Raw genomic sequence first — 123,203 nt, forward strand, 5'->3', positions numbered from 1 at the left:
CTCTGATAAGCTACTTTGCTGTCTATGAGCCTCTACCCCTGCCTTGCTGACAAGCTTCCACATATTGTGGTGATAAATTACCATACTAAATATTTCGTGGCAACTTCGTCATTTTCAAGCCGCTTTACTTGAATAAATTGAGAATGTATGTAACGTTATTTGTATTGTAATGTGAAGAGTGTTTTATATCAATCTCAACACAAGGAACACAAGTATACCAAACATTATAAAACAAAACACAACATATCTAATTTAACAGAACTATAGTGGCTGGTGTAATAGCATTGATATTCTGTAATTCCAGAAGTGAAGTACACTAGTCAAACTCACCTATTATAGTAAATGTACGTACAGGTTTAGTTGATGGGCATAATTTTCTAATACATACTTGCAAAGTGTATACCTTTGTATTGTTTTAACTCTAATAATGAGAGAGATACACTTTAATGTTACAAAGGAAATTATTGTTTGATATATTTTCAGTGTGTCTCTATTTCATGAATTTCGTCAGATGACATTTGTCAGCAGGATTCAACTATATGTGCTCTGTCATCACTTTGGTGTTTGCAAACATCTAACAGGGCACCTGCCATACATTTTCCAAAGCCTTGACGTACAGTTGACCATTGTTTAGGTCCATTATCAATTAGATATGTATTGTGTTCGCCCAATAGATCATCAATCTTTTTCATCTCGAATAATAAGAGTGTTAAATATCAACTTAAATTTCTTTAAAGCGATAATTAAATATATTAATATTGAAAAGGGTCACATCCTAGTGTAAACAAATATAAAGTGGATGAAAACTGGTTGAAAGCTTTAAAGTGAATAGTACATGTATCTTGGACCTTCCAAAAACTTATGCACATATTATTTTCCAAACCTTAACAAGATATACATAGCGAATGGTGAAACTCATGGACACGGAGTGTGCACAACGCACCACCTAGGTAAGAACATGTATTATATTAGATGACACAAATTGACAAAAACACTACAGACAATACTCAGTGTTAGCCCGATTTATTACCACTATTTTCTGGAATTCATCTTCAGTAGCAACGCATAAATATTTCCGGCCAGTATGCATTTCATCTACCTCAGGTATGCTATAATTGGCAGAAGACACTATTGACACACATCACATCACATTATGTGCTGACCTAAGTCTATTTGTGCCCTCTCCCCTGAGGAGTGTCTTATAATAGTGTTGTTCTTTGGAATATAGTATCTTCGCCTATCGTACCGGATAACACAGATACAATCAATTCACTGGGGAGAAGACAATAATTGAGCATATAGTATCTACTTGACATTTTGCCATCACGACTACAGTTATATTACACTTAATAATAATATTAATTTAAACTGCGTCGCTTTTTGTTGTTCTGTTTCTAAACGGAGTCTATGCAATTATGGCTGATAAAAAAGTAAACTAGAACATTTTAGAGCAAGTACATTTTAATGCTCTAGTGTTTCCAAAATTTTTCGTATTCAACATTCGTTTAAGATGACACCTGGGATAACCATTTCTGTTTTTCGTTTCCTTTCTGAATAGTAACGATTCAAAATGGTCAAATGCAATTTGTTCATTCCGCAAAGCATTAAGAAATTCGCATTATTTACAATATACTGTCAATAAAGTTGTATTTGTTTTTAGCTTTCTTTGAATATGTAAATGAAAATATTAGATTAGACATTACGGATTAGTATAAGAAGCAGCCAAGGTGTATTTCACGAAAAGGTATGAAAGTCCGGTAAGCAAAGACTGCAGGACCTATAATTTTAAAAATATGATGCTATAAAGCAAATCAAGCAAATGTTATAGGTAACTGGTATTATTTTTATTGCAGTTTGGCAGCATCTACACAACGTTCAACATACAGGAGATCTTCAATTCTGCCAGGACCATTTAGTACTTCAACTCTTCCGTGAGTATTACACACATTTTTAAGCAGTTTCAGTCTTTTCTACTGAACCATTCTACAAATGCCTGGTTTGAAAATATTCATTTTGAGCAAATAAGAAAAGATGCATATTTCAAACCTGGTGGCATACACAATTCATGTTCTCGATCAACTAGCGATAATCAGGCAATACTGGATACGTGTCAAAATTAAAATTAACGTAATGCTGGTGATTCTACACAATGTGTACACATACCTAAATTGTTATATTTTGCAAAGTTAAACTTATTTTTATTTAAAGAAAGCTAACGAAAAGCTATCTCATTTTGCTGGATATGAAATGTTTCAGAAGTAGATCAGTGTCTAAATTAGTTGTTTTGCAAGCCATTATGGCATGCGTGACAGTGCAATCTGAAAAGAAGAATTGCCTTGACAGATTATTGTGAAGTGGGTAGATGAAAAATTATTATTAATTAACTTTGGGGTCTAAATGGATATCTTTGATAATTTGCTCATATCGAATATTGATATTGTCTTGCTTTAGAAATATATTTTATTAACTTAGAAAGGATCGCAATGTTTTTTAAATAAAATAAAGTTAGAACTAGGTATATAAATCCAACTTTCAAAGTTGAACATGTGATATAAATAGTAAATATGGTTTAATCCGTATTTGTTAGATAGATGAAAAAGTGTGGGTTACAAAACACGGTTTGTTAAAGGTATTAATATTGTAAACGACTTTGTTAATGACCGTAATTTATGGAAAGGTTTGATTATCTTTTCAAAACTATACTTTCTCTTTGACTGGGTTGGAGATGATGGACATGTCTGCGGCATGATGCCGAAGTGCTAGACATCTCTTATAACTTGCCACACTGCTGACATCATAGCAATATGACAATAAAATTGTTAAAACTACGTTAAACTTCCAAATCGCACACACACTCTAATTTCAATCAACTGACGCTGATAGATACAAGTTCAAAGTGTGCCAATGAAATGGATGTTCATGAACTGAGCCGTAATCTCATACTCTTGAGATCCAGATTAAACTGGCTTTCTATAACAAGAACAGCAATTTTTTATTTTATGGGCATATACTTCCATGAATCTTTTTTAGTAGTTCTCAGAAACGCAGTTTTGTTCGAGATTCCAATATAAATCAGATTTGACCTGACTGTAAGGAAGACACCGAGATACCGCAAATGAATAAAATCTTATGGAATGAAACAAAATGTCAGTAATGTGTATAAATTGCATATGTAATGCTTTTGTTCTTATAATATAAATATTATTAATTTCCTGATTATATCACAGAATGTCTACTTTCCATTTTTTAAAATTGTAAATGCATTTGAACATAACGGTTGATACAACTGCGCCTTGGATACGCATAATGATGATGTAATATTCATTATTATTAGTATATACATATTTAGCTCCAAAGAAAACCCTTTGGTACGTGCTACATACTTCCTTCGACCAATGTTACCTAAACTGTGAGGTCACTATAAATAATGGAACCCTAAACATTGTTTCTTTTCTAACGAGCGTAACTATTATTTCTATTGCCATTTAACTAAACTCAAAATCAGATCTATACATCTGCCTTCGTATCTCTCTGTCTTTTCAAACACAAAAACATATCTCTCTTTCTGTCTGTCCATCTGGCTGTCTCTACACAGACGTACTCTCTTTATTTATTGTACTAAATCTAGAGTCTGTGCCATTTATATTCACTTTTTCGTTTATAACCTTGTTAGGTTTTATTGATTAGCTGTTTGATCATGGGACGTTGATGGTGTAGAGATATTTCTTGTCTCGATCCATTAGCCAATCTCTAGTAGCAAACTTGATAATGTACAAAATTCATGAGAACTCATGACCACATGGTTTAGATTCATAAAAAGGTATGTATTTTACAGCTTGAGGTGGGGTTAGAACAGAACCAAATGATTCCGTTGGCGAGGGTCAGTTAATTCCTATCTTAATTTAGAAATGGTTTTCAGTTGTACCATTCAGTGTGAGGTATTGATGATTGGGACCGAATTATTTACCATGGAATGATTAAGAGGGAGTCAGTTCCTTATTTTGGAATGCCTGTTATCATGGTTGTGAATGCAAATGGTGGAAGGGGACATGTAGGGTGTCTGAATATATATATATATATATATATATATATATGATCAGTATGCTACTAGTTATGCTCAAACTGCAGTGAGAGCTTTGTCATTAGCACCGTGGATGCTCTTTCGTTTTACACCTTTAGGTATTTTGTTAAATAGAATCTGTTATTTAAAAAAACTTTAAAATTTCCACTTTTAAAATTTATTTTTAATAGTCATTCAAGGACAGCGAAGGATATTTGAAGACTTCGTCAGTATTCCAAATGTTGTTTCAAGTATGGTATATCGATGTTAAGAAGTTGTAAATATTTTTCGACATAAAGGATGACGTAACTGACATAACATTGACTTGAACATGTCCCAAAGATAATGTATTATTATGACGCGAAAGTGCTTGAAGAGACAAATGATGATCATAACTGATATTGTTTTATACACTCACACACACACATGTTTCCATGTTTCGAGCTAAACAATATATTCTTTTACGGAAGAATCAACAAATAAATATTAACACAAAATCTAAAAGAAGTATTTGTTTCTTACGTAGTTTAATTACAAGGGAAAACCTGCAAATTTGAGATTAAAAAAAGAAGACTGAAAGAAGAAAAGAATTGAAAACTATTTTACGACTGTCATAGGCCTAGCAAAGATGTATTACACAATATCAAAGGAATTGCCTATAATAGTGAGAACCAACGGATATTTGCATAAAAGCGTACGTTAAAGTTCCGCACGAATGTAATGATTCTTCATGCATGTAGCTTGATGTAGTCTTCGATTTAGACTCTTAAGAGAAATGTGTACTGAAATCAAATTTTCATAACATGACAGTGTAAACAGTGTTTAACCATAATTCAATAGTCCATTTATATAGATATAATCTCTTTAAGCGCATTGTCAACTCAGTTATTAACATTGTTTCCTTCTTTCTTTTAAACCCATTGAATTTCGCTAATTTAGTTGGAGTAATTTCTGTGTGCAAAGTAGAATTGTTTTTTAACAATGGCGTGTGTTGTCAGAGCAGACAAGAAAGGCATTCATGTATTAGCCGAAGATATATATTTCCAAAAGGATGAACACCGTTTATTTCTTTTATAATTGTTTTTAAACTTTATTTTCAGGAAATAGACAAAACTTTATATATTCTGGAATGCAATGAAATATTATAAATCAATATATTTTCTTGAAATATCGAAAGATAAAACTGAGTTCCTTGTACGGTCGTGATTATAAACTTTAATCATTGCACATAATAAGAAAAGCGCGATCCATATAATTTACTAATGACTTCAGCATACCAATATGTTACCGAGTTGGGCAATCAATATGACAATTACAATAGTAAATTATGAAAACTGAAACTTAATATGTGTATGAATATGTAATCAAATAACAACTGTAATAAATTAGGGAGCTGGTATTATGTAATAGTATTAGAATAATGGCGATAATATAATAGTAGACACTTCAATAAAAGGTAATTGATTCGAAAGGTGTTAAATAATATCAAGAATTCTTAAGATTACGTTAACAGTTTTTTCATGAATTATATAAAATGTATACTTCTCGATCCGAAACGTTATATTTTTTACTGCAAAATGTTTTAACATTTCAGTTCCAAGTGCAGTTACTGCTGCCCCCGCCTTGACTACAACGACACCTCTCCCATCAGGTTTTGGTAATAACAATCGATATTATTTCTGATGGAAATTCTAACCTAAATATCGATGCACATGTTACTAATGTTCAACTATCCTGTAATGGAATGTTTCTACATTTTGCACTCTACAGGGGCTGATTCTCTACTTTACTCTAACGTCTGCAGAATACAACCATTCCAGAGTTCTCATTTTTCTAAACGATATAAGCCTTTGAAGCAAATAACCACTACAGTGGCCACAAATTTCGTTCTCAAACACCTCTTGTGCAAGCAATACAGATTGTAAAACAATTATAGTACTATGATTTCCACACAGCAATACCTTCTTGCAAAAAGTATGCAACTATATCTTCAGTGGTGCAATGGATACAATTTCAGCACCCCATTGCCTCCAGCTGCAGCACAACAAACGACCACCGCGGATCAGAGGCTCTTGACTTTAACTTGTGCCAGACCACCAATGACACATCACAGTGGAAGGAGGGACCAAACGTTAGTATAATTACTTCATCTACTTGTGAAGAATACTAATCAACTCCGAAAAGAGATTTTATGGACGAAATGTACATAGAGAGTTTTATAAGTGTGTCAATTCAAATAAACTTGATGATATGTGTCGAAAATATGTCTTTGCTATTCTTGTTGAGCAAAGATTAAAATTACTCTTCGTCTTTCCTAGAATGTTTTAAAATGAACTCCATTCTTACATTTTATTAATCAAATGACCAATACAAATAATATTGCTTTAACGAATCTGTATTATCGAGCATTTAATGAATTTTGAAATATTTTCTAATTTCTCCTTCATTTCGCCCGTAGTAATTTGATGAGTAAAGATTTTCTATTAACGTTTTGTGTTTGATAAGGGTATTTTATCTTTGATAAAACCCTAATCAAGTGATAAAGAGAAGGTGTTTGAGTTTTGTGTGGTAGATTGTATGCAATATTACGAGTGAAGTTAGCACGGTTCAAATTGCCTTCCTCACCTGTGAAAATAAGAAAATATTTCGCCTTACGAGTGAAATATTTCCTTCTGTCTCTTAGATAATGTAAATTTTATTTTCATCGCGTATTTCATAAGACACCAGACTTGCATGAATTATGTTTTCATTTTTATGCCATATTAGTTATTAGAATCGATGAAGGAATGTTGTTACAACATCCGAAAGAAAAGTCTTCTGAAACATTATGTGAGAGCAACTGTTCGAAAATATCTCTCCTATATCTAATGTTTTATTTTGAGTCATTGGCTTTTTAATTTGAATATCTAGGAAAGCATGAAACGATTTTTGTTTTTCGTTTCAACACTTATTGCGCAGACTAACAATGTGAATATAGCTGGGTGGTCATATCTTCACCACGCGCTGGATGAACCCGACATCCTTTTGAGTCATCATTTGTCATTATTATGAGTTCCAAATTTTGATATTGCTTATCTATACTTATCTATATGGCAAGTTCGGAATTTAAATGTAAATTTATGTCGTCCAGTTTAGTTACGCTGCATTCGCTTCAGAATGTTTTCGAAAGTCACTTATGTTTAGTCTGCAATCCACATTCACCCATTGCAGATTCGTCCATTGTTTTGAAGCATTTGTATATATCTTATACGGTATAAAGTTGCCACATAACCAGTTTTTATTTAACCGAGAATTTCGCGAACGGATTTCAGCATCTGTTTAACGCCGAGTGTATGAGGAAAGGATTATTTTAAGTTTATGAATATAAACATATCTTTGTTAGTTTGGACGTTTCATGTGAAACACCTAGTTGTTTTACACTGGTGTATGTTGTTATTTTCGTTGGGTGGCACGTACAAACTGGTTACATAATTGTGCAGTGTTGTAATATTTTATTTAAGACCGGTTCCTCTTGATGAAGAAATATATTACAACCGGGACAGGAAACAAACGAAAAGTGTGCCAAGAATAAAAGACATATATCCTAAATAGGAAAATAAAATAGTTTAAAAGGCAATACAGCTACAGTGATGATGAAAGATTTTTTGCACTGACACATTTCATTATTTTCTTATGACATATATAAGCAAATATAATGCGATCAGAACGTATCATGAACTCATGAGCTGCTTGCTTAAAATCACTAGTAGAAAAAAACATTGTAAATCCTGTTCTGCCGGAACGTTGTTCAACGTAGATATTGATATGTACGCTATACACAAGCACATTAATCATGAGCTGTCAACAACGAAGTTCATGTTATAATTATGGAGTGCTATCAATGTTCACGCAGATCTAGATCGGCCCGCTCTATGATGCAGCAAAGTACCAAAGTATATATAATAATTTAGTGTACAAACAAATTATTTACATTAATCAGCCCATACAGACACATTCAATAAAAATTCAAAGGCATAGTAATAAAGGATCCGCTTTTAGGATTTACATGTGTCTCCTTTAACAAAATGCTTTTTATAAATTTATCTGAGGAAGAAACTTAAAAGACTCTCACATTGATTCTTTGAGCAGTCCATATGATTTGCAAAATAGTATTAGATGTCCAATATTTGTGCATTTATATCACTGCTTTTAACTAAGTACACATTATGTTTATCAATCAATTCAAGCCGAGATGCTCAATTTTGAAAATGCTTTAAGCAGTCCATATATTTGCGAAATAGTATTAGATGTCCAATATTTGTGCATTTATATTACTGCTTTTAAGTAAGTACACAGTACGTTTATCAATCAATTCAAGCAGAGACGCGCAATAAATTTTGAAAGGCTTAGTGACACAAGATCCGCCTTAAATATTTCCATTTGCCTCCTTTGATAAAAAACACTTTTATAATCTTTTCTCCCACAGGTCATGAGCAACTGTCAAAATATTCCGCTCTATACACCTATTGCTACCTTTATCAACAGGGCATATGGCAGCAATGGAGGTCTTTCTGGTATATTTCTTGGCTGTCTACCTGATGGCTTCAAGGTAAATCTGAGTTCCTTGAATTTGGAAATGCACTTTGTGGTTTCAAATTATCATATATTTGATCACGATCCTATCTCGTTTGAATCTCTGGTGATTTGGAAAACTTAAAAATTATAAACAGCAGCTGATGATCACAGACCTCAGGGAAACGGAAACGTGTTATACACTATAGTCAAGAGTGATATAATATAATCAAGTATAATGCAATGCAGTCAGTTATGATGCAATATAATCAGGTATGATACAATGCAATCAATCATGCAATAGGATCAAGTCTGATACAATATAATCAAGCATGATGCACTACAATCAATCATGATGCAATACAGTCAAGTATGTTGAAATATAATAAAATATTATGCAACACAATTAATCATGATGCAATAGAATCAAGTATCTTGCAATATAATCAATTTTGATCCAATTCAGTAATCATGATGCAATTAATCATTATGCAATATAATCAGTCATGATGCTGTACAATCAAGCATGGATCAATACATTCAAGTATGATGCAATACAATCAAGGATGAGGAAACACAATCAAGCATGGTGCAATGCGATCAAGTATGATGCAGTGCTATACAGCATGGTGGAACACAATCAAGTATTATCAAACACAATCAATAATGATGCAATACAATCAATTATGATTCAATACAATAAAGTATGATGCAATACAATGCAACAAACCAACAGTACCCAGAGTTTCAAAGTTGGATTCTTGCAAGTGAAGGTTGAGATATACATTCCCAACCCCTTTAGATGACATAAGTGTCAGAAATATTGCCATCACGAAGACCGCTGCTCCACAAAGCCAAATATGTGGCCGCTGTGGAGACCGTTCTCATCAGGAATCTGATTGTAGAGCAAATCTGAATTGTGTCAACTGTGGAAAGGAGCACCACGCCAATTCCAAGGATTCTGATACTTGGAAACAGGAGAAGGAAATACAGAGGGTAAAATGCACAGTTAACATTCCTTATCCAGAAGCCAGAAAACTCGTACAGGCCAAACCAGCCCATCATGGCCCATCCTTCTCCACCGCAGTGAAGAACAATCCCAAAACAACGAAGGACGCTCAAACACAGATTTACCCGCTTCAACACCAAGCTCTAATACCCACCATTACCAAGCACAGAAAAACACATCTACTCAGACAGCCTTTAATAATACACCACCACCGAAATCACCAAAGAATAAAATCAAATCTCATGGAAACAGACAATAAAAGGGATCAGATGACCTCATCAAACTCTATAACAAGTTTGGAGACATTGAGAGCATGGATGCAAAAGAAACTGCTCCATGCGCTCAAGGTAGCTCCAGACATGCAAAACAAATTCACCCCGTACTTCCTCCAGAGAAATAACCACACAAATTGCCACCACGAACGGTCTTACTTAGCTCCAGAATCTTCAATTTAAATTGATAATGAAGAACTCCATCATACACTGGAACTGTCGAGGACTTAAAACAAATTGCAATAATATTTTCCTCTTTTTAAAAGAGCATCACCCTGCAGTACTATGCCTTCGGGAAACATTCTTAAAACATACGGCTAACATTACACTTACTCCCAAAATGTTGACAGGGCCTCAGGTTGAGTTTCTGTTATTGTGAACAATAGATCCACTGATAATGTCGTCCCTATAAACACAAATCTGCAAGACGTTGCTGTAAGCGTCACTCTACGTCGAGTGATTACCTTTTGTTCCATTTGCTTACCACCAAACACGAACGTAGTACCAAATAATTATGGAAACCTTGTTCAACATCTTCCCGCACTATTTTGTTGCACTCGGGGATTTTAATGCCCATAACAGTTTATGGGGAACATACGACATAAGTGACCGAGGCTAAAAAGTACCAGTTGTATGGACGCCACTAATAGTGTATCTGTGCTGACAATTGGCTTCAAACGCACATAACAAAGTATATGATGCAAAGACTTCGATTGTTGATATAATGAGGATCTCAAATGGGTAACGATTTAAGATTGAATGTATGAAAGTTAATTGAATGACTTCCAGTTTTGGTGAGCCATCGCCTGAAAAAAATTGCTAATTATTCCGTGAGGTTCATACATTTAAAATTAAATTATTCCCCATTAAAGATTCAGTATATCAGACAGTTTTAAGTTTGGTGGAAAGAGTTTGGATAGAAAGAAGGACATGATTTTGAGCATTACAATAAATTCTGACACAAACGCTACATCATTTAATTCTAGCGTGTGAAATGAATTATGACATACGTAAGCTTAATCAACTATACACAATTTGATAATCAGTAACATTTAAAAATCGATCTCATCTGCAATTATAAAACAAAGAGCATCTGTTCTTCGAAAGAGTTGAACATTTGAAACCATCAGTATAATGTTTGAACTTGGATATCCGGTTGAAATTCCTGTGTGATGAGACATAGTTCGTTATTGTTCCGTATGATTTAATGATTTTTTTTTTATCTGATATCTGCCATATTTAATTTGTAAGAATACTACATTTCGATCACACTCTGCCTGTGGGAGACTATGAGTTGAATTTCGTTAGAGATGTGAGTTTATTTACTCCGATCTTGGATGCTATTTAAACATTGCTTTATCTGGGGATAGAGTGCAATGTACTCATGTTCTAGTTTTCTATTCGAAACATTCTATGTAGGGTTACATTGGCAAAATTCCAACATACCTAACAACTGCTTGCGTATTTCCAAACGGTGTTCCAAAAGACCATTGAACATTTGAATGGAAACACGACCGGCACCTTATTGACTTCAATAGTAAGAGCGAAAGATTTCAGGATGCAAGGAATTAAAGTCCGGCGGTCGCAGTCAGTCAATAGTGCAAATACTGCTCAATGGGTTAAATGGTTCATTCGGAACAATCTGATTCGGAAAAATGATATGTGAACATGTTGACATATCCGAAATAATAAACTGCAAAGACAGCATGTATGTACCAAGAGCGTGAAAAATATTAACAAGTAATCATATCCATTAGTTCAAGACAGTGTCATTTTCTGTTATATTTATTACATATGTGTTAGGCAGATAATTAACTGAACAATAGTGCATTTTGTGTTTAACTTACATCATTTTGCTCTTTTCTTACATACAAGGGTAAATATACCTGGGGAAAGCATATTTTATTCCTTTGACCTGTATTTCATTGTCAGACAGTTTGAAATGATTTAGTAAAGAACTTGAGTAGGTTATAGTATAAAGTTTTCACCGCTGTCCTCTCACTAAATCCCATATAACTATGTTTATAAAAAATTACTGAAGGCTATACAAGCAGGTGTATGTTACGCAGGAAATGACCCCATCATAAAGACATAAATTAACTGCTTGGACCCCTAATAAAAAGTCTGAATGGCCAATACAAATTATAATTTTGTCTTCGTGTATTTTAAATGAAGGTCTCATTTTGACTTACAAAGATATTTTCTCTGACAAAATGTGACAAATATCCAACATTGGGGCTTGTATATGGTGTAGGAATATATACATGCTGAAGAACAAGATGGCCGCTATCGCTTAACCGGCTTGAAGCAGCTGTTCCGTTTTTTAGTGCCGTTTTCATGATATTTGTGCTTGTTGCCTCTTTCATCTTCGTTAATGTGTTCATTATGTATTGGCTGTTAAATTCGTATGTGTTTCTTCATCTCCTTGTTTTGGAAACGAGAATAATTAGACTTTTTCTCAGCTGTCTTGCTACAATGTTTTTGAACAAACCGCCATCACGTGATACTCGCCAGTCAACCTGTTTATGCTATGATGGACCTTCATTAATTGCTTTAAAACTTCACTCCTTGGCTCTCCACACTACATTGTGCTCTAGACTAAACGAACTGGGACTACATTCATCATTACCTAAATGTAAACAGAAGCGAAGAATTCCAGTTATCTCCCTTATTTTGGCACAACCATTAAAAATAATTTAGCCCGTTAATTTAGATAACCTAATTCAAATACCAATTAATTCGTCAACCTTTGTGTCAACTATCCAAGAAATAAATCTGCGCATTGCATTATTCAATGCCCAGTCAGTAGGACCACCGGAAAAGGGCACAGAAATAGTTAATTTTATCAACGACCAAAATATTGACATATTTTTTGTGACAGAAACATGGCTAAAAACAACAGGCGATGAACGCAAGTTTGCGGATCTAACACCCACTGGTTACTCCATCAAGTCGTTCCCCCGTAATTCTCGCGGAGGTGGAATTGCTGTCATCACAAAGAACTCCATGATAAAATATCTTAACTATACCACAACATTCAATTTCGACCACACATCGTTTGAACTAGTCCAAACCACACTCACACTGGAGCAAAGGTCAGTCCATTTTTTCTGCCTATACCGCCCTCCTCCTAGTAGAAAAAACAAGCTGGTTGACTCTCTCTTTTAGGAGCAGTTTTCGAATCTCCTGGACTATGGAAATTCGATAGGTGGCAACCTGATTATTCTTGGAGATTTCAACTTTCACTTTGACTGTCCAGGAAACGCAAATACATAAAAGCTCATAGATTCCATTAATGTTTTCAACCCCAAACAGTCAGTTAACCAACCCACCTATAAACATGGTCACATTTCAGACTGGATTCTTCATAGACCTGATGATGCATTCTACGCTCCTCCCTGGTATCCCATGACCTTGCATCAGATCACCTCTGCATTATATGCCATCTTCACGTATCAGTCCCTAACCCTCCACCTTTATATGCTACTAAGAGAAACCTCCGTGTGGTAAATAGAACCAAACTAATGCACGACATCAAAGCTAACCTAACAACTTGCTTACCTCCTACCACAGAACAACTCGATAACTGTCTGCGTTCATTACTTGACAAACATGCCCCAGCTACCAAGTGCAGAGTATCAATTCAAAAGTGTTCTCCATGGTATAGCAGTGTTAGGGACCAGCTCCGCATTGCTAAAAGAGATCGCCGTAAAGCTGAGAGGCTCTGGCTTATCACCAGACTCACTATTCATAAGCAAATCTATGAAGTCGCTAAGAAGAATGTCACAAATATAGTCCATGCAGCGAAATCAGCCCACTACACTACTAAGATCATGGAAAGTTTCATCTGCAAAGAGCTCTTCGAGATTACTAACAAGCTAATGTCAAGTAACAAATCAACACCACTTCCAACAACCTTCTCTCCAGTCGACCTTCCGTACATGTTTGCAAATTTCTTCCGTGAAAAAGTACAAACCATTAGAGATAAGCGTGACACCACAATTTCAATTGACTCGTCGTCACCATACAGTTGGAATACAGAATTTGAGCGGCAACCATTAGTAGCATTTGAACCTGTCTCTATGGATTTCGTACGTACAATCGTGATGAAGAGTGCACCAAAGTTATGTGAACTTGATCCAATTCCAACATCACTGCTGCTTGAGTGCTTAGATCCAGTATTGCCTTCACTAACTGATGTTATTAATACCTCTCTGTCATCTGGGGAATTCCCATCATTTTTCAAAACTGCCATTGTAAAGCCTCTGCTGAAGAAACCAACACTAGACCATAACGATTTAAAGAACTACCGCCCAGTTTCTAATCTCCCATTCATTTCAAAAATCTTAGAAAAGGTTGTTCTATCCCAGCTTGTATCTCATCTAAATTCAAATAGTCTTTTTAGCAATGTACAATCTGCTTATCGCCCTTGCCGCAGTAATGAAAAAACTCTTCTAAAAGTAGTTAATGACATTCTCTCTGCGTTGGATAGTGGAAAGATTACAGTCCTCACCCTCCTTGATTTGTCTGCAGCATTTGACACAATAGACCATGATATATTACTTCACCGTCTTCAGCATGTATTTGGCATTCATTATACAGCCTTACTGTGGTTCAAGTCCTACTTGGTCAACAGGACACAAATTGTATCTTCAAATGGAATACACTCCAGCCCAGTTGATCTATGTTGTGGTATTTCACAGGGGTCTGTTCTTGGACCTGATCTCTTCATTCTGTACACTCAGTCGCTCTCAAGTGTCATAGATCATCATCCAGTGTCTCACCAGTTGTACGCTGATGACACCCAAATATACAAATCTAGCCACCCAATTGAAGTTGATGCTACCATCCAAGGTGTAGAGAGGTGCATTTCTGATGTGAAATCAAGGATGACTTGTAACAAGCTGCAGATGAATGATGATAAAACTGAGGCCATTCTGATCACAACACAAAGACTTTCTCATTCATATCCTTTACCTCAAACAATAAATATCAGCAACGCCAACATTAAATTCACACAATCAGTACGAAACCTAGGTGTTACTCTGGACAGTACTCTCACATTGCACTAACATGTCATGAACATATGCAAGGCTGCATATCTTGAGCTGAGACGCATCAGCTCAATTCGCAAATATCGTTCAGTTGATGCCACTAAAAGACTTGAGTGTTCATTAGTACTTTCAAGACTGGACTATTGTACCTCAATTATGTCTGGTTCATCTCAAAATCCGCTCCAGAAACTTCAAAATGTTCAAAACACAGCTGCTCGGATCATACTTAGTGTACAACGATCAGAGCACACCTCCCCGCTGCTCTGTACCCTACAGTGGCTATCCATTCGATCCAGAATCAAACACAAAATGTGTTCTCTGTGCTACATTTCACTGTCGGACTCTAGTCCAACATGCATGTCTGACCTCACCTATGTGTTCACACCAGCAAGATACTTGCGCTCCTCTTCTGATAATCGTATACTCATTATTCCCACTATGAAAACAAAGTCATATGGACAGCGTTCTTTTGCATACCAGGGCCCAGCAACGTGGAATGAATTGCCCACTGAACTTAGACACAAAGACACAGTGATCACATTCAAGAGGGCTCTCAAAACCCACTTATTTCGACTGCAAGAATAAACTTGAAGACCTAATAATGTTTCCTACCTTAAATATTGTCAGCATGTTTTTTAATGTTTTTCTAATTTCATGGTGTTTGTTTTTGTAATCATATCATTATACGTTTTTTATCTTATAGATGTTGTCGAATGTTCTAAAGCGCCTAGAGCTTCTAAGGATTAGTCGCTATACAAAGTCATCATTATTAATTATAATAATAGTAATAATAATAATAATAATAATAATAATATAAATAATATATATATATATATATATATATATATATATATATATATATATATATATATATATATATATATATATATATATATATATATATATATATATATATATATATATATATATATATATATATATATAACACGTGAGAGAGATGATCTGTCTTGAGAATATATAATGAAATATTTCACGACTGAAACGGAAACATTGTGTGGCTTCACCATGGGTGAAAATATAAATGTTTCCATTTCAGAAATTGAATAATTCCTTATATCTGCCAGTGATTTGTGGAGTTTATTTTCATTTTTTCTTAAGGCGAGTACCAAAGGTTTCATTCGATTTGCTTCCACCATGCGCCTATACGATTAGTTACTGCATTAAAACGAGAAACCAACATTTAAAAATAACTTTAGTGCAGCGTCTTGGGTTCATCTATTTCTCACATATAATCCTTCAATGTTTTTTTTTTTTTGGGGGGGTCAAATTATTGACTGTTTTTGTCCAAAAATACCGAGATTTTCATTTTCCTTCATACATTTGTCTCGATGGTGAGAGCACGAACATCACAGTACTGTCTCATGATGTGCACATCAGAAAATATTATCCGTACACATGAGATTTTAATGGTTGTATCAAACTCTACTTGTATGGCATCAGCAAGCTTGCAGCCTTTACCCGTATCGGACACTGCACCGAAATTTAGATTGTTGCTTTATTTCTCCATCGTTTTCAAACATCATGACTGTGATGAAATTACAAATTCACCACTTAAACTATTTAGGTACAACACTGAATCAAGACCTTTTCCCTCACAAATGTTGAACTCTTGTCATAGAGCGTAACAGGAGTTCAATACCGCTTGGAGACAACGAATATAGACTTGAAACAGTACACAACGATATACATCATTCATAATGAAAATTGGAAGGTGAATACCTGGAGAGAGAGCATAATAAGAAGACGAACATATTTGAATAACATAGATGAAGGCAGGTATATATTCTACATGAGAAAAGAATGTCGTTTCATACCTATATCTCCACTTTAATAACAGTTTTGCATGTATGTATGTATGTATGTATGTATGTATGTATGTATGTATGTATGCATTTATGTACATGAGATAATTTTGCGTGCATGGTTGAATATCTATCTATCTATTTATTCTATGTTATAGGACACAAAAGAGATAAGCATTTTTTCAAAAGAAACTTCTATTTTAGGAGTTTCAGACAATATATTTGTCTCGTTGGATTCACTGTGTTATAACAAAATACAATTTTGGATCGTGGATCAAAATTCCTGCATGGCCAAGTTTTAGGATAGTAGAATTCGAGCCACATTCTTGCACGGCTATCTGTAGAAAAACGAGAAAATAATGCCATTACACACTCAAACTCTATAATAGACGCACAGTTGGATAAAGTTTTGTAACGTAAGTCAGATACAACATCTTTCTCGCTTTAGATAAAGTCGAATCTTAAACAAAATTTATGTTAAGTTGGTATTGTTATTATCGTGCATCATACGTTGAGTTTTAGTGTACTGTTCCGTTGTTGACCATTTTCTTGATTGTATTGCATCACCCTGTATTGAATGCCATCTTTCATGATTGTATTGCATCATACTTGATTCTATTGCATCATAATTATTGTATTGCATCATAATTTATTCCACTGCATCATAATTTATTGTATTGCATCGTAATTGATTGTACTGCATCATAATTGATTTCATTGCATCATAATTGATTATATTGCATCATTCTTGATTGTATTGGATCAAACTTGATTGTATTACATCGATCATGATTGCATTGCATCATTCTTGATTTATTGCATCATATTTGATTACATTGCATCATACTTGAATGTATTGCATCATACTTGATTCTACTGCATTATACTTGATTGTATTGCTTGATTGATTGATTGTATTTTAACGGCGCTTTAGATAAAGTCAAACCTTAAACAAAATTTATGTTAACTTGGTATTGTTATTATTGTGCATCATACGTTGAGTTTTAGTGTACTGTTCCGTTGTTGACCATTTTCTTGATTGTATTGCATCACCCTGTATTGAATGGCATCTTTCATGATTGTATTGCATCATACTTGATTCTATTGCATCATAATTTATTGTATTGCATCATAATTTATTCCATTGCATCATAATTTATTGTATTGCATCGTAATTGATTGTACTGCATCATAATTTATTATATTGCATCATTCTTGATTGTTTTGGATCAAACTTGATTGTATTACATCGATCATGATTGCATTGCATCATTCTTGATTTATTGCATCATATTTGATTACATTGCATCATACTTGAATGTATTGCATAATACTTGATTCTACTGCATTATACTTGATTGTAATGCTTGACTGATTGATTGTATTTTAACGGTGCACCATCACTGTTAGGCTATTTCGCGTCATACAAAATGTTATATGTATAATCGTTTAAACATTATAAAAAGTCTCATATCGGACAGCGATATGAAAACCAAGTAGTTGACATTAAAACGATATGATGGTAAGTGTGAAAAATAAAGCTTCACGATCAACTGGGTATGTAAATGGGGTATGTTAATGAAGTCAGATGGAAAGGTATCAAAAAAGGGACGGTATATATATATATATATATATATATATATATATATATATATATATATATATATATATATATATATAAATTAAAAAAAACTGCTCTATGTGGTGACATAAAACTTAGAGTTTAGAGTAAATGTTCACTATTTTCAAGTATTATATAATACAAGTGATATTTATTGTATCAAAAGGTTCCTTAGTTTCATGCACATTATGATACTGATCGCGCGTAGGTTGCATATAGAAACACTCTATCATAAAGTTCTTGACAGTGAATTGTTCATTACAAGAAACGCACTCTGGTGGGTCTTCACCTTTTAGTTTGTGGGAGTGGGTTATATAAGTATGAGCAATTCGAATTCTTGCATGACTACCTCCTCCCTTCTGTAGGAAGGGGTCCATTCTCCTAAGGTTGGCTTGAAGGCGTTAAGTTTATTACTCACTGCATCATTCCATGATGCTGCCACTTCTGACACAAAGTCTCTTTGAGACTAGGTCTAAAATCATGATACGGGATCTTACAATCATACGTTCTTGAGATAGGGCTATCTTAGCAGCGCAATCTGCTTTGTCGTAACATTTAATACCACCATGGCTAGGTAACCAGCAGTTTACGATATTGTGGGAGGTACTCGCATTTTTGACAAGAACATTGGTCAACAATGTGTTCTCCAGTGTTCTGTTGTGTAGTGACTGAAATAATGATATGTAGCCGGAGAAGATGATGCTGTTTATAATATATTTGTTTCCAATATATTGCAGAGCAAGGTCTATTGCTTTGATTTTGGCTGAAAAGTTGATGTTCGATTTGGTACGTGAACTTGTGTTGTGTGATTTCCGCTAACGAAAGCTGAAGTTTTTCTCATTCTTTGATACGTCGGTATACATTCTTGTGTAGTTTTTATATTCGGTGAGGAGTTCATAATAAGAATTATGGAACATGGAAGGGTTTGTCTCGGATATTTTCTCCATCATGTATTATGACAAGTACTTTTGGTTGTATAAGTAGCCAGGGTAGTGTTTAGAGGATGAACATTTTGTGATTATTAGAAAGACCACTTTTGAACTGTCATGGCTGGATGATAATTTAATGCCAAAGGAAGATATGGCGTTTTTTGATTTTTTTTTCGTATAAGGTTTTTTTATTCGGAATGAAAAACAGCCGAAAAAGCGGGGTTCAGAAGCTTTGATTTTAATTTGAGAGAATGCTGTGCAGAAAGCATTTCTCTACGATGTGATAAAGGTGGTTCGTTCGCTTCAGCTAGCAGGCTTTCACACGGGGATGTCTTAAATACTACCAGAGCCAGTCTTATTCCCTGATGATGAATTGGATCAAGCATTCTCAGATATGACATTCTGGCTGAACTATAAACAACACAACCATAATCGAGTTTGAAGCAAATAAACGTCCTATAACAATTGATTACGACTTTTTTTGTCAGCACCCCAGTCAGTGTGCGCTACTACTGTAAGTAGATCTAGATATTTTAAGCATTTAACTTTCAAGTTCTTTAGGTGTGGAATAAAGGTCAGTTTTCTGTCGAAGATAATACCTGCAAACAGTGTTTTTTCAATAACTGGAATAGGTGTTCCGTCCAGCGTGAGCTTAGGTTCATCGTGATGTCTTCGTAACTGACAGAAATGCAAACATACCATTTTGGATTTCGAGAATTTGAAACAGTTAATACTGGCCCAATTTTGAATCTAGTTTTCCTGATATTGTATTTCGATTGTATGCATATGCTTTGATCTATTACATATTAGAAAATCATCAACGCATAGCGAGCAATCCACACCAGGAGCAGAACTTTTTGTGATGATATTAATTATGATGATGAAAAGCGTCACAGATAAAATACTGCCCTGTGGACACCCCTCTATTGCTCTTGTAGCAGCGGGGGGGGGGGGGCGAATCGGACATTTTGTCCAAACGTCATTTAGCTTAATTAATACTTTCTGCGCGCCGATCCCCAGCGTCGTCAGCGTCCGGTAAACACAGCGACGACCGCGTCGATGTCATCGCCCCCCCCTGCTGCTATGATTTTACAAACAGAGTGATCACTAACTCCTCCTCTTGTAGATCAATTAGGTTATTTGACTGATCGGTAAGTCTAAAATTAATTCTCGTTAAAAACCGATTATGGCATCTCATATAGACCGGATTAATCGGACTCTCAACGATTAAAAATCCGGGAGGGGCTGTTGGTGAAAATGAATAAAGGATATACCCCTGTTGAGCTTGATTTGATTGCTTGGTATCCACCTGGTAACTCCCTTCGATAGCATCACACACTAGATTGATTGCTATCACCGATGCGATATTTACGTTGTATGGAGCAATATGCCTACCATCATCTCCGTTATCGTGTCTGAGGATATGAGTTGATGGACTGAGAAAATCATTAAGAGACTTTCTTAGTTCTGGCGCGTTGTATCCTGGAAACCTGAAATCGGGTAAATCGGCTTCTGTGATATTATACTCGGTTAGGAATTTTTGTTTATTATCATCGCTGCTATCGGATATTGTTTTAACGATTCGTTCATTGATATATTCCATGTCTGATATAAGTTGATTTAACGCCTCAACGTGTTTTCGTGCTTTTGTTTTCCGTAGCTGTTCTAGTTGTAATTGGTAATAACGATTAATCTCGGCAAACGCATCAGTGATATCATTTAAACCAACTGTGGTCTGGGCGGATAATTTAGGAGTTTCCTTATACGGAAAATGCCATTGCATGGTATTCCTGTCTTGAAATATAAACCTACTGGGTAATAACGCGCCTTTTATAATAGACCAATCAGTTCGATACCGGGGGGTAATCTCATAATACGATTGCTTATTCGTGTGCAAGTCCGCGGGGATTTCATGAGGTGGATTCTTAGGCCATCCTAGTATGGTTCTTATTGAACTGCCATAAATATCAACCATATACCCCGGTGTGCTTATTTCAATCGTCGACGATAACGTCGGTTCATGAACCGTAATAGCGATTTTTGATTCTTTTCCTGTGATCGATTTTATCCTGCGTTGAAATTCTTTATTGATTTGTTCTATTTGGTATGACCCAGTTGGTATTGTAACCTCCTTCCAGTCTGGGGTCCCATCGGGTTTATTTGTCCATGCAAAAACCAGCGAGTTATTAGGTTGTTGTCCGTTAAATGCATCCGCTCGGATATTAGGCCAACTGTGATATATTCGCAATTTTGCCAGCGCTATTTCCTTCACTGGAACCGGTGATGGGAAGTTCACACTGAATTCGGGTTTTGTTGATGTTATCGATATCATACTTGTTTGTACCGGAGTGGTGTTCTCCGCGATCCGTTGAAGCAACTGAAACCCTTCGGGGGTCAGCGACATTATTATTATTCGTTGTTTTTAGTGTTTAATTTTGACACCAAATATTAACAGCCTGTTTGTTTTAAGCCCATTGAAGTGGTTCCGGCTTCCAGTTGAAAATCCTCGATTTTTGACATCGCGGAGCTATACAACTGGACCTTCGTGGAGAATTCAATATCGGATATGAACAAATTATCAATCGACAACGAGATTAACCCGGATAATTTCGAGTACGCGTCGGATACTATTTGATGTTTTACTGTATACTCGTTGAGTTTTTTCTGAAAACACGATATCTTCTTAGTGATTGCGTTGGTGACTCCAGCAATTGTTGTCATCGCGGAGACAGCGATTGGAACAGCGATCGGGGCTATCGTGGTCACCGTGGATAAAATAACACCGGTACCGGCTACTATACACGACACCGAGTACACGACCGCGTCGATGGCGGTTATTTTTCGGCGGTATTTTTTATTTTTGCGCGGTATTGTTCGGAAAGCGTTTTCAAATTCGCGGAGAATTCTTTTGCGGTATCGAATCGATATTGATGTGACGTCGGTGATACCTCTGATTCAATTACCCTGGTGGTCATTTTATTTTAAAAGAGCTAGTGTTTTCAATTACTCACTTAGATCCACCACGAATTCCACATACCATGTGATGTTTGCCCCGGTTAAAACTCTATCAACGGCATAAATTGTAAACGGTTCAGTTGCGACCTTGTCTATAATTGTTGATATTGTATTGTTAAACCCGAATGAACTCGACGATGATATATTAAACTGCATCATTGAAACCAGTGTCAATCGATAAATGCCCTTAACAGTTGCGGTAGCATTTACTGTATTATTCGTAGGAGTCCAGATAAATGATCCATGCCGAATCGTGTATACTGTGTTGATGGTGTTCTCATGAGGGATTTTTATTTTTTCGAGTTGCTCTACTACTCTCGGTAGTCCGTCTTTAATCGCTTTAACATCAGTTGTAACTATTCCTATTTCCCGCCAACTCGCGTCTATATTATTCTTGTTCGCTGCAACATTAGTTTTGATTGTTTCTATTTCCCGTGTATTCTCGGTCATGCTTTTTTTGTTCGCTGCAACATCAAGTTTGATTGTTTCTATTTCATATGTATGCACGTCTATACCTTTTTTGTTCGCTGCAACATCAGTTTTGATTATTCCTATTCCCCGCCAATACGCGTCTATATTTTTTTGTTCGCTTCAATATCAGTTTTGATTGTTCCTATTTCCTGTGTATGCGCGTCTACACCCTTTTTGTTCGCTTCAATATCAGTTTTGATTGTTCCTATTTCCTGTGTATGCGAGTCTACATTATTTATGATCGTTGTAACATCAGTTTTGATTGTTTCTATTTTCCGTCCATGCGAGTCTACATTATTTATGATCGTTGCAACATTAGCGCCGATTATTTCTATTTCCCGTTCATGCACGTCTACACTCCTTTTGTTCGTTGCAACATCAGTTTTGATTGTTTCTATTTTTTGTCCATACGCAGTGATATCATTTATAGTTGTTGTAATCTCATCCAGCTTGGTATTTTTTTTACCAAAGAATTTATCAAAGTTGTCATCGATCCTGTTAACATTTTTTCGTAACGTGTAAAATTGACCCGACAACGTTGTAAACTCCGAAATAGTAGTTTTTATCCCCGCAAGATTCGGTTCGGTTACCGTCGGGGTCCCAAAAAAACTAGCGGTAGTGAGTTGTATATCGGTGACAGATTTTTTCACCTCGGTGACAGATTTTTTCACCTGCGCGTCAAGTTCGGTCACCGATCTATCTAACCTTGTAAAACCGTCTTGGATTGATGTTATCGTCGATATATGTTCACCCGGTTTGAGTCGTCCGTCGCCGGTATACAACACGATAGCGTTCTCGGCGGCATCACGCTGTCGTGTTAAAACGTCATCCAGCGACACATTACTGGATTTCAATTTACCCTGGCGGTCTTGAAATACAACTATTTCGCCCGGGTCAACACTGGTTAAGTTTAACGTATCAGCGATTTCATCCTCGATTAGTTTTTTTATGTCATCGGTGGTGGGCGTTTCCGTAGATTCTTTCAGCGCCGAAACCGGTCGTCCCCAAATATCAATCATTATTATTGTAAATGTTATTCTCTAAAATCCGTTGAGCTTCTACGACCCCACTAGTGTATTCGTTTACAACCACATGAGGTGGTTTTCGCGATGATGAAATCGCCGCGACTACGTTCAATACCTCACGGCCACATATCGGTGGGTCACTTAACTGCTGTGTTGGCAGCGTGGAATAAAAAACCCGGGCTGAACACGCCCGGGCTGAACACGCCCGGACATACCGCATGAACTCGTTCGGCGGGGCTAACCCGTATGAATCAAAATAGACGATCGCACGCGGATCAATCGCGTATGCAACCCAATGAGTTCCCGCTCCGGAGGACCCATCGAGGTTAATTATGCCGGTTTCAATATTCCTTGGTGCCGCCGGTAATTGATCCCTCATAAAAACACCTCTGAAGTTTTTTATCGCTAACGCGTCGGCGGCGTCTATTAAATCAAAATTAGACATAGGAGTTAATAAACGGTTCCCGGTAGTCTTAGACCCTTTCCCGAGTACCATGAATACGGGGTTCCCGGTAATCTTAGACCCTTTCCGGCTACGGGTCGTTTTTTTTGTAGCCTTTCCCGGTTGCCTTCTTTAATGCCATTCCAGCCGCGGTACCAACGGCCCCCAACGCATCCGCCTTAGCCACTGCTGGGGCCGCCGCGGCAATCAACGCTGGAATCGCGGCTAACAGCGGAAATATCCCACCGGTCTTTTCCATGTTTTTAATCGCTGCGGCCGAGAAATCTATCTGAACACCCTTTTTATTCTTCATCGCATCATTGAAATGTTTTATTTGACGCGCCGTCAACGATATCTTATGATTACCACCCGCCATCTGTGACGGCTTCAGCGTTATTGCGGCCCCGCATTGTTTAGCGGACTTTGATCGTAATTTCTTGACTTGACCATCGGTCAACTCTACACTGACAACACTATACGACATTTTTATTGTAAACGCGTTTGTGTTTTCAATTACATGTTTTCCACTGGTGCATCAACGATTCTCATTCGTCCACCAGCACCCTCCAACAGCATTGATTTATCGCTGAGAATGACAGCAACCGCTCTATAATTGGCACCAGCCGGGTCTATACGAGCTCTAAAGTGTATATCAACGACGGATTGTCTCGTTAAATCAAGATGTTCCAACGAAAAATAATAAATCGGATACAGCTTTTTAAAATCAAGTTGTGATATTTGCAAACCAGTGTCGACGTTTTGATCACGGCCCATGTATGACAGCAATCGATGGTACACACGTGCAATATGGTTGTTGTCGTAATTAAGCTGTATATCCTCGGATGGTTCCTGTTGTCCGTTTATTCTCAGCGAAACATCCTTGACTCCTAATTGATCAAATATCATATGGCTGCGTTCTTGATTACCCAATCGTTCCCTATTCTGTAACGCAACAAATATATGACGCGGAGCTGAAACACCCTGTTTTGATGCCAGGTGCCATGTAAACGTATCGGCGACGTTATCCTCTTTAGCATCAGTTGTTACCGCTAGCCAACTCAACAACGATTTCCCTCCCTGTTCCATAAATGATAACAATCGTGCTTCCGTGGTAACTGATGGAGTCAACACCGGCATCCACAATGCTATTTTAGTTAAAACAACCTTACCGGCAGCGACGCCAGCAGCACGCCATATTGCATTGTTATCATCGCCCCTTCGCGTTAGCGCGATTGTATGCTTAGCCCCATAGATAACTTTTCTGACATTTCTGCAAAATCCGAATATGTGATGGAGTGGAATCGCGCATGAAAACTTTCGGCGTGGTCCTTGCAACATTTCTACTCGTGTTGCAAATCCCATATTGTAATTACCGTTAAGACTTTTTATAACAGTGAAATCAGCGCCTGGTTTTGCTCTGCGATCTGGATTGGCTGCTTCAGCCTGGTCAGCTGCGGTATTTTCTTTCGTCAGCACGTTAACGTACTGAAGATGATCAGCGTTATTAGTGATATCCTTTGCGAACATCATAGATGGGCCCGCCGATCTTGTATAATCATCTGAGTATCTTGCTAGCCCAATTATCGTCGTTGCAACATCAACCTCGCGTTCTATTGATTCAATTTCTCGCCCGTCAATAAGATATCTGGCACTCTCAAATAACGCCATGATACCGTTGTTGACAAAGCCAACTCGAACACGATTGTCATCTGCGTATGGTGCATTATCGGCAGCATTTGTCACGAGTTCTCCCTCGATTTCGATAAACGCTTCACACGGCAAAAAATATTTACTGGTATCTTGGACTTGAAGTTCAATTCGCGATCGTAGGTCGGGTTGTGCTGCATAATAAGAATAATATTGATAATCACGGACAGAATCATCCCTGCGCACTGGGGCATCCATATCAAACGCGGGATCAGCGGTTCGCGCAAACATTTCTATTATTATTCATGTCGGTGTTTTCAATTGAAATCCATCAACGTCGTTTTCGTCGTAAATTCTTTGAATTCTGTTTAAGACCACTTCCGGCTATCGCGTTCATGAGCGCGTTGGTTGCCGCATCGGCGGATGACTGAGCCACCAACGAGGGAGTCGTCGCCGCCAACAACTCTAGTTTTTCTTCCACGGCGTTATTTATTACTTTGCTGACATTTGCAGGCATCACCGTCGTTGATGGCATCTGTTTTCGTTTTCTCACCAACGACATTAGTTTGTCCCGCGCGGCTGAAAGCGCCTTTCCGGCAACATCTCCAATAACGCTGATTCCCTTATCACGAATAACATCAATAGCCTTCATTCCTAATTGTTTGGCTAACGGCGCTACTTTTGGAGCCATTCTTGTAAATAACCCCGCAATGGTGCTACCGAGACCATCTCCATAGTACGCGCGGTAAACAGGCAATCGCGAGTTTACCACGTAGACGAGTACTGGTTTATCGTGGTTGTAGTGTATGATCATCTTTATTATAAAAACACCGGTTTTCCAATTAGTGATTGATCACCCGCCCCCCCCACCGCCGCGTTGAAAAACCGGAATAAATTTTGTCAAAATTTCCTTGGGTTTTTGCCCTCGATAAAAATCCGGATTTTTTCTGGTTTTTTCTTGATTTTTAGTCATTTTTGGTCGTTTTTTGTTGCCTATAGTCGTTTTTTTTCGATTTTTCAGCAAAAACATCGATTTTCTCTAAATGATTTCCCGGGGTTTTCACCCGTAAAAACCGACCAAAAACGACAAAAAAACGACCAAAAACGACCAAAAACGACCAAAAAAAACCGACCAAAAACGACCAAAAATTAACAAAAACGACAATTTTATAATTTTTTTAATCATCCACTAACTCGTCTATGAGCGTTCGATATGCATTAATGTCCATGATACCGCCCGCAAATAACCGCTTGCAAATATCAGCGACCTCATTGATTATTTCCGGAGAGTTATTTCCGGCTCGTTTTCCTCCGATTAGTACCTCTAGCCGTGATATATCACTGAGAACACTATTAGAACAGGTAACGCCGTAGGATTCTTTACCAGCAGAGTATCCTTTTCCTTTTTTTAGTTTTACCCTTTTTTCAACTTCCTTGTGGAATGCGTCGTAATCGGGATTACCACGATGTGGTAATGCATTCTCATGTTTACTCGCTAAATACACTATTCTTGTCCAATCCTTTAACGTCTTTGTATTTTTCTCGTAACCGCTATTGATATGCTCCTTATCTCGTATGCTCTTAGCAAAATTAGAGGCAGTAAAATCAACTAATTCTTCCCTGCTGCTGAAGCCTCTAATTTGATCTATTGTGCTCTTCTTGAGTACATTACGGGGTATATTCCCCCCTTTCTCTTTTTCTTCCGGTATTTCTTCCGGTATTTCTTCCGGTATTTCTTCTTCTGGTTCTCTTGCGGTAGCACCTAGTTCTTCTTCGTCGGCCATTGTAACATAAGGTTCTTGTGGGTCCATTATAGCGAGTGGTGGTAGCCTCAAAGACCTCTTCGTTTGTTCGGTCTGAGCCGCTATCTTTTCAAGTACGCCAAGCAGTGACGCCTTTTTCTTTCTTTCTTCGTCGGGAATATCCCCGTATATCGCTGTTTTCACGTCTTTGGTTGCACTCGTTATCGGAGCAAAGAGTTGTTCGCTTCCAACAGTAAAATCGGTTTGTAGTTGCTGCCGCGTTTGAAGTTGTTCTCGGACCCTGTCTCGTAACGGTATGAACTTTTTAAGCGCCGCTAGCCGATCTCTGGCTAGCCGAGTAGTAAGTGATTCGCCTACCATTATTGCAATTGCTCCGCAATTTCTAATTTCCCGCCGAGTGTACCATCGGGGGCTCCACGGAGTTTTCGTCTATAATCCTTCTAATGTTTTTGATCTTACTAGAAATTTCCCGGCGTCGTTCATAAACACGTCCGAGTTTTTTTCGTATTATTTCAACGGCAGTGAATAGTCCAATGAATGCATTTGCGTCATTGTGGTACAAGTTTTCATTAATCGTATGTTGTAATCGTTTTATAAAAAAGTACTCGCGGGCCAGGGTAAAACGCCCCCTTTTCGATTGTTCGTTAATAATCTCATAATCGGATAATATTTTTTCGCTGTCGAGACTATCAGATAATTCAATTCCTTGATTTTTTAATTTTGAAATCTCGGCTAATATATTATTGATGTCTTCGATATTCATTATTCTTATAGAACATCTTGTTTTTAAATAAAAAAAAAATATTTTACAAAATGAACCCCCGTGTATCAACCCCGAGGTGTGTTAATACTTCGTTTTCTTCCGGAACAGACGTGATCTTGTCACGGTGACTTCGTATCTATATACGAAAATCGAATTCTATATCCGGTCCTTTTTGAGATCGCTGTTTGATATACTCGTTCTGCAACAAATCGTACTGAGGCCCTACAAATGTCGAAATATTTTCCTGCCGCATTCATGGAGTGAAATGTTTTTTCTTCGTGCGTTGATGTATCAAACGATTTGACACCCCTTGCTTGCTTTGAGCACTTACCAGTTTGGCCTTTTTTACTGTTTTCACTCTGAGAGATGGCTTGCAGATTACACAGTCTGTTATTTTGAGGGCATCCATCAATATGATCAATAACGAGACCGTCGTTGATCAGTCCGTTAAACGCTTCATATACCACCCTGTGAACAAGATAAATTTTCCCCCCAGCATTAAATATCAAATACCCCTGATTATTTTTCCATCCAACTGGTTTTTTTAGTCTGCGGTTTCTAACAATGCCGTCGCGAGATGTCTCGTAATTGACGAGCAGGGGATGCGGCTGAAATTCTTGGCCCATTTATATAATAATACTATTTGTCTAATTTATTATTTGGTTTAATTATAAATCTTTCAACATAGTCTTGGGGGGTTTTGATGACGAAGTCAGCGGTGGGGTCAATGACGGCGTTTTTAATTCGCTTGTCATAATAGCGTTTTAGTTCCCTGTATCGCTTTCCGCCACAATTAATACACAACTGCGATTTTCCTCTTACACCAACGTGGCAAACCAAGCACGGGAGGGGGCCAAGAGAACCATTACGAACGCTTTGTAAATGATACCCGCAGAATTCACCTCTACATGATTTATTGCACGGGGTTGTCGACCCAATCATCAACCATTTGCATTTATTCATTATACTATATTCTTTCATTTAAATTCTTGTTTTAATTATATGGATGAGTTCGAGAGATTAGCAGCAATTAAGCCCTGGAAAAATATTAAGTTCAATCTCGATAGAGTCCTCAAGGACGCACCAAAAGCGTTAATAAACGATAGAACCCTGTTGAGTAAAATACGCGATTGTATCAATGAATTCAAGCGTGATGGTGCATCTCATAGTTGGTCAACATTTCAAATTGATGGCGTTGTTGATGCTACCATGAACGACAACCGCGCAGCAACGATAATATCACAACTTGGCTCCAGCGAGTATTTCTTCAGAGTAAAATTCATTGTCCGGGTGGAATCAGGTAATTGGATCATACGTGATAAATTTGAACCGGTTCTCAGCGACAAGAAAACAGTCATTGTTAGCCGCGACTCCAAGCCGGGGCTGTTAACCGGAATTGACAGACCATACTATGAACGAGCGTATCCTGAAACAGCAGTTGTTTATGGAATATACCCGTTAAATAAGAAACCTGATATCGGAAAACTAGCGCCGATGAAACAGTCAACGGGGATAAATTGTGTAGCAGAACGAATAATAGAGCATTTTACAAATGCATGTCGAGGAAACAAATTGACTGATTTACGACGTAGCAAAATCAACCAGTGGGAGGAGACAGTGCGCGAGCGAGGAGCAACCATCAGCGACATAGCGAGATTAGAAACGTCGTTAAGATTTCCAATAACCGTTACAACGATAACCGGTGAAGTATTACACGAATCGAGGTATAAATCAAAGGGAGCCCCAATTAAAATTATTGATCATAACGAACACGCGTGGACGCCCGCGATCACAGTGTTTCCACGGGATAGAACAGTAAAGTATATCCCCGGGGAATTTATACAAGATGGTTTTCTCGCGGAGAGGAAACTATTTGATGCTATTGCCTGCTTGTGTAAAAACGACCCTGTGTCAGTGTGGTTACTTCGCAGCGCTGAAAACGATGCGGATACTTTTGATCAGTTTGTAAGACCAAACGGTGAATTATACCGCACTGAAGCGTTTCACAACAAGATGAAAAAAACCGCCATAGAATTCGAGGAGCATGATGAACAACTGCTAACAAATTGTTTTACGATTTCATCGGTTGCGGCTCATGTTGCAGCAAGGAAAAATGCGTGGAGTCCAACACGCAAGGAATTTCTACCGGATGTACAATCCAGTTGTTTGGAATACTATCACGGTGGACTATGGAACACTGAATACAGCCGCGACGCTATGATTTCCGTTGATATGGTTGCCTGTTATCCAGCGAGTTTTCTCGGGTATGGATCCGCCGCTGAGTATTTCAAACGATTTGGACACCCCAGACATGAAATGACTCGTGTTGCTATTAATGGACCACTGCCTAATTTTGATTTAACCGGATTCGCTCGCATAGTATCATTTGAGTTCGCGGCAGGACTTCATCGCTGTTGCTATATTTGGATCGGTAGACACATGGCTGAAAAGAAGTGGCTGCCAATAGCGCTGCTACGGTATATGATTGATTGTAAAATGCTAGTTTCGTTGATTGTCAGTGACGCAATTATATCATACCGAGCGCAGACTGAAGTCTGGTTACCAGAACCGGAGCGTCTAGATAGCATAATTGACGAATCCAGAAAACACATCGATGCCGACGAGGAATATATCATCGAATGGTCCAGGAGGATATTCAACCAACGAAACCGCGAGGCAAAAGATCTCGGTAGAAGAATAATCGGCAAGTTCACACAAGGTGGAAAAAAACTGCGACTACAAACGATATTGCTCACGGCTGATTATAGATGACGCAGAATATGATTTCGTAATCAAGGACGCAGTGGCGAAAAATAGATACGTGAACTGCGAAACAGCTTTCTTGTCCAATGGAACAAAGTTGGGTACAGTTGTTACCTACAGCGATGGAGACAGCCCAGCATATCCACATTTGAGGGCGTCTATGCTGGGTTACGCCGCTATCAATTTATTCTCGATGATAAATAAATTTCCCGACACCGCGGTTAGAGTAGCCGTTGATTCGTTTTATGTTGACGTAAAGTACAAGGAAAACGTAGCCGGGTTTACTAGTCCGGACGAGAGTTGGGGTACATGGAGAATTAAAAATGAAATACGACGCGATTATTCCCCGTCAGCAGATGTCACCGTTGAAAACAATTACCTACGCGGTGATAAATTGTCAGAATGGTCTAATGCACCACCGTGTTCTGATCCAATTTGTAGACACAAAACAGTTTATTTAAGCGGCTGTGGCGGGTCAGGAAAGACGACTCGGGCAATTGAATTATTTCGAACGCGGGCAAGTATAATCGTGCTTACACCGACCCATAGACTAGCGCGAGAGATAAAACAACGAAATGTTGACGCCGTTACTTATCACAGCTTTTTTCGATACAGCGGCGGTGAGTGGACTCCTGATCGAATGGGTGAAAAATTTATTCCTGAGGTTATCATCTGGGATGAGATATGTACTGTTTCGTTAGATGTTTTACAAATGTTTCTTGATTGGTTGCTGCTCGCGAATACAGCGGTAATCATGTGTGGGGATCATGGCCAACCACCACCATTTGTCGGCGAGGGTCCACATGATTGGTTGAGCGGGTTTGTGGACTATTATGAAGAAACCGATACTGATTACCGAGCACTTGATGAACAACTGCGCGAGGTTAAAAGATTAATCAGATTACAGCCGGATAGAATTCAATGTGAAATAATTCGCGAGGTGATTCCGGAAACGCCGTTAAATGAATTCTGGGAAACATGGAGACCAAACGATTTGATTGTAAGGAGTAGAAAGATAGTCAGAGACACACTTCAGCGGAAGTTGTTTACGTTGCATAAGGAAAAGTTTCCAACGCGCCCAGTGCCGTTATGTTATAGACCCGCGGATACACGACGGCAAAACATTGAAGTTGAAATCCCGGGCCCGACAGCGTCAGGGACAAAAAAACAAATTCTCGTGCTGAATGATATTGTGCTCGTTGATATCAGCGTCGTCGAGGACGCGCTACGTGCTGATAAATCCCCGTGGACGCTAGGATACGCAACGACAATACATTCCTCGCAGGGACTGACTATCACGGATACAATTGTTTGGATGGTTGATAATCGCATCGAATGGTCAAATCTAGTCTATCTTGCAGTGTCCAGAGTACGAAGGATAAATCAGCTTCGAAGAATTGTTGTTGACGGAGTCACTGACGAAGTCACTGACGAAGCCAGTGACGGAGTCATCGATGCAAGCGTCATTGATAGAAAACTCTCGGGTTACCGCCAACAGGATAAAAAAAACAGCGGCGTTTTGATATTGATGCCGAATTAATAATTGCGTTACGACAACAACAGAATAATCACTGCGCGAGTTGCACTTGTATAATGAGTTGGCGCTATTCGGATAAAGACGCTCGCCAATTTACCGTGGACAGGATCGATAACAGTCTCGGTCATGTCAAAAACAATGTGAGGTTGACATGTCTTGAGTGTAATAGACGCAACGGCGCTAGTTAAGACCACGCGGGGGTAATTGAGTATCGTCAGGTATCACTTGTAGTTGCTCGCGTGTAAACCCCCGCTGCGGGGCAGTTGAATCCAGTCTATAGATCGGTGGTCTATTAGTTGATCGTGTTATCGTTGATATGTTATGTGTGGTAACACTCCAAATAGGATCAGTAGCTCTTTTTTTACCGCCTTCAAGCTCTCCTGGTTCATACAGATATCTAACAGTGACATCGCCGAGAATCGGCTTGGAAACGCTATTTATTTTTGATCTTCCGGGTATATACTTTTCTTTAATCGCGTCGCTGGGCTTCATGTTGATTGCTCGGGTAATCTCGTTATTTAACGCTGCAATTACGCCTGGCAACCTTTTGACCCATTCACGAGATCGTTTTTCTTGGATGAATTCCTTCGCGTATTGATATCCAAATAACCGTTCAGCAAGAGTCCGATTGAATCGTTCAACAATTGCCTGATCACGATGTAGCGGAGTATGACCTCGTCGTACCGCGACGCTATGATGTTTCAGCGTTGATAAAACAGCACCGCGAAATTCACTACCAGGATCAACTTGTAATAGATTTGGCCAGCGCAGAGGACCTCTTCGATAAATCCGCTCAAACGCATCGGCCACTTCAGTTGCTGACTTTGTTTTTAACGGTTCCGCTTGTTTGTATCGACTCGCAACATCAACTAAGGTTAGCGCGTATTTGTAACCGTTGTCATGCGGCAGAAATAGTATATCAGCCTGATGAACTTCATTAGGTACGCTGACATCAAAGCGCGAGAAGTTGATTTGTTTAGGCGGTGGTAGATAAATTTGCCATATAGCCTGTTTGGATAACCAATTAGCCGCAGTGGCCTTTGTTACCTTTGCAGCGCTTGCAAGCTTACCAATTGCGGCCTTTCCCTTCCAGTATCCTCTCGGAGAATAATAGATGGATTCCATGTTGTTATTATAAACGCTAGCGTTTTCAATTACCAGCGCGAGAAGCTCCGCTTCCAATCATTAATTTACCTTTCATAGCCGATTTTACCAACCATGAGGCCAATTTTTCCTTGAAGGATTTATCAGGAATAGCATTTAACGCGTGAATTAATTTTACGTCCGCGATATGACGCTGTTGCAGATCGCTACTTTTGTAAGCAACATCATGAGCATGACACGCCTTATCGATAGCGTTTATTGGGTACTCACCGGGTTTGGGCTGATTTTGATCATCGAGTCTGATATCTAATCGTGTTCCGGGGCCACAGTAGCTATATCCTGGAAGGTGCTTTTCTCCTGGATACTTTGCCCACGGGGTTCCGGGGAGTTTTGATAACTTGGCTGCAATATCACCTCCTCGCTTTTTTTTAAAACATCTCCGGGTCTAATAGAAATAAATCTAAATTTCTTTATACCGCATTGTACACACCTACCAGTAAGCGCCGATCTATTATTTCTTGTTGTAACGGTTGTCATATCATTTGTGCCAGTACGCACTCTACACTTCACACAATATAGATCCATAATTTATGTATAGAGACATGAATATAATTGACTTTTCAGCGACTAAAACAAGAGAACCAGTTAAGCATGTTGCAGCGTTACCAAACTCGATCCGGATGATTATCATCGGACCATCTGGATCCGGCAAGACGCAATTGTTACTCAATTTAATAATGAGATGGATGAAGTGGGATAAGTTGTATTTAATCGCCCCTAGCGTAGATGATCAACGATGCTACGAGGTGTTGAAAGATTTCAACGAGAATGCATCAGCGATCGCTAAAAAAATGTTATTGAGTTTATTACGGATATCAATGATGCACCAGGTATTGATGATATTGATGGCAACGTTAACAATCTAGTCGTGTACGATGATGTTATGTTAGACAATCAAAAAAACCCAGCTAGGATATTTTCCACAGGCAGGCATAAAAACACTGACGTGATATATGTCACTCAACGATACACTCAGATTCCAAAAGTAATCAGAGACAACTGTAATATTCTTGCTGTGTTCAACAGCGTTGATACACACACGCTACGAAATATTTGGCAGACATGGTGCGGCGGTGACATGGACTTTAATGTTTTTCGAAACTTTTTTAGTCATGCTCAGTCGACCCCACATGGATTTGTGACGATAAATTTACATGATCCTCGGACACGATATCGTATCGGACTTGACCAAATATTCGGTTAAATTGTAAGCAGCAGGGGGGGGGGCGATGACATCGACGCGGTCGTCGCTGTGTTTACCGGACGCTGACGACGCTGGGGATCGGCGCGCAGAAGGTATTAATTAAACCAAATGACGATTGGACGATCCCCCGACGACGACGTCGTCTTTTTTTTACCGGGCGCTGACGACACCGGATCCGCTGAGTGCAGAAAGTATTAATTAAGCCAAATGACGTTTGGACAAAATGTCCGATTCGCCCCCCCTGCTGCTCTTGTAGATCTGAGAGGGTAGAGCCCACTCATACCTTGAATTACCCGTCAGAGAGAAAGTTTGATATGAAAGAGGGCAGACAGCCTTTTAGACCTTGATCGTGCAGGTCATTTAATATCCCGTATTTCCATGGCCTTAAGCTTATTCTAAATCAAAGAAAACCGGTACTAAATGTTCCTTCTTGATAAATGCATTACGAATAAATGTTTTCAGTCTAAGCAGATGATCATTGGTGCTCCGTCCACAACGAAAGCTACTTTGGAAAGGAGATATTAAATTGTTAGTTTTCAAGTACCAGACAAGCCGATACTTAATCATTCGTTCCATTGTTTTGTACACACAGATTGTGAGTGCAATAGGTCGATATCTGTTAGAATCTGTGATATCTTTACCTGGTTTGGGAACTGGTATAACTGTTGATTCTTTTCAAATTTGTGTACATCAACCGTAATCCATATCTCATTGATTAATTCCAGAAGAACTGTTAATGGTCGTTCTGGAAGGTGTTTCAAAACCTGGTAATATATTTCGTCAGGCCAAGCGGATGTATCCTGGGCCTTATTCAGAGATTCCATTAGCTCAAACAGTGTCAACAGTTGATTATAACTATTCGATGTGAATTTCAACAGTGTCTTTTCTTTTTGAGTTTTAAATCTTCTGAAGGCTTCTTAATAATAAGAAGATGTGGAATTTTTAGAGAAACTATCAACAAGTATATCAACTATGTCAAGTTTGGAATTGTAATTCTTGTTGTTTAGTCTGAGATGTCGAATGGAATTGTGCTTTCCCTTTCCATTTAGGTTCCGGATCGTGTCCCAAACTATCTTTATAGAGAAACGAGAATTTAAAATTGAAATTTTTTAATCGTGCGGCGGGATGTGACCCGAACAGTTCTGTACTTAGTTAAATGTTCGGGCGTTGGATGATTATCACATTTTTTCAGTGCTTCTCGGCGTTGTCTAACGTCCTCTTTACATTCTTTTGTGAACCATGGTTTTGTTTCTTTTTTACAAATTTGGCAAGGACACGGGGATTGATTCTCCAGCAATGTCGGTTAAAACAGAAGTAAAATATTGAAAAGAGTTATTGTCGTTTAAAACGGTATCCCTGTTAAGCCTAGCTGTGCAAAGTGTTTCAAATTTGGCCAAGTCGCCCTTCTTTAAATTTCATTGTGGAATTGCTTCGTCAAAGTAGCGTCGCTGTTCTTAATTGAGTTGCGAAAGTGATCACTGCTGTGAAGGTCATCAGCGACCTTCCATTAATGGTCCAAAAGCAGCGATGGACAACAAATTGTCAAATCGATACACGTGTATGTATGCGTTCCTGGGTGTACATATGTCGGTGATTTGGTGTTATATAGACACAGATCGTGTTTAGAAATTAAGTCTTCTAATTTTTAGCTCGGTCACTTATGTTGTATGATCCCCATAAACTGTCATTGGCATTAAAATCCCCGAGTGCAACTAATAGTGCGGGAAGATGTTGAACAAGGTTTCCATAGTTATTTAGTACTACGTTGGTGTTTGGTGATAAGCAAATAGAACAAAAGGTAATCACTCGAAGTAGAGTGACGCTTACAGCAATGGCTTTCAGATTTGTGTTTATAAGGATGACGCTATCAGTGATCTACTGTTGACAATAACAGAAACTCCTCCTGAGGCCCTGTCAACATTTTGGGAGTACGTGTTAAACAGGGAGTAGTGTTTAAGTGTAATGTTAGCCGTATCTTTCAACAATGTTTCCTGAAGGCATAGTACTGCAGGATGATGCTCGTTTAAAAAGAGGAAAATATTATTGTAAATTGCTTTAAGTCCTCGACAGTTCCATTGTATGATGGAGTTCTTCATCATAAATTTAAATTGAAGATTCTGGAGCTAGTTTAGACCATTTGCGGAGGCAATTTGTGTGGTTATTTCTATGGAGGAAGTACGGGGTGAATTTGTGTTGTATGTCTGGAGCTACCTTGAGCGCATGGAGCAGTTTCTTCTGCATCCATGCTCTCAATGTCTCCAAACTTGTTATAGAGTTTGATGGGGTCATCTGACCACTTCCGTTGATTGTTTCCATGAGATTTGATTATATTCTTTGGTGAATTCGGTGGTGGTGTATTATTAAAATCTGTCTGAGTACATGTCGTGTTTTTCTGTGCTTGGTAATGGTGGGTATTAGAGCTTGGTGTTGAAGCGGGTAAAACTGTGTTTGAGCGTCCTTCGTTGTTTTGGGATTGTTCTTCACTGCAGTGGAGAAGGATCGGCCATGCTGGGCTGTTTTGGCCTGTACAAGTTTTCTGGCGTCTGGATAAAGAATGATCACTGTGTACTTTTCCCTCTGTTTTTCCTTCTCCTGTTTCCAAGTATCAGAATCCTTGGAATTGGCGTGGTGCTCCTTTGCACAGTTGACACAATATAGATTTGCTCTACAATCATATTCCTGATGAGAATGGTCTGCGCATCGGCCACATATTTGGCTTTGTGAGCAGCGGTCTTCGTGATGGCAATATTTCTGACACTTATGTCATCTAAAGGGGTTGGGAATGTATATCTCAACCTTCACTTGCAAGAATTCAACTTTGAATCTCTGGGTACTGTTGGTTTGTTGGATTGTATTGCATCATACTTTATTGTATTGCATCATAACGTGATTGTATTTGATCATACTTGATTGTGTTGCACCATGCGTTATTCTACTGCATCATACCTGATCGTATTGCACCATGTTTGATTGCATTGCATCGTCCTTGATTGTATTGATCCATGCTTGATTGTACAGCATCATACATGATTATATTGCCTAATGATTTATTGTATTGCATCATGATTATTGTATTGGATGATAATTGATTCTATTGAAAGATACTTGTTTATATTGCATCATGATTATTTGTATTGCATAATATTTTATTATATTTCAACATACTTGACTGTATTGCATCATGATTGATTGTAGTGCATCATGCTTGATTCTATTGTATCAGACTTGATCCTATTGCATCATTGATTGCATTGTATCATTCCTGATTATATTGCATCATAACTGACTGCATTGCATTAAATTTGATTATATTCTATCATACTTGATTATATTGCATAATACGTTCCCGTTTCCGTGGGGTCTGTCATCGGGAACTGCTGTTAATAAATTATTTAAGTTGTCCAAATTACTAGAGATTCAAACGAGATAGGATCGTGATCAAATATATGATAATTTTAAACCACAAAGTACATTTCCAAATTCATGGAACTGGGATTTACCTTGAAGCCATCTGGTAGACAGCCAAGAAATATACCAGAAAGACCTCCATTGCTGCCATATGCCCCGTTGATAAAGGTAGCAATGGGTGTATAGAGCGGAATATTTTGACAGTTGCTCATGACCTGTGGGAGAAAAGATTATAAAAGTGTTTTTTATCAAAGGAGGCAAATGGAAATATTTATGGCGGATCTTTTGTCACTAAGCCTTTCAAAAATTATTGACCGTCTCTGCTTGAATAGATTGATAAACATACTGTGTACTTAGCTAAAAGCAGTAATACGAATGCACAAATATTGGACATCTAATACTATTTCGCAAATCATATGGATTTCTTAAAGCATATTATTAAAGCAGACACATGCAAATCTTAAAAGCGGATCCTTTATTTAAAATTGTATGTACACTAAATTATTATGTATACTTTGGTACTTTGCTGCATCATAGAGCGGGCAGATCTAGATCTGCGTGAACATTGAAAGCACTGCATAATTTTCACATGAACTTCGTTGTTGACAGCTGATAATTACTGTACTTGTGTATAGCGTACATACCAATATCTGCGTTGAACAATGTTCCACCAGAACAAGATTTACAATGTTTTTTCTACTAGTGATTTTAAGCAAGCAGCTCATGAGTTCATGATGCATATTAATCGCATTCTATTTAGTTGTATATTTCATAAGAATATAGTGAAATGTGTCAGTACAAACAGTGTTTCATCATCACTGTAGCTGTATTGCCTTTTAAACTATTTAGTTTTTCTATTTAGGGTATATGTCTTCTCTTAATTAAGGCACACTTTTCCTTTTGTTTCCTGCCCCGGTTGTAATATATTTCTTCATCAAGAGGAACCGGTCTTAACTAAAATATTACAACACTGCACAATTATGTAACCAGTTTGTACGTGCCACCCAACGAAAATAACAACATACACCAGTGTAAAACAACTAGGTGTTTCACATGAAACGTCCAAACTAACAAAGATATGTTTCTATTCATATACTTAAAATAATCCAACTGAAAACTGGTTATATGGCAACGTTATATCGTATAAGACACATACAAATGCTTCAAAACAATTGACGAATCTGTAATGAGTGAATGTGGATTGCAGACATAAGTGACTTTCGAAAACTGGCTGAAGCGTATGCAGCGTAACTAAACTGGACGACATAAATTTACATTCAAATTCCAAACTTGCAATATAGATAAGCAAAATCCAGCTTTGAAACTCATAATAATGACAAATGATCACTCAAAAGGCTGTCGGGTCCATCCAATGCGTGGTGAAGATATGACCACCCATCTTTATTCACATTTTCAGTCTGCGCAATAAGTGTTCAAATAAAAAACAAAAATCGTTTCATGCTTTCCTAGATATTTGAAATTAAATAGCTAATGACGCAAAATAAAACATTAGATATAGGAGAGATATTTGCGAACAGTTGCTGTCACAGTCTATTTCAGCAGACTTTTCTTACGGATGTTGAAATAAGATTTCTTCATCGATGCTAATAACTAACGTGACATAAAAATGAAAACATAATTCATACAAGTCTGGTGTCTTCTGAAATACACGATGAAAATGCTCGATAATCCAGATTCTTAAAAGCAAAATTATTTTTATTGGTTAATTGATTAATAAAATGTAAGAATGGAGTTCATTTCAAAACATTCTAGGAAAGACGTAGGATAATTTTAATCTTTGCTCATCAAGAATAGCAAAAACACATTTTCGACTCATATCATCAAGTTTATTTGAATTGACACACTTATAAAACTCTCTATGTACATTTCGTCCATAAAATCTCTTTTCGGAGTTGATTAGTATTCTTCACAATTAGATGAAATAATTATGTTTACATTTGGTCCCTCCTTCCACTGTGATGTGTCATTGGTGGTCTGGCACAAGTTAAAGACAAGAGCCTCTGATCCGCGGTGGTCGTTTGTTGTGCCGCAGCTGGAGGCAATGGGATGCTGAAATTGTATCCGGTGCACCAGTGAAGATATAGTTGCATACTTGTTGCAAGAAAGTATAGCTGTGTGGAAATAATATATATATATATATATATATATATATATATATATATATATATATATATATATATATATATATATATATATATATATATATATATATATATATATATATATATATATATATTCATTATTTCATTCATAATCATAGTACTATAATTGTAATACAGTCTGTATTGTTTGCACAAGAGGTGTTTAAGAGTGAAAATTGTGGCCACTGTAGTGGTTATTTGCTTCAAGCCTTGAAATCGTTTAGAAAAATGAGAACTCTGGAATGTTTGTATTCTGCAGAGGTTAGAGTTAAGTAGAGAATCAGCCCCTGTAGAGTGCAAGGTTTAGAAAGTCATCTCATTAGGAGATAGTTGAACATTAGTAACATGTGCATCGATATTTAGCATAGAATTTCCATCAGAAATAATATAGATTGTTATTACCAAAAACTGATGGGAGAGGTGTCGTTGTAGTCAAGGCGGGAGCTGCAGTAACTGCTCTTGAAACTGAAATGTTAAAACATTTTGCAGTGAAAAATATAAAGTTTCGGATCGAGAAATATAAATTTGATATAATTCATGAAAAAACTGTTAGCGTAATCTTAAGAGTTATTGATATCATTTAACACCTTTTAAATCAATTACTTTTTATTGAAGCGTCTACAATTATATTATCGCCAATATTGTAATACTATTAAATAATACCAGTTCCCTAATTTATTACTATTGTTATTTGATTACATAATCATACACATGTGAAATTTCAGTTTTCATAATTTACTAATGTAATTGCCATATTGATTGCCCAACTTAGTAACATTTTTGTATGCTGAACTCATTAGTAAATTATATGGGTCGCGCTTTTCTTATTATGTGCAATGATTAAAGTTTATAATCACGACCGTACACGGAATTCAGGTTTATCTTTCGATATTTCAAGAAAATATATTGATTTATAGCATTTGATTGCTTTCCATAATGTGTGAATTGTTGTCTATTTCCTGAAAATAAAGTTTAAAAACAATTATCAAAGAAATAAACGGTGTTCATCGTTTTGGAAATATATATCTTCGTCTAATATATGAATGCCTTTCTTGTCTGCTCTGACATCACACGCCATTGTTAAAAATACAATTCTACTTTGCACACAGGAATTACTTTCAACTAAATTACCGAAATTCAATTGGTTTAAAAGAAAGAAGGAAACAATGTTAATAACTGTGGACAATGCGTTTAAAGAGATTATATCTATATATATATATGGACTATTGAATTATCGTTAAACACTGTTTACACTGTTATTTTATGAAAATTTCATTTCAGTACACATTTCTCTTAAGAGTCTAAATCGAGGATTACATCAAGTCTCATGCATTAAGAATCATTCTATACGTGCGGAACTTTGACGTACGCTTTTCTGCACATATCCGTTGTTTCTCAGTACAATATGCAATTCTTTTGATATTTTGTGATACATCTTAGTAAGGCCTATGACAGTCTTAAAATAGTTTTTCTTCTTCTTTCAATCTTCTCTTTTTAATCTCATAGTTGCAGACGTTCCCTGGAAATTAAACTACGTAAGAAACAAATACTTCTTCTAGCTTTTGTGTTAATATTTATTTGTGTATTCTTCCGTAAAAGAATATATTGTTTAGCGTGTGTGTGCGTGTATAAAACAATATCAGTAACGATCATTATTTATCTCTTTAAACACTTTCGGGTCATAATAACACATTATCTTTGGGACATGTTCACGTCAATGTTATGTCAGTTACGAAATCCTTTATGTGACAAAATATAAACAACTTCTTAACATCGATATCCAATACTTAAAACAACATTTTGGAATACTGACGAAGTCTTCAAGTATCCTTTGCAGTGCTTGAATGACTATTAAAAACAAATTTTAAAAGTGGAAATTTTAAATGTTGTTTAAATAACAGATTCTATTTAACAAAATACCTAAGGAGGTCAAACGAAAGTGCTTCCACGGTGCTAATGACAAAGCTGTCACTGAAGTTTGAATATAACTAGTTGCATATATATATATATATATATATATATATATATATATATATATATATATATATATATATATATATATATATATATATATATATATATATATATATATATATAGATATAGATAGATAGATAGATAGATAGATAGATAGATAGATATAGTCAGACACCCTAAATATCTCCTTCCACCATTTGCATTCACAACTACGCTGACAGGCATCTCAAAATAAGGAACTGACTCCCTCAGAATCATTCCATGGTAAAAATTCGGTCACAATCATCAATATCCCATACTGAATGGTACAACTGAAGACCATTTCTAAACTAAGATAGGAACTAACTGACCCTCACCAACGGAAGCATTTGGCTCTGTTCAAACCCCACCTCAAGCTGAAAAACACATACCTTTTTATGAATGTAAATCATGTGGTCATGATTTCTCATGAATTTTGAACATTATCAATCTGTTACTAGACATTGACTAATGGATTGAGTCAAGAAGTATCTCCACACCATCGACGTCGCATAATCTAACAGCTAATCAATAGAACCTAGCACTGTTATAAAGGAAAGGTAAATATAAATGGCACAGACTCTATATTTAGTACAATACATACATGAGAGGACGTCTGTGTAGAGACGGACAGGCAGAAGGAGAGATACGTTTTTGTGTTTTAAAAGACAGAGAGATACGAAGGCGGTGATATAGACCTCTGCCAATTCAGGTAACATTGGTGGAAGAAGGTACGTAGCACGTACCAAAGGGTTTTCTTTGGAGCTAAATATGTATATACTAATAATAATGAATATTACATGATCATTATGCGTACCCAAGGTGCAGTTGTATCCAACGTTATGTTCATATGCGTCTACAATTAAAAAAAATCGAAAGTAGAGATTCTGTGATATCATCAGGAAATTAATAATATTTACATTATAATAACAAAAGCATTACATATGCAATTTATACACATTACTGACATTTTATTTCATTCCATAAGATTTTATTCATTTGCGGTATCTCGGTGTCTTCCTTACAGTCAGGTCAAATCTGATTTATATATGGACCGCGAACAAAACTGCGTTTCTGAGAAGTACAGAAAAATATTCATAGAATTGCATGCATATCAAATAAAGCAAGCAGTTCGTGTTATATAGAGCCAGTTTAATCTGGATCTCAAGAGTATGAGATTACGGCTCAGTTCATGAAGCATCTATTTCATTGGCACACTTTGAACTTGAATATACTAGCGTCAGTTGATTGAAATTAGAGTGTGTGTGCGATTTGGAAGTTTAACATAGTTTTAAAAAATGTATTGTCATATTGCTATGCTGTCATCAGTGTGGCAGGATATAGAGATGTCTAGCACTTCGGCATCATGCCGCAGACATGTACCATCATTTCCAGCCCAGTCAAAGAGAAAGTATAGTTTTGAAAAGATAATCAAACCTTTCCATAAATAACGGTCATTAACAAAGTCGTTTACAATATTAATACCTTTAACAAACCGTGTTTTGTAACTCACACTTTTTCATCTATCTAACAAATACAGATTAAACCATATTTACTATTTATATCACATGTTCAGCTTTGAAAGTTGGATTTATATACCTAGTTCTAACTTTATTTTATTTAAAAACCATTGAGATCCTTTTTAAGTTAATAAAATATATTTCTAAAGCAAGACAATATCAATATTCGATATGAGCATATTATCAAAGATTTCCATTTAGACCCCAAAGATAATTAATAATAACTTTTCATCTACCTACTTCACAATAATCCGTCAAGGCAATTCTTCTTTTCAGTTTGCACTGTCACGCATGCCATAATGGCTTGCAAAACAACTAATTTAGATCAGTAAAATTCCTGCATAGGCTCATTTAACAGTAATAAGAAATGATAATTAAATTTTGGAGATGGCTAAACCTTTTACAAGCGTTAAAGTTCCAAACTCAATCCTTGAGTATATTGAATTAGTCAGTTTTAATTGCTACAATTTAAATGCATACTTAGAATTTGTAGTTTTTCAGCTTAATATGAAATTTTAAACGCAAAAGTCAGTACCTGATCTACTTCTCTTCCAAACTTACATGGTTTATTTGTATTGTTTTTCTTTCCAATATTAATGCGGAAGTCAGACTATTGACAATATTTTGCACATAATTAATAGCAGAGTTCAGTGACATCAATGAAACGTCAAGAGTAGATCCCCATGCCTGCACCCTTTTTCCATATCAAACCAATTAGAGACTTGGCCGTTAATAATTTCATAAATGTTGAATTTGCGATAGAAATGTTTTATGAATGTACTATTAACTCTGCCAAATCAAAGAAAAGGGGAAAATCGTAGCTGTATCATTTAGTGTCTATACAACTAGTATACAGGAGGTAGTCAGGGATGGTTATAAATTTTCATTCACGTTGATTTTCTCTACCAAAATTGCTTATATCTGGTATTTGTAGATTTTCTAATTAACAGGTGCAAATCAAAATGTTGTTATCCAAATTTAAACATAAAATGTTTGACCATTTATTACAGCTCTTAAATAAGATAAGGCATATGTTTAAAAATATCTAATTGTTCGGGATATATATTTCAGACATTTTGGAAAAAATATCATCATTTTGCAAGAGAAGTAACAGTTATATGGCCTGATTTTAAAGTAAATGAATACATGTTCTGAACCAAGCGCAATGAACAGTCAGCACTGTACCGATCTGCGATGTGGTTTTACTGGCTTAAATGTTTTCTCATAGTAAGCCAGAATTTTTACAGTTCTGTGCTCTGCCAGTTTTGTACATGCGCAAGAAGTAAGAACTGTCTCTTTCGATCGAAAGCAATGTCAAATTTCAATATATATATATATATATATATATATATATATATATATATATATATATATATATATATATATATATATATATATATACAATACTTCCATCAGCACTTTCGTTAAGAAAGCAATCATGTTTGTTAATGGTACAGATGTGGACATTACTCATATTATATGGAAGAAATGACTTCTTCAATGACATCATGAAAAAGAGCTCTCGTTAAGAGCTCTGATGGATCTAATGTCCTGAATTGGCATTATTCCTGACACTGATCTACTTCTGAAACAATTCATATCCAGCAAAAAGAGATAGCTTTTTGTTTGCTTTCTGTAAATAAAAATAAGTTTAACTTTGCAAAATATAACAATTTAGGTATGTGTACACATTGAGAAGAATCTCCCGCATTACGTTAATTTTAATTTTGACACTTATCCAGTATTGCCTGATTATCGCTAGTTGATCGAGAACATGAATTATCTAAGCCACCACGTTTGAAATATGTATCTTTACATATTTGCTCAAAATGAATATTTTCAAACCAGGCATTTGTAGAATGGTTCAGTAGAAAAGACTGAAACTGATTAAAAATGTGTATAATACTCACGGAAGAGTTGAAGTACTAAATGGTCCTGGCAGAGGTGAAGATCACCTGTATGTTGAACGTTGTGTAGATGCTGCCAAACTGCAATAGAAATAGTACCAGTTACTTATAACATTTGCTTGTTTTGCTTTATAGCATCATATTTTTAAAATTATAGGTCCTGCAGTCTTTCCTTACCGGACTTTCATACCTTGACGTGAAATACACCTTAGCTGCTTCTTATACTACCATAATCTGTAATGTCTAATCTAATATTTTCATTTACATATTTAAAGAAAGCTAAAAACAAATACAACTTTATTGACAGTATATTGTAAATAGTGCGAATTACTTCATGCTTTTCGGAATGAAAAAATTGCATTTGACCATATAGAGTCGTTACTATTCAGAAAGGAAATGAAAAACAGAAATGGTTATCCCAGGTGTCATCTTAAACGAATGTTGAATACGAAACATTTTGGAAACACAATAGCATTAAAATGTACTTGCTCTAAAATGTTCTAGTTTACCTTTCAGCCATAATTGCATGGACTCCGTGTAGAAACAGAACAACAAAATGTGTCGCAGTTTAAATTAATAGTATTATTAAGTGTAATATAACTGTAGTCGTGATGGCAAAATGTCAAGTAGATACTATATGCTCAATTACTGTCTTCTCCCCATTGAACTGATTGTATCTGTGTTATCCGGTGCAATAGGCGAAGATACTATATTCCAAAGAACAATACTAGTATAAGACACTCCTCAAGGGAGAGGGCACAAATAGACTTAGGTTAGCACATAATGCCATGTGATGTGTGTCAATATTGTCTTCTGGAATATATACAGTGGCCTTTGCCAATTATATACTGAAGATGAATTCCAGAAAATAGTGGTAATAAATCGGGTTAACACTGGGTATTGTCTGTAGTGTTTTTTGTCAATTTGTGCCATCTAATATAATGAATGTTCTTACCTAGGTGGTGCGTTGTGGACACTCCGTGTCCATGATTTTCAGCATTCGCTACGTATGTGTTGTAAAGGTCTGGAAAATAATATGTGCATATGTTTTTGGAAGGTCCAAGTTACATGTACTATTCACTTTAAAGCCTTCAACCAGTTTTCATCCACTTTATATATGTTTACACTAGGATGTGACCCTTCTCAATATTAATATATTTAATTATCGCTTTAAAGAAATTTAAGTTGATATTTAACACTCTTATTATTCGAGACGAAAAAGATTGATGATATATTGGGCGAACACAATACATGTCTAATTGATAATGGACCAAAACAAAGGTCAACTGTACGTCAGGGCTTTGGAAAATATATGGCAGGTGCCCTGTTAGATGTTTGCAAACACCAAAGTGATGACAGAGCACATATAGTTGAATCGTGCTGACAAATATCATCTGACGAAATTCATGAAATAGAGACACACTGAAAATATATGACACAATAATTTTCTTCTTTAAGATAGTCCTTGACTATTAGCCGAAAGTATGCCATAGTTAAGTTAGGGTATTATGTCGTATATAATATATAACTGAGGTGCATTAGTATAGTATAATACAGGTATTAAAGTGACTCTTTCTACCGTTCAAGAAACAACGTAAACTGTCAGCTGACAAAGATTACGACTCAGATGACAAATGTGATTACAACATCTCAATATTATAATTCATTTTCAAAATTAGAACAAGTTGCGCAGTTGTTATTATGTGTTAGTTAACTAGTTATTTGGGCCAGAATGTTACAGTAACATTTCTCCAACATCATCCAATTTACTTATGCCAGAAACAAAGACTACGATCAATATCAAGGTGCTAATGGATAAAATAACAGCAACTGATAAGGAGACTACAACAATTATTCAAATATTTTCTATATTAGGCAGTAACTGGGATACAAGAAAATGAATTATGTATGACGAGAATGACGAAATTATGTTACATGCAGTCATATCTGAAACTAATGTCAGCAATTATTTAAAAATGTAAATTCGCAAGTAATAATAATTGTTATATCTTGTTCTATTAACATGCATTTCGATTTTTTGTCAAATGGTAACATTTTTTAGCTTTGAAAAGATTATTTTCCTCATGATACAACTATTTCTACAGCAGTGTTACATTCTGGTTGTCTTTTTTCGTGCAAATTAAATGATTTAGAAGGTGTTTCATCATCAACTGTTTAGTAATATTTATTAAAGTTTCTGTTTATTTAACATTATCATTTGTGTTAATTAGTTACACTTCGGGACTTCTTATACGTTGTGTGCTTGTAACATTTGGATTTAGAAGTTTTTCAGTAGGTAGTGGCAAAAGTTGATGGAGCTGCCCATATTTCGGCAGAATTCGATTTATTTTGTTCTGTTCTCAAACTTAATAATTCATTTACATCAGTACATTAATTAATGTTAACTATTCATATGCAGCTGATTGATAACAATTGATCCCGTTTATTCTTGAAAAGTGTGTTTGCGTATATCCGGTATGGAATACCAATAGCTAATAACGTCTGGATCGTTAAAAGAACACATGAATGCAGTACCCCTAAAATAATCGATCGGCCTTAGAAATAAGCTATACGCTTTTATAAATGACACAGGGGAAAGAGTTGAAACCGATGAAGTTGGAGTACATCGCTTTCATTACGAAGTTTTGTAACAGATGACACTAGCTAACAAGATAATGAGCACAAATCCAAAAGAAATTAAAGTTGATGTTAAACCTTTTTGATAGACTAGATAACCAAAGTTATGAAGACATTCGTATAATACATATTGTTCTATTTATTAAGATATATGTTTTAAATTTACATTTGCTTTCTATTTCTTTTTGTTCATGCGGCACAATCCTTGACATTCCACCTTGCAATAATGCTTATAGACCAAAACATCATTGACAAATTTAAGCCCCGGTGTAAAATATTAAAAATATATAGTATTTGATAATGAAAATGATTTATTTTATCAATGTTCATAAAACAGTAGACAAACTTATACACCCAGAAAAGAATGAGCAAAAGGCAGTTACACAAAATCCTTAATAACATTTGATAAAACAAAACAGGTCAACATAAATAAACTTACTGCGAAATAAATGATTTATCGAACTAAGAATCAACTCAAAGTCACAAAGACGAAAGAAGAAAACAGTTTTACGAGGAGTGTGAATTTATTCATTTGTTCTGCATTAAAATCCCACGAACACAAAGTATTATGAAAAAACAAATCCACAACGCCAGAATTGTTTCTTGCCGTTAAATTTAAAAACCACCAATTCAACGTAATTGCGAGTTCCTATTTAAACTCATATTGGTATATACGATGCATACTGTATACCAAAATATGGTACGAACTTTTAGGATGTACATGTTAATTCTTTAGGTCGGCCGCATTCACAGTTTGAACTTATGAATAATCACCACATGAAGAGAGCGAGTTAATGTGCATGTCCAGTATACAATTGGCGATTCAGTCTCAAAAGACCATGCGAATAGCGCCCTTGAGGTGTTCTCTGTCTCTGTTGGCATTGTCTGTTGTGGCTGTGCAGGACTATACGTGAGTGACAGTCACTATTGCAGTTGGTGCAGACATACTGTGAAGTCTGCGTTACTGTGGTTGCTGTCGCGTTCTTCTTTCTCTTTCGTTTCTCTGCCGCCAACTGGCCTCTCCTCGCATCAGCGACTGATATGCCATTGTTTACCGTCAGTCTCCAGGTGCCTCGGTCCTCGGCCAGCTCTTCCCAGCCATCGGGTAAAAAGTTGCATGCCTTCATGTCCCTCTTGCATACATCCTTGAAACGGAGTGAGGGGCGGCCGACTCTTATCATACCAGTGGCCAGCTGTCCATATAGGATGTCCTTTGGCAGCATTCCATCCTCCATGCGTCGGACGTGTCCCAGCCATCGAAGGCGGCGTTTGCTTAGCAGGTAGTACATGCTGAGGGTAGTTGCACGCTGCAGGACCTCGCTGTGTGGAACACGGTCTTCCCAGCTGATTTTGAGGATGCGTTTTAGGCACCGTATATGGAAGGAGTTGAGCCGGTGTTCTTGCCTCATGTAGGTACTCCAGGTCTCACTTCCATATAGAAGGGTGCTGAGAACGCAGGCCTGGTAGACTCGGACCTTGGTGTGCTCTGTCAGCGCGTTGTTTTCCCACACCCTCTTCGTTAATCGAGCCATGATGGTGTTTGCCTTTCCAAGCCTTCTCTCCAGCTCCATATCAATTGAGAGAGTGTTGCTGATGGTTGACCCCAGGTAGGTAAAGTTGCTGACTGCTTCCAGGGTGACACCGTTGATTTTGATGGAATGGGCAATGGTGATACCTTGCACGCTGACATTTGTTTTTTCCAAGCTGATGATGAGACCAAACTGCATGCACGCATAAGCAAAACGGTCTCCCAGTCTCTGGAGGGCTTCTTGGTGTGGGTCACAAGAGCTGCGTCATCTGCAAAAATCATCTCCCTGATGAGCACAGCTCTCACTTTGGTCTTTGAGCGCAGTCGTGCCAGGCTGAACAGCCTCCCGTCGGACCTGGTGTGTAGATATATGCCATCCGTGGGCGTGTCGAAGGCGTAGGACAGGAGCAGGGAGAAGAAGATCGCAAAAGGTGTTGGTACCAGCACGCAGCCCTGCTTCACGCCGCTGTTAATTGGGAAGGAGGTTCCATCATACAGGACTGTTCCCTTCATATCTGCATGGAAAGAGATTATCATGCTGAGGAGTTCTGGGGGGCAACCGATCTTACTCAGAAGTTCAAAAAGGCCCTTCCTGCTGACCAAGTCAAAGGCCTTGGCGAGGTCGATGAACATCATGTAGAGTGGTTGGTTTTGCTCTCTGCTCTTCTCATGGAGTTGTCGTATGGAAAAGATAATGTCCGTCGTCGACCTGCCTGCTCTGAAGCCGCACTGGGATTCCGGGTACACACGGTCCGTCAGCAATTGCAGCCTGCTGAGTATGATGCGGGCGTTCACTTTACCAACAATACTCAAGAGCGAGATCCCTCTGTAACTATTACAGTCACTGCGGTCGCCCTTGTTTAAGTAAAGGGTCACAACTGTGGCATCCCGCATGTTTTGGGGGACTACTCCTTCCTCAGAGCAGAGGCAAAGTAACTCATGCAGTGGTTTAATCAATGTTGGTTTCCCACGTTTGATAGCTTCCGGCGGGATGCTGTAAATACCTGGTGCTTTGTCGTTTGGAAGGGAGTCGATTGCTTTGCTGAGCTCCTCTAACGTTGGCACTTTGTCGAGCTCTTCCATGGTGGGCAGATTCTTTATGCTGCTGAGGGCTGCATCGGTGACTGACGTTTCTCGGGAGCATAGCTCTGAGTAGTGCTCCACCCATCTGGACATCTGTTGCCCACGGTCTGTGATCTTCTCTCCCATCAGAGATTTCAGGGGAGAGACACCTTTCACTGTACGGCCTAGAGCCTTTTTGATGCCACTGTACGTACCTTGGACGTGTCCGGACTCGGCACTGCGCTGGATTCTATCACACAATTGTTGCCAGTACTCGTTCGCACACTGTCTAGCAATGTGGTGGGTGTTACTTCGGGCACTTCTGAGAGCAGCAAGTGTCCGTTCATTGGGGCACTTTTTGTAAGCTATGAAGGCTTTTCGTTTCTCCTCGATTTGTGGTTCCATCCTTGATAGGTGTGCGTTGAACCATTCCTGGCTGGGTCGTTCCTTCTTGCCAAACGTTAACATAGCTGTACTGTAGATGGCACCCTTTATGGCGTTCCACTTGTCTGTAGCGTCGTGCTCAGGCAGGTCCTGGAAAGCCTTGTCCAGGTCGGACACATACTCCTCCACCTTGGCGGGGACTGACATCTGCGCAGTGTTTATGCGAGAACGTCCTTTTGGTTTTGAGCGGTGTAGTGTGTGTGGCTGTAGTCGCACTCTGCTGCTCACGAGGGCATGGTAGGAGTCGCAGTCTGCACTGTGGTAGGTTCTGGTGGAGAGGACGCTGATAAGGGCAGAGCGCCTGGTGATGACCAAGTCGAGTTGGTGCCAGTGATGAGATCTGGGGTGTTTCCATGACACTTTGTGGTGTGGCTTACACTTGAAGAAGGTGTTTGTGATGCACAGGCCATGGTATGTGCATAGCTTCAGCAGTCTCTGACCGTTTTCGTTGGTCTTTCCAGTGCCATGATGTCCGAGGCAGGTAGGCCATGACTCGAGTGCCGCACCGACTCTGGCATTAAAGTCGCCGAGGAGGAATAGTGGTTCGTTTTTGGGGCGTCCTTTGATCTGTTCGTCCAGCTGCCCATATAACTGATCCTTTGCATCTTCTGACGACATGAGGGTTGGGGCGTAGGCACTGATGATGTTGACAGGACCTGAAACAGTGGTGAGGCGGATGGACAAGAGACGCTCAGTGCCCTCTGTGGGAGGTTCAACCGAGGCCAGGAGATTATTTTTGATGGCGGAGCCCACTCCGTGCTGGCTGAGCTCCTCAGGTTCTCGACCCTTCCAGAAGAAGGTGTAGTTTTCCTCTCTGAGGGAGCCACTAGAGGCGAACCTGGTTTCCTGGAGGGCAGCTATGCTGATATTTAGTCTGGTGAGTTGCCTGTACACATGGTGCGCACATTCCAGCTTGCAAATCGAAGAGCTTCTTTATTGGTTTCTTGTTTATTTTGTCTGGTGTGGAATTACCGTCTGCTTTTCATGCTAAACAACACACTGAGCTCCAGACACCCACTGCAGCAGGCAGACGATGGCGGGTCAACACCTTATTGACCGGGGACTGCCCAGAGTGAGGCGGGCGATAGTTGGCCAGTGGGAAACGATGATGCCTCCCACCGTCAAAGCTGACCCGTGGTGCCCCTTCCCTACGCCAATCGGGTGGGACTTATAACCCGTAAACTGTCAGCTTCCCTGTTGTTTCCTCACTCAGTAGCGAGACTGGAGTGTCCTCTCTAAGGTGCAAGCCTGGGTGTGGAGTATAGAGATCATGGTATGCCCAGACGTCATGATCCCCCTCTCGTCCTTGCTGGTGGGGTCCAAAGGAATGCTGAACATGACATTTGGCACCAGTTTGGATGCAGGAGCTGCCGGAAGGAAGTCGTAGTCGACCCCCAGCTACCTTAGGGGCTCCACTCCGAATTTTCTGTCTGGGTTTACTCCCGTAGCCTTTCCTTCTCCCTAAGATATCCACAAGGCAGTGAAGCCATAATCCAATAGATGGGACTTGGAGGGTTTTGAATCAGACTTTCCTTTTCCTAGACGAACTGCCTGACAAGGCTAACGAGATTCATCTGCCCGGGTTTGGAGTCGGAGTTTCCCTTCTCTTAGACTGGTTGCCTGCCAAGGCTAACGAGCCCAGTCTGCCCACCCAGTTATACCGCCGGGCACTCGGTCGCGCCACATAGCAGGCTCTGTTAAAACGGGGGGCCCCGCGTGAAGGTGCTGCTGTGGACACAATAGTGTAGGAGAGGCCATATGCAAGTAACCTCCTGCCCCGCAGAGCGAGACAGTGGTCCTGCGGCGATCACTACACCTGGGAAGGAGCGGCTGTGAGAGACGCTTCACTTTCCTTTGGCAAGCGGGACGTCAGGCCCAGGCCTCGCACACCCCCAAGGTATGCCTTTAAATACTAAATTATATAGGTATCAGTAGGGACCAGTTGATAATATATTATCATTGTCATGTTTATGATTTATCCTCATTTATAAATGATCCAGAAATAAAATGCCCTTTTCAGGTGCTACTCCACCTGGCAGGTTAAGATGGTTTTTGTATGCTATTATATATTCTGTTTTATTAATTTAATTTTGAATGATGTTTATCCATATTAAGTTTTTTGTCATGAACATGTGTTTTCCAGCCAATATGAATTGTTAATCTGTTTAATATAGTTCTTTACCAAATTCAGTCTCAATTATCTTGTAGTTGACAAGTGTTGTGAGGTTATATCTACGTGCGAATGAGGTAATCGAGTGATATAATCATTTATATGAAGCAAATAAATGGGTCCAGTGTGGTCAAGTGGTTTAAGGAACTCGCCATTAGAGATATATGAGATCTCACCTATGCGGCATATGTGAAAAATTGTCAGAAACTACTCGTGGGTCTGTGGATCTCTGGATTTTCACGGATTCTTCAAGTACCAGATGTATTGACGCCACTAATAGTGTATCTGTGCTGACAATTGGCTTCAAACACACACAACAAAGAATATGATTCAAGCACTTAGATTGTTGATATAATGAGGATCTCAAATGGGTAACTATTTAATATTGAATGTATGAACGTTTTGGTGAGCCATCGCGTGAAACAAAATGCTAATTATTTCGTGAGGTTCATACATTTAAGATGAAATCATTCCCCATTAAAGATTCAGTATATCAGACAGTTTTAAGTTTGGTGGAAAGAGTTTGGATAGAAAGAAGGACATGATTTTGAGCATTACAATAAATTCTGACACAAATGCTACATCATTCAATTCTAGCGTGTGAAATGAATTATGACATACGTAAACTTAATCAACGATACACAATTTGATAATCAGTAACATTTAAAAATCGATCTTATTTGCAATTACAAAACAAAGAGCATCTGTCATTCGAAACAGCTGAACATTTGAAACCATCCGTATAATGTTTCAACTTGGTTATCCGGTTGAAATTCCTGTGTGATGAGACATAGTTCGTTATTGTTCCGTACGATTTAATGATGTTTCGTATCTGATATCTGCCATATTAAATTTGTAAGAATACTACATTTCGATCACACTCTTCCTGTGGGAGACTATGAGTTGAATTTCGTTAGAGATGTGAGTTTATTTACTCAGATCTTGGATGCTATTTAAACATTGTTTTATCTGGGGATAGAGTGCAACGTACTCATGTTCTAGTTTTCTATTCGAAACATTCTATGTAGGGGACTTTGGCTATATTCCAACATACCTAACAACTACTGTACTTATTTCTGATCGGTTTTCCCAAAGTCCATTGAACATTTGAATGGAAACACGGCCGGCATCTTGTTGACTTCAATAGTAAGAGCGAAAGATTTCAGGATGCAAAGAATGTTAAAGTCCGGCGGTCGCAGTCAGTCAATAGGGCAGATACTGCTCAGTGGGTTAAGGGGCTTATTTGGTCCAATCTGATTCGGAGAAAATGATATGTGAATATGTTGACATATACGAAAAACTAAACTGCAAAGACAGCATGTATGTACCAACAGCGTGATAAATATTAACAAGTAATCATATACATTAGTTAAAGATCTGTTAAAGTGTCATTTTCTGTTATATTTATTACATATGTTTTAGGCAGATAATTACGAAACATTCACAAGTATTTTAGTTTCTTTCAGTTGAATATATTGCAAACTTTGTCCACAATGTGCAGTACCATATACAAATATATATAACAGTTGGTTTTCAATAGAGTTTTACCTATTGAAATTCAGATGTTATCTACTCTAGGTGAGAATAAATCAGATGAATCAGTACATCAGAAGCAAAATTTAAAATTCCGTCCTGAAGATTTGCTAATATATGACATATTCCATGCATTGCGATGTCACGTGTGATTCCTAAATTCAACAATAAACAATCCCGATAAACAAACAATTATTTATTATATTAATATTACTAATTGATGTACCTTAGTTTTATTCATCAAAATATGTCTTTGTTTCTTAAATTGCTGATCTTTTTCTATATTCCTTGAATGAAACATTTCAAATATTTCTTCCACACTGATCAATATCTTTCATTATTTCTATTGCGGAATTTCAGCATCAGTATCATTGACTTTTTATGCCCTATTATTATCTTTTTTAAAAAATGAATTATATTTGAATCTCTTGCTATGATAACAATGAATTACATATGTTTGTTAGTGACACGCCGAATATTTAATTGTCTTAATTTCCTACTAAAGACACCTGGACACATCAAATATCATTTTCTCGTCCATTTGACTGGAATATTTTGTGTTCAATTTCGTAGTATAATACTGAAAATTCCTTGACCATTTGTAAATATGTTTGAAAATTGATTATTTATTAACATCTGCGCAGAAAAAAGCAGCAAGCTGCTTCCCGAAAGCGGTAACTCAGCGAACAGTGAAGAAACATAATTGAGATAAAATTGAAATATAAACCATAGTTCAGCAAGTGTCTCAGATACCTTACTGACCATACCATTGCAATTGCTAGCCCAGGTCAGGTACTACTCGTTACCAAAGTGAAAGCGAACATGAAAATTTATAAACGTCTTACCAGTAAAGTAATCGCTTAAACAGTGAGTCAAGGAAGCTATCGAAGTTAGAGTAAGAAACCGCGACTACAAACAACCTGAAGTCATATATTATGAGAAACAAGGGATTGAGGGTAAACTCGTTTAGGATTGTCAGAAGAAACAGACGGTAGCTAAATATATCAAGGCGAAATTCCTGCGGGCTTAGACAACTAGGCCTACCACAGGAGGTGAGATATACAACTGGTAGAGAAGAGCAGAAACCATACACATTTTGTTGGATTACCTCGACAAAGGTTGGAAACAAGAGCAAACACCTCTTGTCTTTTTGTAACTGTGCACATTATTAGGTCTATTGACTCATGTCAACCAATGTGGGCTGATTGCTGATATGTTTTATGATAGGACGCGAAATTATGTCCTCGGAATAGATACTAAGCCGACACATACTTTTTAAAATCCGCAACAAATTTTTAAACAATGGACGAATGGACGTCACCTCCTTTCCGTTTTCTTCTAAAAGTTATGTTTTGCCTTTTCAAAAATTGAATAGTTCACAACGTTTAACCAATATTGAATAATATAATAGGATTTCTTTTACGTGGTCCAGATATTTGCTGCTAACACCACTCCGAAATGTCCACGTCATATTTAGCATTTTCAGTTTGTTTCTTATTTCTGGACGTGTCCTTGGAACAGGTAATAAGCCGACACATACTTTTTAAATTCCGCAAGAAGTTTTCAAACAATTGACGTTCCTGGTTTTCTTCTAAAAGCCATGTTTTGCGTTTCCAAAGACATTCATAGTTCACAACGTTTAACCAATATTCAATCATATAATAGAATTTCTTTTACGTGGTCCAAACATTTACTGCTAACACCACTCCGAAATGACCACTTCATATTTAGCGTTTTCAGTTTGTTTCTTATTGCTGGATGTGTCCTTGTTTGACTGAATATTAAGCAGCCATAATATTACGAATTTTCTAAATAATTGTCAGGTTTTACAAAAACCAGATTAACTCAGGCATATACTAGGTTAAAAGTTGACTCCATTTATATCCTTTGTAACGTATATACCCTTTACATAACGCTCAGCTCTCTTTGATGTGTCATCTCCAAGACAATGTAAAGTCTCAATCTAAGAGAACGTTGTAAGAAATTAAACAAAACAGTTTATATTGCTATTATTGTTATTTATGGATTTGTTTGTGCTCTGTCTAAAACCAATGAAAGCTTATACTTACGTCTGTACTCATTATCATTGTTCATGCATATATCATGATCATGTTGCTCATGAGCTGTAAAATAAAACAAGATAATACTGAAGTTACTAAAACTATATTTACTCAAACTGCTTTAACATCACCACTATTACTACTTGGTCAAATGGACCTCTCCACCTTATATTCATCTTTATATAAATCCGCTACTGGTATTAATATTATCACTGCTGCTACAACCATTATTGCTGATATTACAACAACCATTACTACAATTACTACTAAAACAATTGTAGCATTAAAATGTGTTACCTCCACAATACTTACTACTGCCCTTCCCCAACGACAACTTCTAATATTATGTTTATCCTTTCACTGCTGTTATCTTCATACTTAAGCAAGAGAGGCAACAGTGCAAATACTACTGCTACAACTGGTAACATTTTCGGAAAGGTTCGAAATGCGCTTACAACATCAACTACATCTAATACAACAGTTCATTTCTATTTAGAGAGCCACTATAAATAGATCCATAGATTCAGAAACAATTAAATCATGCTATTAATGTTGATACAATTTCTGCAACTACTACAATCATTTATATCATTGATAATAATTACAAAATTACTACGTCCTATATTGGTTAAATAAATCAGTCCCCTCGAGTGACACTTTTTCAAACATTAGCAATATTAGAGGGCAGTTTTATATCTCATGCAGTTACCTGTATTCAAAATATACATTCTCAAATAGTTTTTGCATGGCATTCGATTTGCAACAGAAAACATAATCTTAAATGTATTGAATCAAAATCTATTCAGGATGATTATCGACAGGAAATCAAAAGGAAAAGAAAGGAAAAAAGGAACTTTCACACATACATATATACATATATATATAAATTCTTGCATGCAGGCACATATAAAGTAAAGAAATAATATAACAGAACCAAAGTCAATAAAGAATATATATATATATATATATATATATATATATATACCTTCATTAGTTTACATATTCTTTACTTATATGAATTAATATATATATATATATATATATATATATATATATATATATATATATATATATATATATATATATATATATATATACTGTCATATTAAATTCGTTCTAGTGAAGAACCTACCATGCATGGTGAAATGGGGAAGGTTGAATCTCTGGTCGCAATGGCAATAAGTGGGGTTGTTTAAAACTTGTCCAAAATGATCTGTTGATAAAACGTTACATGCATATAGATAATTACGTAAATACATTTTATTTTTACAAAACTTGTATGTATTAAAACAGCTATGTGGTATTTTTAATTATGTAGTAATGTTTACTGAATAATGCATTATTGTAATATTTTGTTGGAGGCTAGAAAACGAGACAATAAAATCTTGGCATGTACAGTAAGAAATAATACTAATGACGGTTAAACAATCAGAAGAAATATTGGCAAGACAATGGACCGCTGCGTTTTGTGTTCTAGTGGTTTGGATGCATGAGGTCGTGCGTTCGAACCTCAGTCGAGTCAAAATAAACACATATAAATTTGGTACTAGTATCTACCTCCCTTGGCGTTCAGCATTTACAGCGTATACAGAGCCAGAATCGTACTGGGTTTGTTTTGCAAATACCAGCACATGAATCATAGTAGGAAGAAATCAAACCGTTCCTCCTTGTCATGTTAATTAAGTTTTGTTTTATTTGCCATTTTTTAAAGTCTGAGTGTCTGATATCTTGCATTTATCTTTAACATTGGTGTGAATTTCATCAGGTTTCATCGATACACTGCTGTAGTTCTATTGTCTGTTTCACGTCCACAATAATTGATTCAAAAGAAGCTGGCCATTCACGTTGTCATAATACGCATCGATATTAATTTCACTCTCTTCATCATCATCCAGCTCTGAGACAGAACATCATTTTTCGTGAATGTGACCAACGTAGTACTTGATGGAGTTGACCTATCTCTTTTTGACGTAGATGTTCATAAATCATGCCTGTATTGTCGAGCTTTCATACTCAGTACTGAATTGTTTATGAGGCTGCTGATGTAATTAATGCGCTGTGTGTTTTAGGAATGTTTGTAATGATTGTGTAAATGAATACATATGTCGGCACATAACATGTCATTGCATATAATTTTGTAGGGTAGCATAATTCGTCGAATGGTAGATCACTGATGAGGGATATATGTTTGCCTCTTATTTCCATGTCAACTTTCGTTGTTTCTGTTTCTATGTTAACTGGAACCAAAAGTAGATCATGGACTCAATATTCTTGGTTTGCAGTTAAATTACACAAGAATGTGCTTCTAGGACACTGAATATAATAAAAAGGAGTGGTCTAGTGCTGTCCTAAAAGTGTACTCATAAGTCGTCTTTTACTGACCGCTCCGGTTTACTAAGTGTCTAGAGCATCCGCCTCTGATGCGGGAATTCGTGGGTTCGATTCCCAGTCGAGCCATACTAAAGACTTATACAAATGGTACTAGTAGCTGCCTTGCCTTTTACTAAGGAACATATGGTACACTAGGCTAGATAAGTTGACTTATATCCATTGTTGAACAATGTTCACAACACTATAAATATCCTCGCACATTAAGGCGAAAATAACTAATTACTTCATTAAATATTGATAAAACAAGCACTATAAAAGTTAAAGAAGCACGATAACAGAGTTTGAACTATTCCGACTCGACTTTACCGGGATAAGCAAAACTAGGCAGATATCTTGCATAGAGCTGTGGTAAAGTTGAAATATGTGACAATTGACTTGTTCACATGTCTTACTGCCACATTTATATTGAGTTGCTCAGTTCCAGCGTGGGTATCTCGTATTAAAACAAAAATTAAATTATCTATGTTAATTATTGATTGATTGATTGTCTTACTATGGATCTTAATCAATAGAAAGAAATGTCATGACCACAAAATGCATTAGAAATATAAATTAGCGAAACATTTATCAAAACTTGTCCACATTTGCTTTGTTTAAATCGAAACTTCCTGCCCTAATTCAAGCACAATTTATGACAGTACATCCAGCTTCATTCTAAGTAAAAGAACGATTATTTTAAATAGAAACATAATTAAAGTGATTTTATTAAAGAAGGACATATTTTCTTTGTATTAAAAATATATATTAGTAGTTGCCTTTACAGTCTTTAAATTAACCATATAAAGGTTACTTATGACATGTAATACAAAGAAAGTTACATGTATGTATATTATATATATATATATATATATATATATATATATATATATATATATATATATATATATATATAGTACCTGAGAGTATTCTGAGGATGTGCAATCTGCACTCTGGACTTAGATGAAACAGCTTTTCCCATGCTGAAATAAAACCACACAATGTGTGTGTTATGGCTTTGATATACAAATATACTATTGCTATGCTAATACTACTGGTATATAAAATTATGATATGCCCAGACGTAGGAATATGCATATAATTGTGGTTCTTGCAGTACATCTGATACATCTATATTCGCTTGATTAGATATGACTTTCTACTTAGTATTAAAAAATGAAATAAGAAAATAGCGTGACAAAGTAATCGTAAGCGTCTTTATCGAAATAAAAGAATCATATTCGTTGAAATCACATTGGCCTCTCTCTCTGTCTCTCTCCCTCCATGCCAGTAGCCACAACTACACGGAAATCTTTGCGGTTAGAGGGAAAAGAATTTGACCTGGATTAAAACTTTGAACGTGAAATTACACCAAGTAGACTGCAATAACCTGATTCGTTATAGTGATAATTGCAATTTTTCTACAGCATACAAATATATCAATAACATACGGAGAGCAGATATACAAAATCTAACCAGTTTAATTAATAAGCATGTTAAACAATTGTATCAGAATTCGTGCAGTATGCGCTAATGTGCTTGTAATAACGTTCACTATCACTTGAAAATATAAGGAGAGAGATAAAATAATTTTTTGTCTGGATGATAACCTAGAATTTGTACTTGTACGAACTAGCCTAAAATACATTCAGTAAGTTATTTGTGATCGATACGCGACTAGCACAATGCCGACTCGTATCTATGATTTGTTCTATATGAAGAGTGACACACTCAAACTATTTGTATGTTCGACGCCTGTTTGTGGAGTTGTCGTTAGACATAGTTTGCCAAGCAGAAAAACATGCCGATTACTTTATAGTTGAAATCTGTGTATCTGCGTTTCTGTTCTATTTTGAAACGGCTGAGTGCTGGGTAGGTGAGGCTGCATTATCTGTCTTTTTTATTGCGCATAATATCAAGTGGATTAGCAGTCAACAATATAACCATTTTCAAACTATAAGCTACTTCCCTTTCTGCCTAGTGGTGCTGTAAGCATTCCTAAAACCAGAACAAATTACCCGGAAACAGTACACAGTTATTTTCCTATATATTCCCTGCGTATGTTTACTGGTACTGGACGTTCCTGTATATCCTAATCATGCAAGTTTCACCGGAATAAAAAAGGCTTTTAGCTGTATTGAAACAAATGTAGCCGATATAATGCCGCAAATTTCAATGAATTTCTATATTTATTGCCTTTCTTCTAATACTACTCTTTTAGAAAGTAAAATATAAAATTGTTGACTCTAAAACATTCAAGAAAATTTAAAGTTCCTTGTGACCTTGTTATATAAAATGTAGCTTTTAATACTATATATTTAGAAGGAAAACAAAGAAGAAGAAAATGGCTGCAAACTAGATGATCACTAAATTGAAATGTGGATAGAGATCCATGGTGATATAAAATCCATAAAATAATCCGATGTAGAACATCTCCACTGATGATTCAGATAAAGCAATAATTTTGCTGATACGTTTTGGACGATAGAGGGTTGATATATACACACATTCGCCCCTCTTTTACAGAGAGTGATAGATCGAATAAAATACATGGTTTTAGAAAAAAATAGTTTACACACAAATTCAAAGGAGAAAATTACATAAGCTCTTTCATTACATAGATGAGCGCATTCATTTATATCAAATCTATCCATTATTTATACGCACTTATTTAACGATTGATATTTCTATTGATGGATATAACGCTGCCTTTAATACGGTATAGCTTTGTGAACTGACAAGGATCAAATATTATTTTGGAATTTGTTAACGCCCATTTGGGAATAATGCATTCTATTTTAGTTTAGGTCGAATTATTTTGTTTAAAGGTGGAATCGAATTCGGTTTCTAAGTGTGGTCGGTTTTATATTTGGGTCTAAATATGAATACGGCAATGTCTACTTTTATTTCTATAGTGTCATATAACTCAAACTTACACTGCATATTCACCAGTCACAAATATACATTTCGAAAGCTTTTTACTGTGTATAAAATATACTTCTAATGCTTGCAATAAGTACATTGATTATCACATAAATCATTTTAATCTTAGAAACGTATTCAAATTTATATGCTTATAAATTTGGCACTGTTTTCCACATTGCATGCATAAATTCATATAAAGCACACGTGTACAGAAAGAGCAAGTACTAGCTAATTCAATTCGTACTGACCGCAATTTTCACAAAATTAATCTCCTTTCGTCATTTGACAGGCAAGAATATAATATGCATGATCTATACATTAGTAAATGTTTAAAACGATAACAATGGTTGGCTGCTTGGTTCATTTTTGAGACAAATTACCACTTACTTTTCCAAATTTAAAGTCTTTTCAAGACAGGTCTCGTTTAGCACATGGAAGTATCCGTACATTAACAGCGATAAAGATAGAATGGCTTCAGTTCATGCTTACTATTTTTCTATTTTACGGTAACTAAGTTCAGCATATCAGCGGCCATCGTTCTCTAAATGACGATATTTAATAATCCAAACATTTGAAGGTTGGTTGGGTACCTTGTAAATTAATGAGTTGTATGTAAAGTCAAGGGATAATATTTTTCAATCTCATTTCATATAGTCATTGATATTTTCTACACAAAAATGCAACGCGTTTAGGTCCTCATATGTCTTGCACACATATTTGAAAATTATATTTCGATCAAATTGAATATCTTCAAAAATAATACTTCAATTTACAAGAGGTGTGCCCTTGCGTATACTAAAGAAAAATTGATTTTTCCTAAAGGTCGGTCGCTTATATGACGTCTATTTGCTCCAGGTATTAGTGGCAACTAGCTTAAGAAAACTATAAACCCCAAATCGCATAGATTACTTCACGACCAGTAAGTGTATATTACTCTCCAAGCAATGACGGAGACGAAACTACGACTGATGACATTCGTAGTAAGCTTTATTTATTTTTTTGTTGCATGTTCTATAGGTGAGAATGATCTAAAATATTGTTGTACAAAGTTAAACGAACAAAATCTCCGAATTGTATCATGCCTGCCGTGAAAAATTGTTAAAGCCTATAAGAAATATAAATATTCTCAATTGACGTGAGCATGTTCGAGTTTATCATTAAAGCAATATTAAACCAGACAACACACACATGTCACTATTTATTGATTGCACAATTTGAGATCTGTATGCTGAACAACACAAATATTGATTACACTGAACTGGCCCCTGAGTAATATTTCTTATTTTTAATTCTTTGCTCACAAACTGAACACTGTACGTTAAATTCGTCCACCACCATATTTATATGGCTTCTCGGGTGTTTTGTGGTGACTGATAATACCAGTTCTAAGCTATACGTACCTGTTACTGCCGGTAGGCATGACGGTACATGAACCAGTTGTAATAGGTCTGAAAAAATTAAATGTTGCAAGGATGAAAACACATAGGTACATATATTTGTTTTCTTTAGGATCCATGTCTTTCAAAATCTCATTCGTTCAATTCCTGTCTGACATACGTAGCTTTGTCTAAAGGTTTAGCAATTTGACCAGACCCAACGAATAAAGGAATGTTTTCCATTTGTTAAATTTTCAAGCATTTGCGATTTAAAAAATTCAACATGTCAAATTTTGTAAAATTATTTACCTCGGTAGTTTGAATTGTTTTATCTCCTAAATCGCCGAGATACGAATCTTTCGCAGTTCTTCAATGAACATCAAATCCAGTGAATACAAAACCGCGCAGACATAGCATAACATGAAACCTTGTGTATTAAAAAGGACCTTATATGTTTTCCTTGGCTAGCTGCATTATTAAATTATGTTGAATCAAAGGCACACTTTGGTACATATTGTATTTTGTCTATTTGCTTTTCCTTATAACTCACGTGTATTTGTTCAGTTTGAAATCTTAAACAGTCTTCATTTCTGAGAGTTTTTTTCAACAAAATGGTTGACTGATTGATTGAATTTTAACTGCGCATCAGCACTGTTAGGCTATTTAGCGCCAAACAAAATGTTATAAGTATAACCTTTTAAAAATTATAAAAAGTCTCAAATCGACCAGCGATATCAAAACCAAATAGTTGAAATTAAAATAATAACATGGTAACGGTATAAAAAAAGCTTCCCGATCAAAGGGGGATGTAAATGGTGCATGTTAATAAAGGGTAAAAAAACACCCCCAGCAGCCCAAGCAGCAAGGGCGGCGCCCAGAGACGGACGCCATCTGAACCATAAAAAGATATATACCTGAACCGTCAAAGCCGGAAGACACTATAATCCAACATAAGGGATGGCGTTTGGTTTATTTTCGTACAAGGCTCCGCATTTGGGTTGAAAAACATTGTTCAGAGGGTTTGATTTTAATTTGAGAGCGTGCTGTGCAGAAAGCATTTCTCTGTTATGTGATAACGGTGGTTCGTTTGCTTCAGCTAGAAGGCTTTCACACGGGGATGTCTTAAATGCTCCCAGAGCCAGTCTTTTTCCATGATGATGAATTGGATCAAGCATTTTCAGATATGACTATCTAGCTAAACCATACACAACGCAACCATAGTCCAGTTTGTATAAATTGAGTATGACTTTTCTATCAGCACCCCAGTCAGTGTACGCTACTACTTTAAGTAGATCTAGGGATTTTAAGCATTTAGCTTTCAAGTTCGTTAGGTGTGGAATAAAAGTCAGTTTTCTGTCGGAGATAATACCTAAAAAATGTGTTTCCTCAACAACTGGAATAGGTGTTCCGTCCAGCGTGAGTTTAGGTTCATCATGATGTCTTCGTAACTGACAGAAATACAAACACACCGTTTTTGATTTCGAAAATGTGAATCCGTTAGTACTGGCCCAATCTTGAATCTTGTTTATATTTTGCTGTAGTTGTCTTTCAATTGTATGCATGTGCTTTGATCGATAACATATTAGAAAATCATCGAGATATAATGAGCGGTCCATACCAGGAGCTAAACACTTGGTGATGCTATTGATTTAGATGTTAAAATGCGTCACAGATAAAATATTACCCTTTGGCACACCCATATCTTGCTCGTTCACATTTGAGAGGGTAGAGCCCACTCGTACCTTGAATTTTCTGTCTGAGAGAATATTGGATATGAAAGAGGGAAGACGGCTTTTTAGACCTAGATCGTGCAGGTCATTTAATACCCCGTACTTCCATGTCGTGTCATAGGCCTTTTCTAAATCTTGATAAATGCATCGCGAATAAATGTTTCCAGTCTAACAAGATTGTTGTTTGTGCTCCGGTCATATGGAAAACCACTTTGGAAAGGAGATATTAAATTGTTAGTTTCCAGGTACCATACAAGCTGAGAATTGATAATTCGTTCCATTGTTTTGCACACAAAACTTGTGAGTGCAATAGATCGGTAGTTGGTAGTTTCTGCGCTATATTTACCTGGTTTGGGAACTGGTATAACTGTTGTTTCTTTCCGAATTCTAAGTACATTACCAGTAATCCATAAATCATTGACGAGTTTCAAAAGAGATGTTAATGATGATTCTGGAAGGTATTGTATTTCGTCAGGCCCAGCGGATGTATCATGGGCCTTGTTTAAAGCCTTCATAAGCTTCAACAGGCGGTTAAAGGTGTCTGTGTTTTTAATCTTTGGAAGGATTCTGAATATTTAGATGATGATGAATATTTCGAGAAACTATCCGCAAGAATATTTGCTATGCCTCGTTTTAAACTAAACGTGTTTTTTGTTAAGGTGCAGATGTCGGAGAGAAGTGTGCTTTTCCTTTCCGTTTATTTTACGAATAGCGTCCAAAACTTTCTTAATAGAGTAACGAGAGTTTAAAGAAGAAATATATTTCTTCCATGATGCTCGATTACTTTCTTTTATTGTGCGGGGAGATTTGGCCCCGATATGAACTTACATTTTCGGGCGTCGGGCGATTGTTAAATATTTTCAAAGCTTCTTGGCGTTGTCTGATGGCTTCCTTACATTCCTTAGTGACCCAAGGTTTTAGGGTGCTTTTACAGTTCGGTTAGGACTGCAATATGGATTCCTCTGTAATCTCGGTTAAAATAGAAGTAAAATGCTGAATAGGGTCTTTAGCATTGAAACCTGTATCCTCATTTAGCCTAGTTTTACAGAGTGTTTCAAACTTAGCCCAGTCGGCCTTCTTTAAATTCCATTGTCGAAATGCGTCATCAGTTGTAGAGTTACTATTTACAAGGGAGATTGGAAAGTGATCACTGCTGTGAAGGTCATCAGCGACCTTCCATTTATAGTCCAAAAACAGCGAAGGAGAACAAATTGTCAAATCAACGTACGTGTATGTACCCGTTCCTGGGTGTAAATATGCAGGTGATTTGGTGTTATATAGACACAGATCGTGTCTAGAAATAAAGTCTTCAACTTTGTGACCTCTGTCACTTATATGATTTGAACCCCATAATATGTTATGGGCATTAAAATCCCCGAGTGAAATAAATGGCACGGGAAGTTGTTGAACAATATTGTCTAACTCGTTTGGTACTGCGTTAGTGTTTGGTGGTAAGTAAATAGAGCAAACTATAATCGCTCGATGTAGAGTGACGCTTACAGCAATGGCATGCACATGTGTGGTTAAAAGATGACGCTATGAGGGGCTGTGTTGTTTACAATAAAAGAAACTCCTCCTGAGGCCGCGTCAACATTTTGAGAGTAGGTGTAAAACAGGGAATAGTGTCTAAGTGTGATGTGATCTGTATCTTTCCAAAAAGTTTACTGAAGGCATAGTACTGCATGATTATGTTCATTTGCAAGCAGAAGGAGATCATCGACAGTTCCCTTGTATGATGGTGTTCTTCATTATATGTTTACTTAGAAGATTGTGGAGCTAGTTGAGACCTTTCGCGGAGGCAATTTGTGTGGTTATTTTTCTGGAGGAAGTACGGGGGTGAATCTTTTATTTGTAGGTCAGAAGCTACCTTGAGCTCAAGGAGCAGTGTCTTCTGCATCCATGTACACAATATCTTCAAACAAGTTACAGAGTTGAAAAGCAACCTGTTTGCCGTGGTTTGCGTCATGCCCTCAAGGTAGCTCCAGACCTACAAACAAAAAGTCACCCAGTACTTCCTCCAGAAAAATAACCACACAAACTGCCTCCACGAAAAGTCTAACCTAGGTCCATAATCTTCAATTGAAAAGGATAATGAAGAACACCATTATACAATGGAACTGTAGAGGACTTAAAGCAAATTACAATGATATTCTCCTACTTTTAAACGAACATGATCCAGCAGTACTATGCCTTTAAGAAACATTCTTGAAAGATACGGACAACATCTCATTTAAAAACTACTCCCTGTTTAACACCTACTCCCAAAATGTAGACACGGCCTCAAGAGGAGTTTATGTTATTGTAAACAACAGAGCCACTCATAGCGTCATCCCTTTAACCACAAATTTGCAAGCCATTGCTGTAAGCGTCTCACTACATCGAGTGATTACATTTTGCTATATTTACTTGCCACCAAACACTAACATAGGACCAAACGAATTTGACAATCTTGTTCAACAGCTTTCCGCGCCATATATTTTACTCGGGGATTTTAATGGATATAACATGTTATGGGGTTCAAATCATATAAGTGACAGAGGTCACAACGTTGAAGACTTTATTTCTAGACACGATCTGTGTTTATATAACACCAAAACACCGACATATTTACATCCTGGAACGTGTACATACACGTGCATCGATTTTACAATTTGTTCTCCTTCGCTACTTTTGGACTATGAATGGAAGGTCGCTGATGACCTTCACAGCAGTGATCACTTTCCAATCTGCCTTGAAAATATTAAATTTACAAGAAATGACGCAACTCCAGAGTGAAATATTAAGAAGGCCGACTAGGCTACGTTTGAAATACTTTGGCAAACTAGGCTCAATGAGGATACAGTTTTCAACATTAATGACCCTATTCAGCATTTTACTTCTACTTCTATTTTAATAGAGATTGCAGAAGAATTCATTCCCAAGTCCTCGCCGAAATGTAAAAGAACCTCAAAACCTTGGGTCAGTTAGACAACGCCAAGAACCATTGAAAACATTTAATAATCATCCGACGCCTGAAAACGTAAATATATATCGTATTGTCCGGGCCAAAGCCGAAGCCCGCCGCATAATCAAAGAAAGTAAAAGAGCATCATGGAAGAAATATGTTTCTTATTTAAACTCTCGTTCCTCTATTAAGAATGTTTGAGACACTATACGGAAAATAAACTGAAAGAGAAAACAAAATCCTCTCCGACATCTGAAACTGAACAATAACAATTTAGATCAAAACTGACATTGCAAATGCTGTTGCTGACAGTTTCTCTAAATATTCATCATCATGTAATTATTCAGAAGCCTTCCGAAGACTTAAAACTCGAAAAGCAAAGTCACGTTTAAAATTCACATCGAACAAAAAAGTTATAACCAACTGTTTTCACTATTGGAGCGTAGGGAGGCTTTAGATAAGGCCCATCATACATCCGCTGGGCCAGAAGAAATACATTACCAGTTTTTGAAACACCTTCCAGAATCATCATTAACATCTCTTTTGAAACTCTTCAAGGATTTATGGATTACAGGTAAAGTACGAACAATTTGGAAAGAAGCAACTGTAATACCAGTTCCCAAACCCGGTAAAGATAGCGAAGATCTCAACAGTTATCGACCGATTGCATTCACTAGCTGTGTCTGCAAAACAATGGAACGAATGATCAATTCTAGACTTGTATGGTACTTGGAAACTAACAATTTGATATCTTCTTTCCAAAGTGGTTTTCGATATGGCCTTAGCACCAATGATCATCTGGTTAGACTGGAAGCATGTATTCGCGTTGCATTTATCAAGAAAGAACATTTAGTAGCGGTTTTCTTTGATTTAGAACAGGCCTATGACACGACAGGGAAATACGGGATACTAAAAGACCTGCACGATCTAGGTCTAAAAGGCCGTCTGCCCTCTTTCATATCCAACCTTCTCTCAGACAAAGAATTCAAAGTATGAGTGGGCTCTACTCTCTCAGATATGCACGAGCAAGAGATGGGTGTGCCCCAGGGCAGTATTTTATAAGTGATACTTTTCAATATCAAAATTAATAGCATCACCAAGTATTTGACTCCTGGTGATCATTGCTCGCGAAATGTTGACGATTTTCTCATATGTTATCGATCAAAGCACATGAATACAATTGAAAGACAACTACAGCAAAATATAAACAAGATACAAAATTGGGCAAGTACGAACGGCTTCAAGTTCACGAAATCAAAAACGGTATGCATGCATTTCTGTCAGTTTCGACGACACCACGATGAACCTAAACTCACGCTGGACGTAACACCTATTCCAGTTGTTCAGGACACAACATTTTTAGGTATACTCTTTCACAGAAAGCTGACTTTTATTCCACACCTAAAGAAATTGAGAGCCAAATGCTTAAAAGCACTTAGCCTACTTAAAATAGTAGTGCACACTGACTGTGGTGCTGATAGAAAAGTCATCCTGAATTTTTATAGAACGTTTATTCGCTCCAAACTGGACTATGGTTGCGTTGTGTAAGGTTCAGCCAGAAAATCATATTTCAAAATGCTTGATCAAATTCATTATCAGGGAATAAGGCTGGCTCTAGTAGCATTTAAAACATCCCCGTATGAAAGCCTGCTGGCTGAAGCGAACGAACCACCGTTATCGCATCGTAGAAATGCTTTCCGCACAGTATGCTCTCAAATTAAAATCAAACCCTCTTAATCCTGCTTTTTTGGCTGTTTTTCAACCCAAATACAAAACATTGTACGAAAATAAACCAAACGACATACCTTCCTTTGGCATTAGAATATCATCCAGCCTTGACAGTACAAAAATTGATCTTTCTAAAATTAAGAAAACGTCCATCTGCGAAACACTACAATTGCTACTTAAAAAACCAAAAGTACTTTTTACGCTACACGATGGAAAACAATCTGATACAAACCTTTCCGTCTTCTACAACTTTTATCAAGAACTCCTCACCGAATTTAAAAACTACACAAGAATTTATACCGACGGATCAAAGGATGAGGAAAAGGCTGCTGCAGCCATCGTTTGTGGAAATCACACAACGCATGTTCGCTTACCGAATGGAACATCAATTGGTTCAGCCGAAATCAGAGCAGTAGACCTTGCTCTGCAACATATAGCAAGCAATCGTATTTTAAACAGCATCATTTTCTCCGACTCACTATCAGTACTTCAGTCACTAATCAATAGAAAACTGGAGGATTTATTATTGAAAAACATGCTCGTCAAAAATACTGATATGAGTTTATCCCACAATATAATATAATGTTGGTTACCTAGCCATATTGGTCTTAAAGGTAACGAAAAAGCTGATCGCGCTGCTAAAATGGCCCTTACTCAAGAACCATCTGATTTTAAAATACCTTATACTGATTTTAAACCTAGTATCAGAAAGTCCTTGTGTCAGAAGTGGCAGGCATCATGGAATGGTGCATTGAATAACAAACTTCATGCAATCAAGCCAACTCTAGGAAAATGGACTCCTTCCTACAGAATCATGCGTTGGGAGAAGGTAGTCATTGCGAGAATCCGATTTGGTCATACTTATATCACCGCTCCCACCTACTAAAAGGTGAAGACCCCCCAGAGTGTGTTTCTTGCAATGAACCATTCACTGTCAAGCACTTTATGATATAGTGTTTTGACCTGCAACCTACACGCGATCAATATTATAATGTGCATGATATGTAGTAACCTTTTGATACTATCAACATCACTCGTATTATAGAATACCTGAAAGCAGTGAATATTTACTCTATTCTCTAAATTTTATGCTCTCACCTTGTGCAGTTTTCTACAATATATATACCGTCCCGTTTTACTACCATATCATTATTTTTCATTAAGGTACAACATGTACATACCCCGTTGATCGGGAAGCTTTATTTTGTACCGTTACCATCTTATCGTTTTAATTTCAACTATTTGTTTTTTATATCCTGGTCGATATGAGACTTTTTTATAATTTTTTAAACAGATTATACAGAGAAGGAAAACGATGGCCCCTCTTCTGACTTTCTGGTAGAATTTGTGACCGTAAACAATCCTTCATCTGTATTTGCAATAACCATGCAACTTGTTTCTTAATTGCTAGTAGGCTGGTACAAATGTGATGGCAAACAGAAATCTTGTCTGAGTCAATGGATGAAATGTGGTCGGGAACTTTATACAGTCTAACGCTTTATTATACAAATTGTATATTTATGTAATATGGTTGGAATAATGCTGCATGAGAAATGTAAATCTACTCTGCATGTTAGTGTTCTGCGAAAAGCATGAAGTATTTTTAATTTGAAAGTTTTGTGAATATTCAACATTTAGATTTAAAATATTTACCTTGGTAATTCTGATCCCTGATGCATGAGTCTAAATGAAGGTTAGGAATGTAATCACGCTCATGTGCTCCTCCTCTGTTGTATCTTCCTCTGAGTTTAACCGCCTGATGGACGTTGCCAGCTTTAATATATATATATATATATATATATATATATATATATATATATATATATATATATATATATATATATATATATATATATATATATATATATTCATTTAACGTTTGCTACATTGTTATCGTGTGGCAGATACAATTTTCGGCTGCAGAGTAGTAAATCTATATTAAAAAGGACATACCCTTATGAGTATCAACCAATATTTTGTACATGCTAATTCTTTCGTTATATTTCAATACATGTGTTTTTTAGGAGTTTGTTATGACTTAGCATTGAATTTTCATAAATAGAAAATATATTGTGATTCTGAAATGCTATTTAAATTACAAAATCAATTAAATATGTGCGGCTGTGGTTATACGTCGCGCAATAGCTGGTTATGTCATTGTGTATACCTTCATAAATAATAATACTTTAAAGAGTGCACACGATACGTACCTTGCGCTAACATTCCATCTGGACCCATCCATAGCCCTAAAGTTTAAAAGAGATTAAAATATAGCAATACATTAAGTTCTCTGTGTGACTTCTACACATTTGTTTGCCAGATGTAACAACTGACCCGTTAAAATATGAATATAACACATGATATGTTCTTCTGCTAAATAATTGAATCCTGTACAATGTCAAGAACAAGCAGTCGGTCAACAGAAGGATGATTTTATGTCCATCACTTAAACCTTGCATCTCAATAATGCTGTAACAGGGATAGATTTGTCGTGTGTATTGCAAAAATAATGATCATTGACAGCTGTTATGTTTATTCTCTGGAATCTGGTTTTAATCCTTCAATGTGTCCTAAAAATGTTATCTGACGCGGCATATCATAAACATTTCTGAGGCCAATTAATTATTCTTCTCCATCTTGTTTTTTATTGGGATTTTACATTTGGATGCATTATTGCTGAACGAATTGCTGCTCATTGAAAGTCTTTATTTCTATAGCATCTAATTTCTGGTAGGGAATGGCTCACCCACCTCACCCCCACCCCCCGAACCAACCTCTTTGTGTATTTTAGCTGTAGCTTCACTGTCATTATATTATGTGCATCGGTCTTGATATTACTAACATTCTCAATGTTCCCCGTTAAAATTTGTATTCAAACATTTATTTTTGTTTGGAACTTTCTTTTATGTGTGAGAATGGCCAAATATGTCGTCGAATGGAAAGAATTTCCTCAGTGCATCTTTTAAAAGAAAAATGCTTCTGCGTGTATAATTTTAAGATGTCAGATTACATTTTTATCCTTTCTGATATTTGTACTTACGGTAAAAATATTAGTCACAGCATGATATATTAAAATCTCAATGTCAGGTATATTCTACTGAAACATAGAACTGGGATTGTAGATAGGGTCACTCTTCTATCATGACTTATTCCTGAGGTATAGAAGCCATCCGCTTTTTCGTGTTAATCTAACCAATCGAGTTGCAAAATAAGTAACACTCTTTGCTTCTTTCTTTGTCCTTAAACACTGCGTCGATATATGTTAAAAATAATCGATCACAAGTCATCCTGTTGAATCTAGAATAGAGAAGTACCTGATTAACTTTGATCAAATATCTTCCAAAAAGTATATATATTATTGTGGCTACGTTAGGACATTAATAGGATCAGACACAAGTCATACAACATGAAGATTATAAAGAGCATTAAAATAATAATAAGAAAATAAATAGCATTTACAACGAAAATTCCATCATCGACTGGAAATGAGTTATATTAATAATTTGTAAGCCATACTTTATATTGGTAAAAGTTTGTTACGAATGCTATCTTGGATAAGTTTCGCTCTTCTTTTAATACAATACAGTCTTACGCAAATGTTTGATCCACTTTGTTAATGCTAATATCATTAAACACCATTCGATACTTAAAACACTAAGCAACTTCTTTTGCAAATGTTCTTCAGTTTATTTTGAGTTGTAAGAAAGCGTGACTGAAAGATCTTTCACTGACCATAATCCACAAGCTACTCGTTTCTCCCCTCTCCCGTTTTATGGAATCATGTAGACTCTCCTGTTTTACGGAATTATGTAGACTCTCCTGTTTTATGGAATTATGTAGACTCTCCCGCTTTTTGGAATTATGCAGACTCTCCTGTTTTATGGAATTATGTAGACTCGCTATCTTTATGGAAGTATGTAGACTCTCCCGTTTTATGAAATTATGTATACTCTCCCGTGGTATGGAATTATGTAGACTCTCCTGTTTTATGGAATTATGTAGACTCTCCCGTTTTATGGAATTATGTAGACTTTCCCGTTTTATTGAATTATGTAGACTCTCCTGTTTTATGGAATTATGTAGACTCTCATTTTTTATTGAATTATGTAGACTCTGTTCGATCTTGAAAGCTTCATATATACTAGTTGAATGAAAGTTATGTGTATTATGATAATTCTGGTCTCCAACGAAAAATATTCCGAAAAATACGTAGTCAAACTTTATTAATTATGGGTCACTGAGAAAGAAAATGATGCTTACAAATGTTATTAGTTTTAAAGATATGATACTGGGTCAGTATATGTTATCCTTGACTTGGGAATGGCGGAAGATAAGTGAGTTATAAAGGAAAGGACTGTCAATTTAAACCGGAAGTGTTTAAAGTACATCTTTGCTTGGATCTATGAATACCACAGTACTTGGTTGTAATGTAAAGCAATGAATCATGCAATATGATAATGGCATAGCGCCATACATGATATAATTTGCATTATGTTATTCCTCGAAATCACGGATGATGCACTCATAACTAAGCTTATGTCACTCTGCTGAATAAATTACCCTGCATCAGCTCTAGAAACCATACAGTGTAATGGTCTCTTATTTGTTAGTGTTTGAATTTGCATATTGGCGCATTTAAGTTCAGCTACAGTGAGCAGAGATGCAGCGTACCTGTGTGGACAATGCAGATAACTTGTGCTATATTTTTGATGAAGTGATATTTTGCCTATCACCTTTATTTTGGCTGCTTAATCTGAAATCAGGACAAGAGCTGGACCCTACACATATGCTGCAACATTTGTGCAAAAACTCTTTGCCGGAGCTTGAACATTAAAGAAAACATTTCCTTCATTCTGTGCTAAAACTTTGGAGAGGGCAAACATATCAGCGATTGTTAGTTCTGCATGGTGCCTCCAGTTCGGAAAGGTGTGTCAAATAAAAAAGAGCGGACTGTGTTTTATCCAAATATCCTATCAGTTATGCGCCAATTATCCCACGGAGAAGGACTGCCAGTTCCTGATTCACGTGAAATATTCTCACTTGCGTCAGACGAGGAAGAGGATGAAACATCTAGTCCTGAACTATCAATGTCACATAATCAATATTTTCTCCCATCCTACTCCTCTGAGCCGCACCTCATAACACAAGATGAATTGAATAACCTTGCCAGGATTTGGAACTATCTAAGAGTAAAACAGAGCTGCTGGGATCAACACTACATCAGTGGAATTTTGTGGCAGATGATGTTAGGAGTTCCATGTTCCGTGACCATCAACAGGGTCCTGCCCAATTCTTATTCATGGACGGTGCACGATATAGGTACCTATTACACAGTTATGAAGTATGAACCAATGGACAGTGTAAAAAAAATGATATGTTGTTTACATATGTTGTATTCAAATCATTTTATACTGGGTCACAGGCTGAAATCAGCACAGCTAAATGAATGTTGATATAAAGATATATATATATATATATATATATATATATATATATATATATATATATATATATATATATATATATATATATATATATATATATATATATATATCACCTGCAGAAATACACATCTGACAAAACAGTAACGGATTTTTATTCTGCAGACAACTGTAACTATATATATGTTGCAATCAGGCCACCGGAACATCTTTATATGTATGTATGTATGTATGTATGTATGTTTGTATGTATGTATGTACGTATGTATGTATTGTGGAACAAATATATTCAAGGCTTGGTCTGATAAAGAGAATATATTTTTAAAAAGGTGTAAAGCACAGTTAAGTTATTATTCATAAAGCTGGATAGGAAAAATATGATGGTATAATCGCGGGTCTTCTTCATGATGTTTATTCTGTTTCTAGGGAGGATGAATAACAGGTGAACGAACGGTTGAAATTTATTTAGTGCTTGGCCGGAAAATGCTAATATTGTGGAGGATTTCATTTGAGTATGACTATCCTATTACCTGAAATTGAAGCAAGTTGAACGAATGACTATATTACGTGATACATATTAAAATGTATTATTGGAATGCAGTCCATAACTTTATAACAAGAAATTCAGAACAGGGAAACTAAATAAAAATAATAAAACATACTAGAGTATTTGTCTACTTCCATTACGCAACCACTGATCAAGTGTTGGGAATAGGGAAAAAACTTGATATTGCTGCTTTGTATGAACCAAGGCTTAAAGTGACAGCAATAATTGATAGACGCTTTGTCAAGGGTTATCGTACTATATCTGAAGCCATGACATGGCCACCAACTAACTTTTGTTTTATTTGAGAAAAGACAAATATCATCTGTTATACAGTATGTTTTGTCATTTATGGCAGCTGAAAAGCTACCAGCAATGATAGCTACCTAAAGTTATTGATGTGTGCGATCCTCCTCCGTAGATATAAGTGATGATGGAGCAAGAGGACGATGGTTAGTGCCACAAAATATTACCAAGTCGAGTTCGCTAACTCACTGGAAATGCAGATGATATCACTACAATTTTGAATCGCCTTGGGTACTCTCAGTCACATTCAGAAACACTCTCTCTGGAGAACGCTATGTGCAACAGCATCAATGATTCACTCTTGCTAGTAATTATTTGCACCGACAACAATTCAGACGTTCATTATGGTTTGGACAACTTTGACGTAAACAAAGAAATTTCCACTGGCAGTGTAATAAATCATGCAGCACACGTTCAAATTATTCAATGGGTGCAGGAGAAAGCATAAGCAATAGTCACTATTCTTCTGCAAGTACCAGAATGTCACGAAATAACTATAAATCCCGAAGTATCAGTGCTGAACTGTTTTGCAAAGCAGACGCTAAACTTGTGTTAGAGGTAGGTACAACTTTATCACTAAACTTAGATTAGAGTCATGCGCCTTTAACTAGTCTCTTACGGATGTGCAGCATACAAACAAGTTTCCAAGATATGCAAACTGTCTAGACACGGGTTAGGTGGCTTTGGATAACCCGAGGATATATGGTTTCAATTAATGTTTCAATGAATATCAATCGCACGATGGAGCAGTTTCTGGAACAGTCCCAGATTCCAAGATGGGATTTCGGAAATGATTATAACATAGTATAATAGTATCTGTCTTGTGTGGTAGATTCAAATCAAATTCAGTCTTTATTTAGTCTTTGGCATGGCTTGGCTGGGTTTTGTCCTACGACATCTCGCATTCGAGGCGGACACTTTATGTACTAGGCCAACGGAACGGTCGGTATACAGAAGAAGGGTAACTGCCTTGATGATGTTCTGCTTGAAGCAAGGAATTAGTGCGAGTGTGTAGTGGACGAAGAATCGTCTGGAAAACACCACAACCATGCGTTACGCACTCACAAACTTGCATCAGACTACATATGACAGTCTTATCATAATCGAGCAATTAAGTAGCCACCAGGCCACATTCCAAGGTGGTGATATTATTGAAATCACCAGAAACGTTGCTGCATATCATCGATGGTATGTCACGCCATTACAGAGCAAAACTTGTTGCGTAAACATTACATTTGACGGATATCACATCAAATGAAGACTTCACAACAGAAGGAGATAAGACCACCACATAACAAGACCTGTGAAGCAGAGAAGAGGTTGATTGATACTTTAGAAATGTTGACCATCCTTTGTGGAGCTAAAAGGACACATGAGTTGCATCATCTGTATATTTCTTTGCATCTCGTCCAGGTTTGCCGCGTGACTTTATAAAAACATATAATCTTGCAATAGAGGTAATGAATACATTTGTCAAAGATGGGTTGATGCAAAAGAGCAAGCTTTTATAAAGCTCTCAAATAATGAAATTTAAAACATTTGTCTCTTTTAGTGTCATTAGAAAATGGAAACCTAAAAAGACCAGCTAGATTAAGCAGAAGGAAATATATCAGCTAACGTTGCCCATTACCATAGACTGTGGTAAAGTCAAATCCATGGCCACTTAAATCTTTAAAAGCGTAGCTGTTCCAAAACATGGAATCAAATAATGTGCCGTTAGAAGAAACAAATGACGAGAAAACAGGCTATTATGTAAAGGAAATGCATTGTTCCGAGCAATAACATATATTCGTGACACATTTGTAAACAAATATATCGAATGAGCCGTGTCAAGAGTCAAGAACATGTATTATTGACTTCGTAACCAACTCAATCCATTCGTTCTCTATCAAGGTAGTTAAAATTATATTTTTGTCGTGCCTTCACTTATTATCTTTATGCCAATAGCAATGTTCATGAGTGACATATCCAAATACTGACGTACTGGTATTGTTTACCACGAAAACACTATATTTCAAGCAAGTAGTGCTCTTCGAAAGAGGCACAGTGAAAAATATATGTTTTTATGTCAAAGAATTCATCTCTGCCAAAGTTTTTTAAAGTGGGATGAGAGCTTCCAGGTCTTTGTTTTTTCGCAAGGTATATATGTGCCTTTGTTCTATTAAACATTTTTCAAGACGGACCCAACATGTACTGCGGCATTGAATTATTCCATGTGTCAGAAAGTATTGTAAAAGAGATTGAAAGCTATATTTACAGCATTTACACTTAAGATTGATACATGTGACATTACCAATCGATAAATGGATTAGCGGGTAATACTCATGAAGCTATAATAAATATTGGTGGGATAAAGGTCACATCCTTATTAATGGTGGCGCTTTGTTAAATACTGTTTCTCAGGAATTTTACAATCGCTTACAGAGCTTTCTGATTTAAATATGTCAGTATTGTGCTAATATGAATGAGTTTCTATATCTAGACTATACTGAGGCAAACACTTAGGTTTCCTCCGTCAGTCAAGGCGCCATCTGTGTGCCATTGTTGGAAGCATCCCATACAATATATAATTAGTATGTTTCTGTAGTTGTGGGTACAAATGTTATTCTGTTTTAGAGCGCAGTTGTGTTTCGGAACATTGGCAATGATGTGCTATTGGATTTTAACAGTTGCCAATGAAGTGATATTGCATTTTGACAGTTGGATGGCCACGGTGTGCAAAAACAGCCTCATAACCATTACGAACAGAAACCTCCACAATTATTCACGGTCATGCAAGAAAAGTACAATACCCAGCTAAACAACGAGTCTGCTGTGACAAAATGTTCTGAAACTGCACTATCAGAGTCTACCCCTGAGTAGCATTTGTGAAATAACCACATGGCACACAGTCCGCGTTGCAGCTGATCCACACCTGTTATCAAGATCCCTCAGAAGTTATTTATGGGTTCATTAGCAATTGTTAAGAATTTGGATTCGTTGAATCTGTAGTACCTCCTGGTACATATGAGCAAAAGAAATCGGAATGCGTTATCAAACATGTTTGAAGAAGATAAACGTCTGATGGGTCACCAATATGTGTCCGAGTATGGTCATGAAACTGATGCTTCTAGTGGGATATATTTCATTAAACAGCGTAGAAAACGTACTCAGATCAAACGCATGTTGAAGAGATCCATTCATTTTAGCACGCACTATAACAATAATGATGTGAAGTTAATGTGCGCTTCAAATTCCAATTCATGTTCTTCATCAAATTTAAGTTCTCAAAATAGTTCATCCAAATAGTTATGTTGCTGACTATAATCAGAACAGACAATGAGCGAAATCGCAATTTGTTTACTTTCAAATCAGCTAAGTACTCGATGGTGACTCACTTACCACAAAATCAGTCAACAATAAAAATGATGTTGCCCAAACAGATGATGTGTCTCCTGAAAAGGGTCTGTGACTCTCAAACCAGCAATGGAAGTCAAATGCACGGTATGGGAGCTGGTTGATTTCATATTCTGTATTAAACATATTTTACCTCAAGAAGAAGGAAGATTGTCAAAGAATTGTACACATTTACTGTACCTAAATTGACTCTGGATTATGTTTAATTTAATAGAAACACCCCAAAAATCCCTATGGCGTGTTGTTTTATATTAGTTTGAATTCAATAAAAATTTCCGATTTATTTGTCTCCGTTTTAGGGGAAAATATTTTAACATTGCACGTGAGTAACATTTCCTAGCATGATTGGAATATTTCTAGAATGGTCCAGGTGAACAGAAATGCGAAATATTGATTTGGTAGTATTTTAGTTTTCTAGCTGAATTTAACATTCTGATATGTTTATAGACTACGCGCAGGCTTATTGTATTGATTGTTCTACTTCAAGCGACTACCGCTAGCCATTTGTGTAAAAGATGTAAAAATCGCTACTTATATTAATGGTTCTAAATCAATGTAATTAGCTTGTAATCAGCATGGGTATGTATACAACATATACTATGCCAAAATATGGTGTGGTGCTTTTGTGTTACATAATGTAATTCAGTAGGTGCACCGGCTTGATAATGTTTTGCACTGATGTACAGAATATGCACCTGACATCAGAGCCTGATTTTTAATTAATGTACAGATTCTTTCAACTCAATACATACTATTATTGTGTAAACTCACCAAGGATTAGTATGATCTCCACGGCTGCCATCTGCGTATTTGTCACAAGGTCTGTTCTTCTTCATATGTATGAAATTCAAATCCGTCCCTGCCTTATCTCAAAATGAACACAGTCACGACTTTGAAAGACAACACAGACGATTCAATATCGTCTGCAAAATTTTGTATTTTGTGGTGTTAAAATGTAGTGGTCAGCTATTACGTTTTACGAATTGTAGACCAAAACATGTTTAGAAGTGATATCCGTGCGTGGGGCAAGTGCCATTCCCCATTTCCCTATAAGACGGCGCTCATTATAAGATTAAATACTGTAAATAACTCACGTCTAAAAATCATTTTAATCATTCGTTTTCTTTAAAATCAAGCCCTAAGCAAAATACGAAACTGTAGGCTGTAAACTATTTACTTAATTTATCAAAACCTAACCTTTATAAATTTCATTCTTATTGACTAAGATGAATATTTAAAGACCATCCGCCATATATTCTGGACCTTGTTAAGACATTGTAGTCTGGTATTGTGCCACAGCCACTATGTTCCTAACGTGGTGAAGAAGGCAATGGACCAAACAAATGATACATGGGTACACAATTGATGTGTTAAGTCTGTGCAGTTGTCCGTACACCACCGTATCAAAACATGGCTATTAAAGAGGTTTGATCAACCCCATAGACAGGTAGAAAACGACATAGTTTAGTTACTTCTTCTTTTATGCCTCAGGCCATTAAAATTTGCAAATAGTTCCATAAAGGTATTGTAATAATTTTGTTATGGCACCAATTTACAAGGCATACTTCCGAATTTGATTTGACAGTCATGTTTCTTATTTTTCTCATTTATATCCTGTTATCCTCTAATATGCGGGAGCACCAAATGGCCGAGTGGTCTAAAGCGCTCTCCGTTACGGATCACTGCCATCTCACCTCTGTCTGCGTGGGTTCGAGTCTCGGATTCAGCCAATGTGGATATGTTAGAAAGCTTCCAGTAGCTTCTCGTGGGTCGGTGGTTCTTTCCGGGGTTTTCCCGGGTTCTTCCTCTACCATAAATACTGGCAGCTAGGTATAGCCTATCGTGTGCTGAAAAATGGCGTTAAACCCTACAACAACAACAAAAAATCTAATTTGCGACATGGTTTTCACGGTGGAAGAACCTCGATGTTTTCAGATCGTCCATATTGTTAAAATACTACTTTTAAAAAAATCGTGTGTTGTAAATCAGATTATGCAGTATGCAGAGAACGATTCTCTTATGATTTAACTTGAGTTACATTTTGTTGTCCTACGGAGATATAACAAAATAGTTTGAGGAACTACTTCTACCCATTTTACAATACTAGAGGACTACAATCCACGATATTCAGTGCATCAAATTGCATTAATATACAGGTCATAGTCCAAAGAAATTTTTTAAATAATATTTGGAGATTATTAGTATATCTTTACAATTAGGAATATATATTCCTTTTAATGGAGAAACATGTATTATAATAAATACGCGTACAGACAGGCAACGTTCCGGCTACCACAATGAAGATGATATACAAGTGGTATACAAGTGGTATAGGATGATATTTGAAACCTAAACAGGGTGCCTGATAAATAGGATGAAAAGATTCTAGACCGGGAAATTAACATGAGGCCGCCATATTGAAATGTATGTGTAGCAGTAGGTGACGATCTGTAATCGGACGGAAATACCATATTACAGCAAACGTTTCTCATATATGGTGAGTTTGTCTTCTCTTAATAGTGTAGCATGTTCTGTGTGTTTGGAGGGAAATGTGAGTTTGAAGTCCCTGTAAGCCAAATGCCGTAGCAGAGTCCTGTGCTAAACAGGATAAAACGTCTACGGAAAGAAATTAACATTTACTTTAGGTCTCTATCTTGAAAAGTGTGTTTTTAACAGTGATTACTGAAGCAACGTTCTGCTGTCGACCTGAAATGCTGTATTACGACATACCTTTCACTTGAAGTGTCTATTTGCAGCATTGGAGGGAAATATTATTATGAGCGCCCTCTAGCAGTCGTATACATACAGTAGTCAAATTGGCAACCGATTTCAAACGGCAGGAATAGAACATAGTCTACAATGACTGACAATCTGGATAAAATTACACAAAAATAATGTCATCACAGGGATGGAGAAACAAACTAAAAATATATGAGTACTGCCTTAACCCTGGGTGTATATGATAACATTGCTTATTTTCAAACTCTGAGTACAAGAAGATTATGTATGCAAATAATCTTCTTACAAAAATTAATTTGATTGAATACGGTTAGGTTTACAGGTACTTATGAGTTAAAAAATGTGTCACTGTATGTTTCAAACTGAGGATTTTCCCACGTTTACATAAACTTCTAAAATGGGTAACATAAACCTAATTTATCTTTGTCTTATAATATGTATAGAAAAAACCTGACATACACTCCATAATATAATAAATCATAATGAGAATAATAATAATAATATTTTTATGGTCTGTAGCTTCTTGGGTAAGTTTTGTTCCACAGGATTGTATTGGATATACTGAGGCATGTTTTGGTTTAGAAAATAGGATCGTCGGCTGGGGAATATTATAAAGGGAAGTAACTACTGGCATTATAGAAAGTACCAAATGTATTTTACTTAATTCGTAAAAGTTATCACATAGTGACGTGCGCGATATCAGTGCCTGGTTTATTTATGTGCTACGTCAATTACTTTATATACCGGTTCTTTATAGGTTAGTTTAAACTAGAAGGTTAGGGACACTGCATAAGGAAATATATATTCTTGTTTTCTTTTTTATAAGACGGAATATAATGTTGTATTGGCACTAAAAGGATTATAGAAGATATTTGTATTGTTAAGGATTCTTAATTCTATTTTATACCTCTCTCGGATCTTACACTGAGTGCATAGGATATTTTTTTATAAAAAATAAGTGAGATGGGGAAGGTTGGGACATTATAGATGGTGGAATACATTTTTACTCTGTAATAGACATTATAGGGCTGTAAAGGAGTTAAAGAAGTTATTGATGTGGGATTTCAACTGTATTTTTACCGAGTCTTTTAATTCCAAAATTGTGTGAATGGGATGGTAGGTTTGAAAATGATAGGCGAGATGGTGAGGGTAGAAGTATATAAATGAAGGGGAAGATTTAAACTTATTTATGAGGGGGATTATAATCTACTTGAATATTAGATGATTGTGCATTGGTGGTAGATAATTGGTGCCGGCAGTAGATAACTGGCTGATGGAGTGTTGATATCAGTGTGGTAGTAGATAACTGAGTGTTAGTAGTTAACTGGTTTAGGAATAATTCTGATATTAATCCATAAAATCATGTGAAAGTTTGTAAACTTAACTTTTTCCTTAGTGTGTATTGCTCATCTTGTCTGTCTGGCTTATAAAGTTGCCTTTGACTAAGACTAAGGGTCGACAAGGTTTGTTCTAGTTAAAAACAAGTATAGTAATGTTTGTTATCAGTTTGTAACATTTATCTTAATCAATCCCTCACGTACGCGATCCAAGCTGCATCCAGTGGACTTGAAGTTGATTGATTGATTGATTGATTGATTGATTGACTGATGCCCTATCAACATTTGGAGAGCAGGTGTTAAACAAGGAGTAGTTTTTAAATGTGATATTGTCCGTATCTTTCAAGAATGTTTCTTGAAGGCATAGTACCGAAGGATCACGTTCGATTAAAAGCAGGAGCATATCATTGTAATTTGCCTTACGTCCTCGACAATTCCATTGTATGATAGTGTTTTTCATTATAAATTTAAATTAAAGCTTGTGGAGCTAGGTTAGACCTTTTGCAGAGGGAATTTGTTTGGTTATTTCTCTGGAGGAAGTATGGGGGTGAATTTTTTGTTTGTAGGTCTGGAGTTCCCTTGGGCGCATGGAGCAGTTTCTTCTGCATCCATGCTCTCGATGTCTCCAGACCTGTTATAAAGTTTGATGGGGTCATCTGACCCCTTTTGTTGCTGTTTCCATGAGATTTATTTTTGTTTTTTGGTGATTTAGGTTGTTGGGTATTGCTGAAAGTAGTTTACTTAGATGTCGTGTTTCTCTGTGATTGGTAATGAGGGGTGTTTGAGCTTGGTGTTGAATCGGGTGTTGTTTTAGGATTGCTCTTCACTACAGTGGAGAAGGATGGGCCAGGATGGGCTGTTTTCGCCTGTACAAGTTTTCTGGCTTCTGGATAGGGAATATTATTTGTGTATTTTACCCTCTGAATTTCCTTCTCCATTTCCAGGTATCGCAATGTTTGGAATTTGCGTTGTGCTCTTTTACACAGTTGACACAATGCGGAGTTACTCTACAGTCAGCTTCCTGATGAGAATTGTCTCCGCATCGGCCACATATTTGGCTTTTAGAGCAGCGGTCTTCGTGATGGCCGTATTTTTGACACTTATAACATCGAAGGGGGTTTGGAATGTAGATCTCAACCTTCACTTGCAAGAAGCCAACTTTGACCGCTTTGGGTACTGTTGGCTTGTTGAAGGTGAGAATAATGGTGTTGGTGTCCTGCAGATTATTATTAAGTTTGATGCGTATTCGACGGACAGCAGTGAAACCTTCACTTTTCATTCCTTCAATGATATCTGCGTCGATGACTCCAGCCAAGTCACGACAGCGAATCACGCCTTTGGACGTATTGAGTGTGGTGTGAGCGAATGAGGTCACTGGAATATCGAAGAAAGTTTTTATTTTCTTGATATTGTCTGATTGACCTCGTCGCTCACACTCCACAATTTGACCTTTTTTACGCTCTTTGGCGTACCAATCAATCCGGTAATAGTTTTCTCAATTACAAACGGAGACTGAAGCAAGCGATTTTGTGGCATCTTTAGATTCTATGGCCATGAAGCGTGGAAATGACTCCACACTACATGGTTCGTCATCAAAGTCAGATAAAGGTTTCGTACGCTTGTTTGATTTTTTTTTGGAATTTTCCATTTTGGCTAGATTAAAATTCAGCACCCGTGCTCACCGCCCACCAAGGAACCAAACAAGGGGACACTTTTCAAGTGCCAGGGATACACAGATGCCATACTCAGTTGATAAAATTACCTTTGATTGACCGTGAAGTCGCCAATTTCTAAGGTCGGTAAAATTACCCCCCGATTGACCCGTTAAACCACCGCCTTCTAGGAAGTCTTCTAAGACTTGGAAAAGGGAAATATAAAGGATTAGAATATAGGGGCAACGGTGGTATCAAGAGAGATACAAGGAAAAAGATAAAGAAGGTGAGAGAGTTAATAAAAACTTCCATGGGCTCGGTGTCACCAGCCGATTTGTCGGAACCGGGCCCATCCGAACCACCCGTCTAAGAGAAGTAGAGGCCAAAGTAGTGTATTGCATGGAAAGCCTCTGCTCAACTACCAGGATCCTTTCCTCCCCCGACACGGGACGCAACCCACGGCAAACAGGTTGCCTCTACTTAGTCGCCTTTTACGACACGTAGCGAGGCACGTCGGGCCAATTCTACAACCCCGGACCCGCAGGGGATGATGAAAGTGGAGAGAAAGAAAGATCAATATATAAATTATTTATTTTCATATTAATAGATAATCAAGAAAGAAATTTATTTTAAAAAAGTTAGCAATTAATACTTTAATGAATAATTAACCAGATAAATCGTCAAGTTACCTTAAATAACGCTGCAGTCCGGGAAAAATAGTTGTAGAAAAGAGTTAGATCAACGTACAGTAGAAAACGAATATAAGGAATATACCCTCAATAATTCTATGCTTACAAACTACAAAAAGAGGGAATTGTGAGGTCATTCATTGTTCAATATAGGCAATTATATTTATATGGTTAATTTAAAATCTTTAATTGAAATGGGAGAAACCGCAAGACGAATTTAACGATATTGGTACTAGAGTTTATCTCCCGTGAATAAGAACCAATCGTAAATCTAAATAAGAATTTGTGGTAAGCATATTCTATATTGGCATAACTGTAGGTTGATTGGTTATCTTATACCGATAGAAGTCCCCTCGTTAGGAAAATAATTGATACAACTGTTTGATGATTATATGGTTTCTCGATTTGTAAGGTGGGACAGCTAAGTATATAACTGACTGAACGATCACTACGCGTCCTTTCGTTCCCTTGGAAACCAAACAAGCAGAAACCGATCGTACCTAAATATTTTTGGGCTTGTCCTTGGTAACATATAGAGCATACGATACCAACATAATTTCTTTGAATCACAACCCCTTTTGCCTACTAACTGAAATTGATGCAAATACAAACAACTTTACTGTACTGATGGAGAACATCGAATAATTCGGCAGCTACGTGTATTGAATTGATCCAGAATTTGATAAGAACAGTACCAAAAGCATATTTGTAGATTGACGAGACTGACAGTTAAAAGATGATGCAAGTTTCACCTCTTAATATCTGGTTCTGTAGAAACCACGCTCTAGAACAATATACAGGTACAAAAAAAAACTGGATTTACCTCCATAATGGTTACATGACGTGTATAACCTTGACCTCTTCCATAATGGTTGTGTACAGTGGTTGCATGCTTAAATAACTATTAAAAATGTCACTGGACGTGAAATGTATTTTAAAAATATGTGTTCCGCAAGGGTTCCATTAGGAACATTGGTACTGAAACTTCCTCTTACCACAACCCGTTATACTACTTACACAAATACCCCATTTCGAACACCACTGCCTCTGCTGTCATACCTTTGGCTAATTGAAGTACTAATGGAGACCTTTTAACCAACAATTATAGTTGCAGTTATTGACGTCATCGGATAAGATAATTTTACCCGCATATTCCGTATGTGTCTTAATGTATCACATTTGAGGTTCTAAGTCTATATTGTAACATCTACTTGAATGTAAAGATCATGTTTTATAAGAGAGAACTCGAATAATGACAATAACCTCATAATTACAATATTACAATTCACACAACGGCAGAAAGCTCAGCAGAAATATGATGTCACATGACGTTTCAAAACAGATGCGCTTATACCTGTACAAGAAAAATGAGGACACTAGTGAATTATTAGATGGAACCAGTCCAAATGATCTGTTGTTTTTGTTGTAGGGTTTGACGCCATTTTTCAGCACAGGATAGGCTATACATGGCGGCCACTATTAATGATGGAGGAAGAACACGGGAAAACCTCGGAAAAAACCACGACCCACGAGAAGCTACTGGCAAGCTTTCTCACATACCCACATTGGCTGAATCCGAGACTCGAACCCACGTAGACAGAGGTGAGATGGCAATGATCCGTAACGGAGAGCGCTTTAGACCACTCGGCCACTCGGGGCCCCTGGTCCAAATGAAAGCTTTCTCATCTTTTAGGCTCTACATGCAGACGCTTTACTAAAGCCAGCCTAAGGATGCAATACGGGTCATGTTGAGCTAGTAATATGAATGTGATACAAAATCATTTCTCTGTTTTGTATTGAGAAATTATTGCATATAATCATTAAATATGCTGGGAGGATGCATCTGGAAACATATTTTACGCTCAAGTCAAGAGCAGGGCACTACGATCTATTGTTAAAGTTCTCTTTGTGATCAAGAACAATTAGGGCTTTCGTTGTCTTGTTTGTCTTTGGCAATACAAAGAGCTTTTATACAGTGTAAATTAACCGAGTGAGAGGTCGAAACGTTCAAGGAAAGACACTCGTAAAACAGAGGTTGCTTGTTCGAGACCAGGTTCAAGCCTGATATAGTTTTGCATGTATAAGTGCGGCCATGCTCTGATAATGCAAACTGGCAGTCTCAAATGCAAAAAAAATGCTAAGTAGGAAATTTAGAGCTCCAAATATAAATAAAGTAATACGTCTCAAGCATGAAAAAACATGACACATAGTTTCATGTATGCAAAACATGCAGCACACTATTTATATACTGGAGAGTAGGAAAAAAGATGTGCAAAATAGATGTGGCACCGCCCTGTATGTGGGAACCTGTTTCTTTTCTATGAAAACTATGATAATAGTTTTCTGATAATATAAATCATTATGCATTGCTAATAAAAATACTGATAAGCATTTCCATCTTGCAAAATGAGGGCTGCTTTCTAATTAAATACCTAAGAAGAAGAATTTGTGTTCTTAATGATCTTATCGGATGTGAATATGATAAATACCAGATACATTGACGGTGTTAAATACACCCCCAACCGCTGTGCTGACTGTATAACATGGCATATTAAAATTAATTAAATATATCTCTTAAATGGGTAAAACTCGGAGGATTGGTACGATTAGCGTGATAGTGTGTTGAACGTGCATATTTTGCACAGTGCCAGGGAAAGTAAGGTAGATGTTTTGTTCTCGTACTAAACCTAGCAGTATGGGTAATTGAACTGACATATTAGGATTTTAGTTACGCATTTATGTTGGCAGACAAACCGTATACTTTGGACCAAAGCCCTCCTGCGGGTCCAGGGTTGTAGAGTTGGTCTGATGTGTCCTCACTACATGTCGCAAGAGGCGATCAAAAATAGGCAACCTGTTTGCCATGGGTTGCGTCCCGTATCGGGGGAGGAAAGGATCATGGTAGTTGATCACATGCTTTCCGATGAAATACACTACTTTGGCCTCTACTTCTTCTAGACGGGTGGTCGGGATGGGCCCGGCTTCGACAAATCGGCTGGTCACGTCAAGCCCTACGAAGTATTCATTTACTCGTTCATCTTCTTTATCTTTCTTCTTGTATCTCTCTTGATACTACCGTTGTCCCTACAGTCTATCCATTTAGCTTTCCCTTTCCCAAGCCTTAGAAGACTTCCTAGAAGGCGGTGGCTTAACGGGTCAATCATGAGGTAATTTTACCGACCCTAATAGGCGAAGGCTTCACGGGTCAATCATAGGTAATTTTAATCTACAGAGTATATGATCTGTGTATCCCTGGCACTTGAAAAGTGTCCCTTTGTTGGGCTCCATGGTGGGCGGGGAGCACGGGTGCTTAATTTTAAATAAACTAACAACGATATTTAAAAAAAATCAAAATAAACGAAGCAAAACTCTATCTGACTTGCATGATGAACCATGTAGTATGGAATCATTTCCATTATTTATGGTTATACAATTGAAAGCTGCCACAAAACTACTTTCCGCACTCTCTTCCTTTGTTATTAAAAAGACTATTACGGGAACGATAGGAACACCAAATAGTGTGAAAAAATTGAAATCGGTTTGCCTTCTTGTTGAGTGTGAGCGACGAAGTCAGAAAATATCGAGAAAATTAAAACGTTCTTCGATATCCCGGTGACCTCTTTCTCTCACACAACACTCAATACGTCCAAAGACGTGATTCGCTGTCGTGAATTGGTTGGATTCAGCGACACATATATTATTAAAGGAATGACAAACGAAGGTGTCACTGCAGTACGTAGAATACGTATTAAACGTAATAACATTATCAGGACACCAACACCATTGTCCTCACGTTCAACAAACCAAATGAACCCAAAGTGGTAAAAGTTGGCTTTTTACAAGTGAAGGTCGAGATTTACATCCCAAACCCCCTTCGGTGCTATAAATGTCAGAGATACGGCCATCACGAAGACCATTGCTCCAAAAGCTAAATATGTGGCCGATGCGGAGACAATTCTCATCAGGAAGCTGATTGTAGAGCAACTCCGCATTGTGTCAACTGTGGAAAGGAGCACCACACCGATTCCAAAGATTGTGATGCCTGGAAACAGGAGAAGGAAATACAGAGGGTAAAGGTAAAATATACATCTAACATACACTATCCAGAAGCCAGAAAACTCCTTCAGGCCAATACAGCCCATCTTGGCCCATCCTTCTCCACTGTAGTGAAGAACAATCTGAAAACAAAGGACGCTCAAACACAAACAGATACACCCGATTCAACACCAAGCGCTGACACCCACCTACCCCATTATCAAGCACACGGCATCTATTCAAACTACTTTCAATAATACCCAACCACCTAAATCACCAAAGAATAAAACAAATCTCATGGAAACAAGCAACAAAAGTGGTCAGAGGACCCCATCAAACTCTATAACAGGTTTGGAGACATTGAACATGGATGCAGAAGACACTGCTCCATGCGCTCGAGGTAGCTGTAGTAGCGCCTTTCTGATGTCACTGCGCTATGGGGAATTAGTCACAAGCAAGAGGGTTTCTTCTTTTTCTACCTTTAATGATGTATGTTGCCCCTAGTTCTTCATGCTGACTCCTTTGTTTCAATTTCTCTGGACTGTAACTTGACACCATAGCATTTGAATAGCTGCTGGTAACCTAGTATTGACCCCAAATCTCTGCCTCTAAATCTAACAGTGACTGTAGAGTTACTCCTCTATCCTAGACATACTGTTATTAAATTTATGTAGAGAATTTAGAAAATTTATACACAAATATATCTTTCCTTCTAAAACTAATATAAATACCATAGCACCTGAAATAACTAAATTTAGCCCTATAATATGTCCCTCCGGCCCAGCAAAATTTGGTCCCCAAATTTTTATAACATACTATTGTTTTTGTCAAATTATTGAATAAATTGGATTTAGACATGTATTTCATAATGTTTTATGTGGCATCAGTGTTCACACACACTTCCTTGCACACTACAAACCTACAAAATCTACTCCCTAAATAGAATTTACATTCCATAGTGCAGGGTATTAAGGTACAAAAATATTGCGATTTATTACAATCTTTTCAATTAGAAACAGAAATAACTTTATAATCCCAAGAGGTCTTATGGATGCTAATTTTAGGTAAATATCTTGATACATGTATATGTAAAATAATTTCAAACACTTAATTATTAATCACACTAATAATTTATATATCATCTTTGTCTACCAAAAGTCACATGAACAACAGTTCCATAAATGTCTGACTTCTCACCAATCTACAGCACTTTGTATAATGTTCCATGAATGTCACTTCACTTTGAATGTAATTTAAAGGTATCACTAGGGTTTCAAGATTTTCTTGAACTGAATAAGAACTGGCACTAACATTGTGCCATAGACTGCTTTTAAAATTACAGTAGTTATTTGTTTGCAAAGAATAATCCATTTGGAATGTGCAACATAGCTGTCAATTGTCCAAGTGTGGGATTTATACATCTGTTCTGCTATACCATAGGAAGGAAGATGTGCAGGATAGATATGGAAGAAAAGGTTGATAGGAAAGTATAGCACAGCAAAACAAATATAATGAGTCCACCTTTAAGAACTAATTGATCAAGTCCCTTTGGAATCTTCACTTTGCATACTTTCTTCTCTTTCCTTTTTGTGTCTTTGTTACATGAAATTCCCGGAGCAAAAACTGCGGTAAAGCTTCTTCAGGTTCCCATGTAGTCTTGGGGAAGTCTTGCCATTTAACCCTATAAACACGCTTGCCACGATGCCGACTACAGGCTAGAATTTGATCAACAATACCCCATTCTTCTTTTGACTGCGCTGTTGTAGGTTCACCTGATGCCAAGTGCTTGGAAGATGAATCTGTTGTAGGTGCTGGAATATCAGTTGTCTTGTTGTGGACTGGTTTAATTGAGGGTTTGCTACCATATGTTTCAGTCTGTAAAGATGTTTGTGTGTCCTTTGGTGTTGTGGTCTCCTGATGTGTAGCTATTTGTGTAGTATGGTCCAAAAACTCGTTTCTGTTGTCAGGGCTGAAATATTGTTTTAGTCTGTTTGCATGGACCAATGATCTTTGTAGTTTGTGATTATCACAATCACGTAACTTGTATGTATGATTGGGCCCAATGTCACTGATATACCATGGTCCTGTCCATTTCTTGTGTAATTTAGATGATCTCCCTTTTGGTACTTTTGGATTGTGCATCCATACTTGTTGTCCTAGTTGGAAAGAGGGTTCTTGAGCATGCGTATCATAATATTCTTTATATTTTTGTTGGGAGTTCTGGATGTTGTCTTGGGCGACTTGTCTAGTTATTTCCATCAGTGTTTTTAGCTTTTGTAAATAGGTTGCTGTTGTGTCCTTTACTGACTTCTCTGTATTTGTAGGATCAGCAAGAGAAACATCTAGTGGAGCTCTCATTTCTCTCCCAAAGACTAATTCATATGGAGAGAATCCCGTTGAGTTGGTGCATGGTGTCTTGCGGTAAGCCATTAGGATTCCTGGTAACAAATCGACCCAGTTTTGTTGCGCTTTGTCAATATAGGTACGCATAGATTGGGCTAATGTTCTGTTGAATCTCTCACATGTAGAGTTGCTTTCTGGATGGTAGCTTGATGTATGGAAGCGTTTAATATTCATTTTCTTACAGAGTTCCGATATGATATGCGACAGGAAGTTCTGGCCACGGTCAGATACTAGAGCTGCAGGAGCTCCATAACGGCAAATTATTTCCTTGTACAAAATATCAGCTATTTCAGTCGCTTCTTGCGATTGTAATGGAAATGCTTCCACAAACCTGCTGAAACTGTCCACACACAACAAGATATACTGGTATTTCTCTTTGTTTATTGTTAATGGACCAAGAATATCCATATGCCAGCGTTCAAATACTCCAACTGATGGCATAGGGTGTAGGAGTGCCTTTGTAGAGTGAGATGGCTGTTTGGCTTGTTGGCATTCCTCACAGGTTTTAACATAGTCTTTTATCTGTGCATACATTTTTGGCCAATAGTACCTTGACTGTATTGTTGCATAAATTCTGTCAAAGCCTTGATGACCTCCTCCAGTTAAGGAATCATGACAGTTATGTAGAATTTCATGGCGTAATCCGGTAGGAATGGCTAACTGTTGTTTAATGCGGATTTCTTTAGGAAGTTTCTTTGCCCGTCTGTCCCATAAATGGTACAGAAGTCCATCAAGCATGGTGTATTGCTCACTTTCAGCCACTGTCCTTGCTGCTTTTGTTGAGTCACTAGGCAGTTGGCCTGTTTCTAGGTAGCACTTAATTGGGGCCAAGTCAGGACACAGGGACTGAGCCTGTTTGATTTCCTCCCCTCTGTTGGAAATGAAAGCTGATACTAGCTGCTTATCTGCTGTCTGGTCTACTATACTGTACACAGAGACTGGTTGAGATTGTACCCTGCTGGGGAAGCATGGAGGGTCACATTCCAAGGTCACCATTGAAGGTTCATTGTTGTTTATAAATAAAATACTCAAGTCAGTTTCATCGTCACTATAAGCAGTGTCATTGTTGTTTATTGCTTCTCTGTATGGAATCCTTGATAAAGAGTCTGCGTTGGTATGCTTGACACCACTTTTGTGAATGACTTCATAATTAAATCCCTGTAATAACATACTCCAGCGACCCAAGCGTCCTGTTGGATTTTTAATGTCCTTAAGGTATTTTAGGGCTGCGTGATCCGTGACCACAGTGAATTTCTGGTGTTCAAGAAAATGTCTATAATACCGTACTCCTTCCACTAGGGCTAAACCTTCTCTATCAGATACACCCCATTTTGTTTCAAATATACGAAGTGCTCTGCCTCCGTAAGAAATTGGATGTTCCTTGCCCCGGTCGTCTTTTTGACTGAGAATGTAAGATATGGCTTGTCCCGAAGCATCTGTTGAGAGAATAAAAGGTTTGTCCATGTTTGGGTAAGCTAAGACAGGTGTTGAAGTCAGAGCTGTTTTCAGTTTGTTAAAAGCTGATTCGCATTTATCAGTCCACTGAAATTTTACATCCTTTTTGAGAAGATTGTTCAAGGGTGCACATATATTACTATAGTTTTTCACAAACCGTCTGTAGTAATTGCATAAACCCAGGAAACTTCTGAGATCTCGTGCATTTTTCGGTCTTGGAAAGTCTGATACTATATTGGTCTTATCCAAGTCCACTTCTACTCCATCTTTGGAAATAACGTGTCCCAAATATTTGACTCTTTTTATTGCAAACCGACATTTTGAGGGTTTCAATTTAAGATTGGCTTTACGCAGTCTATCAAATACTTCTTGCAAATGAGAGAAATGTTCCTCTAAGGTGCGACTATACACCAGCACATCATCAATGTAACACAGAACATGTTTATAGGCTATGCCTTGCAATAGTTTTGTCATGGTAAGCTGGAAACTCATGGGTGAATTGGACAATCCAAACGGAAGCTTTTTGAATGCATAACAACCATCGGCTATGACAAATGTACTCTTTTCTCTAGTTTCTGGATCAAGCTTGATTTGCCAGAAGCCAGAAAACATGTCCAGCACTGAAAAATATACTGCGGAAGATTGGCCTATGCTATCCATCATGTCATCAAAACGTGGAAGAGGAAATACTTCTGGTTTTGTAAGCTTGTTTAGTTTCCTGTAGTCAACAGCGAATCTGTATTCTCTTGATTTCTTCTTCACAAGAACCACTGGACTTTGCCATGGTGATGTAGATGGTTCAATGATGTCGTACTTTAACATTTCTTTAACTTGTCTGTCAATTTCTGCCTTTTGTATGGGGTTGGTTCTGTAGAACCTTTGCCTAACAGGTTTCTCATTGCCGGTGTCAATTTTATGTTGATAGATATCTGTACATCCTAATTCTGACAAGTCCACCGCAAACACATCTCTATTTCTCCCAATAAATTCCTGGAAATACAATTTTTCATCTGAAGTCAAATCAGAGTCTGACAAATCAAAGCCAAGGTCTTGTGCAAGTTTTACAAATTTATCCCTTTCAGAACTGTCAGCTGTGTGTGTGCAGTTCACAGTAGAAGGCTCTTCTGGTAATATATTAGGTTCATAATCAGGCTGTGTAATGTCATCAGTTTCAAGAATTTCAACAGTTGCTACTGTTTTACCAGGTCTTAAGCTTATATCTTTGTTTGTGGGGTTTAGTAAACGAAATCGTCCTCTGCCTCCTTGAACTTTATCTATCGCTCTTGCACCAAGTAACTGGGTTGTGGAGGGTAAGTGTGACACAGGTTGTAACAATATATTGTCCCTTGGGCAGTTTTTAATTTCCACTGGAATCTCACATTCAGATTGTGCCGGCACTACAATCCTGGCAACCGTTCTAGCAAGGCTTATTTTCTGTTTACGTTCACTTTTTAAGGCAGACACTGTTAATCCATCATACAGGGATATTGTTTTAGAGTTCAAGTCTATTGTTGCTCTCTTGCTTTCTAAGAAGTCCATGCCCAGAATAAGGTCACAATGTAAATGTTTAAAAACATGGAAACTGTGTAGAACTGTAAGTCGGTTGATTTTGAGGTCTAGAGTTACACATCCAATAGGCTTTTGTTGATCGCCATTAACCCCAATGATGAAGGGAATTTTGGGTGGTTCCAAATCAAAATTACTGTCCAAACACTGCAGTTGTCTGCATGAAATGCATGAAAGTGCTGCTCCTGTATCAATTAGTGCTGTTGTTTTTGTGTTATTGATAATCAGTGCTAAGTGATTTCTGTTAATGTCAGATGTGATTGTATCCTGTATGCTACTGAGATTTGATTGCAGCATTTTCTGACTGTGATGGAATTTTAATTTCTCTAGTCATGTTGTTGACTGAGTCCGTGAAGCTGATCTGCACACTACCGCAAAATGGTTAAATTTTCCACATTTATGGCATTGTTTGCCATTTGCTGGGCATCTCTGCTTTGCGTGACCAGGAAATCTTCCACACCATCCACAAACCTCTGGTTGCTGCCTGGTGTGGTTGTTCCCTTGTCCCCTTTCTTTCAATGAATGTTTGAATTCCGGCTTGGATGACACTGCCACTGACATTGCTTCAAGTTTTTCTTCCAGTCTCTGAATAGCTGCTACAAGTGTTTGTTGCTCTTTAGTGCTGTCTGTCATAGTGACTTCAGCGAGTCTTGCACTTTGACGGAGATCATCAATCGTTTCTGGATTCTGTTGTAAGACGAATTGTCGTATATGTGGCTTTAGTCCATTGATTATGATATACTTGATTTGTGTCTGTGGTAGTTCTAGCTCAGTTCCCTTAGCAACTATATTTGCAATAAAATCTTCCACTTTCTCGTTTGTACCTTGTAATGTTTGATACAGAGCTGCAGTTCTCTGCCACTGCACTCTTTCATCTGGCCCATATCGAATGATAAATTCTTTCTGGAGCAAGCTCAAGTCATCCTTTATATTTTGTGCCAGTGACATATACCAGCGCAATGCGTTATCTGTTAACAGTAGTGGTAGGGTTGCTTTTGCCTTGTTGTCATTTAGTCCCTTAGTTGTTGTAAGAAGTTGGAAACGTGTCAACCATAACTTTGCATCTTGGCTTCCATCACCCAAAAAAGGTGGCATGAGACTGAAATCCATGCAGCTTCTATCCATTTTGATGCAGTAGAATCACAAGAATCAAAGGCACATATAGATCTCTAATGACAAATTTTTACTTGACAGATCACTTCGTAAAATTGTAGAATAAAGTGCAAAGAAAGGTCCTAAAGATGAATATACAAAAATTTTGCTACTTAACTTTCGTATGGAGTCAGCACAGTCTAAAATAAAATAGAATTCCCCAAAATCCAGTAAAAGTTTTAGAATACAATTTAACACAACATTTCCATTTTAAATTCTCCACCAAACTGTAGTAGCGCCTTTCTGATGTCACTGCGCTATGGGGAATTAGTCACAAGCAAGAGGGTTTCTTCTTTTTCTACCTTTAATGATGTATGTTGCCCCTAGTTCTTCATGCTGACTCCTTTGTTTCAATTTCTCTGGACTGTAACTTGACACCATAGCATTTGAATAGCTGCTGGTAACCTAGTATTGACCCCAAATCTCTGCCTCTAAATCTAACAGTGACTGTAGAGTTACTCCTCTATCCTAGACATACTGTTATTAAATTTATGTAGAGAATTTAGAAAATTTATACACAAATATATCTTTCCTTCTAAAACTAATATAAATACCATAGCACCTGAAATAACTAAATTTAGCCCTATAATATAGCTCCAGACCAACAAACAAAAACTTCACCCCTGTACTTCCTCCAGAAATATAACTACACAAATTGCCTCCGCGAAAGGTCTAACCTAGCTCCACAATCTTCAGATTAAGCAATAATGAAGAACACCATCATACAATGGAACTCTCGATGGCTTAAAGCCAACTACTATGATATTCTTCTGATTTTAAACGAACATAATCATGCAGTACAATGCCTTCAGGAAACTTTCTTGAAAGACACAGGTCACATTACACTTAAAATCTACTCCCTGTTGAACACCTAATCCTAAAATGTTGACAGGGCCTCAGGAGGACTTTCTGTTATTGTGAACAACAGATCCCCTCATAGCTCATCCCTTTAACAACCAATTAACAAGCCATTGCTGTAAGCGTCACTATACATCGAATGATTACATTTTGTTATATTTATTTACCACCAAACACTAACCTAGTACCAAACGAATTAGACAATCATGTTCAACAGCTTCCCGCACGATTTGTTTTACTCGGGGATTTTAATGCCAATAACATTTTATGGGGATCAAATCATAGGTCAGAGGTCACAAAGTTGAAGACTTTATTTCTAGACATGAATCTGTGTCTATATAACACCAGAACACCGACATATGTACACTCAGGAACGGGTACATACACGTGCATTCATTTGACAATTTTTATCTCCTTCGCTGCGTTTGGACTATGAATGGAAGGTCGCTGATGAACTTCACAGCAGTGATCACTTTCTAATCTTCCTTGTAAATATAAACTCTGCAATTGATGACGCAATTACACAATGTTATTTAAAGAAGGCCGACTGGGCTAAGTTTGAAACACTCTGTAAAACTAGGATGAATAAGGATACAGTTTTCAATGCTAATGACCCTATTCAGCATTTTACTTCTATTGTAACGAGATTGCAGAGGAATCCATTCCTATGTCCTCATCGAACTGTAAAATAATTCTAAAACATTGGATAAATAAGGAATGTAAGGAAGCCATTAGACAACACCGAGAAGCTTTGAAAAAATTTAACAATCGTCCGACACCCGAAACTTAAGTACATATCGTATTCTCCGGACCAAAGCTCGCCGCACATAGAAAATAAACGAGCATCATGGAAGAAATATGTTTCCTCTTTGAACTCTCGTTTCTCTGTTTAGAATGTTTGGGACACGATGCGCAAAATAAACGGAAATAGAAAACACAATTCTCCGACATATGAAACTGAGCAATAACAATTTTAGTTAAGAACGTGACATAGCAAAAATTCTTGCCGACACATTCTTTAAAAATTCTTATCATCTAATTATTCAGAAGCCTTCCAAAGATTAAAAATTCAAAAAGAAAAGTCAAGTTTAAAGTTCACATCCAACAACTCATAAACTTATAACCAACTGTTCTCACTATTGGAGCTTACGGAGGATTTAGACAAGGCCCATGATACGTCCGCTGGGCCTGACGAAATACATTACCTGTTTTTGAAACACCTCCCAGAATCATCATTAACATCTCTTCTGAAAATCTTCAATGATTTATGGATTTATGGTAATGCACCAAAGATCTGGAAAGAAGCAACATTAATACCAGTTCCCAAACCAGGTAAATATAGCGCAGTCCTGCCAACTACCGACATGTTGCACTCACAAGTTGTGTGTTCAAAACGATGAAAAGAATTATCAATTCTCGGCTTGTATGGTACCTGGATTGATTGATTGATTGATTTTTAACGGCGCATCAGCACTGTTAGGCTATTTAGCGCAAAACAAAGTGTTATTTGTATAATCTTTTAAAACATATATAAGGTCCTATATCGACCAGCGATATAAAAGAACAAATGGTTGAAATTAAAAACGGTAAGATGGTAACGGTGCAAAATAAAGCTTCCCAATCAACGGTAAATAAGATGAATATGTATTAAAATGGGACGGTATATATATTGCATAAAACTGCACAAGTCAGAGTTTAGAGTAAATATTTACGGCTTTCAGGAACTCTATAATACGCGTGATGTTTATAGTATCAAAAAGTTCTTTCATGTCATGCACAATGTAATAACGATCGAGCGTAGGTTGTAGTTCGAAGCACTCTATCATAAAGTGCTTGACAGTGAATGGTTCATTGCAAGAAACGCACTCTGGTGGGTCTTCACCTTTTAGTATGTGGGTGTGGGTGATATAAGTATGAGCAATTCGAATTATTGCTATGACTACCTCCTCCCTACGAATGGTTCTGTATGAAGGAGTCCATTCTCCTAGAGTTGGCTTGATTGCATGAAGTTTGTTATTCACGGCATCATTCCATGATGCCTGCCACTTCTGACGAAAGAACGTTCTGATACAAGGTTTAAAATCAGTATATGGTATTTTAAAATCAGATGGTTCTTGAGTAAGGGCCATTTTAGCAGCGCGATCTGCTTTTTCGTTACCTTTAATACCAATGTGGCTAGGTAACCAACAGTATATTATATTGTGGGAGACACTCAGCTCGGTATTTTTGACGAGTATGTTTTTCAATAATGGGTTCTCCAGTTTTCTATTGTGTAGTGACTGGAGTACTGATAGCGAGTCGGAGAATATGATACTGTTTAAAATACGGTTCTTTTCTATATGTTGCAGAGCAAGCTCTATTGCTCTGATTTCGGCTGTAAAAATTGATGCTCCATTTGGTAAGCGATCTTGCGTTGTGAGATTTCCACAAACAAAGGCTACAGCAGCCTTTTCCTCATCCTTTGATCCATCAGTGTAAATTCTGGTGTAGTTTATAAATTCGGTGAGGAGTTCATGGTAAGAGTTGTGGAAGACAGAAGGGTTTGTTTCAGATTTTTTTCCCATCGTGTAGAGTAAAACGTACTTTTGGTTGTTTAATTAGCCAGGGTGGTGTTTCGGAGATAGACGTTTTCTGAATTTTAGAAAGATCTGTATTTGTAGTGTCAAGGCTGGATGATATTCTAATGCCAAAGGAAGGTATGGCGTTTGGTTTATTTTTGCATAAATTTTTGTATTTGGGTTGAAAAACAGCCGAAAAAGCAGGATTCAGAGGGTTTGATTTTAATTTGAGTGCATACTGTGCGGAAAGCATTTCTCTACGATGTGATAACGGTGGTTCATTCGCCTCAGCTAGAAGGCTTTCACACGGGGATGTTTTAAATGCTCCCAGAGCCAGTCTTATTCCCTGATGATGAATTGGATCAAGCATTTTAAGATATGACTTCCGGGCTGAACCATACACTACGCAACCATAGTCTAGTTTGGAGCGAATAAATGTTCTATATAAATTCAGGATGACTTTTCTATCAGCACCCCAGTCAGTGTGCGCTACTACTTTAAGTAGCTCAAGTGCTTTTAAGCATTTGGCTTTCAAGTTTTTTAGGTGTGGAATAAAAGTCAGTTTTCTGTCAAAGATAATACCCAAAAATTTTGGTTCCTCAACAATTGGAATAGGTGTTCCATCCAGCATGAGTTTAGGTTCATCGTGGTGTCGTCGTAATTGACAGAAATGCATACATACCGTTTTTGATTTCGAGAATTTGAAACCGTTCGTACTAGTCCAATTTTGAATCTTGTTGATATTTTGCTGTGGTTTTCTTTCAATTGTATGCATGTGCTTTGACCGATAACATATGAGAAAATCATCAACATATAGTGAGCAATCCACACCAGGAGTCAAACACTTGGTGATGTTATTCATTTTGATATTGAAAAGTGTCACAGATAAAATACTGCCCTGGGGCACACCCATTTCTTGCTCGTGCAAATCTGAGAGAGTACAGCCCACTCGTACCTTGAATTCTCTGTCGGAGAGGAAGTTGGATATGAAAGAGGGCAGACGGCCTTTTAGACCTAGATCGTGCAGGTCTTTTAGTATCCCGTATTTCCATGTTGTGTCATAGGCCTTTTCTAAATCAAAGAAAACCGCTACTAAATGTTCTTTCTTGATAAATGCATCGCGAATGAATGTTTTTAGTCTAACCAGGTGATCGTTGGTGCTCCGTCCACAACGAAAGCCACTTTGGAAAGGAGATATTAAATTGTTAGTTTCCAGGTACCATACAAGCCAAGAATTGATCATTCGTTCCATTGTTTTGCACATGCAGCTGGTGAGTGCAATAGGTCGATAGTTGGTAGGATCTTCGCTATCTTTACCGGGTTTGGGAACTGGTATTACTTTTGCTTCTTTCCATATTTTAGGTAGGTTACCAGTAATCCATAAATCATTGAAGAGTTTCAAAAGAGATGTTAAAGATGATTCTGGAAGATGTTTTAAAAACTGGTAATGTATTTTGTCAGGCCCAGCGGAAGTATCATGGGCCTTGTCTAAAGCCTCCATAAGTTCTGATAGTGAATACAGTTGGTTGTAGCTTTCCAAGTTGTTGGATGTGAATTTTAAACGTGACTTTTCTTTTTGAGTTTTCAATTTTTGGAACGCTTCGGAATAATTAGATGATGACGAATTTGTAGAGAATGTATCAGCAAGAACATTTGCTATGTCACGTTTTGAGCTAAGACTGTTATTGTTCACTTTTAGATGTCGGAGAGAATTGTTTCCTCTTTCCGTTTATTTTGCGGATCGTGTCCCAAACTTTCTTAATTGAGGAACGAGAGTTTAAAGAGGAAACATATTTCATCCATGATGCTCGTTTACTTTCTTTGATTGTGCGGCGAGCTTTGGCCCGAAGAATACGATATTTACTTAAATTCTCGGGCGTCGGATGATTGTTAAATTTTTCAAGGCTTCTCGGCGTTGCCGTATGGCTTCCTTACATTCCTTACTGAGCCAAGGTTTTAGGGTTCTTTTACAGTTTGTTGAGGACTTGGGGATAGATTCTTCTGCAATGTCGGTTAAAATAGATGTAAAATGCTGAATGGGGTCGTTAACATTGAAAACTGTATCCTCATTCAGCCTGATTTTACAGAGTGTTTCGAACTTGGCCCAGTCGACCTTCTTTAAATTCCATTGTGGAATTACTTCATCAATTGTAGAGTTATGATTTACAAGGGAGATTGGGAAGTGATCGCTGCTGTGAAGGTCATCAGCGACCTTCCATTCATAGCCCAAAAGCAGCGAAGGAGAACAAATTGTCAAATCGATGCATGTGTATGTACCCGTGCCTGGGTGTAAATATGTCGGTGTTTTGGTGTTATATAGACACAGATCGTGTCTAGAAATAAAGTCTTCAACTTTGTCACCTCTCTCACTTATACGATTTGATCCCCATAAAATGTTATGGGCTTTAAAATCCACGAGTAAAATAAATGGCGCGGGAAGCTGTTGAACAAGGGTGTCTAATTCGTTTGGAACTAGGTTAGTGTTTGATGGTAAGTAAATAGAGCAAAATGTAATCACTCGATGAAGAGCAACGCTTACAGCAATGGCTTGTAAAATTGTGTTTAAAGGGATGACGCTATGAGGGGATCTGTTGTTCACAACAACAGAGACTCCTCCTGAGGCCCTGACAACATTTTTGAGAGTAGTTGTTAAACAGGGAGTAGTTTTTAAGTGTGATGTTATCTGTATTTTTCAAAAATGTTTCCTGAAGACATAATACTGCAGGATCATGTTCGGTTAAAAGCAGAAGAATATCATGGGAGTTGGCTTTAAGTCCTCTACAGTTCCATTGTTAAATGGTGTTCATGATTACAACTTTATATTTAAGATTCTGGAGCTAGGTTAGACCTTTCGCGGAGGCAATCTGTTTGGTTATTTATCTGGAGGAAGTAAGGGGGTGTATTTTTTGTTGTTTAGTCTGGAGCTACCTTGAGGACATGGAGCAGATTCTTCTGTATCCATGTCCTCTAAGTCTCCAAACCTGTTGTGCAGCTTTATTGGGTCATCAGACCCTTTTTGCTGCCTATTTGTTTGTGACTTTTCCTTGCTATTTGGTGATCTTGGTGGTGGAGTATTGTTGTTTCCGTCGATGTTGAGTTTTCCTGGGGTTTGTAGTGCGGAATGTTCGAGTCGGAATGGGATTCAGGTGGGTTTGTTTGAGTTTGTGCGTCTTTCGTTGCTTTTTTGGCTGCTCTTCACTACAGTTGAGAAGGATGGGCCGGGGATTGATCTAGCTTGAGCAAGCTTCCTGGCCTCTGGATAAGGGATGTTGGACGTGTATTTAACCCTCTGAATTTCCTTCTCCTGTTTCCATGTGTCGCATTCCTTTGAACTAGCATGGTGTTCCTTGCCGCAGTTGACGCAATGCGGAGTGGCTTTGCACTCTGATTCCCGATGGGAGGGGTCGCCGCATCGGCCACATATTTGACTTCTAGAGCATCTGTCTTCATGATGACCGTATTTTTGACATTTGTAACATCGGAGGGGATTTGGTATGTATACCTCAACCTTAACTTGTAGGAATCCAACCTTGACCACTTTAGGTACTGTTGGCTTATTGAAGGTGAGTATAATAGCGTTGGTGTCCAGCAGATTGTTGTTTCGTTTGATACGAATTCTCCGGACTGCAGTTACACCTTCATTTTTCATCCCCTCGACGATTTCTTTGTCGCTGACTCCAGCTAGGTCACGTCAACGAATGACGCCTTTTGATGTATTGAGTGTAGAGTGGGCGAAACAGGTTACTGGAATATCGTGAAAGGTCTTAATTTTTAGGATATTGTCAGTATGTGCTTTTCGCTCACACTCTACAAGTAGGCCGCCTGATTTTAGTTTTTAAACACTTTTCGGCTTGCCGACTAATCCAAGTATAGTCTTTTCGACTATAAATGGCGATAGTGCAGCAAGTGGTTTAGACTCGTCTTTCGATTGGATGACCATGAAGCGGGGAAAGGATTCCACACTACATGGCTCATCATCCAACTTTGATCCAGTTTTGGTACGTTTATGTTTTTTTTTTTTGAATTATCCATGATGGCTTGAATAAAAATTCAGCACCCGTGCTCCCCACCCACCAAGGGGATACTTTTCAAGTGCCAGGGATACACAGATGCCACACTCAGTTGATAAAATTACCTTTGATTGACTCTGAAGTCGCCAATTTCTAAGGTCGGTAAAATTACCCCCCGATTGACCTGTTAAGCCACCGCCTTCTAGCAAGTCTTCTAAGACTTGGAAAAGGGAAAGATAAAGGAATAGAATATAGGGGCAAAGGTGGTATCAAGAGAGATACAAGGAGAAAGATAAAAAAGATGAGAGAGTTAATAAAGACTTCCTGGGGCTCGGTGTGACCAACCGATTTGTCGGAACCGGGCCCATCCCGACCACCCGTCTAAGAGAAGTAGAGGCCAAAGTAGTGTATTGCATGGAAAGCCTCTGCTCAACTACCAGGATCCTTTCCTCCCCCGACACGGGACGCAGCCCATGGCAAACAGGTTGCCTCTAGTTAGCCGCCTTTTACGACACGTAGCGAGGCACGTCGGGCCAATTCTACAACCACGGACCCGCAGGGGGAGACGTAACAAGAAGAATAAGGATTACAATGAAATACAGATATCGGTGGGGTATTCAACACGAATAAGTTCGTATTTGCAGCACAAAAGACTGAAAAGGGCACATTCGTGGATGGGATAGTTTGACACATTGATCACATAATTGTGGTGCAAGGTATTCTAAACTATTAACCTGTACAAAGATCAGAAAATACATGGTAACTGTCTTTTAGTTGTTAGGCATGAGGGGTCCAGAGCTTTGATTTGTCACGGAACATGCGTGACATTTAATTAACGTCCACAAAATGTGGTACAGGCTGAAGGACACAGCAGTTGAACTAACAAATATAAGCATTTAGTTTCATTTACATTTGATACTGTCAATCGATGGAGCATCTGATCTTAATGAAACGAAATCTATAATTTAATCTGAATAACAGTATATTCCCGTGAGTCTTAATGAACCCAATATTACATATATATATATATATATATATATATCATTCTATAACATCATGCAATTACAATAAAAGCGATTTACAAGGCAGTTTTGTTGCATTTAATTGCGCTTAAATAACCTGTCAGGTTGCACCAGTTGTGTCTGGCTTCGTTTGCGTATTACAGAATGCTTTCTCCGAAACGGGTCTTACAATATTGGTATTTTGTCAAAATGTTTACTGCCATCCTTTACCAACGAAAAGAAAGTAGTCTAAACTGTCTGTGTTATCATGAACATATGTCAAAGAATGAAAATAACATGCATACATGGCATACTTACAATGGTTATTTTGCGCCTGGTCTGCAAAGTTTACTCGCCAGGAAAACGAAGACTTTAGCAGACTGATCGACATTTTATAACAAACTCCTAATCATTTTTAGATTATTTCACTCCATTCTGCACAGGTCCACTAGGCCCACGAAACATTTATCATGATGGAAGCAACATTTTAAACACGATCTGCAAAGTTTAATATATGAACTTGCGATGTCCAACACGTAACTACAAACTAAATTAAACGTGTTTTACACCCACAAATACCAGTGTTACGAAACATCCAAATCCACACCAAATCGCATCGTCTACGGTCCCATTTCTAAATTTCAAGGCCCCTTCCGTTTTTGTTTCGTCTTTTGTTGACAAAGATTCTGTACACAAATTACGTAGCGTGTATATGAAAAACGAACAGTACAGTGTCAAGAAAATGGTCAATGGTGCCATCGCATACGAACCAATATTGCCGCCGGCATTCGAGTTTTGACAATTCATAGATATTATACTAAATTGATGGAAGACAAATAATTAAATAGAGACATAATAATTGCTAGATTGTCCGATTCCTTTCCTGTTTAAACAAAATGATGACCATTGTGGAATACTGCGGTAACATGCCAATACTCTTTAAACAACATGGAAAGTGTAAGACATCGAAGCAATATGTAAGAACAAACCAACAACAACAAAAATGGTTCACAGAGCAGCTGAATTGGCAAAGTATGTTAAAGTCAACAACGTTCTGTCAAAACTAAATGAAGACAACTGTTTGAATGCTCAAACATTTTTTGAACAAATAAATGACAAGACCGTCGGAGACCGGAAGCGGAAACGTTAAGAAAATACAAACTCCAGACAAATATAGCTCATGATGTGGATAGTGGTTTAAGTGAGCTTCACAATAATCCAGTCATCCAAGAAATAATTTTGAGTGAGCATAAAACCTCTTATCATTTTGTTTTGTTATAGCAGCCAACCAGTGGGTGATGCATTGAGAAATTGGCGAAGTTCTTTTTGTTTATAGAACTTTCAACTTGGGACGTGTCTGTGTCACAGTCCATCCTACAAATACGATGTGTGATCAGCAATAGAACCAATGGTTTTCCAATGATGTTTAGGACGTGCACGATATAGTTTGATGCCAAAGTGGCAACTTACGGGAAAATTGTATCACAGGTTAACGATCGATCTGAATCAATACTCTATTAACTGTTAGAAATTATAAAGAAAAGAGCATGACGAACACCCTGAAAGTAAATTTGTTATGTACCAAACACATTCATGACAATGTACGACACCTTCAAGAAAATGAAGCATGTGTACTAGCACTTAAAAAATATACTCCAAATTGTTTTTGGAAACAAATATGAAATAATATTCGCCTTTGATGACACGGAATTTTATTCAAGATAATTTGGAAACTTATTTCCGACAATTTCTAGCATTCAAATCAAACTTGCAAAAGTTCGTGCTGGACAAAATCAACACTTGTGTTTACCGTCCACTACGCAAACAATTAGTCAGTGCACCATGGAGAAACAACAGCGAGTCCATGAATCATAAGTTAAAGGCGGCGGTTAACCGGGCCAGAAACAAGTTCCCAGAACTTATTGAGGAGTTCGAAACTATAATTAAAAAACAAATTATGCATCTTCGATTCTTATATCAAAGGAGATTGGCATCTGCAATTTGGACATGAGACCGTGTACACAATACGATTTGGTGTGGATACGAGTATGTATTTGGGTGGATTACGGTGTAAACAATACGATTTGGTGTGGATATGAGTATGTATCTGAGTGGATTACGGTGTACACTAGGATTTTGTGTGGACGAGTATTTGGGTGGGGCTTCGGGTGTTTCGTAACACCCCACAAATAATAGACACCCTCATGATGGTATGTATTTATTTAACGATGTGAACACGGTTTAACAACAAGTTACCACTCTGCTGCCTAGGTGTCAAATATAATTTGCTGACCTGGGTACCCATCAACGTTGAGAAAACGTAGGGGAAGCCGGGGCTAGTTGATACTGGGGCAAGTTGATAGAAGCGGTATTACTTAGTTATTTTCAGGAAAGCTCTATCTTGTATCTATTTTTAGATGCACGCGAGATATCTACGCTGCATTTCCGGCAAGCCGTAAACCTCGTTGGTCTTCGAGTTGTCGGATGTTTTTAATTTGCGAGCTGCGTTGAAAACTTTTTGAATATGTCTTGCTAGCATTTAGCGAAAGCACGGTAAGCACGACAAATATAATTTTAATACTATTGTATGCATAGATGTTTACGCCTTTAAACAGAAAAGTGTCGTTCAGTTCCTGCTCTTCCATGTAAAGTAACAAAGAAATTTAGCATGGCCTACCTATCGGGGCTAATTGATACACATGTGCCGGGGCTAGCTGATACTGTATCAACTAGCCCCATAGGCTTAAATGTGTACATTATTGCAGGGCCTACATGTGTACATTAAAGCATTTTATTAATTGATAGAAATAGGCCGATGTTTGATGTGCTTCAACGTGTTTTATGAATTTGATGTGATTTAATTTTCTTATTCAGATTATTACTCGAAATCTACCGTTTTCATATTCGTATTCATTCATATTCATATCCATTTTTTTGTGTTAATTTATTTTCTCTTGAGTGTTGCATAAATGTCTGCCTAATGTGAACATGAATATGAATATGCATAGTACTTGACAGTTATTTACACTTTACTGTTTTAGATGGCACGAACGTATAAGCGGAAAACCACTCGAGCTGCTTCCGATGAAGTTTTGAACCAGAACCGACCTCTGCGGCCAGTCGCTGATGCATTTGGAATTGATAAGATGACGCTTTATCGATTCTGCAAGAAGAAAAAAGAACTGGCAGCATCTGGAGAGGGTGAAATAAAGTGCGGCTATGCTCGGCCAAAACAACTGTTTTCCGACGCTGAGGAAAAAGAGTTTGTAACATATCTGCTTGATGCATCTAAGATGTTTTTTGGTTGATTGATTGATGGATTGATTTTATTTTTAATAGCGCATCAGCACTGTTAGGCTATTTAGCGCCAAACAAAATGTTATTTGTATAATCTAACTTATTAAAGGTCCTATATCGACCAGCGATATAAAAGAACAAATGGTTGAAATTAAAACGGTAAGATGGTAACGGTGCAAAATAAAGCATCCCGATCAACGGGGAATGTAAATGTTCTATGTTAATGAAAAATAATGAAAAGGTATTAAAATGGGACGGTATATATATTGCATAAAACTGCACAAGGTGATAGCATAAAAGTAATAGTTTAGAGTAAATATTTACTGCTTTAAGGAACTCTATAATACGAGTGATGTTTATAGTATCAAAAAATTCTTTCATGTCATGTACAATGTAATAACGATCGCGCGTAGGTTGCAGGTCAAAACACTATCATAAAGTACTAAACAGTGAATGGTTCATTGCAAGAAATGCACTCTGGTGGGTCTTCACCTTTTAGTATGTGGGTGTGGGTGATATAAGTATGACCAATTCGGATTCTTGCAATGACTACCTCCTCCCTACGCATGGTTCTGTAGAAAGGAGTCCATTCTCCTAGAGTTGGCTTGATTGCATGAAGTTTGTTATTCACGGCATCATTCCATGATGCCTGCCACTTCTGACGAAAGAACTTTCTGATACAAGGTTTCAAATCAGTATATGGTATTTTAAAATCAGATGGTTCTTGAGTAAGGGCCATTTTAGCAGCGCGATCCGCTTTTTCGTTACCTTTAATACCAATGTGGCTAGGTAACCAACAGTATATTATATTGTGGGAGACACTCAGTTCGGTATTTATGACGAGCATGTTTTTCAATAATGGATTCTCCAGTTTTCTATTGCGTAGTGACTAAGTACTGATAGTGAGTCGGAAAAGGTGATGCTGTTTAATATACGTTTGTTTTCTATATGTTGCAGAGCAAGGCATATTGTTGTGATTTCGGCTGAAAAAATTGATGTTCGATTTGGTAAGTGAACTTGCGTTCTGTTATTTCCACAAATGAAGGCTGCAGCAGCCTTTTCCTCGTCCTTTGATCCATCCGTGTATATTCTTCTGTAGTTTTTTAAAGTCGGAGAGGAGTTCATGGTAAGAGTTGTGTAAGACAGAAGGACTTGTCTCGGATTTTTTTCCATCGTGTAACGTAAAAAGTACTTTTCAATGCTTAAGTAGCCAGGGTGGTGTTTCGGAGATGGACGTTTTCTGAATTGTAGAAAGATCTATTTTTGTACTGTCAAGGCTGGATGATATTCTAATGCCAAAGGAAGGAATGGCGTTTGGTTTATTTTCGTAAAAGGTTTTGTATTTGGGTTGAAATACAGCCGAAAAAGCAGGATTCAGAGGGTTTGATTTTAATTTGAGAGCATACTGTGCGGAAAGCATTTCTCCACGATGTGATTACGGTGCTTCGTTCGCTTCAGCTAGTAGGCTTTCACACGGGGATGTTTTAAATGTTCCCAGAGCCAATCGTATTCCCGGATGATGAATTGGATCAAGCATCTTAAGATACGACTTTCGGACTGAACCATACACAACGCAACCATAGTCCAGTTTGGAGCGAATAAACTTTCTATATAAATTGAGGATGACTTTTCTATCAGCACCCCAGTCAGTGTGCGCTACTACTTTAAGTAGATCTAGAAATTTTAAGCATTTAGCTTTCAAGTTCTTTAGATGTGGAATAAAAGTCAGTTTTCTGTTAAAGATAATAACTAAAATTTTTGTTTCCTTAACAACTGGAATAGGTGTTCCGTCCAGCGTGAGGTTCGGTTCATCGTGATGTCTTCATAACTGACAGAATTGCATGCATACTGTTTTGGACTTCGAGAATTTAAAACCGTTCGCACTGGCCCAATTTTGAATCTTGTTTATATTTTGCTGAAGTTGTCGTTCAATTGTATGCATGTGCTTCGATCGATAACGTACGAGAAAATCATCAACATATAGCGAGCAATCCACACCAGGAGTCAAACACTTGGTGATGCTATTAATTTTGATATTGAAAAGTGTCACAGATAAAATACTGCCCTGGGGCACACCCATCTCTTGCTCGTGCAGATCTGAGAGAGTAGAATTCTCTGAGTGAAAGTTGGATATGAAAGAAGGCAGACGGGCTTTTAGATCTAGATCGTGCAGGTCATTTAGTATCCCATACTTCCATGTCGTGTCATAGGCCTTTTCTAAATCAAAGAAAAGCGCTACTAAATGTTCTTTCTTAATAAATGCATTGCGAATAAATGTTTCCAGTTTAAATAGATGATCATTGGTGCTACGGCCATATCGAAAGTACTTTGGAAAGGAGATATTAAATTATTAGTTTCCAAGCACCAGACAAGCCGACAATTGATCATTCGTTCCATTATTTTGCACATACAGCTGGCGAGTGCAATAGGTCGGTAGTTGTTGTTGGGATCTTCGCTATCTTTACCTGGTTTGGGAACTATTACTACAACTGCATCTTTCCAGATTTTTGGTACATTACCAGTAATCCATAAATCATTGAAGAGTTGCAAAAGAGATGTTAATGTTGATTCTGAAAGGTGTTTCAATAACTGGTAATGTATTTCGTCAGGTCCAGCGGATTTATCATGGGCCTTATCTAAAGCCTCCCTAAGCTCCGATAGTGAGAACAGTTGATTCCGAGTTGTTGGATGTGAATTTTAAACGTGACTTTTCTTTTAGAGTTTTAAGTTTGCGGAAGGCTTCTGAATAATTAGATGATGATTTTTTGGAGAAACTGTCAGCAAGAGCAATTGCAATGTCACGTTTTTAACTAAAGTGGTTTATTGTTCAGTGTCAGATGTCGGAGAGGGTTTTGTTTTCTCTTTCCGTTTATTTTGCGTATAGTGTCCCAAACTTTCTTAACACAGGAACGAGAGTTTAACAAGGAAACATATTTCTTCTATGATCCTCTTTTACTTTCTTTGATTGTACGGCGAGCTTTGGCTCGGACAATATATATTTACCCTTTCGGGCGTCGGATGATTATTAATTTTTTCAATGCTTCTCGGCGTCTAATGGCTTCCTTACATTCCTTAGTGATCCAAGGTTTTGGGGTTCTTTTACAATTCGGCGAGAATTTGGGAATGGATTCTTCTGTAATCTCTAATAAAATAGATGTAAAATGTTGAATAGGGTCATTAACATTGAAAACTGTATCTGCATTCAGCCTAGTTTTACAGTGTTTCAAATTTAGTCCAGTCGGCCTTCTTTATATGCCCTTGTGGAATTACGTCATCAATTGCAGAGTGAATATTTTCAAGGAATATTGGAAAGTCATCACAGCTGTGAAGGTCATCAGCGACCTTCCATTTGTAGTCCAAAAGCAGCGAAGGAGAACAAATTGTCAAATCAATGCACGTGTATGTACCCGTTCCTGGGTGTAAATATGTAGGTGTTTTGGTGTTATATAGACACAGATCGTGTCTAGAAATAAAGTCTTCAACTTTGTGACCTCTGTCACTTATATGATGTGATCCCCATAAAATGTTATGGGCATTAAAGTCCCCGAGTAAAATAAATGGCGCGGGAACTTGTTGAACAAGGTTGTCTAATTCGTTTGGTACAAGGTTAGTGTTTGGTGGTAACTAAATAGAGCAAAATGTAATCACTCGATGAAGTGACGCTTACAGCAATGGCTTGTAGATTTGTGTTTAAATGGATGACGCTGTTAGGGGCTCTGATGTTCACAATAACAGAAACTCCTCCTGAGGCCCTATCAATATTTGGAGAGCAGGTTTTAAACAGTGAGTAGTTTTTAAATGTGATGTTGTCCGTATCTTTCAAGAATGTTTCTTGAAGGCATAGTACCGCAGGATCATGTTCATTTAAAAGTAGGAGAATATCATTGTAATTTGCTTTTACTTCCTCGGCAATTGCATTGTACGATAGTGTTTTTTATTATAAATTTAAATTAAAGATTGTTGAGCTAGGTTAGACCTTTCGCAGAGGGACTTTGTTTGGTTATTTCTCTGGAGGAAGTACGGGGGTGAATTTTTTGTAGGTCTGGAGCTCCTTTGGGCGCATGGAGTAGTTTCTTCTGCATCCATGCTCTCAATGTCTCCAAACCTGTTATAGTTTGATGGGGTCATGTGACCCCTTTTGTTGCCTGTTTCCATGAGATTTGTTTTTGTTTTTAGGTGATTTCGGTGGTTGGGTATTGAAAATAGTTTGTGTAGATGCCGTATTTTTTTGTGCTTGGTAATGAGGGATGTTTGAGCTTGGTGTTGAATAGGGTGTTTCTGTTTGTGTTTGAGCGTCCTTCGTTGTTTTAGGATTTGTTCTTCACTGCAGTGGAGAAGGATGGGCTGTTTTGGCCTGTACAAGTTTTCTGGCTTCTGGATAGGGAATATTTGCTGTATATTTTACCCTCTGTATTTCCTTCTCATGTTTCCAAGTATCACAATCCTTGGAATTGGCGTGGTGCTCCTTTCCACAGTTGACACAATGCGAAGTTGCTCTACAGATTCCTGATGAGAATTTTCTTCGCATCGGCCACATATTTGGCTTTTTGAGCAGCGGTCTTCGTTGTGTCCATATGTCTGACACTTATAACATCGAAGGGGGTTTGGAATGTAGATCTCAACTTTCACTTGCAAGAAGCCAACTTTGACCACTTTGGGTACTGTTGGCTTGTTGAAAGTGTGTACAATGGTGTTGGTGTCCTGTAGATTGTTATTACGTTTAATACGTATTCTGCGAACTGCAGTGACACCTTCGTTTTTCATTCCTTCAATTATATCTGTGTCGCTGACTCCAGCCAAGTCGCGACAACGAATTACACCTTTGGATCTATTGAGTGTGGTGTGAGCGAATGAGGTCACTGGAATATCGAAGAAAGTTTTTATTTTCTTGATATTGTCCGTCTGACCTCGTGATGTTTTTTGGCTTGTCACCAAAAGAAACAAAAAAACTGGCTGATGAATTGGCAGTACACCTCAGCAAAGAGATTCCAAACAAGTGGAATGCTAATCTGTCAGCAGGTGATGATTGGTTTTCAGGGTTTATGAACCGCCACAGCAGTATTGTCAGTGTGTAAACCGGAAGCCACCTCCATCGGTCGTATCACCAGTTTTAACCGTAAAAATGTAAATTTGTCTTATGACATTCTCGAGAACTGATACAGGCGTTTCCATTATTAACCACAGGCCATATGGAATGCTGAAGATGACAGGCCCCACTACAGCACAAAATCCTGGCAAAATTTTAGCACCAAAAGGTGTTACACAGATGGGAGCTGTAACAAGTGCTGAAAGGGGGACTCTTGTAACTCTGTGTTGTGCAATAAATGCATTGGGCCATGCCATTCCTCCGATGTTCATATTCCCAAGGGTGAGGTACCAAGAGAGACTTGTTGATGGCGGTCCACCAGGGTGCATTGGAAGCTGTCACAAATCTGGTTGGATGACAAAAGAAAACTTTCTTCTCTTTCTTCAGCATTTCGTTAAACATACCAAACCATCCATTACCCAGCCAGTTCTTCTATTATTAGACAATCATGAATCTCACATCTCCGTTGAGAACATCCAGTTTGCAATGGACAATGGAGTGCATTTTTTGTCTTTCACACCTCATTGTTCTCACCGACTTCAGCCTCTTGACTGCACAGTTTATTTTCAACTGAAATGCTATTATAATGCACAGTTTGACAGCTGGTGCAATGCCCGTCCTGGCCCATGCAAGCACTGGACATTCCAGCTGTATGTGCTCCTGCATTCAAGTCAGCCATGACACCAACAAATATTCAGACAGGATTTGAAGTTACAGGAATTTATCCCTTTAATCGAAACAGAATTTCAGACGACGCTTTTTTGCCATCGTCAGTTACGGATAGACCAAATCCAAGCAAAATATCAGAAGGATTGATGTTGCCGATTGAAGAATCATCATCACCTGCGTCAGCACCAATTTTTACCACTCGACGGGCAGCTGCTGAATCTTCCACCGATGAAGGCCAAGAAGTGGTAGGCCTAGGTCACCCTGCACAGTCTGAAGAAGAACCACATTCGTCGACGTCAGAAATGGTCTATTCGGTTGCGGGAACATCAATACCTTCAGCGCTGCATGTATCAAATGACCACATGGAATCATTTGCTGAACCAGCTGCAGCAACCCTTACTGCGACTACTAGTAGGCTTGATGATCCAGAACCATAAGCGTCTACGAGTCCAAGTTCTTTGCATATAATTCGTCCACTGCCTAAAGCCGGGCCACGGAGTGAGAAACGGACAATTAGGAAAAGAGATAGAACACGAATTCCTACTGACACTCCAGAAAAACAACTGATCGTGCAGGACACTGCAGCGAGAAGTTTGACTAAAAAGTCCAAGCAAAGCACAGGTCTGAGAAATAACGACAGTCAAGCAAAGAAAGATGGTGGCAAACAGAAGCGAGATAACAACCAGGACAAAAAGACAGCAAACAGGCGTAACAAACAGCAGCAAAAAACAGGAAAAACTCAGACTGTTATGAAACAGCAGTCTCGCAAGAGATGTCGTAGACCTTTGTTTCAGAGTGAGAGTGCTAGTTCTGATTCTGAATCAGAAAATTTCTGCCTCATTTGCACTGAGCCATATGACAACAGCAAGTCACGAGAGCGTTGGGTTCAGTGCATTGTTTGTGAGATGTGGGCACATGAAGCATGCACTGATGGAAGTTTGAGCTTTGTGTGCCATAACTGTGACTCTAGTGATGACATGTGACTGTGCAGGCCTATCTGATCTGACAGTGACAAACGTGTTTTTTAAATTTCAATCACATTTTTCCGATTTTCGTAACTTTTCAGTTTTTTGCACTGGTACGGCCAGTGGTGAACATTTCTTGTAAGGCATGGTGACTATCAATCAAGAATGTGTTTGATTTTCAGCTATCTCAGTTATGTAACAGGGTGCTCAATTGCAGTAGTTAATACGACTAATGATGTCTCAACTTGCCCCATGTACTGTATCAACTTACCCCAGCATGGGTCTTGTTGATACGAACCGGAGGGGGTTACTTTTCACCAAATTTCTTCTTTATTTGTTTACTGGAGAAAATATTATTATAGATTATAATGCCCATATACATGACTGAAAAATGCAGTTGTCAATTTAACTTGTAATATTCTTTGTTTCACATTATTTTTTATATAAGTAAAATTGGTATCAACTAGCCCCTGTCTCCCCTATCATTTACGTAAACATCAACATTGGGATATTTCAAAGTTTAACTTTTATAATCACTGGGATGTCTTAATCTTAGAAAAATATTAACTACATATTTTTGTATTATGTACATCTTTGAAAAGTCTTTGGAACGACCATCTGTATACGTTTCAATCAGGTCCTCCGAAAGTTTGTCGTACAACATAAGAAAATATTGTTCTGCAAACATTTTTATCCTGCTATGGAATCGTTCCAGGATTTTGGTCCGATAATATAGGATATGACCAATATTTATTATGATCTAACCTCAAAAATATCAAAATAATATTTAAATGTTTTCACATATTATGCAATACACATTAGCTACGATGTCGTAGCCTCAACTTGATTTGTTGTGGTTGAGGCTACGAACTGATCCCATATCATGTAATGGAGCAAAAAGACATCATCACTAAAGTCAGAAAAATAAACAGTGTAGAAATCAACTACATAAGTATAATCATGTTGTGAAAGAAGTTTGGCTTATTTTGAATTTATTAAGCCCTTACACGATAAAATAAATTGGCATGGTTACACTAACCCCATTCTGTCCGCCATGACAGATAACGCGAGACTCTCACCGTTACCTCTTTTCTACGTAAAGCTTGCCAGATCATATTTGGATATTCTATGCTATATTATTATCAATCAAGTGCGAATAATCGCTTCTTTGTGGAATTTCAAAGTTGCCGATAAACCGTATTTGCTTTTAATGCGCAGAATTTCTTACCCAAACGGCGCCAAATGTTTACTACGATTTGTTTACATTTCCAAATAAGGCGTCAATGTCCTTATACGGCACACAAACAAACTAGGCTGAGAACGGAAGTAATCATTATTTGAAATAATATGGCGGATGATCTAAACGAAAATATCGGCTAAAAAAGGTAAACGAGATTTTACAACTATTTCTACAATGATTTTCGATACTTCCTGTATTAAATAAGAGGAGTACTCAATTTATTGGATTATATGCAAGGAATAATTTTAAAGTGTTATTATTAGGCTAAAAGAGCGCCGGGTGTGAATTACACCCGGCTTGCTCCATTAACACGTATATGCTCATATTAGTACCCTGTCCACGAGGAACGAGTAAGGGTACTAATATTAGTACTAAACACACATTAGAAGAAAGCATTATCATATCCTAATGTAGTTACTTCATAAATGCATTCTTTCGTCAGCATAAATTGATCACCTAAGTGGACGTGAAACAATATTTAAACTTATTTCGGCAATTACAATATGTCTGTGAAATAATGGTTTATCTTCAATACATTTCCATGCGTCATTCTGATAAGATGAAGGGTCAGATGCAAACATACTCTCAAACACATACATGTTTAATCCGTAAAAAAACAACAACAATAGGTTAGCAAATATTACATATATACTTATACAAATTCAATCTTTTAACATTTTGAATAGAAAGATCGCCGTAAAAAGATGAACCGTAAACAATTCACAGAAAAAGGACGACGGAACAGAATGCAATCGAAGACGTTAGTAGGTTAACAGTTATTTGTCTGCGCCATTTACAAAAGCATACATCCACGATGTAATAATTCCTCTTGGATCTACTATTCTGCAGAGCATGAATTTATGTCCTAGACTAGATCATAACTGAGTCATTGGATTTGTAATATTTAATAGATTAATAAGCGCCTTTTAATAAGTTTATGAATCTGTTTTTTGGTGTTGATATTTTTACATAAAAATGACAGGTAAGACCGTTTGTTTGAGAAAGCAAATAAATAGCAGGAAAATGTGATTCATTTTGCCTTGACATTACTAAAAGATAACGACTTTTATTTTTTAATCAACAATACCGATTTACAGCAAATACAATGTAGACTTTTCATAGATATCACGTTTTTGTATTTGTTGTGTTTGGTTATGTTTTTATTTGTGTAATTGTTCTTTTGTGCCTTTGTGCCCTTGAAAAAGGAATCAAAAATTCCGAAAGCGCTTGGGCTGATTACGCACCAGTTATGCACTATTATTTATCATTTTTTCTGTCATATCTATTATTTCCGTTACAAAGGCGATCTTTTTGATCGAGTGCCTATGTAAAGGCTGTCATACACATAGACATACACACACAAGGAACATGGCAATAAGCAGATCTTTTCGAGGCTATGAAATGACCATGAAAAGGGCCATTGATTTCTTCTCTTATTTCCTTCATTTCTTCAACCACCTCCTCAGAAATATTGGGCCCCCAAAATTAACAAATAATGACGGCCCAAAAAATAAAATAAAAAAGAAAATAAGAAATTTAAAAAAAAGAAAGAAAACAGCTTGGGAAAATATGTAGTGAACAATAACACTTGAAATATAAACTGTATTGCCAGAATCCAGAAAACATAAACCAACATACTTACACAGCATCAAATTTTTTTAAGACATTGTGAAAAAAGGGGGAAATTTAATACTCGCTTTTCTCATTCTCCATGCCACATACCATTGGAAATTAAACTCGGGACCTAGCAGGCCTTGTCAAATGGCTGCATGATCTGTGCCGGCTGATGAGATACGTGAGAATTTGAATCGCATAAGGCGGTGAGCAGACTCGGATCTAACAGCGGTCACGACACTCATGCAGGCCTTGTCAAATGGCTGCATGAGCTATGCCGGATTATGGGAAACGTGAGAATTTGGGTCTCATAGGGTCCTCATTTGCCGGTACACAGACTCAGATCTAACAACAGCGGACACGACACTCATATCGTTTTTACGTCAGCTAAACCGGGTATAGTACTTCAATAAGGCAATAAAACAGGAATTGCAAATAAAATCAAAAGCAATGCAGTGTAACAGGATCCCCACATAGCTAAGAACCAACAAGCAATGCATGGTTAACTTAAATAAATTAGGCAGTTCTATAAGAGCGATTGGGTTCGACGCAGGAGCCTTGGTGGGGGGACGGGGAGTGCAGGAACGGTGACAATAGAATTAGAAAATGCTTAATACCAACCGCTTAGGGTGTGGAGTAATACCAGTGTGCATACGGTGGACCCCATACTGATTGAGGCATATGGAACCCCACCCCGTGACATGCTGTGGGTGCATACCTTCGACTTAGTAATGGCAATGGCAGCTTGACTGATATTACAACAGTAATAACAAATAAATAATAAGCAAACATTGGAAAAAAACCTCACAAATCAGGGCAGCAATATAGGGCGATTAACCATAAGCATTGCAATATTAACAATCGTATATAAGACATACTAATTTCTAACAATACCAATGTATTGAAATACTCACTCTCGCACGAGGCGATGGCAATCTAAATAATATAGAAATAAAATGACTTAATTATAAATAATTATATTTATAAATAAATACATAAAAGGTTGCAAATTATAAGCCATCAGTCATCAACTAATTTATAAAGAGAACTTACAAGTATACAAAACCTTAAACTTAATATTATAAGGTGGGCATAATCCCAAGACCATCAGGTCCAGCTGTACAATGCGGCAATTATTTAGGACTTTTTATAAGACCTCTAAGATTATAATGTGGTCTAACACCAAGAATCATTAGGCCCAGCTGCACGATGTGGCAACTAAATTGATAGGTATCAATCATTAAGACCTCACTTTACACAACATTGCAAAAACATTGCCATCAGGCCCCTCCGCACAATGCGGAAAACAATATCTTATCTAATTGGCCCCAATTATTTACGTTGGAACAAATAACTCTGCCTCGCTTCCATTCCATCTGCACTCCACGTCCGGACGCAATAATTTAAGTAAGCTATGCATATATGCGTGATAGGGCGCGGCTCCATTCCACCCCTTACGACTAATGTATCATACTGGGTGCGTGTTGGGTCGATTACCGCTCAAAAGGGCTTACATACAAGTCGACTGGGACATCATTGTCCTGCGACTCGTACTGAATTAATTAGCTCACTATGAAAGCATAAAAGCGTAGGAGGTGATGCTTCTTTCCCCTCCTGCGATTAATTAGTTAGCCGTATTGCGTGGATAAACTCGACACAATGCCTTTTTTGGCGAAAGCGACGTAAATTCAAGTTAAGTAAGTAAAATCTGGCTACCCATCGCTGACTGATCAACAGCCCAAAAATGAAGGATATACAAACTGTTAGAGTTTCAGACGCAGCTTGAATAGGCTGGTCACCACCTGGACGAGCTAGCTAATAAGAATCGGCGAAGATAAAAGAGGAAGAGAAAATGAAAGAGTAAATGAAAAGAAATATACAGCCTCACATCATCATGCGACAGAACTGCGTGGTGAATCGTGTCGCGAGGACACCACTGCCATCACATCGCCAGGCACCACCATAGAGGGATTTGTCTCCCAGATTGAAAACTGGGATGTGGAGTTGGAGAGACAGCGGCAAGAGTGTGAGCCGCAGCGACAGCAACACCCATAAAAAGAACATAGACTAGTGACGTAGTCTTCAGAATCCCTCAAAAGGAAGATTGGATTCTGAAGTCACTCAAACCCTCTCTGCACTCCCTATCACAAAATTGTCGTCGAGGTGGAGATAGATGAAGATTACGATATGTTTGTGGTGGTCTGCTTGGGAGCTGCGAAAATTAAGCAGGTGCATTTTCCCTAAAAAATCCAACATCTCCATATTCTAATGTGTGTTTGTATGTGAGGGTTCAGTGGCGTGAGTATACACACTTGCTAACTTCGCTTGTGTGATAGTGAGCGTTTGGTTATTGTATGTAATTTTTGAAGACTGTCTTTAAACAAAGTTTACCTTCTCCAATATGTGTTGATATGGAGTGTAGTATTTTTTGTTTGTAATAGTGTTGTTGTTTGTAAACGTTATAAAGAGTGATTCTTTTACATCAGGGCTACTAGCTCATCTGAATGCTTTGCATGTCATGTGTATTGTATGTAAGGGGATGTTTTTGTTCAAATCCATGTCTAAGGTATATAAAGTTGAGATTTAACCAATCTAGCTACCCTCGTTAAACCGTCAGTGCATAAACAAAAATAAGCTCCGTAAATAATTTGTGAGAAACTGGTGACTGGATGTTGGAGATGGAGCAATGTTTTAAACAGAAAAAGAGAAGAACTGGAATTACCCTGAGAAATTACTCCATGTGACAATTGAAGTGTCAGACCTTAACAGGATTAGGGAACTGGTCAAAGAGGTATATAGCTGGAGCAAGAGATGAGGATGAAAGGGTTCTTGACTTTCAATATTGCAGAGTGGGAAAATTTGTGGAGGCAGTGAGTTGATTGGAAGGGACAATATATTATTTTAACGAAGATAGATGCCAGCGTGGATGGTTATTACAACAAGGAGTTTAAGATGGAAGATAAAAAGGAATGTCATTAAAGCAAAAAACTGATAGCGATCAAAGCCACATGGGTAAAGGACAGGAAGGGAAAAGAAAGTAAGAAGAAAAAGAAAACTTTGAGAGGTTAAATAACGACTGGATATGGGTGCAAGACAAATTCAGAGATATGAGTCATCCAGACTGGATTCCTGAATAATAACACAGAAAGAAAAGTTAGTAGGCAAACGGAGGAGATGGTGGAAGAAATGAAGTAAATAAGAGAAGAAGAAACCACCGGCTTTTATCAGGGTCACTCCATAGCCTCAAAAACATTTATTTAATGCCACGTTTGTTTGTTTACTTGCTTGTTTGTGTGCGCGTATGTATATGACCTGACCTTATTTACAATTTTATTTGAAAATGACTCGTCCTAGTTCTTAACTTATGTCTATGGTTTTTATAAAGAAATCCTCATTCCTTCCTTAAAATCCGAAATGGAACCAGTCTTATTGTTGTGTTTACTTTTAAATTTTGGAGGATTTATTTATTTATATTATTCATTAGAATTACAAAATGCTTGGTAATACCTCTTTGACTTAATAATTATTTTGGAATTATTGTCAACTCACGCTTGGACATTTTGGATTTTATCATTTGTGATACATCAATACTGTTGGCATATTAACAAATTTGAGGCTTTTGTCACATCCGCTTGTTCAATACTGGAATTTATCTGGAAGACCACAGTAATTCATTTGAAATCTATACATTTGGACTTGTCATACAATGTTTACGATTATTTGGGATTTAATTCACAATATTGCACATTTTCTTAAACATTTTTACACGACATTCAAGGAAAATAAATTATTTGTTCAATGTTTACAAAATTGACTGTACTGACTCTTTTCAGTTACTAATTTAAGACCACATGGTGATAACAATATGTGTTTGTGAGAGGAATCTTGCTAACTGAGTTGCATGGATAAAAACATTGCAAGTAATTGGTAGGATATATATATATATATATATATATATATATATATATATATATATATATATATATATATATATATATATATATATAACACTTGAGAGAGATATGATCTGTCTTGAGCATACATAACTAAATATTTCACGTCTGAAACGAAAACATTGTGTGGCTTCACCATGCGTGAAAATATAAACATTTTCATTTCAGGAATTTGCATAGTTCCTTTGATCTACCAGAGATATGTGGCGTTTATTTTCCTTTTTCTTTAAGCGAGAACCAACTTTTTCCTTCGATTTGCATCCACCGTGCGCTTATGCGATTAATTGCTGCATTAAAACGAGGAGCAAATATTTAAAAATATCTTTAGTGCAACGTCTTGGTTTCATCTATTTCTCTCATATAATCCTTCAATATTTTTGGGGGTGCGGGTCAAATTAACGGCTGTTTGTGTCCAAAAATAACGAGATATTCATTTTCCTTCATACATTTTTCTCGATGGGGAGAGACGCTTGCATGAACATCACAGTACTGTCTCATAATGTACACATCAGAACATATTATCCGTACACAAAAGAGTATAATGGTTGTGTTAAACTCTACTTGTGTGGCATCGCCAAGCTTGCAACATATAGCCGTACCAGACACTTCACCGAAATTTAGATTGTCGCT

General features: G+C 37.4%; 1 protein-coding gene across 1 annotated transcript; it reads right to left on the reverse strand.

Annotated features, from left to right (window-relative positions):
- Positions 1 to 16,975: 16,975 nt before the first annotated feature.
- Positions 16,976 to 81,150, reverse strand: LOC149791090 (uncharacterized). The gene is made up of 14 exons (XM_089971465.1): positions 81,066 to 81,150; positions 72,818 to 72,853; positions 72,261 to 72,380; positions 64,230 to 64,277; positions 60,825 to 60,887; positions 58,670 to 58,750; positions 57,547 to 57,600; positions 47,059 to 47,127; positions 46,107 to 46,184; positions 43,494 to 43,532; positions 41,086 to 41,148; positions 40,478 to 40,653; positions 38,614 to 38,736; positions 16,976 to 17,107 (listed from the first exon to the last, which is right to left on the reverse strand). The coding sequence occupies exons 1-14, from the start codon at positions 81,094 to 81,096 to the stop codon at positions 17,006 to 17,008; spliced, it is 1,083 nt and encodes a 360-aa protein (XP_089827591.1). The 5' UTR covers positions 81,097 to 81,150; the 3' UTR covers positions 16,976 to 17,005.
- Positions 81,151 to 123,203: the final 42,053 nt, after the last annotated feature.

Source organism: Sinohyriopsis cumingii, chromosome 10 (assembly GCF_028554795.1).
Source record: "Sinohyriopsis cumingii isolate HCF-2022 chromosome 10, ASM2855479v2, whole genome shotgun sequence".
Classification (NCBI taxonomy): domain Eukaryota; kingdom Metazoa; phylum Mollusca; class Bivalvia; order Unionida; family Unionidae; genus Sinohyriopsis; species Sinohyriopsis cumingii.

Bases quoted from the DNA above. Each gene is read 5' to 3' on its own strand.
- LOC149791090 (XM_089971465.1), bottom strand. From the start codon at position 81,096: ATGGCAGCCGTGGAGATCATACTAATCCTTG. The intron at 64,278-72,260 runs GTAAATATTTTA...TAATTTTTTCAG, and splicing joins CAGGGATCAGAATTACCAAG to ACCTATTACAACTGGTTCAT. The intron at 38,737-40,477 runs GTAAACATAATT...TTTCTCCCACAG, and splicing joins AGTGGAAGGAGGGACCAAAT to GTCATGAGCAACTGTCAAAA.